The sequence below is a fragment of the Marmota flaviventris genome, chromosome 6, assembly GCF_047511675.1.
Source record: "Marmota flaviventris isolate mMarFla1 chromosome 6, mMarFla1.hap1, whole genome shotgun sequence".
NCBI lineage: Eukaryota > Metazoa > Chordata > Mammalia > Rodentia > Sciuridae > Marmota > Marmota flaviventris.
The window spans coordinates 84,150,509-84,294,687 of record NC_092503.1 but is presented as its reverse complement, the minus strand read 5'-3'; the positions used below and the strand labels follow the sequence as shown (position 1 = coordinate 84,294,687).

General features: G+C 36.2%; 1 protein-coding gene across 4 annotated transcripts; it reads right to left on the bottom strand.

Moving 5' to 3' along the window:
* Positions 1-32,550: 32,550 nt before the first annotated feature.
* Positions 32,551-143,975, bottom strand: Col12a1 (collagen type XII alpha 1 chain). 4 transcript variants are annotated; one of them, XM_071613253.1, is made up of 66 exons: positions 143,514-143,975; positions 140,405-140,513; positions 133,095-133,211; positions 130,732-130,875; positions 130,268-130,327; positions 128,022-128,285; positions 127,687-127,851; positions 126,847-127,020; positions 124,043-124,333; positions 123,240-123,842; positions 121,827-122,099; positions 119,252-119,524; positions 117,317-117,589; positions 108,592-108,864; positions 103,929-104,195; positions 103,340-103,532; positions 102,103-102,224; positions 100,169-100,318; positions 99,967-100,086; positions 99,702-99,866; positions 98,209-98,355; positions 95,212-95,351; positions 94,017-94,146; positions 92,017-92,159; positions 91,427-91,556; positions 90,284-90,420; positions 89,093-89,222; positions 85,413-85,552; positions 85,028-85,160; positions 84,900-84,926; positions 84,054-84,196; positions 81,846-81,975; positions 81,361-81,500; positions 80,839-80,968; positions 79,477-79,619; positions 78,152-78,281; positions 77,264-77,406; positions 75,380-75,509; positions 73,501-73,620; positions 71,911-72,057; positions 70,852-70,968; positions 70,554-70,700; positions 70,037-70,111; positions 68,109-68,248; positions 66,141-66,264; positions 65,825-65,968; positions 64,069-64,233; positions 62,734-62,772; positions 62,499-62,637; positions 60,341-60,483; positions 59,861-59,970; positions 55,990-56,139; positions 54,482-54,559; positions 52,845-52,931; positions 50,804-50,857; positions 48,559-48,654; positions 47,949-48,002; positions 47,548-47,601; positions 44,228-44,281; positions 42,318-42,389; positions 39,261-39,296; positions 39,086-39,152; positions 37,635-37,823; positions 36,647-36,715; positions 35,530-35,700; positions 32,551-33,329 (listed from the first exon to the last, which is right to left on the bottom strand). In XM_071613253.1, exons 2-66 carry the CDS (start codon positions 140,478-140,480, stop codon positions 33,154-33,156), a joined length of 9,366 nt encoding a protein of 3,121 aa, XP_071469354.1. In that variant the 5' UTR covers positions 140,481-140,513; positions 143,514-143,975; the 3' UTR covers positions 32,551-33,153. The 4 variants fall into 4 exon arrangements, with proteins under 4 accessions (XP_071469354.1, XP_071469355.1, XP_071469356.1 ...); XM_027928271.2 differs by having other exon boundaries at positions 33,237-34,539; XM_071613254.1 differs by lacking the exon at positions 84,900-84,926.
* Positions 143,976-144,179: the final 204 nt, after the last annotated feature.

The following is a 144,179-nucleotide window of genomic DNA, read 5'->3' as shown; positions in this document are numbered from 1 at the left end:
AATTCCCAACATAGATACAAAATTCCTCAGCAAAATAATAACATGTTAGGCCTAAAATCCATAAAAGCAAAAAATATATACTGACCAAGTTGACACAGGAAGGCATGGTGGAGTGGGTACCAGAACCCAAGCAGAGTGAGGAGGGATCTATGGGCAAACTCACAGAGGGTATTTAGGGTCCAAGTAGACAAACAAATATTTTTGTGGGCTGCAGTGGTCTGTAGTGGGCTGTAGGAATCCAAGTAAAATGAGGAAGTAACCATGATGTCGGAGTCAAAGGCAATAGGAGACAAGTTATGTACATGGGGGACTGAGAAATAAATAGACAAAAATAAAGAAAAATCTTGCAACAGAAAGTAACCACAAATTCTATAATTTTTAAATCCTCAAAAAAGTCTTAAAAGATTTATGAGAATAAGTAATAGACATGCCATGGTACTTGACCCTGAATGTTAACATAAGACCTAAGAGAGTCATATATATTAATAACTGTGAAATGAAATGTATATCAGATATATTTTTATTGTAACCCCAGCAACTTGGGAGGCTGAGAAAGGAGAATTGCAAGTTTGAGGTCAGCCTTGTCAACTTAAGACCCTGCCTCAAATTTTAAAATAAAGTGTTGGGGATGTAGCACAGTGGTAGAACACCCCTGGGTTCAATCTCCAGTACTAGGGGGAAAAGGAAAAGCTTGAAGGGCCTCCCACTTACCAAATTGTGGGTAATTTGAGCATCAAAAATAAATGCTAATATTAGTAAGTAGAATTCATTAAATAAAAAGGTATCAATAAGTCCATACTAAAATAAATAAACAACACACAGAAATAAATAAATAGAAAGCTTCTCACTATAGTACTATTTAATCCAGTCATTAAACATCTACAGATATTCAAACTAGAGTGTGCTGGAATCAGTTGTTAAATCTTTAGGAATTTCATGAGTTAGTTGTTGAAATTACTAAAATTTAAATTATATGAATTTGATTAAATAAATTATATTCAAAACAAGGCTCATCGTTCAGGCTCAAACATCCCACTCCAGGCCACTGCAGCCTGCACACTCATTTGCTGTGGCCCTGACACCATGCACCATACCACTCTTGCCCATATCACCCAACACAAATCCCCTCTTTACCCTGCACCCTCTTCTACCTCCCTTCCTCCTAGGTGGCTGTCTACCTCATTTCCTTTGTAGAGGTAAAATTGTCACTGCAGTTCCAAACTTACAATAGGTCAACATTGTCCACAGACAAAAATCTTTCTTTCCCAAGAATTATAGCAAATGGTCCAAATTTGACACTAATTGGCTAGATTTAGGTCACAATCTTTCCCCAGTGGATCTCTGTAGAGGCTGTGAGACAGGAAGAATAGAATGAAATATGTTAATTATGCAGGCCAAGGCCAGGGGAAAGCCCTGGAATCAGAAAGTAGGTCAGCCACTCCAGGAATGCATGGTTGAGGATGAGATGGGAGTTGGTTCTCGTTGGACAGCTATCAAGGCGCTAGAACCAGGAAAAGAATGAATGAAAGCAGGTCAAGTAAGAAAATCCAACAGATTCACACAGATTTGGGAAACAAAGGAGAGAGTAGAATCCTTTAAAAGGGCAAGAAAGAAGCTGGGCGCAGTGGCACATGTTCTTAATCCTGGTGGCTCGTGAGACTGAGGCAGGAGGATTGCAAGTTCAAAGCCAGCCTCAGCAATTTAGTGAGGCCCTAAGGAAATTAGTGAGACCCTTTTTCAAAAAAGGCTGATAATGTGGCTCACTTGTTAAGCACCCCTGGGTTCAATCCCTGGTATAAAAAAAAAAAAAAGGCAAGACAAAGTAGCCATTCAGGAAACAGAACTGCAACATGCTAAGGTCTTGGGGAAAGGCAAGAGAGTTTCAAAAATGAAAGGGAGACCATAAGTGTTTCATGCAGCAAAGATCAAGGAGGCTCTACAGGAGGAAAATAGCCTTTGTGTATAGTAATCAGTGACCTTTCAGGGGACCACTTGGGTAAAGCAGGGAGACGCAGGTCATATTCCTTGGATTCATGGCTTAAGTTGTTGTAGATAAGACTGAAGCAATAGGAAAAGTATGTACATTTTTCAAGAAGAATGGCAGTGGGAGGAAGAAATTAGATAAGGTATGTAAAGGCATGATCTTTTCTTAAGACAGAATTCTGACATGTTTATAGAAAGACAGGAAAGAACTAGAAAATTATTCCACATTTGATAATTCTAGAAATTTATTCAGATGAAGAATCTAGATAGCTTATTGGCAACTATTTTAGCTATGTTCCAAATGATATTTCCTTTTGTTGGAATAAAGGGTTTAAGATTGACAATTTGTACTTTGGAAATTCTGATTTTTAAATCTTCACTATCAAGCAGACTGGAGCCAGCAAAAACAAAAACAATCTAAGTGAAGCTGTGAGAATCCCAAGGAGAGACAAGTTCAAGCAGTTTAGTCTCTATACAGGAACACTGAATGTATACAAGGTGGATCCTTCATTTCACAAGAGGACATTTATTCTATCATTTATTTAGCAAACACTTGAAAGCCTACCATGTGTTTCAACAATAACACATGTCTATAATGTGGGTTTCCATTAGTATAGATAAAGAGGCTCTGTTGTTTGATTTTCAGATAACATTACTGATTTTTCAGTAACATTTAAAGATATCAGTAACTGGGACAATAACCCAGTTTAAAATTTTGGTACCTTCTCAAATGAGAACAACCTGTGCCTGGGGTGGTGTGTGAGTTTCTTTGTCTCCTCTTTTCTCTTGTCCTTTTTGAGGGTAACACTCATTGCCCTTTGGAACAGTGAACTTTACTGAATACTCAAGAAAGACACTGTAAGTCTCCATCTACACAATCCTAATGAAAATGAGAGCAAGAAATGAGGGAAGAAAAGTCCCTTAATCATGTCCCCATAACATGATGCTTTTATGGGGATTTACAGGGCTTGAGTTTCCATTTAGTCAGAATTGGCTAGAAAATTCATTTATGTTTTAAATACTGAAAAAAATCACAAAAACAGACTCACACTGAGGAAGAGCCATTGTTCCGCCAGAAATCTATAGAAACAAACATGTTGACAACAGACAACAAATTTTATAAGCAAGTTTAGCTTCCTCTTTGAACTCAGGAAAGCCATCGCCATTCCCAAATAAGAAAGACTCTCTAAGTAACCTAGTGCCCCAAGTCTCATTCTCTCTCCTTTCTGCCTCTCTGTTTCCCAGCCAATGACTGGAGGGAGAAATTCCAGAGTGGCCAGTTGTGCCAGAAGAAAGCCCAGATTACATAAATGGGCACCTCTGGCCATGTCACACTTCGTCACAATCCCTAACACTCTTCCCATCACTTCCAATCTCATCCTCAAAATAAACACTTCTCAGCAGGACAGCAAGACCCTTTCTCAGACATCTGGTTCCTGTTATCCTCTTCCAACCCATCCCTGTGCCTACCCAGCCTGCCCTTCCCCTACTTCATGCTCCTTTACACATTTTTACAAGTGGTCCCATCTGCCAACATTACCTTTCCTCCAGGAAATTTAAATCTCCTAGTTATAGTGCAATGTGCTAATTTGAAAAAACAGTAAAATCCCAAAGGTACTGCCCCATCGGTATGTCTTACAACCTACAAAATGAACCTAAATTTAAGTCTAAAGTTTTACTTTGGATATTTTCTAAGTAAGCTTTAAACTCTATTTTAGATAATCTACTTTAAATTAGTAAATCCTTAGAATCCTAGGGGAACAATACCACCAATGAAACATCAAGGCAAACATTCAACATGTATATATGATGAGTATAATTTGACTTTTAGCCTAACTGTATTTTGAACTATATGATGTATCATATTCAAAGCCACATTGCTGGTTTCTTTAGCTCAGTTACAGCTGAAATACTACAGAGCATATTGATACCAACAGGTGTGTTTTAGTTAGTTTTTACTCACTGTTATCAAAAAACCTGAAAAGAATATGCAGGGAAGGAAAAGTTGATTTGGGAGCTCATGGTTTCAGACATCTCAATCTATAGATGGCTGACTCCATTGCTCTGGGCCAAAGGTGAGGCAGAACATCATGGTGGAAGGGTGCAGAGAAAGAAAGCAGCATAGGACATGTTCATTGGGAAGCAAAGAAAGTGTTCTGCTGCCGCAGTCTGGCTGGGCACAAATCAGGAGCCACTGAAACAGGAACAAACTTTATTTTTAAACTGCAGGAAAACACTTCACACAGTTCCCGGGGAATCCTCCCGAGCGTCACGAGGCTTGTCCAGGAACCCCCAGCCGGAAATATCTCTCCCGGAAATCCCTCCTCCTGCACTTCCCCAGCCAATGGGAACTCTCGGCGAATCCCCAGAAATCCCCACGAGAACTCCAAAATAGTGCGAGAACTCAAAAGTTGCGGCAGAGGCGGATAGTAATGCCTCGCCTGTCAATCAATACTGTTGGCAAAATGCCAGGGGCCATACAGACTCGGCTGTGGTTCTCAGCATTCTGCTCCCTAGAGACAAAATATGATCTCCAAAGTGAGTGACCTGTCTGCTCCAGCCACATATACCCTACCTGTCTACAGTTACCACCCAGTTAATCCCTATTAGTGGATTAATACACTTAGTAAGTTTAGACTCCTATGACTCAATCATTTTACCTCTGAACTTACTTGGATTGTCTCACACATGAGCTTTTGGTGGACACCTCGTATCTAAACCATAACAGGTGTCATCAAAACTTTCTAAGCAAAAAGCCATTCAAAAATTATAATTAAATCCCATCATTTAAAAGGTCTTTAGAACCTATCAGTTAAATTTCTGAGACACTTGGAGGACATAAGAAATTCATTTCAGCTCCCATGACTATCACATATCATTTCTTAAAGACAACCGTAGCACCAGAATAACCAGAAAATATTTGCATTCTGAAAATTAGTAAAGCTAATCATTCTAGTATTTTCAGAAGATAGGAATTACTAGATGTTCCTAGTAATTATACTCATTACTTATATTCTTTAAAGAGTAATTATACTCATTAAAGAGTAATTATACTCATCAGAAGTTAGAAAATTGGTCCACCAATCTCTTCTTTTGTGTTTCTCTAACACACTGCTCACATTCCCAGGATTTGATGGCTTCTCTTAAAATTACCCTTCCTATTAATTTTCCTAAGATAATTTCTTGGTGTTTTGGGGAGTAATATGAGCTATGGATTGGGCAACAAGAAAAGTGAAGATGTCAATAGAATGAAGTATCTTGAATAATGATAGTGTAAGTCAGACTTCTGTATCCATAGCTCCACATCCGCAGATTCAACCACTCATAGGCTGTATTTGAGAGGGAGGATGATGTATGTACTGAACATGTACAGATCTTTCTTTCTTGTCATTATTTCCTGAACAATACAATATAATAACTATTTACATGGTGCTTACCTTGTATTAGGTACTATAAGTAAGTTAGAAATGATTTAAAGTATATGAGAAGATATGTGTAGGTTATATACAAATACTACACTATTTTATATAAAGGACTTGAGCAAATGCAGATTTGGGTATCTGTAGGAGGTCCTGGACCAAATCTTCCATGGATACCAAGGGACAACTATACATGCCAAAAGATGACATACTAATAAAACAAGACATTTGGGTTTTACTCTGATGTGCCAAATCTGGATTGATTCAAGCTGCTCTTGAAATAAGGATCTTTTTGGAACCTTAATGTGCAGATGATGCTAATTGGAAATTTAAAAAAACTTCCAAATGAATCAAACACAACTGATAAAAGCTGGAAGAACTTCAAAAGGCAATACATACAACCCTGATGTTGTACAGTGTCCCTCAGCTTTGGAAGTGAAAGGATTCTTCTACCTAGAGAGCTATTCCAAGCACAGACAACAATTAAATGATTGTACTCACTCTTGGTGAGAACACCTCTGCTCATCCCAATTGGCCTTCCTTCCTTCCTTCTTTGTGAGGAGTAGAAAATCATAAGAAAACTCAAATGGTGGTCTTATTCCCTTTGTTCATATTTTTAAAATTTACCATGCTGGACAACTATCCTTGAGCATTCATTCAATATTTATATGAACATTATAATTTTGTGACATCTTCAGTATTTTGGGGGGAGTTTCTTAACTTCAAATTAAATACTCAATGAAAAGTTCTCAAAACTGTCACAAACTAAGATAATTTTTCTTTCTTTCTATATTAAGTCAATAATATGACATACCAGAGTCAACATTTCTTTTTACATTGTTGAACAGAATTTCTGTCTCTTCTCAAATGTATTTTGTCCACCAATTTCTTCATTTGTACTCTGCTTAATTTCCCTCAACACTCTCTCATTTATCTCCACCATCTACATTTGGTAGCTTGCCTTTCAAAGATAATAATACATTAGAATCTTCCAGAGAGCAGAACTCTGCAAACCTAATAAATAATTGTGGTTTTATTAAAAATGTGTCTACTTTTTTTTAATAAAACACAAAGTAATTGTAGTTTTTCAACCATTTTTCTTTTTTTCTGAGAACTGGGGACAGAACAATAAAGACGATTAAGTTTAAAAAATAAAAAAATCAGTTCACTAGGAGTGGAACCTGACAAAACCTGAGGCCTGGATGTGGACTTAGAGTGTTGGGAAAGAAAGACGACAGGGAGCATGGAATCTTCAGGCTGCAATTCTCAACACATGTCAATAATACCTAGTTAGTATTGTTTTTCCTTAATTATACCATCTTGAAATGAAGGAAAAGCCTGCTTCCTCTATATGAACTGCCTGTGCCATCTCATCAGTTTTCCCTATCCAGAGAAAATCCAGCCTTATATTAGGTGTGGCTTGAAAGCAAGTGCTCCCTTGGGGTTCTTTTGCAAAGATAAAATTCCCCAGCAGTCCTTGAGATGGTTTCCAAATTAGCCTATTTGTGCTTATATCTGCTCCCATTGAAAAATGACATGGCTTGTCATCCAGTTCAAACTTCCAGCCATTTATTTATTCCATGCTTATTTTTGAATCAGAGTGTAATTTCCTGCCCTTTTAACATAAAATTACATACTCACAGAAGTAAAGCATTTTCTCAATAACCACCAAATTAGTTAGTGAACAATCCACTTCTAATTTCAGTTCAATGTTCTTAAATTATGTCTCTTTGTATGACACTCAGCATCCCAGAAGAAAAGAAATTTCTCCCACAAGGTATAAATGATAATAATTTAATAAAAAGATGATTTGCAGAGGTGTAAGCAAGTTAAAATAAACAAAGGATGGTGAGGCATCCAGAAACAGAAATAGGAACATGCATTACCACTACCAACACAGAGAGAGAGAGAGAGAGAGAGAGAGAGAGAGAGAGAGAGAGAAGAGAAGAGAAGAGAAGTGGACAGGAAACATCTTTGTGGGGTCTCAGTGAGAGCTGGAGCTGAAGAGAGAAGGGAGCCTGCAGGAGGTACAGTATGGTAGGACAGAGTTTCTGCCAGAGATGAGACATCAAAGAACAGCCATCTCCTCCCTGTGCTCTCCTGCTGGCGCTTCTCAGTTCCTGAACCCAGCCCACAGCAGGCCAGTGAAAGATTTATTCCTAAAGAGTCTGTTTCCAGAATCTGAGAGTGCAGAATAGATCTAAGAAGTAGGATTAGAGGTTGGAAAAAGGGATACTAACTACCACACTTTATTTAGGCACATTTGTGAATTACCGATTCCATTTTCTAAGATAATTCATGCCACTAGAGTTATGGATTGTTCCAATTCAAGGGTCTTCTTAACACTTAACTTGAAATTTCATCCTTGTTGGGTCCTACTTATAAAAAGAATTTATGACTCAAGTATTCCTAAAATTATAAGGCTCTTTTCCTGGCCAACCAATTCTTTAGCATCGGGAAATTCAAGTTACTAGCATGGGCTTCCCTGGGAGAATCTAGGTAAACCGTGTGAGAACTTTTCATGCCCCTTCTCTTGAGAGATTCCGAGCTGAAGAGAGGCACTGTTTTAGTCAGCCTTTTCATCATTGGACCAAAAGATCTGACAAGAGCAATTTTAAGGAGGAAAAGCTTATTTGGTTTCAGAGATCACAGTCCATAGCCAGCCAGCTCCATTACTTGGGACTCAAGGTTTGTCATAACATCATGGTGGAGGAGCCTGTCATAGGGAAGCAGCTCAAGACATCACAGTAGGAAGCAGAGAGAGAGCTCAGTCTCATCAGGACAAAATATATACCCCAAAGGCACACCCCCAGGGACCTATCTTTTCCAGCCACACCTACCTGCCTATAGTTACCACCTAGCTAATCCCTATCAGGGGATTAACTCCACTGATTGGATAAGGCTATCATAATCCAATCATTTCACCTCTAAACCTTCTTGCATTGTCTCACAATCAGATTTTGGGAGACACCTAATCTAGACCACAACAGGCCCAAGCCTGTAATCAACCCAAGACATTCAACTGCCAAACCTAGATTTCCTCAGCACTCACTGTCACCGTGTCCTGTGAAGCCCTAGCTCTACTACTCTGAAAACTCAAAGGACCCTTGTGCCTCATCCAAGAAGAACATCCTTCCTTCCCAGATCTCTTCATTCCCCTCTGGCTTATAGCACTACTTATCCATAGTCTCTATCCTGTGTCTCTGTGTTTCTTGTTCTGTCTCTGACATATTTTCATTAACCAAACTGACTATGGAACTCCAATGTCTAAAATTTGTTTTAACAACAGAATAAGTACATTGAACCTAAATTTTCAAATATCTATGCACTGCCATCTCTCAAGTTCTAATATGATCCTCATTTCTTCCCCAGGATAAGGTTTCCCTTGAGAATTGAGAATCACTAAACTAGAGTCCTCAGGCTGCACAGGGGTAAAGCATTCCGATTGAAAATATAGAGATCCTGTTTTGATAGCCTGATACTCTCTTGCAAGTAGACATCAAGATAGAAGGAATTTCCACTGAGTTTTCAACTGGCACAGTCATTGGCTCCAAGATTTCTCATTAAAATGGGGCAAAGACTTTCTTGGCCAGCCTCACCCATATAGTGTGGAACCTTTATCTGTGGAATTCATGTCTACAAAAATAGGGCAACCCAAGAAGAACTCGGTGATATTAAAAGGGAGGCTCTGCTAACTCTGGCATTCCTTTCCTCAGTACCTAACAATTTCATTCACCTCCTTTCCATAGGTGCCTAGTGCTTTTGCAGATTGTTCCCCACTTCCCTATCCAAACTTTTTTCCAATATTTTTTATCCCTGGAGTATAGATCACTAGTAACGGCATAGCCTATTATCCACCCCACTTCCACAGGAGAATTTTAATTTAAGCAAGAATTACAATTAGAGAGGTGAGGAGTAAGCCTAGGATCTGTAGAGGCTGAGCTTGATCTCCCAAAGCAAAAGACTTTGACACCAGATTCCAAGTTTCTGACCATTGCTCAGCCTTGACTACTTTGGACTTCTCATGGTAGAATTCTGCATACTCTCTGCATCTCTCCCTGGCCTGGATCCTGGCCTCCTTTGGGTTTTTGTTTTTAATAGAATGGTTTTATTGAGATACGATTCACTCATTTAATGTGTACCCCCAATTCAATGGTTTTTACATAGTTGGTATATTTAGTAATGCTTACTATGTTTATGTATGGTGTAGTAAATTATTTAGTATATTTCCAGAAGAGTTGAACCATTTTATGTTCTCATCTTCAGTAGGTGGTGATTATGATTTCACCACATCCTTGCCAGTAATTGTTACAATCTTTTTTTGTTATAGCCATCATCCTAGGGTAAAGAGATGGCCCATTGTGATTTTGTCCTGCATTTCCCCCATGGATAATGATTTTGAGCATCATTTTGTTCCTGTTAGCCATTTTTGTATCTTCTTTGGAGAAATGTCTATTGAGATTCAATGCATATTTTTATTTGGGTTACTATTCTCTTGTTTATTGAATTGTAAAGGTTCTTCATATTTTTAGATATAAGTCCCTTATCAGGTATATGATTAACAATTTTTTCTTCAACATTGTTTGCACTCTTTTTACTTTCTTGAGGGTATGCTTTGAAGCACAAAATTTTTAACTTTATGAACTCCAAGTTATCTACATTTTGTTGTCCCAGACATTTACTTTTAAGAGGTTCATAGTTTTATTTGTTAAATTTAGCTCTATTATCTGATTTCAGTTAATTTTTGTGTACAATGTGAGGAAGGATTTCAGTTTCATTCTTTTCTATAGGGTTGCCCAGGAGTCCTAACACCATTCATTGAAGAATATTCCTTCCTCATTAGATTGTCTAGCTATTATCTGGGCACCACTGTCAGAAATTAATTTAATATAAAAGAAAAGGTCTACTTATGAACTTTCAAGTCTACCTCATTATTCCTTATATCTATCCTTTTGCCTGTACCATGCTTTCCTGAGTGCTGTAGCTCTGTATTAGGTTTTGAAACCAGGAGATGTAGGCCCTGCAGCTTTGTTCCTTTTCAAGATCATTTTAGCTCTTCTAGGCTCCTTGAACTTTCATATAAGTTTGAGGAGCAGCTTGTCAAAGGGAGCTGGAATTTTATAAAGAGGGTATTTAATTTGTAGATCTATCTGAATACTGTTGCTACCCTAACAATACTAAGTCTTCAGATCCATTAATATATCTTTCTAGTTGATTAGGGTCTCTTTAATCTGCCTCAGTTTTTTTTTAATATTCAGAATATAATTCTTGAACTTCTTGTGTCAAATTATTTTAATGCAATTTTCAGAGAAGTTGTTTGCTCGATTTAATTGTTAGATTTCTCTTTGCTAGTGTACAGAAACTCAATTGATATATATATATATATATATATATATATATATATATATATATATATATATATATATGACTTTTTTTTAGTATTGGGAATTGCACATGCTGAAAAAGTACTCTATCCCAGAGCCACACATCCCAAGCCTTTTTCTAAAGTCTTAATTTGAGATAGTGTCTCAATAAGTTGGTTAGGCTGGCCTCAAACTTGGAATCTTCCTACTTCAGCCTTCCAAGTACCTGGGATTACAGGTGTGTGCATCACTATGCACAGGCTTGAACCTTCTTTATACAATGTCATCCAAAAATAGGTATAGTTTTACTCCTTCCTCTCCAATCTGAGAGACTTTTATTTCTTTTTCTTGCCTAATTGGCCTGCCTAAAGCCTCCAGTATAATATTAAGTGGAAATGACAAAAATGAACATTTTTATCTTAAGGAGACAGAATTTGGTTTTCCACCATGATGTTTGATTTTAACTGAGTTTTTGTAGATTCCCTTAATTAGGCTGAGGAAATCCCCTTCTACTCCAGGTGGTGTTGAATATTTTTATCCTGGAGTGATGTTGACAAATGCTTTCTCTGAGTATATGGAGAATATTGCTTGGGTTTTGCCCCTTATTCTGTTGACGCGCTGTGTTTAATTTGTTTCTAAATGCTAAACTCTCTTCAAATTCCTGGGATAAAATCTACTTGTAATGTTTTTATATGTTACTGAATTTGGTTTACTAGGATTTTGTTGGGGATTTTGGCATCCATATTCATAAAAAGATATTGGGCTGCAGTTTTGTTTGTGCTGTGATATAAATACATCCCCCTCCAAATTTCATGCTGAAACTTAATCCCCACTGTGATGATAGCAAGAGGAGGGATCTTTGGGGGGAGTGATTAATTCATGAGGTTGGAGTTGTCATGAAAAGATTAGTCTCTTCCTTACAAAAGGGAATTAACCTAAGTCACTCTTGCCCTTTCCACCTTCTGCCAGTGAGGACAAAGTGTTTGTCCTTCCTGGAGCATGCACTAACATGGCCACATCTTAGAAGCAAAGAACAGGGCCCTCAACAGACAACAAACTTGACAGTGGTTTTATCTTAGAGTTTCCAGCATCCAGAACTGTGAGAAATAAATTTATGTTCTTTATATGGTCTCAGATATTTTGGTATAGCAACACAAATGGGTTATTTGGATTATTGGTTTATTTTCTTATGATGTCTTTGTCTGGTTTGGGTATAATGGTGACACTAGATTCACAGAATGGACCAGAAATGTTTTCTAGTAATTTTGAGGAAGATTTTTAAAATTGATATTCATTCATCTGAAAATGTTTGGTGGAGTTCACAGAAATCATCTGTGCCTGATATTTCCTTTGTAAATAATTGCTAATTATTAATTTAATATCTCTGGTTCAGGCAGGTCTGTTCAAATTGTCTATTCTCAAGTTCATTTTAACAGTGTGTGTTCTTCTAGAAATTTGTCCATTTCAATTAAATTTCAAAAAATTTTGGCATGCAGTTGTTAATACATTTGCTTGTAATCCTACTAATTTCACACATTCAGTGGTAATGTGTCTCATTCTTGACAAAAGTAATTTGAGTCTTTTTGTTCTTGGTCATTTTAACTAAATGTTTGTCAATTTTGTTGATCTTTCCAAAGTACTACAAACATCACAGGAGTGTGCCATCATGCTTGATTGGATTTTTATAATTCACATTACATGTCACTTTTATATCATTAGGTTTATATCTGCCATTTGATTTTTGTGTGTGTGTGTTTTCTCTATCTCTTATGTCTTTTGTGTTCCTCTATACCTTTTTTATTCCCTTTATTTTCATTAAGTATACATTTTCTAATACAGTATTTTAATTTCTTTAATGATTTTTACACTATATTGTTTGGTGCATTTTCTTAGTGGTTGCTCTAGGACTTACCATATACATCTCAAGTTATCAGAATCTGCTTTATACTTATATAATTTAAGTCTAATGAGATATAGAAACATTACTCCTATATAACACTATACCCTATTTCATATATATGTATGTATATATGCTGTCCACTTACCCCACAGCCAGTGGGAATGGGGCTCCCCTCTGTAGAATGGGCTGACTGAGAAATAAAAGCTAAGAAAAAGAGAACAGTGAAAAAAACCACAGAACACAGAAGGTAGTTTGAAAGCAAGGACAGGATGGACAAGCTGACCAGACAGCTTCTAACACAAAGGAGCTTCTAACACAAAGGAGCACCTCACCTGCTTTATTTATATTGGAAGACATAAAAGAAATTCTATAGAATGTTCTTCACCACCAAGGTGGGGGCAGGTAGGCTGCTCACTTCCTAACGGGTTATGCCCATCTCCCACGATACTATGAGGGACCTTTCTAGCAGAGCAGAGGGGAAGGTCATGTGCATTGGGTAATCTGTCACCATAGGAGAGCCACAGAAAGTTTCCAATGCCAGACCTATTCCCTCCCTGGCTTCTATGCCAAGAAAAGGTCCTCAAGTATTTCACAAATGGCTAAATGGCTTTATAAATATATTCCATTGCTACAATTATTACTTTATATAATTTTATGTCTTTTGAAGAAATACAGGAGAGTATATATTTAGAGTTTGCTATATTACCCTTATTAATCATTTTTTGCATCTTTTTATTTGCTCTTTTAGATTCAAGTTCTCATTTGATGTAATTTCCTTACTCCAGTATAGCTGTGCTCCCAACTACTGCCTTTGTTCTTTTATTGTCAAATATGTCACATTTATATGCTATCCACCCAACAATCTAAGTATACACGTTTTCTATTATATAATTTTATTATAATTATACAATCTATTATACATGTTTTCAGTTATACAATTCTTTCTTTATTGCATTTGAAAGAATTGTCTTCTACAATTCTTTTGCCAGTGCTTTTTGCTTTTTTATGAAAATTTGAAGAATTGTCTGGAAATAGATGCTTTCAGCCTGAAAAATTTCTTCAGTATTTCTAATAAGGTGGGTCTTTTAGCCACAAATTCTCTGTTTTGTTCATTTTGAAATGTCTTTATGTCATCTTTATGTTTGAGAAATAATTTTGCTGCATGCAAAGTTTTTGGTTGTCAGTATTTTTTTTCTTTAAGCACTTTCAGTATACCATTCTCTTGCCTCTTTGTTTCTGATAAGTAATCATATGTTAATCTTATTGTATATCATGAGTCATTTTTTTAATAATTACTTACAAAATTTTATTTTTTCCTCTGGCTTGAACACTTTGACTATATAATATGTTGCTAAATGAATCTCTTTGCATTTATACTAGTTGGAATCCATTGAATTTCTTGGGACTATAGATTAACCAAAAAGTGTTAGAACGTTTCCAAACCATAATTAGCATAAATTTGGACCGATTGGGTTAGTACTTTTCCAACCCCTGATTAGCATAATTTGGGACCAATTGTGTTGACCCAAGTGCTATATAAGCCACTAGATTGGCACACTCTGATAGTTTACCCTTGTGGGGGTCCCCTCTCTAACTGTGATAGTTCTGTTTCTATGCACATTTGAATAAATCCTACTCTTATACTCATTCATCCAGGTCTATGGATTTCGTTTTTTGAATTTATGAGACAAGAACCCAGAAAGAAGAAGCTAGTGGTGAGCTGCTAGGGTCTGCTGCAACACAGGAATCGAGTTTCATCTCAAAACTCTGATCTCATTCTCTCTAATAAAACATTGCAAGGGTGGCATTATACCCAGTTATAGATTAGGAAAATAAAACTCAAGGAAATTGAGTTACTTCTTAATAGGTGAGTCCAGATTCACATCCAGTTCTTCCTGGCTCCAGAGACTTACTTTTTCCACTATTTCACTACCAATCCCAAGGTGGGCTGCTACCTTCACTTTTTATACTTAAAATATAACCTTTCACTTCACAACCAAAGAACATAATGTTATTTAAGAAAGACATAATTACAGTGACTTCAGAAATTGTGAAACAGTTCTCCTTAACAAACTCTGAAGAGGTTAAAAAGACTATTCCCAAAGTTTTCGTGTTTCATACATCCCTTTCAGTTTCCTCCTCCACAGTTTTTCATCTTTTGAAGTAAAAACAAAGAAAATTAAAGGCCTCTGTTTTAAAATCCTTACCAAAATCCTGTAAAAATGTCTTCATGACCTTTGAGAAACACCAAGAAATCTGATTGATACATTAAGATCAGAACTATTGGATGAGTACAATGGACAGAAAAGAAAGCAGTTATTTAGTGGTCAGTGTGCTAGGCATAGTCACATTATTATCTTCCCTCATTTTGGTGATAAGAAGAAGAATTGACCATAAGTTACTGAGTTATGAATGGAGAAGCAATGCTGAAACCTAAAATTATGGAATGAAAACTGAAAAGAAAGCAATAATGCTGCAGCTATACAGTGAACTGGAGTAAACTTCTTCTGAGCAGGAACAACTACTGGAGAAAAGCCTCTAATGGCATCACAATATCTAATCTCAAATTATACTACAGAGCTATAGCAACAAAAACAGCATGGTATTGGCATCAGAATGGACATGAAGACCAATGGAATAGATTAGAAGATACAGAGACAAACCCCCTAGATACAGTCATCTGATACTTGATAAAGGTGTCAAAAGTATATTTGGGAGAAAATACAGCCTTTTTAACAAATGGTGCTGGAAAAACTGACTATTTATATGAAAAAGAATAAAACCAGATCCCTGTCTCTTACCTTGCACTGAAGTCAACTCTAAGTGGGTCAAAGACAACATAGAAATTAGATCAGAAAACATGTAAAAGCTAGAAAAATAACAAAGGATCAACTCTCCATTATATAGATGCCAGCACTTCCTCAACAAGACCCCTAAAGTTCAAGAAATAAAAACAAGAATCAATAAGTGGGATGTCATCAAATTAAAAAGCTTCTGCATAGCAAAGGGAACAATTAAGTGCATGAAAAGAGAAGCTACAGAATGGGAGAAAATATTTGCCAGCTACTCCTCTGACAGGAAATTAATATCCAGATTATATAAAGTACTCAAAAAACTCAATGCCAAAAAACCAAATAGCCCAATCAATAAATGGGCAAAAACCTAAACAGACATTTCTCAAAGGAAGAAACAAAACGGGTCAACAAATATATGAAAAATGTTCTACATCTCTAGTAATCAGGAAAATGCAAATCAGAACTACATTAAGATTTTATCTCACTCCAATCATAATGGCAATTATGAAGAACACAAATAATAATGAATGAATATTGGCAAGGATGCGGGGGGGAAAGGTACACTCATACATTATTAGTGGGACTAAAAATTAGTACAGCCACTCTAGAAAGCAATGTGAAGATTCCTAAAAATACTAGGAATAGAAACACTGTATGACACTCCTTGGTATTTATCAAAAGAAAAAAGTGAAAATAAGCATACTACAGTGATACAGTCACTTCAATATTTATAACAGCACAATTCACAACAGCCAAATTATAGAATCATTCCAAATGATCATCAATAGATAAATGGAATTTTACTCTGCCATAAAGAAGGATTAAATTATGGTATTTGCCAGTAAAATTATGGTAGAAATAGAGAACATGTGCTAAGTAAAATAAGCCAGACTCAGAAAATCAAGGGTCAAATGGATGGAAGCTAGAGAAAAATAAGGGAAAGAAAGTGGGGACAAGGGGCAGAATTGGGTATTGTAAATACATACGGGAGATCAATGGAGTAGAAGAAGGAGAACAAATAGGGACAGAGGGAGAGAGGAAGGGAGGGAAGGAGGATCAGAAAAGGGAGGAAATATGGAATGAATTTAATAAAATCATTTTATATGCATATATAGATGTATCTCAGAGAATTTTACCTTTATGTAAATGTAGAAAGTACCAATAAAAAATAAATACACAAGTGAAAGAAAAATCAGTATGGGAAGGAGAATAGGGGGAGAGAGGAGGAAAAAAGATGAAAATCAAATTCCATGCATGTATGATTTTGTCAAAATAAATTCAACTACTATGTATAACTATAATGCTTTAATTTTAAAAAAAGACAAAGTAAAGCTTCTAATGCCAACTTACAATTTTTATACTGAGCTTAATTTTTTTACTATGTTAAATAGTGTAACAAATGCTGGCCTTAATCTTCCCATGACTCTACAGCTAAGCATGAGGCCAAGTTTTCAGGACTTGAGAATCAGACACCTTAAGAAAACTCCTAAGATCACAAAAAGAATTTATAACAACGTTCATATCCAGGTCTATCTTGGAGCAAACTTTGTACTCATATACATAGACAGGATTATGCTTGCATAACCATGGGGAAACAGTAAGGCTGCCTAGTGTCACAGCGTCATAGGAAGGGATAGATTGGAACCTCCTCCCTTTATTAACTACATGACTTAAAATAACAGATTAATTTTCTTGAAACTCTTATCTGCACAATAGGGATAATAATATAAGACTACCTAAGTGGGGGCATTAACACACCAGGAAGGAAATAACACAATAAAGCATAATTCTGATTTATTTCCTGTCTTTAAAATATACATGGAGGGGCTGAGGTTGTGGCTCAGTGCTAGAGTGCTTGCCTGGCATGTATGAGGCACTGGGTTTGATCATCAGCACCACATAAAAATTAATAAATAAAATAAATATATTGTGTCCATCTACAACTAAAAAATATATATTAAAAAATACATGGAAAATAAAGCTTATTAAGAGTTACTTAATTTGCAGTCATTATATCTTGATTCTGTTCTGGGTATAAATTGAGAAATTAAGAAATAAAAAGTTGAAAATAAGCAAAATACATTTTATAAGAAAACCTAAAGATAAAAAGAAAAATGAGTAAATCATCTTTGTTATTTGGGCTCCGCTCAAAACTACTTTAAACAACATGTTCCAGTGGCATTTGTTTTTAGTAATCTAAACCGGAGAGATTTGAAGTGATGAATATCTTACAGCTGCTTTAATTTGGCAACCATGGGAAAGGTTCTGATTAAAGATATTTATCATTTGATATGCTTGTTTCATCCTATTTAGCTACAATTGAAACCTCCAATGACTGACAACACTTTCCCCCAGTCGCTCTCTCAACAAAACCAACTCTGTAACTAACTCCATTGTCTAACCATCCTGCCAGGTGTTGACTGAGGAGTGGCTTGGGCAAGAGAACTCTTTTTAATGAAAAAAGATAAAACATCTTTTCTTCATCTTTTTATGGCATTTCTGGAACACCTGAGGCTTTTTTCATTAAGAACTCAGTGAAGTTTTGGAGCAGCCTCTCTATATATTTTCCAGTTAATTCCCTTGGAAAAAAAAAAAAAAAACAGAAAATGAAATTTTTTCTGTACTCTAGCCAATTACCCGACTCTTCCTCACTCTCATAGTCTTTAATTAACAAATATAGGATACTGGCATTAGGAGAAGCGCAAGTAGGTAATAGCTCAAAGAAAGGAAGAATTGAGATTCCTTGTCATTAATGGCACCCACACAGGGTAAGGGTAACACACCCCCAGTGGCATCTTCTGCTCCACAAGGAAGAAAACATGAAGAAGTGCCCTTAATTTATTCAACCTTTGTACATCATTTTGATGAATTTTAAATAGAGCCTAGTATATCAGAGAAATTAGTATGTTTCACCTAAAATCATTCATTCAACAAATATTTATTGCATACCACCTAAATGTCAGCACTGTGGTGGCTACTGGGTATACAAGAGTGGCAAAATAAATATGGTACCTGTCCTCATAGAAACTTGTCATCTGGCAGGGAAGACAGATTGAATAAGGAATCATTAATATGATAAAATAAAGCAGAGGAAAGTTAGTACTAATGATACACTGTAGAATCGTGAACTTTGCAAGCCGTGGGAAAGGCATCCCATGGGAACTGATACTGCCACATAAAATTAAGGGATGAATAAAACTTGACCAAATGGAGATTTCTTGGAAAATTGGGAATGGAACCACCATTTGACCCAGCTATCCCTCTCCTCAGTCTATACCCAAAGTTCTTAAAAACAGCATACACAGGGACACAGCAACATCAATGTTTATAGCAGAACAATTCACAATAAATAAACTGTGGAACCAACTTAGATGCCCTTCAATAGATGAATGGATAAAAAAAAATGTGGCATATATACACAATGGAATTTTACTAAGCGATAAAACAGAAAAAATCAGGGCATTTGCAGATAAATGGATGGAGTTAGAGAAGATAATGCTAAATGAAGTTAGCCAATCCCAAAAAACCAAATGCCAAATGTCTTCTTTGTTATAAGGAGGCTGATCCATAGTGGGATAGGGAGCGGGAGCATGGGAGGAATAGATGAACTCTAGATAGGGAAGAAAGGTTGGAGTGGAAGGGAGGGGGAATGGGATTAGAAATGATGATGGAATGTGATGATCATTGTTATCCAAAGTACATGTATGAAAACACAAATTGGTGTGAATATACTTTGTATACAACCAGAGATATGAAAAATTGTGCACTATATGTGTAATAAGAATTGTAATGCATTTTGCTGTCATATATAAATAAAAAAATAAATAAAACTTGACCAAATAAAGCAATGGAATGTTTTAGGTAAAAAAAAAAATAGCAACTGTGATGGCTCTGGGTTATGAAAAGTTAAGGCAAGGAGCACACTATGGTTGGAGAAAATCAGTGGAGGAGGTAAGTGAGAATTGTAATGTAAATATATATATATATATATATATATATATATATATATATATATATATATATATATATATGAAGAGCCCAAATCTTGAGACCATATGAGTCTTGATAAGGTTTCTAGACAGCACCACTAAAAGATTTTAAGGAATGCAATGATATGACCATATTTGCATTCTTAATTACCATTTTGACTGCTATATTGTGTGAAAAGAATAAACTGGAAGGAATTTATATGGAAGAGATCAGATATAAGCCTGCTGCACAGTCCAAACAAGACAATGAGGCCTAGAGGAAGAGAAGGGACATGGGGAGACAGAGGGGTAAACAGCTGAAGGATGCTTAGGAGGTAGGATCAAAAAGACCAATTGATGGGATGAGGGAGGTGTTATTTCCAAGGTTTCTGGATTAAGCAATTGAGATGATGATTGTGTCCCCTCACAAAGACAAAAATAATAACATTTGTATAAAAGCTAATATGGAGGGGAAGGCAAAGGATTACACTTTGTTCTGTCTAATTTGAAATGCCTGAATCCAACTAGAGATATACCAGGACATTTGGGTATACATGCTTAAAGACTCATAAGAGTGTCATGGGCTAGAAATATAATTGTGGGGATAAGGATGATACTCAAAACCAAAGAGAAAAGAAGTAAACTTTCTATGCCAGATAATCGTGTGACTCACTTGAAGAATATGTTTTAAATTTATTTGGACCTCCATCTCCAACATACTGAATAAGAATCTCTAGAGAGTAATTTGGCTCTTTACTATACTTTGTTGTTACCTAAGAAGCTTTTAAAAATCTTTATCATCAGTCTTCATCCCAGGACAATTAACCAGAATTTATGAGGGTGAGATTCAGACATGAATATTTTTTTAAACTTCTCCAAGCAATTACAGTGTATAGGCAAGGTTAAGATCTAGCACTCCAGGGATATGAATGGTGATTTTTATAATTGAAAAAGCATTCAGATTATGCAGTCACCAGATCCGACTCTCAGACTTTCAGTCACCTTTTACTCAGGCCTCTACTCAAAGAAGCAGTTCCTAGAAACTCCACCTAAACTGGCACTTGGACCTTGTACACTCAGAATTCTCTCTCCTTGCCCTGCTCTATTTTCTTTCACAGTTTTTATCACCCTCTGACTATATATTCTATGCCACTTAATTTATTATCTGTTTTGCATTCTAAAAATGTTATCTTCATAATATGCCTATGTTTTCCTATGTTCACTGTAGAACCCAGTATCATTTGAACAGCACATAACAATTAGTGCCTACCCTTTTCCTATGGGAAGGAGGAATTAAAAGCCATTCAGATTTCAAGGAGAGGAGATGAGATGCTCCTTTTATTGAAACAGGAGAAAAGGAAGGATACAGATGCAGGTGGGTTTGTTGCCAGATGTAGAAAGGTGAAGTTACAATTTACTTTCTCATTCCTATAGACATAACCACTTCTATGAGAAGCAGGATGAAAGTTTGAAATTTTTTGGAGATAGTCAAGAATAGGATGAATCAAATTACTGGGCAGTGTTGACAAGCAAATTGTGATTTGTAATCATAAATTTATAGGTATAAGCTGCCCCAATGGATGACCTTCTTCAACTCTGCTCAATGTCTCCTACAGCCATACAGATGACAAAGCAGGAGGAATACTCTGGAATCAGGAGTTTATTACACAAATATGACAGAAGGATAAAGGAGCAAGGTAATTTGGCTTATTTGGGTAATAAGGTATTAAATGGAACTTTTCCTCTCAACTCAAAGTTGGGAAAATAGTTATAAAGATGTAAGCAATAATTACCTACCACGTGCTTTCTAATGAAAGTCACAGAGCACATTCACATATGATCTCTAAGAATTGAAAGAATTGGCTCTGCCATCCAAACTATCACTTACTTACCTCCAAATAGACTATATTTGCAAAAGACAGAGAATCAAGAATTCCCTGAAGCAGGTTAATCACTCTGGGACCAGTTGTGGCTTTTACCTTCCATTGTGGACAGAGTGCTCACCCAAGTGAATTACTTTGGGGTAAAAAGAGTATCACTGGTAAAGATTGAGGGATGGGATGTTAATTTGTAGGTGGATATCTTTGACACAATAGATCTGCTGACCTAACCTATGTGCCTATGTATTGAATAAGACCCAACGAGGCAAAGGTAGGGAGTATTTGTGGAGAAATACTTTTTTTCATTTGACTTGACGAGTATACCTGAGTCTTCTGTGGTCAAATGGACACTTAGAAGTTAACCAGATTTGGGTCATTTTGCAGTAATCCCTCCTAAGAGGACTTCAGGTCAGGGGAGAGGACCTAAGCAATAGGTAGCTGTGAAGTATTCCATGGAAGTAAAAGCTGAGTGGGCATTGGGAGAGGTCATTTTGTAAACAAATGGGCAATGAACAGAGACCCTGTAGAACCCCTGAAAATCATACACAAACTCCTGAGAGAGTGGCAGCATTAGCCACTTTGTAAGCATTGACATCTAACAGAGGATACCAGTGGCACAGATTAAATGGACATGATCATTGGAGGATCATGCTGACTTCCCATTACTATCACTTATTTGCTTCATGGCCACTCTGTCCAATCAGTAGACACTTATGTGGTCCTTCATGCTTTTCTTACCCCAGCATCTGCCGTATTCTGGGAGGACTTCAATATCCATGTTGAACCTTCTCAACTTCAAAGATTTTTCCTTTACTCAACTTTGACTTCTCAGTCTCACCAAGGTTTTAATTAATTTAAACCTTGCTAAGTCCTGAACCCTGGAGAAGCTAGACTGAAAGAGTTGACATGCCATCTTTTTACAGTCCAAGTCCCTAAGTAGTCTCAGGTCTGGCTTTAAGATAGAAAGGAAAGAGAATATTGTTTTAGTCAACTTTTTCGCTAAAGGACCCAACCAGAACAACTATAGTGAAGGAAAAGTTTTTTTGAGGGCTCAGGTTTCAGAGGTTTTGGTCCATAGAAGGCCAGCTCCATTCCGTGGGCTCTAGATGAGATTGAACATCATGGCAGGAGAGGGTGGCAGAGGAAAGCAGCTCACATCACAGTGATCAGGAAGCAGAGAGAGAAACTCCACTCTCCAGATACAAATATAATATACCCAAAGCCATGCCCCAATTCCTACCTCCTCCAGCCATATCTTACCACTATACAGGCTATGGCTATAATCCAGTCATTTCTCTTCCAAACCTTCTTGCATTGTCTCCTGTGAGCTTTCAGAGGACACTTCACATCCAAGCCATAACAAATATTAAACTGGATTTGAGATTAATGTTTTCAGGTGGATTGTAACTGAATTGGAGGAAAGAATTCAAAAGCAATGGGATCTGTTCAAGGTATGATAAGGGATAGAAAAAGAATTTTCACAGAGCATACCTGAAGACAAAGGCTTTAGTTAAGAGGATAAAACTAGTGCTGTCACCCCTTAACATTAAGGCTGTTCAATAATTGGTATGTTACCGTATAATGGAATACAAGCTGAATTAATAAGAAGTGAAGGCAAAGAGGGGGCTGGTAGGTGGGAACACATAGAAGGTTGACTGCATCTGGCCACCATGAAGCTAAAGAATAGTTGCAAAAGGGCATTTGGAAAGATGAACTAGAAGGTCAAAAAGGGTGGAATGTCTGGAATAGTATTTTCAAGGTGGTGGCAATATGTAATGAATTCAAATTTAAACCTTGATGAGACTGAAAAGTCAAAGTTGAGTAAAGGAAAAAAATCTTTGAAGTTGAGAAGGTCCAACATAGATATTGAAGTCCCCCTAGAATATGGCAGATATGCACAGAGGACCACATACTAAAGTGTCTACCGAGTGGATGGAGTGGCCATGAAGCAAATAGGTGATAGTGATCGGAAGTCAGCATGTTCCTCCAGTGATAAAGGCTCTTTGTAAGACAAGGAACAATTATTGCTTGGTTGCCTCAGCAGTGTCTTCAGAGCCTATTTAGTACACACTGAGATGGTTAGTTGAAGAGGCTGAGGATTTAGAAGAGTTTGCTAAAAATGTAAGAGAAATTTTAGATCATCATGTGAAAGGGTTCATGAGAAAAACCAAACAGGGAATTAGTGGACAAAGTCAAGATTTTCAGAAAAAATGTGTTCACCATTTGAAGTGTGTTCTGCAGGGACACAGATATATTAGTCTTGCATTTAAATGAATCACTCTTAGATCTGTGGAGAAGACCATTTTGAGGGGAGTCCAGGCTCCAGGAAGGGAGACCATTAGGAGACTTAATTATTTAATCATGTTAAAAAAAATCCCAAGGTCTGTAATAAATTCAAAATTATTGTAGAAGTTCAGAGTTACATATAGATTTGGACATTGTGTCAAAAACTAAAGCTTGAGTTGACTGTAAGTTGTCTTTACCCTTCTTACATATAGAGTAGCTGGTTTTAATTTGGCACATGGCCACTAAAAATAAAGGTAACATTTCTCATTTCCCTTTATAGGTAACCTAATGACCAAGCACTGGCTAACAGCATGTAGCATAAATTGTATTTGCTACTTCCAGGAAGTATGCTTAAAAGGAGAACGTTTGCTCCATTTGTGTACAATGAGTCGGAAGGCATTCTGCTGTTATGTCTATCTAATTAGGACAAATATTTTTAAAAAGGAGAATGTTTTCCTCATCCTTTTCTCTTCCTTTAGGGTAATACGAACATTATAACTATAGCTCCATGGACTATCATGGACCATAAGCTCTACTTGACCAAAGCAGTAAGAGAAACCTTGGGTCCTTGACTTCTCAAACATGAGAAATAAAGAAATTTCTAGTTCTTGAAGCCACTGTCATTTTTTAGCTTTCTGTTACAGCTGAACTTAATCCTAACAAATACAAGATATACTAAGTTTGAAGTGTCTGTGAAACTTTGAGGAGGGATATACAGTTGGATATTGAGGTCAGGGTTGCAGATAGGGAATGTAGGTAATTCCCTGAAAATGAGGGCATGTGATTTTTCCCCCTAAATCTTCAACAGCCTGATCAAAGAGTGAAAAGATCAGTAAGTGTTTGCTTGGAAGAATATTCATATCTAAATTATAAGGTAATTCAGGACTCAGTATTATTTCGTATTTAAAAAGATTGCCTTTGACAGTCATCAAGCATACAAACAATAATAAATGTTCGCAAGGATGTGGAGAAAAAGGAACTCTTTTATACTGTTCATGGGATTGTAAACTAGTACAACCACTATGGAAATCAGTATGGAGTTTCCTCAAAAGACTAGGCCTGGAACTCCCACATGACCCAGCTATACCACTCCTCAGATTTTTATCATGAAGAATTATACATGCATACATTTGTTCATAGCAGAACAAGTCACAATAGCCAAACTATGGAACCAGCCTAGATGTTCATCAGTAGATGAATGGACAAAGAAAATGTGGTAAATATACACAATGGAGTAGGGGGGGCATAAATAAAAATGAAATTGTCTCAGGAGAGTAGGGAACTAAACCTCCAAGATGAAAAAAAAATTTAAAGTCAGACATCAGAAGCCATGCAAAAGAACTTTATTCTAAGTAAAGGTAAAGTAAGGCTCAAGTGAAGAGCACTCTTGAGAGAGAGAGATTGGACTGTGCACGGGCAGAGAACACCAAAGGAAACAATGCTGCTTGCAAGTGTGTTGTTGTTTGATGGCTGCCTTGAGAACCGGGGTCCATCTTCTGCACTCCTTGTCAATCGGGTGATCAACTCCTTCTTCATGTCATGCAGTGGAATGTTTGACCTTAGTTGGTCCCCTCCAAAAGTGGCTTAGAGGCCACCCTATTGGGGAGAGGGGCTACTGGAGTCAGCAATAGCTTACCTTATTGCACCTGTACCCCTAAAAAATACCCATTTCTGAGATAGATGATACTTGGTGCCATAACTCTTAGTTTTATCTTGACCTTCATGGGTCCTGTCAGGAGTTAGTCCCATTAATCATTCTTTCGTGAGGTATCCCCCCTGCCATGATCTCCTTTTACTTTTGTTTGTTTTTCTTTAAGGTTTGTGTATCAATAGTTTTTCTACAGGATATTTTCTACAAGCTACTTACTCTAGCTACTTACGACCTTGGCAGTAACTTTAAGAAAACTGTAAGAGTAATGTAAAGAAAACCTGTGACCTTGCTATGCATTCCACTGTTCATTACCAACTATTACCTAACAATATTATGTCATTTGCAGAAAAATGGATGTAACTAGAGACCATCATGTTAAGCAAAATATGCCAAACTCAGAAGGTCAAGGGTCGTATATCTTATATGAGGAAGCTAGAGAGGGAAAAGGAAAACAAATGGGGGTTGAGCATGGATCTCATGAAAATCAAAGGGAGATAGTAGAAGGAAAGAAGAAAGGGGTGCAAGATGGGGAGGGAGGTGGAAGTGCTGGGAAGTGATATTGGTCAAATACTTGGTTTTATTGTGTGCATGTACGAATATGTAACAACAAATCCCACCATTATGTACAACTATAATGCACCAATAAAAAATGTGGAAAGAAAAAACAAAAAAATGATTGACTTTGAAAATAAAAAGTTAGCAGAACATTTCTTTGTATAATTGGCTAATCTTGATAAGGCATTCTGATCACATGAGGACAATTTAATCAAAATCCCTTCAATTGTGGAGAAATAATGACTAAAACCAAAGGAGAAAGAATCTGATGTGTCATGAAATATTACTCAGTCATAAAGAAGAATGACTTTATGACATTTGCCAGCAAATGGATGGATCTGGAGACTATCAAGCTAAGTGAAATAAGCCAATCCCAAAAAGCCAAAAGCCAAATGGTCTCTCCAATATGTGGATGCCAACACACAACAAGGGGACGGGGAGAGAATAGAAGTTCGTTGGATTAGACAAAGGGGAATGAAGGGAAGGGAGGTGGTATAGGAATAGGAAAAACCGTAGAGTGAATCTGACATAATTTTCCTATGTACATATATGAATATACCATAGTGAATCTCCACATGGTATACATCCACAAGACAGGGATCCAAATTAGAACAAGATGTACTCTATGTTTATGTAAATATTTTTTGCCAAAATTGATTCTGTTGTCATAGATAACAAAAAATAATTTTAAAAAATAAAAAGCTTCGTAGGAACAATGGAGGGTTTTGCCTAGAATATTATTCCAGGGGACCAAGAGACTTAGAGAAAGCTTAATTTAGAAGAACAGCATTATTTCCTCAAAATAATGTGGTTTAAAGTCAGATTAAGAGTTGCACATTTAGTATTCTCATTTCTTTCCTAACTTTAGTTTTGCTAATAAAGAAACAATGCAGGGTGAACTGAGCACTAGAGAGAAGATATGATGGTATAAGATGCAGGTTGGGATATAGATAAGTGCAAACAAACAAGCAAAAAAAGAATCTGATGTGTCCAATACAGTGAAAAGGATATAATGGATAGAAAATATTTAGGGAAAATTATATTGACCTTATTTGTACAGAAAACAAAACATAAACTTGAGCAAATACATAAACAATAATATTCTTTATAGACCCAGAAATGAATATGCATGTATTTGAGAAAATACGCATGCAACCTCTACATTACACTTGCTAAATTGTTAATCCTAATGAATAAAATATTCTATAAAATACTCAGAAAATTAGGATCTGTGTAAATGCTATTTGTAAATCTTGAAATTTTCCCCACTATAGACCTCACTAGCAGTTGGGACCTACTTCCACAGTAATTTTAAGGTGTTTTCTTATAAATAACAGCCTTAATTTCAATTATAAACAATGAATTTCTTATAATTCTTCCATATTAAAAAAGCTAGAAAAATTATTTTAAGTAGTACTGTTTACCCCTCAAAGAACATTTAAATAAATAAGCCAATGCCTATTCATGTGATATCCTGGGATTTTACCATGAGTTTTAAAACCCAGACTATCTGGCCTCTTCTCAATAGTTCAGTCTAGTATGTGCTCAATCAAGGATTACAAAAGTAATTTTAAAATAGAATTCAGCAAACATGGCCAGGCACGGTTAATGTACACCTGTAATCCCAGCCACCCAGAGGCTAAGGCAGGTGGATTGAGAGTTCAAAGCCAGCCTCAACAAAAAAGCCAGGTGCTGAGCAACTCAGTGAGACCCTGTCTCTAAATAAAATAAAAAAAAAAAATAGGGCTGGGGATGTGGCTCAGTGGGCAAGTTCCCCTGAGTTCAATCCCTGGTACCAAAAAAAGAAGGAGGAGGAGGAGGATTATTTAGCAAACATAATTAAGGGAAAAAAATATACTATGAAAATAAAAACCATAAAATGTACCTTGGTAAAAATAGAAGCTACTCCAACACCTGGAGACTCAATAATATGCTATTGAATGAACAATAGGTTTCAGAAGACATCAAAGAAGGAATTAAAAAATTCTCAGAGGTAAATGAGAACACCAATACAACATATTGAAATCTCTGGGACACTATGAAGGCAGTACTAAGAGGAAAGTTCATTGCATGGAGTTCATTCCTTAAAAGAAGAAAAAGTCAACAAATAAATGACCTAATATTTCACCTCAAAGCCCTAGAAAAAGAAGAATAAATCAACACCAAAAGCAGTAGAAGACAGGAAATAATTAGTCAAGCTAAATTCAATGAAATTGATACAAAAGAAACAATTGAAAAAATTGACAAAACAAAAAGTTGGTTCTTTGAAAAAATACATAAAATTGATAAACCATTAGCCATGCTAATGGAGAGAAGGAGAGAGAAAACTCAATTTACTAACATATGTGATGAAAAAGGAAATATCACAACAGACACTACAGAAATAACAGAAGATAATTAGAAATTATTTTAAAAATTTGTACTACAATAAAATAGAAAATATCGAAGGAATCAACAAATTTCTAGAGTCATATGATTTGCCCAAACTGAATCACAATGATATACACAGTTAAACAGATCAATTTCAAGCAATGAAATAGAAGATGCCATCAGAAGCCTACCAACCAAGAAAAGCCCAGGACCAGATGGATACACAGCTGAGTTCTACAAGACCTTCAAAGAAGAACTAATACCAATACTCCTCAAATTATTCCATGAAATAGAAAAAGAGGGAACACTTCCAAACTCATTCTATAAGGTCAATATCACCCTGATTCCAAAACCAGACAAAGACACATCAAAGAAAGAAAACTTCAGACCAATATTCTCTAATGAACATAGATGCAAAACTTCTCAATAAAATTCTGGCAAATCAAATACAAAAACATATTTAAAAGATAGTGCATCACAATCAAGTGGGGTTCAGCCCAAGGATGCAAGGTTGGTTCAACATTCAAAAATCAATAAATGTAATTCATCATATCAATAGACTTAAAGAATCATATGATCATTTCAATAGATGCAGAAAAAGCATTCAACAAAATACAGCACTCCTTAATGTTCAAAACACTAGAAAAACTAGGGATAATAGGAACATATCTCAACATTTTAAAGGATGTTTCTGCTAAACCCAAGGCCAACATCAATCTAAGTGGAAAAAATTGAAAGCATTCCCTCTAAAAACTGGAACAAGACAGGGATGTCCTCTTTCACCACTTCTATTTAATGTAGGTCTTGAAATTCTAGCCAGAACAATTAGACAGATAAAAGAAATTAAAGGAATAGGGAGAGGAAAAGAAGAACTCAAACTATCACTCTTTGGCAGCTACATGATTCTATACCTAGAAGACCCAAAAAATTCCACCAGAAAACTTATAGAACTAATAAACGAATTCAGCAAAGTAGCGGGATATAAAATTAACACCCAGGGCTGGGGATGTGGCTCAAGTGGTAGCGCGCTCGTCTGGCATGCGTGCGGCCCAGGTTCGATCCTCAGCACCACATACCAACAAAGATGTTGTGTCTGCGGATAACTAAAAAAATAAATAAATATTTTAAAAAAATTAACACCCATATATCAAAGGCATTTCTATACATCAGCGACAAATCCTCTGAAAGAGAAATTATACCCCCATGTACAACAGCCTCAAAAAGATAAAATAAAATAGTTGGGAATTGACTTAATGAAAGAGGTGGAAGACTTCTACAATGATAATTACAAAATGCTAAAGAAAGAAATTAAAGAATACCTTAGAAAATGGAAAGATCTCCCTTGTTCTTGGATAGGCAGAACTAATATTGTCAAAATGACCATACTACCAAAAGCACTATACAGACTTAATGAAATTCCAACCAAAATCCCAGTGGCATTCCTCATAGAAATAGAAAAAGCAATCAATCATGAAATTCACCTGGAAAAATAAGAAACCCAGAATAGCTAAATCAATCCTTAGCAAGAAGAGTGAAGCAGGTAGCATCACTAAACCAGACCTTAAACTATTCTACAGAGCAATAGTAACAAAAAATAGCATTTTACTGGCACCAAAATAGACCTGTTAGACCTATGGTACAGATAGAGGACACAGAGACAAATCCACATAAACACAGTTATCTCGTACTAGACAAAGGCACCAAAAACATATAATGAAAAAAAAATAGCCTCTTCAATAAATGGTTCTGGGAAAACTGAAAATCCATATGCAGCAAGATGAAATTAAGCCCCCATCTCTCGCCATGAACAAAACTCAACTCAATGTGGATCAAGGACCTAGGAATTAGACCAGAAACCCTGCACCTAATAGAAGAAAAACTAGGCCCAAATCTTCATCATGTCAGATTAGGTCCGCCTTTCTTAACAATACTCCTATAGTGCAAGAAATAAAATCAAGAATAAATAAATGAAATGAAATGAAAAGCTTCTTCTTCACAAAAGAAACAATCAGTGAGGTGAAGAGAGAGCAAATTTTTACCACATGCACATCAGAGAGAGCACTATCTCTAGGATATATAAAGAACTCAAAAAACTTGACACCAAAAAAACAAGTAACCCAATCAATAAATGGGCTACAGAACTGAACACTTCTCAGAAGATAATATAGAATCAATCAACAAATATATGAAAAAATATTCAATATCTCTAGCAATTAGAGAAATGTAAAACTGAAAGATTTCATCTCACTTCAGTCAGAATGGCAGTTATCAAGGATACAAACAACAATAAGTATTGGCAAGGATTTGGGGAAAAGGCACATTCATACACTGCTGGTGGGACTGCAAATTGGTACAACCAATCTGAAAAGCAGTATGGAGATTCCTTGGAAAACTTGGAATGGAACCACCATTTGATCCAGCTATTCCACTCCTTGGTTAATACCCAAAGAACTTAAAAACAGCATACTATAGTGATGCAACCACACCAATGTTTATAGCAGCACAATTCACAATAGCTAAATTGTGGAACCAACCTAGATGTCCTTCAATAGATGAATGGATAAAGAAATTGTGGTGTATATATACACAATGGAATATTACTCAGCATTAAAAGAGAATAAAATCATGGCCTTTGCAGGTAAATGGATGAAATTGGAGAATATAATGCTAAATGAAGTAAGCCAATCCCAAAAACCCAAAGGCCAAATGCTGATTCATAATGGGGGTGGAGGGCAGAGCTTGGAGGAATGGAGGAACTTTAGATAGGGCAAAACTTTAGATAGGGAGGGAGGAGAAAAGAGGGGGTATGGGGGTAGGAAAGATGGGGGGATGAGATGGACATCATTATCCCAAGTACATGTAAGAAGACACGAATAGTGTGACTCTACTTTGTGTACAACCAGAGACATGAAAAAATGTGCTCTATATATGTACTATGAATTGAAATACATTCTGCTGTCATGTATAACAAATTAGAACCAATAAATAAATTTTAAAAATGCACCTTAGTTATTTCCTGCTTAGCCCCTGGTTAGGAATGCCCTATCCTCCATTTCCCTCTCCCAGCACCAGCTTGAATGTAGGGAAGCAGTGAGCTGCCAATCAAACCCCATCTAGCCAGTAGTTCTTTTGTGCCTCAAATCCACGAGGCTCTCTGGGAACTCATGAGTGAATGGCATGAGGAACCATTTTCAGGCTTCTCATACAGGGGCTCTTCAGCAAGGAACATCAGAAAACCAAGTGAATCAGGAGCTAATAAAATAAATTGAGAGACCTTTGAGGTTTGAAAACTCCTATCCAGAAAGTAAGGGTTCAGGAGTGGGAGCTAAAGAACATCAGGTGATAAACTAGATTAAGAACCACAAGGGGTAGAGTCTCAGTCTTATTCTGATACTAATTAGTATGTTTCTTATTATATGCAGGTCAAAGAGTTGGACTGGGATAATCTCAGTGGTCTCTTCTAGTTGTAAAAGTGAACATGTTGAGAATTGCAGGTGATTGCTATGTTTATTGACGTGCTTGAAACCTCCTAAATGTAATACACTCATGTATCATCTCTTCCTTTTGATATTGGACTCCAGGAAATACTTAATTCAGATGTTTTGTTTTGTGGAAAACTTTCTATTTCTTCTCACTCTCTTCAACTGATGTTTTTCAAACTAACATTTACATTGTTTTCTATGATATTGAAAATGGTTGTATAACATTTGTAAGTGGAAAAGAAATACATCACTAACTATAAAATTTTCCATTAAGGAATTTCCCTTTTTGCAACTAAATTTGTGATTGGGCAAAGCATAGTATAGGAAAGTAATTAAATGCATGCAAAATCATGTGGGATGTTAGAGATTATTTGGTTGTTTGGGGTCTCCTAGGATACTTACTTGTTTTCCACCAACCCACACATTCCTAATAAAGCCTTTGGAATCTGCTGGGCTTTTTAAGGTTCTCACCACTCTGTTTCTATGACTTCACCATATCATTAAAAATCTAAAGTTATTTAGCATAATTTAATAGTATTAGCAAGATTTGTAACAGTGTGTATCCAAGGATATGAGTTTGTTTGTTGTAACAACTGCCTGAGTGGTCCAAAAGCTCTTCAAAGAAAAAAAAAAAACATACCATGTGAAATTTTCAGTAGTTTTATTGAAAAATGCCTCTTTTGTTTCAGAAATAAATAATATAAGGCAGTGAAATTCACAATCTGCAGTTAAAATATAAAAGCAGCAATTCTATGTTCATAGTCTTGCAAACATTTTCCAACTGCTTTTGATAACTAAGAAACATTATGTTCTGAAAAAAAGTTCATACTAAATATACAACACAAACATGCAATTCCATCTCTGCAGAATAATCTGCAATTTGGCATAAATGTTAGTGTGTCTAAAACAGGGAAGTTTACGGCAATATGGAACTGTATCCAGTTGATACAATAGCTTCAGTTATGGAACTTAAGATCTGTGGTTGCTTTATAAAGGAGATGTGTAAGAGCATTCTGTGCCCTAATGTATAACAGAAGATAGAAGAGGAAGACCAAAAATTAAAATGGAGCTCAACTTTCACCCTTTTCTGATTTTAGGAGGGGAATTTCTTGAATTGTGGTGTAATTAAATTGCAGATAATTATTGGGAAAGCTAAACTGCCCTCTCTAAATACACAGTAGCTCAGGGTTCCAGATTTACTGCTTAATCAAAGAGTTTCACTGAGACTGCCCGCGCAGGGCACGTTCTCTCCTCGCAGCTTTGGTGAACAAGGCATTTTGCAAGCATTTTAAGGGCAAGGGCATAGATGCCTACAGAAATGAGTGTTGCAAGATAGACTTCCTGCAGAAACAAGGTTCTCTACAGTCAGAAAGGTTACTCGTGGATGAAGCAACGCCGGAGAAAACATCACAGAAGACATACATTGATGTATCTGACCTGTAAATGAGAATCCCAACACCTCCCCCACCCCCTGCCTAGCAGGCGGCGCACGGTCTCAGGTTCACTGCCCCGGGCCGCGCAGCGCAGCACGCCGCCAACGCGCGTGCTGAGGCTGCTCCCCCGCAGGATCGTCGGCGCCGTAGTCGTCTTCGTATTCCGCGGTTCTCTCGGGCTCCACGGGCACGATGAAGGGCTCGCGCTCAGGCAGGTAGGCCCCGCCCTCGGGCACGTAGGGCTCTGTCCGATTCAACATCACAGTTATGGCATGATCGGAAGGCACACACACACACACACACACACACACACACACACACACAGCAAAAGCTAAATCATCACCGGCAGTGATGGCACTCCAGTCTTAACCTCAATACCATAAATAGATAAATTACAATGCTCTGATTACTTCCATTGGCAAAGAGAATTTGGTGATCAAATAATGAAATGGCACTTTAAGGGAAAAAAAAAAAAAACCTTCAGAGATCCAGCAGTAAATACAATCATTGCACAAATACCTGGGAAGGACCAGAGACTGGGCCAAAGAATTGTAAACACAATACGTAGGTAGGATTTTCGCAAATCCCCAACTTCAAACTCCTCAAGTCAAAGAACAACTTGGAAAAATGAGGAGGTGAAGATAAGTTTTATTGACTCCTAGAAACTGAACTCTGGAGGTGAAAATCAACCATCACCAGGTAATATACAGTACATGACATTTCCTGTGTCTGTCCCTCACACAGACTCAGTTATGGCTAGTGGGTAAGAAACACCAGTGACTACAACAAAACAGGAAAAAAAAAATAGGTGACTTTAAACTTTGGTTTGAAAATTGCAGTTACAAAACCCAAATGAGAGTACACAGTACAAAAAAAAAACACTAAAAAGGTCACATGCCCTGAATCAGACACATTGCTAACAAGCAAGAGATGAGGAGATTCCATTCGGTGTTATTCCGGCATAGAGCAAGCAGCAGGCTTTGATGCAGAAGCTTTTGTAGAATTGTTAAGTAATTTTAGTGGACAGGATTACATACAAATCATTTACAAGCCACAATTAGTTTATTATTTACAAAAGACTTTTCTCTTTAACCAGGTTAATTGTTTTTCCTAAAATGGCATAGTCTTCGCTGGTTAGTAGTTTTATTAGGCATCTCTTTCAAAACTGATGCTCTTCATGGCTGTGTGTTTGAACTTTGTTAAAAAAAATATTTTTCTACATTATTACTGAAATGCATCAGGCTGACACCACTGCTTTTGTCTCATTCAAGTTAGTATAAAGAGTCTCCACCCTCCTTTATGATGTCTACCCAGTTCGTTAACCATATCTGTGGTGAGATTTCCATACAGACTCATTTTCTAATAAGCACGTGCGCAAACATCTCAGAAACAGGATTTTCATGTATTCAAACTGTAAGCAGCACTGGCGACTTAGAAAATTTGTTAGCCGGAACCTGAAACAGGTCAAAGATGATAGTTTTTAAAAGTTGAATTACTATGCAAAAATATATATATAAACATCCATCTAAGTATGTATGGTTAAAATATACATATATATATATCCATATATTCTGTCATCACACATGCCATAGGCACTGGTAATTTAAATTTATTTTATAAAAAATTAAATTGTAATTTTGTAAATACGTTGCATGAGAAATATACATTATTCACTCTTACTTCCAGTTACATGTAATTATGCACATAAATATATAGATATATAGATATTTAGATATTCAACTACTCATGCACTATTTGCTAGTAGCAAACCATATCAAACAGCAGTATCATTTTTAAAACTTGCAAGATGCTCAAGGGTGCACTAATGAAAAAGTCACTGTTGACCACTGCATAACTATTTTGTATCCAGATCAGCCTATCTCCCAGTCCTCATTTTCTCCAAAGTCAGTCATAAGAGACTTCTGCCCTCTTATACCTGTCAAACACTAGAATTTCAAACAATCCTTTTTCAAAAAATCAGTCCCAGATTTTTATTAAGTATTAATTCCATAGACAATGTGGGATGAAGAATTATTTTCCCTTGTCTGCACTATATTACCAAATAGTTTGCCTACAAATTTAGACTCCCACAACAAATTTTATATACATTCTTGGGATTCTACTATTATATTCAACAAATCCTTTATATTAAAAAAAAAAAAGTCAATTGGTCAATTAACATTCTTCAAACTCCCATAAGAGATAAGGAGAGGTTTATGATGTGATTTGGTAAACATAGAAATATAGAAGGAGAAAATCATTATTTGAAGTCTAACAGTAAGATGTTTTAGGCTTTAGAAGACAGCTCTATTCTTAATCAAAATACAGAATTGAAAGAGTTGATATCTTCAAGAAATCCTCACATCAACCTTCCTTCAATCCTTCATTTCCATATAGGGTCTTCACTTCAGGAAAACTGGGTTCCTACAATGGCAACAACATACCTGGATAGCCTTGCCCATTGTATGGGATGCTGGCACACTGGGATGAATCACAGTATCCAGGAGGACCTGGGGGTCCTCGGATACCTGAGTTTCCAGGACGACCTGGGGGACCAGGAGGACCTCTTGAACCTGTGGACCCTGGTGGACCAGTTCTGGATTCTCCTTGTGGACCTAGGGTGGAATTAAAACAAATATATTTCCCCTCCTGAGGCAGTCAGCAATACTTAAAGTATCACTAAGAAATTATACCTCCACTGACTTGAGACTATTTGTTAGTGCATGGTAAGAAAATATTTCCTTAAGAAACCCCTAATATGAACCAAAGCTTGGTGGAACTTTCTTGCCAGTGACTCATCAAGAGTTAATGCCAGAAATCTACAACTTCAACAATTTCATTAAAGGAAAACTGATTCAGCAAGAATTCAGCCAAACAAAGCCATCAGTGAGTTCTCAGGTTTGCTCCCACTCTCACAGAGATAAGCACACCTGAAGGAAACACCTCTACTAGGCAGCCACTCTGGACTGCCATGAAGACACTGGAATGTCTGCTCCACACTGCCAGACTATGCAAAGACAGCAATGTTATGTCTGGATCAAGTGATAGTTATGGTTAACATAAATGTAAAAATTCATCCATGGAGCTAACCTTGGTTGCAAGGGTCTCACAAATCTTATAATGAAGAAAAAATAATTATCAACATAGCAAACCAAATGCATAAACAACCAGACTACTGTTATTTCTTTGCAAAGTATTAGAAGCTGTACATGAAATTTTGCAATGTATCGAGGCTTTTAGTAAGAAATACATTTTTCCCAGTCTAGTAAATATCCTTAAAAAGGATGAGAAGGCAAACAAAACAAATAGGAATTCCCTAAAAATGAAAATAGTAGCCTTCTGTATCACTAAAACTCATACCCTCAAATATTACAGTTATAGTAATTGCCTAATAGAACTTGTTCATTTTTGTAACAGGAGCTATACAGGTTGAATTTTTTGCTAAAATATATATCATGTGGTACACATGCCTGAAGTTAATGAGGTGACATGGGTCTCTTGGGGACTGGGTACTTTCTTAGCGTCTATGATCCTTACCCACTTGAATACTAGCAAACCTACCTGGGGGGCCAGGCAGCCCTCTAGGTCCTGGAGATCCAATACCCCTTTCTCCTTTCTCCCCTGGCAATCCTAAGGAAAAATAAGAAGAGGAAAGCACAGGGAAATATTATATGGAACATGGAGTTTTCATCTTACATGATAATACTTGGTTCAAGTAATTCATTCCCTTAGTGAAAGCAGAACATAATTTTTCAAAGAAGTTCAGTCTTCAAGCCAAATTCTTTCTAGACATTTGGGTAATTCCAGATTCATGGCCAAGAAACAAATCTGGCTACAAAACAGGGGGAAAATTATTTGAAGGAAACAAACATGTCTAATATATTTCTAAATAGTAACTAAGAACAGAAATTTTGAATAAGTAGTTATAAATTGTTGAAAAACATCTTAAAGGTATCTAATCTTTAGTAGCTCTACAGGGCATCCAAATTATATGTAAGTTATCTCTTGAACACTAACTACACTTTTGACCAATGTAGGCATCCAAAAGTCCTAAAACATCTGGAATAAGAAAATCTTTTTTTTTCTTTTCCTTCAATTACACTTATCTACCATGAAATTAAAGTCAAACAAGCATATGATATCAGTGCCAATCCCTAAATAAAGGAACAAAAAGAATTTGGATCTAAAGCTATCAGACTGCTTAAGTGCATTCAGTTGCTGCTCAGCTCTTGCCACCGTCACAGCAATTATTAAGATTTTGGTGCTGGTTTAGCTTGCCAAGATACAGAATTTCCCACTTTACAAGAACAGCAAAAATCAGAAAATAACAATAGCTCTGCTGAGATCTTCTGACAAAGCATCCTCTCTTCCAAGATGTAGATCTCTATGACCTGCACGTTGCCTAAAGAGGGAGACAGTTCATGGACAGTGGCTTTGGAGGGACTGTCCTGATAAGACTAGGTAAAGTAGCTTGGCAACTTCAGATGCTTTTAACCTGGCCCAGTTCCTATACTTGAAAGTCCTGCCTATAGCAGCCATAAATGCCCACCTCGTTCACCGGGGGGTCCTTGCATCCCTGGTGTTCCTGGGAAGCCAGGTCGCCCTCCGGGCCCTGGTTCTCCTCTGGCTCCAGCACTGCCAGGAGGACCTGGGGGACCTGGTGGACCTGGCTGGTTGCGATTGGAGTGGTAATCATTTGGAATCTGATTCAGCATCTGGTTGAATCTGCTCATCTGGCCTGCAAAGAGAAATTCGGCTTATTAGTAAGAAATCCAATGCACTGGTCCCTATCTCCAAGGAGGGGTGAGAAAGTGAAGTTGTTTTCTTTTTGTGTCTAGTAAAATCCATCTCCATATCTCTTCCCTCCAGGAAACATTCTAATTAAAATACCAAAAATAAAACTAGACATGCTAGTCACCCAATACAAAATGATCCGTGATAAGTAATCATTTCCAAAGAAGCTGACCTATAAACTGCAAGCACTACTATCAGTATAAAAGAGTCCTTAAAGATTAACATGGCTCTGAAATAAAGACTTGAGATGCTCCATCTGATGTCACTCAAAATAGAATATTTTTCAAATTAAGAAATTATACCATATTTGTATGAATCTAAGGCAATGATAATCAGGTTTGGGTGCATATTAGAATCGCCTGTAAGATATATCACTGGAAATGGTGTCACGTGCCTGCAATCCCAGTGACTCAGGAGGCTGAGACAGGAGGATTGCAATTTCAAGGCCAGCCTCAGCAATTTAGCAAGACCCAAAGCAACTTAGCAAGACCCTGAAAAATAGACATCTCTGGGCCTCATCTCCAGATAATGATTGACTAGGTTTATGCCATGGCCCAGAAGCTATCATTTCTAGCAAACAACATAAGTGATTTTAAGGTCAGTGTCCTCAGGACCACACTTTCAAGAAACACCATAAAACCTCCCAAAGGTGGAACCCTGAGTTTAAAGCTTGCACTCAGTCTGCAGAAACTGAGCTTTATTATTGAATAGGCCTTATGACATAGAGTCTGTGAAAAATAGGGGCAAGGAAAAAGTTCCCACCAAAATTAACTTTCTATGATCCAGTTAATCTTAGTGGGCCTCCTTCTTTAAGGTCACAGAATAACTTAAAGGTTGTAGCTGAAATGTTTTCAGTGTCTTAATACTTAAAATCTTTGCTGCTTCTGGATATACCATGATGAAGCTCACTAAAAATTCTAACTCGGAAACTAAAAAGCCCTTTTAAAATATGATTTTGTTATCAGACTGAATATAGAAATAACAGACTATTATTATATTGTCTTGAGTTACTATTTTACCTTAATGACAATCTTTAAAATCTCATTAGGTTTATCTAATCAGATACAAAACTGACACTGTGTAAAAACCAGAGCCCGTCAAAAATTAAATAGAAACATATTCACTTAGAAAGTGTATGGCTCAAACTCTGCATTCCTGCAAATATTTTTTAAATCATTCACAGAATAAAAAGGAAATAAATTTTACCACTTATCAATTGTTCACAGACTTGTCTTGCAACTGCTCGCATCATGTTCTGGGAAGCGATGTCTCCCTTTTTAATGAAATCAAGAGAATCATTAGCATATTATTTCTAGAGTTTCAGGCTTCAATGTTTAACACAGAAAATAAACATGAGCACCAAATGTTAAGAAATACATACCCTATCGCCTTTCTCTCCTTTTAACCCAGATGGACCCTAAAATATAGAAATTTCATGTATTAGAAACTTATAACTATGGTCTAAACGATGTGTGATGTAAAAAGAGAGCTCAGTCTATTGTCTAATGAATGAGCAAACTATCATCATCACATGCATATCCATATCACTCAAGTTTTTCTTTTCTGTAAAAAGGAGTATCATTTTCTCTCTCTTGGAAACACATGCTTTCCAAAACAGTGCCCAGATGCATATTTTATTTGCAATGTTAAAGTTATGCCAAGTGTAAATGACATTTTATAATGTCATTCATAATGCAGCCTTGGAACTGAAATACACATGAAGCCTGTGTTATGCCATCATACTTAACATTATCATGGCTGATTGGCTCAGCTGGTTATTGTGGAATGTCCTTTCAGTTCCACAAAGAACCAGTAGGCATTTGTCAGCCTCCCAGCTAAATAATGTAACTCGAGCTTCTTCTTATGAATATTCATATATTGGGTAGAAAAGGAACCAGGTGTCTTCCTTATTAAATAACTCCATCCAGGTAGTCTCACATTCACACACAACCATAGAATCTTTGCCTCTACTCAGTCACCAGCCTCTGACTGGCTATGAGAAATCTTGAGGGAAAGTTTTCCTTAGAAGGCATAAAGTTTTCGTCTTTCAAGTTACAAATTTCCAGGCTGCCAACTGCTATCATAGGAGAAACATACAAATCACTGCAAATTGGATGTTCGGATAATATCCCAAACCAAACCACTTCTTGCCATCACCATGGAAACCACTGTAGTCTAAAATAAGATTCTTACCTTAGCTTTGCCAATAGCCTCCTAATTATTCTCCCTTCCTCCCATATTGTCCCTTGGCAGTCTTTTCTCCACACCAGAAGCCAGAATGATGTTGGAGGGGTAGGGGTGTTTGTTTGTTTGGGAAAATTGGATCATATGTTTCACTCCTTTGGCCCCAAGAGCTTCCTATCACATTTGGAATAAAAGAATTCCCTCTCATGGGCTACATGGACCACATGGTCATCCGAGACCAACTATCTGACCTTATCCTTCATCCTCTCTATTTCACTCCTTTACTTTAGGTAACCAGACCTCTTGCATGTGCCAGACTCAACCTTACTCATGGATTTCATTCATGCTGTTCCTTTTGTCTAAATGCTTCTCCCATAAATAAGAGAGCTTGATCCCTCACTTCATTCCAATGCCACCTCCTGAGAGGTTCCCTGACCACCATGTCTAAAACAACTACCTCCCACTACCACAAGTACTCTCTAACCCTTGCTTTGGTTCTTGTCTCTTCCTATCACTAGAAACCATATTATTCATTTACATGTTGTTCATCTGTCTCCTCCTCTACAATATCTATATAGTCAGGGACTCTGTCTTGTTTGCTGCTATATCTCCTGACCTAAGAACACTAGGTAGCACACTGCAGGAATTAAAGAAATACATGTCAATTTAATGAATGCAATATTCCACAAGCAGTTTCTAGAAACATACATCATACAACATCAAGAAGTAACAAGAAGACATTAACTAGTTTTAATAGCTAACAACATAAGCTAACAGTGATCTGGCCAAGCTCTCTGCCAAGACCTTTAACCATTCATCTACTATATTTGGTTTCAGACCTCAGAGGAAGACAAGATAGAATAAAGAAGAAAAGGAGATGAAATTTGCCATCTTAGAATGAGAAAGATGAAGGGAGGAGATATGAAGTCCAAATAAATAAAACACCAAATTGCAATTATCATAAGAAAAACTTCAGTTTTGCTATCTTTTTGTAAAAAGTTGTAGATTTTTGTGGAAACACAAATATTATTAAATTTGGATCTTTTGTAAATCATAGGGATTTTAAATTTTTCTGCTATTTTGAACTTTTTCTAATGTTGTGTTTTGTCTGGTTTGGTTTGGTACTGTGGATTGAACCCAGGGGGACTTAATCACTGAGCCACATCCCCAGCCCTTTCCCCCCCACCTTTTTTTTTTTTTTTTTTTTTTTTTGAGACAGGTCTCACTAAATTGTTTAGAGCCTCCATATGTTGCTGAGGCTGGCTTCTAAGGTAATTTTTTAAAATGTGAAGTTGTCCAATTGTATATGATTTGCAGAGGTCATCTTTATGGTCAGTATTTAGCAATCACATTTCAAGTAAATGTAGCAGACATTTCTTTCAGGCTTCTAGATATACCAATTACACTAATAATCCTTACGTAAGAAAAATACAAATAAGGTAGTACATATAGAAGATAAAAGCCCAATAGTCATCACCAACACTTATGGCTAATTTAGAATTTTCTAATTCACTTTTGGAGTTACTAATTTGAAAATACCTGATACATACAATACTATCTCAACCATTATTTTAAGCAAAACTTCTGAGTAAGAGAAAGTTAAATTGGATATAAATTGGGAAAGAACACAATTTAAAAAGTAAAATGATAAACTTGATAAATCCTTTCTTTTTCTTTCTTTCTTTTTTTTTTTTTTAATAGTGCTGGGAATTGAACCCAGGGCCTTGTACATGCTATCCTACCACTGAGCTACAACCCTAGCCAGTAAACCTTTTAAGTCTGGAATTAATATACTAGCATTGAAAGAGAAAAGAAAAAATGGCACAGCTGGATAATGCTGCTGAAGGGTTAACATTCCGCCAACTAAGGATGGAGGCGCCATGCACCATCATCATGTATTTTTCTGTCTTCAACAGCATACCATTTCTAAATAAAAAGAATCATTTTGCTGACCCAGCTCTGAAACTATGAGTGTTTATACAGTACAGAAATATGTGTCTTGGCTCATAATCTCGTTCTCCTTTTAAAGAAACCCAATGGCCACAATTTTCATCCCTGAATATTATAGAAACCCAGAGAGAAAAAAAATTCAGAACGAGTACCAAGTCAAATCCATGGATTTAGCATAGTTTCAACAAATGCTTCAAAAGCACATTTATAGCAAAGATAACCTAAACATGCCAAAGCCTTGCAGTTCTCATTATTTATGTCCACGGGGAAATGGAGGTAGGTAGACATGCGAGCTGCCACTTACTGGTCTGCCATGGTCTCCAGGTTTTCCTGGTTTCCCACTTGGTCCTGTAACTCCTGGAGAGCCTGGAGTTCCCTACAACACACAGGCCAAGGAAGGGAATGTTAAGACAAAGGGAAAATCCCAGCCACAGTAAACTAACGCACTGTAGCCAGGTTTAAAAGCTTTTAAAAGAAACAGCACATAATTACCCATTAAGGAGGGTAAAACCAAACTTTAAAGTAACATGAAGGGAAAAAATCTTGAAAATTCCAGCTCAATTTGTGGACTGTACAATTCTATAATGTATCTTGAGGCCAGTTGAAAAACACATGCACATATAATGTAATCAGTTTCACAATTTATAGACTATGATCCCAGTAAATCTGTTCCAAAGTGAACTTGCAGAAAGCAATTCCTACTTTTTAGTTTATTTCTATTACAAAACCAGAAAACCCTCCAAAAGACAGGGATTGAAAACTTTGGCTGGAGAAGAATCAATATGTGTCTAATTTTGTGCTAAACTGAGCAAAATGAGGGCAGCCTTCCCCTACTGGGAACTGCACTCAGACTAGAAATTCATTTTTTTAAGTACATTCCCTTCCCTGTATTACAGTTTGGATACAAGGTATCCCCCAAAACTCCTGTGTTAATACAGCAAAGTTCAGAGGTGAAATGATTGGATTGTGGGAAACTGTAACCTAATCAGTCCACCCTAGTTTGAATGGACTGACTGGGTGGTAACTGCAAGCAGGTGGGATGTGGCTGGAGGAGGTGAGTCACTGGGAGCATGCTCTGGGTTCATCTCTCCTGTGATCCTTTCTCCCTGTTTCCTAACTGCCATGAAAGGAGCAGCACTTCTTCACCAGGTCCTTTCCCTATGATGTGCTGCCTCATCTCAGGCCAGAACAATGGAGTCCATCATCTACAGACTGAGACCTGAAATTGTGAGCCCCAAATAAACTTTTTCTCCTCTAAGTTGTTCTTGTGGGGCATTTGGGTCACAGTGATGCAAAGCTAACACACCCTACTTAATTCTCTTCTATTACATCAGCATCCTTCACCCCTCTAAAACCGTGTTTCTCCCTGTTGCTTTTAAGACAACTTCCAGAAATCTTAAACATATATTTATAAAATATTTAAATATAAAATAGTCAATACACCATGTCCTAAAGCCTCAAATTTCCTTAAAATAGAATTAACCAGATTTTGTAAAACAATTCTTTATCAATTATGGAAATTTTAAGCTCTGTCATAAATACTTAAATGATTATTATGCACTTAAATCCTCCTTACCTGAAAACATATGTACTAAACATAAATAATAAAATTATTTTACATATGTTCTCAAGTCTTCATATCCTGCCATACAGACATAGATAATATCCATCCCCTCAAACAATTTGTGATCTCACCTGGATGCAGGGATACCAACACCAATTTCAAAGTCTCTAACACCAGTATTTTTCCTACAGATCTTAATTAGAAGACCCTTTTTTTAGTTGTGGATAAAGCTTATTTCTCAGAACCACTGATGGTGCTCAGTACTAAATGTCTTTAACATTAACATACCATAGGCATAAGACTCTTAAAATTCCAAAACAGGATGTAATCAATAAAATCATAAGCCCAACCACTCAATGTAAAGAGGAAGGAACTGAGGCAGTAACCAGTTAGTGGCCAAGTTAGGGATTTTCTTTTTTTTTTTTTCAAATATAACTGGAAACATAAAGACTATATTTTGACATATCTATTCTCTCTGGCATGGTTTGATTTAGGAAAATGAAAACAGCTCCCTTGACTAATATATTCCTCAGCACAGATGGAATGTTCCCACAAATCAAGTTGCCTGGCTCTTCTCTAGCAGTATAGGAATAGAGCATATGGGGGTTGTTGTATGGGGAAGACAGCCATATAACTCATTTGATTCTTACCGGTGGCCCAGGTGGGCCCCTGGGTCCCATTGCACCATCTTTTCCAGTGAAGCCCTATTGTAAAAATGAAATTAAGTACAGATTAGGGAGGTTATTGAGGAAGTGAGAAGAAAAAATGCTAAACAGATTACTAAGGATCACATGTAATGAGAATTTGCTATTGGGCAAGTAAAGTTTCAATGTAAAGACAAACATACCAAAAAATCATTTCAAATTGCCTATGTTTTCTACTGAATAATTAATTTCTATGTCCACTTATTTGTATAGTTATAAATAGAGCCATTTTAAAAGTCAAAGTAATCTCCAAAGAAGGCAGACTTCTTTCATAAAGATATTGGGTTTTACTTCTGTGAAAGTATGAGGAGGGATAAAGGAAGAAAGATCCTTTCTACCAAAAAGTCAAGTCCATGAACAGCCTGGGACAAACGAAATGTTATTGAGACAAGTGAGTGGTTTCGTGCAGGATGAAGGAGAGGCCAATCCATTTGACTCTTTGGTTTCCTGAGCAACTGCCAGATGGCTAGGCTGGACAGTTTGTGTCCACTGCTGGTGAAGTCTCTCCTCCCCACAAAAAGAAACAAGATTGTCTTAACTGGCCCTACACCCACAGGAGAGGAAAGTGTCAATCCTCATAATACACACTTAAATCTTTTAGTGGCATTTGTCTCCCAATCACACATAAAGGCAAGAACTACATCGGTATCATCTGGCAAAGAAAGAAGGACAGAGTGCATCTCCTTGCAGGTTCACTCTCTGGCTGGTCCACCAACATTCATGTGTTGTTTTTTTCTCTTGGTACACTGCCAAATGAATTCTGCCTGGAATGAGTCACCCCGCTACCTAGTTATCATTCATTCCCAACTGCTGATCTCTGAAATCCAGCCGAGGATTTCTGAGTCAAGTTGTTGTTTATGATTGTTGCATTCCTCTGTCATAGGAGATTTTTTGTCTCATTTTCTGTAGAAAATAAGAGTGATCATTTCATCCATATTCTTGAACTGTGTCAAACATCAGGATTATTTGGATCTCTGCCTGCATTAGATATCCACATTTCTTTTTAGTCCATTGATTTTACAACAGAAGTTCAAATTATTTCTTTAAATTTTGTTAGAAATATTTTCCCTCCCCCCATAGCAAAATGTTTTCAGAAACTTATAGGGATAAAATTTCAGGCTGTTTTCTAAAAGATCTAGGCCTGCTTAACGAAAAACAGCCACCAAGTCCATCTGATACTTCTGAGAGCCACTTAAGAAATAAAAATATTTCCGTGATATTGCTAGGACAATTTGAACAGCATTTCTTCCATCTGAATTTCTCCAACTGCTACATAGTACATTCTTTTTTATATTTTAGATAAGGATCATATTTCTTAATAATATTCAAGGCATCCTGGAAACTTTCTGATTGACCATATTCTTCTAGGAGAAACATGTATTTAAGTTAGGGTGAGGACAATTTTATTCTGATATCCTCAGAAGGGCTACCCATGGAACCGTCTACAGAACTTTGTGTTATAATTTCACTTTATTATTCACTTTTTGTTGCAGTAATTAGTGCTATGTCCACCCACATGGGGGTGGCTTAAGATACCAGTGATCATTTTCATATATACCATGTACAAGATATCTGTACATATGGTTCTTTTGTTACTTTCTAGTAGTCCCTGAAGATGTTCCTCATTTTGATAAGCGTCTATGCTGAAGACAATCCATGCATCCCATTCCCAGCCATACAGTCCTGGTAACAAGTCTTCCTTTCTCACCAGGGTCCCCGGCCTTGTGTTTGGGCACACATATGCACTCTCTTTCTTTCTCTCTCTCCCTCTCCCTCTCACTCCTCCTCCCACTTTCTCAAGTCTATCACAAAATCAAATTTCTTTTCTTCTCTTTCAGCTGAGATCCCCATACCCAAACTCTCTCACTCTCCAAATTTGTTGTCTCATCAGCTGTGCACTCTCCTATTCTCCTTTCATCTCCAGTAGCAGTTTACTAAGCAATAGGAAAATGTACAAGACTGTGGAGAAAAGAAGAGAGCAATTTCTTGAAAAGTTTTCACATGCTCATCCCAGGAGACTTGGGTGGCCTCACCACAAAACTGGACAAAGATTCAAGTTTGAGAGTAGAAAAACACAGTTCCTCCTGATCCCTCACTCTTCAGGGATGCTGTGACAATGATGATGGCTGTCTGTATGGATAGGATGTACATTCAGGACCCAGCATTGTCTGCCTAAAGCTCACACCAAGGTGTGTTGATGGGCACAGCAAGCCTTCAGTAATAGCAGCATGCAAGTCAGCCTAGCATCACTTATTGATTGCAATATTTTTAGTTTTATTTTCTAATTGAAAAGATCAACTTGTCACCATTATATTCTCCCTGTTGTCCTTCATTGTAAAATAAAAATTCACAAAAACCCTTTAGGTTCCAGTCTCAAAAAGAGTCACAGAAATGTATACATTGATACCACCTCCAGGTTCTACTCAGAAAATACAATTTTCTCTTTGACCTCCTTTTAGTGCTCCCTCCTCCAAACTCAAAAGTAGGCATGGGAGCATATAAATAAAGTTCACTGGCATATCATCCACTATTTTGTATCATTTGGGTTAATCTTTGCTCCTTCTGAATAATCACCTCCCGCCTAATGGTGTTTGGGGAGTAATAAAGTTAACAAAGCAACATGTTTAGTGACAGGTATTACATCTCTGGCCCCCTCAGATACCATTGCTAGTCATATGCTTTAACTTGATTGGTCAGAGTACATACTAGTTTAAACATAAGATGTTGAAAAAACATTATTTTTTGTTTGTTCTGAGCAACTCTAAAAGCTCTAGGTTGTTCTGCTCTGGAACCAAATGTTTCTGTAATATTAATGAACAGAGCAAAGTAGTCATGTTCACTGGGCTTTTCATTTACTTCTCCTAGAAAGATTGGGTTTCCAAGGAATGTGTACCTTTTTTACCCTGAGTTAAGAGTGAATCAAATCTTCTGCAAATAGGCAAAGACTCTATTAAATATTAGCAAACATCATTGAGGCCTCAGAAGTGGCACTTGAGTTCCAAAGATGTAGCAAAGATGTCCTGACTTGGTGGAGAATGCCATTAAAGTCAAGTGTCAAAACTCCCCTAAAGCCCAACCGATTTGTTTCAGAGAGTCTGAAATTGATCTAATGTCAAAAGGCCTATTAACACAGGCTTTGTAGCCTTCCACAGGTACGTGATCTCTTCATTTCTAGTCATGCAAACTGGGTTATGAGGGTTCCTAACTAATAGGCAAGAGTGTGCTATCACTTCTGATATCATGACAGCCTGCCCAGGAAAACTTACTCTGTCTCCTGGAGGTCCCATTGGTCCTGGTGGGCCAGGTAATCCTGGGGTTCCCTACAACAGAAGGAAACAAAAAAGTGAAACACTGTAACGTACTTCCTGTGTGGGAAAAAATTCTTATTATTCTCTAAAATATTTTTAAAGTAAATTCTAAGGACTCTAGAAAAAAAACATGAAACCAGGGCCAAACACACAGATAATCAGTCATCAAGCAGATCCCTGAATTGAACAGCACAAACTTGAAGACCAAGACCAGGGTATGAAATGGAAACAATGTGAAGAACATACCCAGGCTTGTGTTTCACTGCCTGACCTTGGTTCACCTTTTGAAGCATGACAAAGGCAACGTTTCAAATAATGCATGGCAGGTGAATGAAAAGGCAACTTGTGGGAAAACTCACAGTTCTGCCTGGAAGTCCTGGCTCTCCGGCATCACCTTTCATGCCCTGGCGACCCTGGAGTAAGCAATAGGAAGTCAGTTCTCAGGCATTTTACAGAGATTAGTACAAAGGAAAGATATAAATTACTTATGAAATTTTCAGCACTTTATAAATCCAGACTCAAAGATTGACACAAAGGAGTATTTTTAAAGAGAGATGGATAAGCCATTTTTTTTTGGACTGATGCTCACTTTTTAAACTACATATGCTATATATTACAATTTCCACTTAATATGTTATGAGGTGACTTTATGTAATTATGGGCTAACATACCCACTTTAAAAGAACATAGTTTAACAGAAAGGATATATGCATTACTTTTAAGAAGTTTTTTAAAAGGTCAAATATCTAGCAATGTTTTTACACAGTTATATATTATTAAATATATTATATACATATCAAAAATCATCATTACCATATGAAATCATCATTACCATATGACATCATCTAAGAGATTAGTCTTGCTGAATTTTCTGAGAAAACATTTGAGTTTGTCAAAATACAGAAAGTGTTCCAGTTATATTCAATTAATTCACTAATCTCATTTCCTTCAGAAAGCTTTTGTACTTACTTGTTCTCCTGGAATAGACAGTCCATTGGGTCCCTGGGGACCTGGAGGACCCTGAGGTCCTGGAGGTCCTATATCTCCACGGGGACCGGGAGGCCCCTAAAATACACAACAGAGAGATGACCACAAGTAATGTAATGTCCTCCAGTGCTAACAGAAACTTGTATTCATAACTCTGAGACATCAGTCATATAGTCTGTGCAAACATTTCAGAAATCTATACATCTATGAAAGTATTAATGCCATTCTTTTCTTCCCTTTACTATTCATTAAAAGAACAACTGGAAGCTGGGCACAGCAGTGCATGCCTGTAATCCCAGCTATTTGGGGGGTTAAGACAGGTAGATCACATGTTTGAGGTTAGCCTGGACAACTTAGTGAGACCCCGTTGCAAAAGAAAAAAAATAAAAAGGGATGGGGATGTAGCTCAGTGATAGAGTGCTTGCCTAGTATGCCCGAGGCCCTGTGTTTGATCCCCATGACCCACATTCCAAAAAAAAAAAAAAAAAGAAAAGAAAGAGAATAGTTGGAAAGTAAAATAAATTCACAACAGCACTTATATTTTCATATTCATATGAGCTCAAAGCCTAAATTTCATTGAGTTTGATTTACAGTCGTCTCCCTTATCCTCAGGGAATATTTCAAGACCCAAAGTAGATATCTAAAACTAAGGATAGTGCTGAACCCTATATTTACTACATTTTCTCCTACACACATATAAGATAAAGTTTTAATTTATAAATTAGTCACAGTAAGAGATTAATAACAATAACTCATAATAAAATAGAACAATTATAAATATCAAATTATAATAAAAGAGTGTGCTTTGAGGTCATTCAATAAAATAAGGGAAACTTGAAAATAAGCACTGCAATACTGTGGTAGTCAATCTTATAACCAAGATAAATATGTGACTATCGGGTGGGTAGGGTATGCAGCATGGATACACTGGACAAAGAGATGATTTACAGCCCAGGTGTAAGATTTTATCATGCTATTCAGAATGATGTACAATTTAAAACTTAGCATTGTTTATTTCTGACATGTTTCATTTAATATTTTGAACCCTAAATGAGTGTGGGTAACTGAAACTAAAGATAGGGGTGAATAATAATTGTATTTTAAGCTAGTCATTATTTCTTTTAGACTTGTGCTTATTTCTAGAACTAAAGTATACATAAATGAAGTAAGGAAAAAAAAAACAGATATCCATGGATTGGATACTGTAAGTTGGAGTTCTTTTTGCAATTTGTCTTGTTGGAAAGGGCATAAACTTAGAGTCAGGCAAACCTGAGTAAGTACCCCAATCTCACCCTTTCCTGACTAAGTTAGCTTTGTCTCTAGAGAACTTCAGTTTTTTTTAGAGAGACCAGTGCATAACTAGCAGAAGGGGCTCATGAACCCTAGTGAACACATATGTGGCCACTCAGCAATTTTTCTGAAACAAATGAATAAAGAGCAGCTAAATGGCTCCCAAATTGCTCCAGCTTTCTAGAGGGACTCTGCTGCCTGTGAAATCTTTAACTGATGGCCAATTCACCCATTCTCCTTCCCCATGTTCCAGCAGAGCTCTTTAGGGACCTTTTGCAGATTTCCCATGTGTCGTTGCTACAGCATGCATTTCTTTCTCCAACTATTCTCAACCCTCACTTGTCTCTGGAGAAAAGACAATCATAATTATATTGCCTGAGATATACTGTTATAGTTTGAATATGAGGTGTCCCCTAAAAGTTCGTGCATGAGACATTGGAAGAATGTTCAAAAGTAAAATGATAAGATTATGAGAGCTGTACCCCAATCAGTGGATTAACCTACCAACATGGATTAACTGAGCGGTAACCAGAAGCAGGTAGGGTGTGGCTAGAGGAAGTAAATCACTGGGGATATATGCCTTTAGGGTTTATATTTTGTCCAGGAGAGCAGAGTCCTCTCCCTGCCCTGCCCTACCACATTGTGAGCCACTTTCTTCTGCCATATCCTTCTGCCATAATGTCCAGCCTTCCCTTGGGCCCAGAGTTATGAAGTCAGCCAACCATAGACTGACTCTGAAACTATGAGCCAAAATTAACTCTTCCTCCTCTAAGTTGTTCTTATCAGGTCTTTTAGTCACAGCAAAGAAAAGCTGACTAAAATGCATGCTAAACCTGAACTAACTTGCTCAAGATTATATAACCTCTTTAGTGGAAATTTGAACAACCAGACTTCAACATAATAGTGAACATTTAAATGCACTCTAAAATATACTTACAATTGCTCCATTAATACCTCTTTCACCTCTGGGACCTTTAGCACCTGGTCCTCCCTAAAATACATAGTAAGCGTACATTTTAGTTTCTGGGTAGGAAAGTGAAAGAAGTTGATGGATAAAAATTGCTTCAAGAAGAAATTAAGTCTCAAAAAAATCAATACTTCCATAGCTACTTGGAAAGAACTGAAATAAAAATTTCACATCAGAGATGAGGGCTCAATGGTAGAACAGGTGCAAGGCCCTGGGTTCAATTCCCAATACCACATACACACACACACACACAAAAAAAAAAAAAAAGAAAAAAGAAAAAAAAAGTCATATCATCGAAATATGAGGAGAACCTCTATCCCTTCAAAATCATAGAATTTGCAGGGAAATGGATGGCATTACAGCAGATTATGCTAAGTGAAGCTAGCCAATCCCTAAAAAACAAATGCCAAATGTCTTCTTTGATATAAGGAGAGTAACTAAGAACAGAGTAGGGACGAAGAGCATGAGAAGAAGATTAACACATTAAACTGGGATGAGAGGTGGGAGGGAAAGGGAGAGAGATGGGAAATTGCATGGAAATGGAAGGAGACCCTCAGGGTTATACAAAATTTCATACAAGAGGAAGTGAGGGGAAAGGGGAAAATAATACAAGGGGGAGAAATGAATGACAGTAGAGGGGGTAGAGAGAGAAGAGGGGAGGGGAGGGGAGGGGAGGGGGGATAGTAGAGGATAGGAAAGGCAGCAGAATACAACAGACACTAGTATGGCAATATGTAAATCAATGGATGTGTAACTGATGTGATTCTGCAATTTGTATACGGGGTAAAAATGGGAGTTCATAACCCACTTGAATCAAAGTGTGAAATATGATATATCAAGAACTATGTAATGTTTTGAACAACCAACAATTAAAAATTTTTTTAAAAAAAGAAAAGAAATATGAGGAGAAAGAGAATTTCAAAACTTTGAACATTCTAAATGTCTTACTTTTTACATTCTGTATTTTACTGATATCAAAATGTAAAGTTCATTTGAAATTTTGGGGTTAGGGAATTTGAAAATTAGGAAAAGCAAACATTACTTGACTACAGTAAAGAGAAAAATATGTTTAGGAATCATGTGAATTGCATTTTTCAGGGAAAATAATATCAACAAAATATGATCTCAGAAGTTCAGAAAATGTACTTAACAGGAAACCAGAAACCACTAAGCAAAGACTAAATAATATTATAGTGACATCCACGAATGTGATCTCACAACTAGAGAAAAAAACTACTCAAAAACATCTGTCACACGTAAGATGTAATTTTATGTTTATAAATATAAATCAGGTAAGTCACTGTCACTTAAAAAAATGGTAACTCAATTTGTATTTGAAAAGCTATTTTGCAATCAACCTAAAATCACTTTGTTATTTGCTATGACCCAAGTACAGTAAAATGTGGTGTCCTGAGAATTCTTGAGCTGCTTCTATTTTAATTATCCATTTTGTTAAAAGAAGCCAACAGGACTTAGAGCTATCACTTCCATTTCTCAAAGTGGCTTAGGTCCCTTGTTGAATTGACTAAATGAGGTCTATCACTTCAATAGTCAATGTTTTGCCTTGCAGTCTCCCTGCTACCCATGAATAGACCTGGCCACAGTTTTCTCATTCAAGTTATTCCAAATTCCAGTACTTTCACCCAGAGTTTGTGACATCACACATGTGAACTTCTCTCTTTAAATGTTGTGCTCATGATTTCTGCTCCATAAGGTACACTTGCTCTAACTTCTAACTGCAGGCCAGCCTCTCAAACACAGCCCTACTCCATTCATACAAAAAGTTTCAGAAGATGAAAGGAATTTTCAAAATCATATACCTATAGAAGTAAACCCATTTATAAGATTCCTATCTTTAAGAGAAAAGCTCTCAAAGACTAGACAATTAGCCAATTAAACTTACTCTATCCCAGAAAACACAGATGCATAGAAGCATTTTATGAATGCCATACTGACAAACTGATGATCACTCCAAAGATTTAAAAAGCAAAAAGAATTTCAGTTTCCTTACTGCAGGTCCTGGAGGCCCTGGAGGTCCAACACTGTCCTGTGTGCATGTGCATGCATTTGGAAGAGCAGGGCATTTTGCTTCATCTCTCTGAAAATTTGAAAAGAATATTTATTTTTAGATTTAAAAGTTGGGGAGGACTTCCCATCTCCCACCTCCAAGAAATTCTTTTTTACCAACTTGAAGAAATAACTGCTTGTTAACATTTCAAAACTAGTCTTAAATTGAAACTTGTTTGACTCCTTTATATTTTCATTTTACTTGAGGAAACCACACATGACATTACAAGACCACCAGGACCACTAGTAATTTAATCCAATTTTCTCTAATCCAGTGTTAGAGAAACACTGTATATCTTAAATATCATGTCCCATTTCATTCAGGAAAAAAAAAAATCCAAAACCTTTCCATGACCTACAACTCCCTCATGCTCTGCAAACCCACTCCCCACCATCAAGCCCATTTCAATGCCTACCACTCTACCCTTCACTTTCACTTTGTTCCAGCCCCATTGATCTTGAGTTTCTCAGCTGTTTGGAGTATAGAATGCTCTTCCTCCATTATCCACAAAGTTTGCTCCCTCACTTTATTCAGCCTCTGCCTAATTCTCAGCCTTATCACTGAGGGTTGATGATACCTACAATCATTCCCTGTCCCTTTACCCTGATTTGTATATCATCCTAGGATTCTCACTCATTCAGTATCTGTGGGGGATTGGTTCCAAGGCTCCCTGCCAATTCCAAAATCTAAGGATGTTCAAGTTCCTTATTTCAAATGATGCAATATTTGCATATAACTTAAGCACATCTCCTGTAGACTTTAAATCATCTCTAGATTATTAACAATACCTAATGCAATGTAAATGCTATGAACAGGTGCTACATTATACTGTTAAAGGGAAAATGACAAGGAAAAATGTCTACACATACTCAGTACAGAAACAATTTTTTAAATATTTTCAATCTGCAGTTCATTGAATTCATAGATACTGAATCCACAGAGAAGGAGAGCCAACTTTATATATCTCTTGTGAATTATTTCTCTCCCCCTGTATTTCTTAAGGACACTCACTTTTTATTGCTGTAACCCTAGCAACAGAACAGTGTGTGGCTTATGATGAATATTCAATAAATGCTTCTTGACTAAATAATGTACACTCATGGATGTATGCAGTTCTCTGTTTGCAAAGCTTTAAATCCATCACGAACATTCAATTTTGTTACTACTACCTCCTACAGAGATACTAAGGGAGAAAGCCAGCATCTCAAAAAGAAATATGATTATTTCTATCATCTAAAAATCCCTAGACATTCAGAAAGATGATGACTGATTCTGTAAAATGCTCATATTTTATAAGGAATAGGAGGGCTTTGCAGTAATAAGTAGGTTTGTCAAACACATTGACTCAGCAGAGCTTTTCTGACTTTTAGAGAATTTCCAGATATGGTCTTGTACATTCGTAGCTTGCAAGGAAGTCACACAGGCACTGGCCTGGACTATGTAGCCGATGAGTACATGTTGTGTGTCCCTTGGCTCCAATTTGGAAATGCAGCTGCTGAGTGGCACTTCCTCTCCCAAACCATCTGCATCACAAGGACTTAGTCCTGGGGGACCACTCAGATCCATTCCCTTTCACTTACCCTAGAAGGAATATCACAGCATCTGTCTCTACTGGTCCACACCGGACTGCAGACAATGTCAAAACTCTGAATTTGGAACTGCAAAATACAACAGCAACATTAGCTACAGACAATTGAAGAACGTTTTATATTAACGTCTCCAGTTTTAATCTTTGCCAACTTCTCACACAGATTTTCCCAAGGATACAAGGCCCAGAGAATGTGCCCCTTACTTCATAAGGGAAGAACATTAAAATATATGCTTGAGAAAGATAATAAAGTGAAATGCAAATGGGAAATTCTCACTCCTGATTTGTTTCTTTGGCTAAAATGCAATCGAGTGATTTTGTTTTTTAAATGAACTTTTAAAGTAATGTTTGAGTGAGTTTTTGTTGTTTATTCATTTATATGCTTAAATAAATTTTAAGACTACATATATTCAAATCAATTTTTATTAATCCAGCCTTGTAGAAAAGTTACATTTAAAAAATCACTTCTCACTCTAAAACTGATGATTTTTTTGCTCATGATTTCTGTTCCATAAGGTGCACCTGTTCTAACTTCTAACTGTAGGCTACAGATTGACAAGTAACTTTTCTATTGGCTCTCAACTTAATTATTTTAATATAGCATATACCTCCTATAGTTCAAAAATATAAAATATAGTTCTTTTGGCAAAAAGAAAAAGGTTGTCTAGATGTATTCGTTCTTTTAAAAACCTAATGTAATCATTCTATTTAAATATTAAATCCAAATTCAACAAAAAGTTTGGATTTCAATCATAACTTCATTAAATTTTGAGCTAATTCTTTCTATACTGAAAACTAAAAATTTCCCTTTTGAATCTGATAGAAAATCCTGCTCATGGAACAAAGCCAAATTAAATAAATAATGACATTAAAAATAATAATAAGAGAAGCCAAAGAACTTTAATAGCTTTTAGGACAATGTTTATTGATTGACACTTAATATTGCTTAATTATCCTTGTACAGTACAGTGAAAGCTTTAGATTGAGGTCTTTATTACCAGATCACATTGTGAGCAAAGTTGGCAATGAAACCTGAGAATAAGGCGTCAGCTGGCTGCTCAGCTACACTGATCCTTCTGAGATAGACTAACGGCTCCTCTATGAGCAGACCCAGGACAGTCATTGCTAGTTTAATGTTCAATGTCCCAATTGCACAAAAATGCACTAAAAAATTATTATCTTTGAAGAATAAAAAAGGAGCTATTTTAGATTTCACTGGGTATGCTGGCAACTCTGCATTGTTTTCCTGCAACTTGATCCTGTTTAAAGACAACTACACAGTGTTTCCTGGTGCCCGGACAACTTTTTTTGTTTCTAGTAGTAAGGCACAATGTTACGGGCTGCTGGTAGCATATTTTCTGAATGTCACTTTTCCAGTGTTTCAGACTTGGCAATTTAGAACTCACTGAGAAAAAATAAATAAAACTTACTGCGCTACTTAAAAAATGACACATCAATCTTTGAGCACAAAGTACCAAGAAACATAAAGACATTACTTACTGTGGCTGATTTCCTTTCACCTTTAAGGAGTTTTCCAAGAATTTCATAACCATCTGTTGTGATATTTCCAGCTTCCTTTATGTCTTTTTCTATGATTTCATAGCAGTCTATGTAAATCTTAACACTTTTTGAAGTCACTACAATATGAATCTAAAAAAGATGGAAACAAATTTGTTTCCATTATAAAAATTCCACCAAAAAAATTAGCTATTCTCATCCCAAACCAAGAGTCTTGAACTGAAAACCAAGAACCAGGTTGTAATGTCAACAATGTCATCTATTAACCATATGAAACTAAACAAGCCACTTAACTAACCTCTCTGGTCTCAGTTTCTGTCATCCACATGTACACGCATACTTTCTTATTTGCCCACTGTGTACCCTTGCTGACATGACTAGAAAGGAGGTAGTAGGTAAAAGGACTTTGCAAACTCTAAAGAACTAACAAAGTAGAATTGATAAATCATTTATATGTATGCTTATACAAAGGAGCTTCAAATGTCTCCCAATAATTTGCTCAATTCAATTTTTAGCTTATTTCCCAGTCTCAGCCAAAAATACTTTTTAAGCCATAAAATATCTTCTGTAGAGATTCAACCCTGGAAATTAATAGAACTTTAGATTCATTTTCTCTTAAGGAAAAAAGCACTTATGTTGATTAATTTTGTGTCTGCTTCTGAAGACACAGAATGTTAAGAAATCTATTAGTACAGATAACTAATAAAGCATTTGTATTTCAACAATGTAAAGAATAGTTGTCGGTAATCTTTGACTTGATGGTTATGCTCATAGTTTCCACTTATATCAGCACAAATACTCCAGTGAGCACTTGATGATTACTTTGAAAAGTCTGGCAGAAAGTTAAAAAAGAACAGAAATTCTCTTACATGTTCTGAGTCAATAAGCTTAAGAACAATTTCTAAAGTTTTATTTTTAAAGTAGATATTTTCCCACATGGATTTACCACCAAAAGATTATTTTATCATATCTATGATAAATATGAATTACATATTGTTTTTATATACAAGTGATACACAACTGGCTAAAATAAAGTTTAAAGACCCTCAAGGAAATCAGCTAATACTGAAATCAAAATGAACATTGTATAAGCATTTCAAGGATATTTATCATATAATAGGATTTAGACTCTTGTATGAATTTTATTGAATCTATGTGAACAACTACAGAAGCAAACATTCATAGTGTGGAAACTCATGGTATCCACAAAAATTATTTCAAAATCAAAATTTAAAAAAAAATTTGTATCAGAATCACTCCAAATGTACTTGTCATTTATGCTAACCATAAGAAGCATAACCTAAAGACACATTTTGTGATTATTTATTCCGTGATTATTTATTTTACTGCATACTGCATGTTTTAAACACATACATAGTTACATTTCAGATGGACTCATCAGATCACTGTCTCAAGTATTTAAGGTACTGACTTATTTCTCAACTGCCACTCATCTCCCTTCCCAGGCTCTGACAATTCCTAAAGCTCTATTTTTCACCTACTTTATTTCTCACATGGATCTACCTCATCTATTATCAATAGATGGTACACACACACACACACACACACACACAGTTTTTCAAGAGACTGTACAAAAAGTGATAGCTGTCAACTCTAAACTCATTTAGCTATTCTCTTTTCTCCAAAGGGCCCTCTTCCTGCCATCATCACTGTCTTCTGCTCATTCCCAGACAAGGTTGAAGAACCTCAGTTCAGAAATTAGATGGAAAATGAAAAAAGAGAGATTGAATCCTTAGCTCAGTAAGAACGCAAGTAGCTGGTAGTAATCCCAGGCAATACTGCACTGATGGGATACATGAGAGTGGGTTAAAGGAATGGGCAGGGTGTTGTATATTTACAATTTATTAAGAGGCTAGACTTAAGTCTTTTTAACACACACAGAAAATGGTAACTATGCAGAAGTAATGTTAATTAATATTAATTATCTTGATTGTGAAGATCATTTCACAATGTATATCAGTTTTTCATATACCTTAAATATATATAATTTTATATGTCAAAAATATTTCAATAAAAGGGCTGGGGCTGGGGCTAAGTGGTAGAGTGCTCACCTAGCACATGTGAGGTGCTGGGTTCGATCCTCAGCACCACATAAAGATAAAAATTAAAGATAAAAGTTTTTTTAAATATTTTAATAAAACTGTTTTGAAAAAAAAGAATGAGGTTAAGCAGTGAAGGAGGGAAAGGACTTAGTGAAAAGGGAAAGAAAAAAATGACAGATTATGAAATAAAAAGAAAGAAAATTTAGGAAGAGAAGACAAAGAAGGAGAAAGAAGGGATGTTATATAAAACCCAAGAGTGCATTAGCTCCATGGGAAGACAAATAGTAAGAAGAAGGGAATGAAAAAAAACTTATCTTGATTTGTAGTAATTAATGACTATTATTATAGATCTCTGAAAAATACTGCCTTTTTGGCTCAAATAAAGCATTCCATGAACATTAGAAATTTTTAAATAGTTACTAAGTGGTTATTGGTTGTTTAGTAGAAGATGATTCTCAACATCTTAAGTGGATACAAAAGAAAAAATAAAAATAGTCCTTCTTAGCATGTTACCCAATGGGCCAAAAAAAAATGCCAGATTCAACATCTATTATCAGAGAAGGATCACTTGAAACCAATAACATCCTCCAAACTAGAATTTGCTTTCCCATTGAGGAATTTATTTTACTGTACCACATGAAAGTCAATAAAATTTTAAGTAAATATATTATAGTAAAAGGGTTTTTTTCTTTTCTTTTTTTTTTTTTTTTTTTTTTTTTGGTTAAAATGATGTGCACTTTTAAGCCTCTTTGAACTCAATATAGAAAGTCTTTTACCATCCTTATCATGAATCTAATTTATGAATTAGAAAAACATTCAGGAGAGAAACCAGGTTTCATTGAGAGTAGAAACAGCAAGAAATCATGTTAAACCAATTCAAGTTAGAGGAAGGTCAGATTGAACTGGAAATATTTGTCTTTTATATGTGGGGCTAATCTTTCTGCATGTCATACTTGTAGAAAATTTAGACCTTTTGTGCAATAACTGGTTCCTGTTAACATACTCCAATGCATGAAAGGATATCATAAAAGGTTTATTCCTAACCTAGACTGACCCTTTTTTTCCTAATGCTCCCAACTTCAATACTTATTTGTCAACTAGCTGAACTAGTTTATAGTTCACTAGCATGTTTGTAACTTTTCAATAAGCAAGCAAGCAAAAAGCTCCTGTTCTATATAGAATAGTATCAATTAAAATATATCTGCTAAATTATTAAGCTTCTCAAACTTGAAGACATAAACATTCACAACAAAATGACAAGTAGAAAAATAGGTGAACAATATTGTAACCTTCTGATTCAATTGTTGAAAAGATATAAACTTTGAAAATAAATTAAAAGATTAATAGGTTAATAGTAGTTACCCATCTTCCCTCTTTCTCTCTCTCTCTCCCACCCTGCCCCCTCTCTCTCATACTAGGAATTGAATCCAGGAACTTTGCTCCTGAGTTACATCCCCAGCCCTTTTAATTTTTTTATTTTGAGGCAGAGTCTTGCTAAATTGCCCAGGCTGACCTAGAACTTGAGGTCCTCTGGCCTCAGCCACCTAAGTAGCTGGGATCACAGGCTGTACCACCACACCCACCAGCAATAATCTCTTGACTAATAGAATCATTACCTCAAATTTATGAATTAATCAAATTATCTAAAATAATATTATCCTTTTGAAAGACATAGCTAGAACTCTACCAATTTAACATGACATCTTAATAAATAATAAAAGAAATTAGTTTTTATTTTTAAGTCATATCCTTTTTTTAGAAATAAGACTCAGATAATCTTACATTTTTACCTTATGAAAACTTCCATAAAATAATGTCTTTACTTCATCTGTGTCAAATGTAACTGTTTGCACCTCGCCTCTTGTATCCTTATTGAAGAATGATAATGTCTTACTAGAAGCTGTAAGCAACATGAGATTGTTATTAAATCACATACATGGCATACTTTTTATTGTAAGTATTGGCAAACCACCCTTATTGTAAAACTTCTAAAAATTTCAATAATTTCACTTGCACTAATATAAAAGTAGAATATTTACTGATGTTATATTTTTAAAAGTTTAATAAGTATATATATATATATATATATATATATATATATATATATATATATGAGATTTAAAACATATACTATTCAAATTCTGAATAACCAAGTACTCGGTATGAACTTAGTTATATTCAGAAGGTCTCTAGAGAGAAAAGAGAAGGAAAGGGAAAAACATAATCAAAACTATGTCTGCATGTGCCTTAAAACAGGATAAAATCCTTACGATCTGCAATCACTCCAACTTGTGGTTTGTAGTCTCTGTCTGTAATTTGCCAAATTGCAAAAGGATCATTGGGAGATTCTGGGAGAAGTCTGAACAATAGTATAATTGTGTATGAAGGAGGAAGTCCGTTTGGATGCAGGTCTCTGTGAGATAAAACAAAATAGGTTAATAAATAAATAAAATAAATAAATAAGGATTTTTTTTTCATCAGAAACAGAGAAAACCATTAGACCATAATCCCATTATGAGGGACTATTTACAATCATCCAATTCGATAATAAAAGGATAAATTTTATAAAATACATCAAAAGAATAAACACTAAAGACCCATTATGAAAATAGCAGATTATTTATTTGATAAAGTCACAAAAGTCTAGGAAATTACTGAATAGTCTTTTGTTCTACTCTTAATAATGAATTTCTTCTAGACACATAGAGGACTATAATATCATGTAATAATTTTAGGGTGATAAACACTATTACTATAGATATCATGTGAAGAGAATGAATCTGACTAAACATTAATTTCCAATGTCAAGGGGATAAGATCACAAGCAAGTGGGTTATGGTTTTAATTTCTCTCTCCCTATCACTGATAATGTTTTGCACTTCCAAATTCCTCTGTTGAAATCAAATAAATCACCTCAAGAAGCCTACATATTCCCAAAAATAAAACCAGTTGTAAATGTTAAGGCCATGTACATGTGCAAATGTTTAGTGCTGATAAAGAAATGTGAGTCAATTAAAAGGAAACGTTTCTTGGCTCTAAGGCTGGGAGACAAAAAACTCGGTCCCCTGTGTCCTTCTAGAGTTGAGTCAACATTGTCCTGGAAGAATTTTTTAAGCAGATTTGATCTTTTTGTGTCTGAGACCATGTAACACTTTCTCCCTGAAGGAAGGAAAAAAAGGCCTAGATAATCGAATCTTGGACAGAAAAGAAGCTATGCCTCTACCAATTTTGGCCTAAGGCATAAAATGTGTCTTGTGACCACATGTCCTCCTACAGTGTAACCAATACCTCTGGACTATAGTGCTGCTTTGCATCGTCAAATGCTCTGAGAAAGCTGGCAAGATGCCATTTATATATTCAAGAAATATCTATCCACATCCATGTTAAAAATAATATTTTCTCCCTATTACCTCATCTCTCATGTAGCCCTTTTTTCTCTTTCCCTATTTAACTAGCCCTTGTGAAAAAATAGTAATATTTCAATTACATTTATGTTTCTTTCCTTTCATTCAAAAGTTCTGACTCTTGCAAACACAATAGTATGTTGTAAGTTAAAATGTACCTTGAGGTGACTGAAAGACTTGAACATTGGTTATTGAGGTTTGCTGAAAACTCAAGCACTTCAAACCAACATGGCTAACCATAAAAGAGTCAGGAGTTACAATGTGGTCAAACTACAATACAATCTGCACCTCCTTAAAATTAATCAGCTTTGGTTTTAGTCTGAATTTTCCACTAGCTTTCCCAGACCATTTCAAATTTCAGACATTATTTTCTGTTCCTGTCCTAAGTTTCTGAAAGCTTTATTTCTTCTTATTCTTTTCTCTCTGTAAGTTGCCAAACACATATTTTCAACATTAAAAAGTTTTAGTTTTAATGAATAAGAAATACATATTTCTGTTATCGTATCCAAGTGCAAACCTCCAGAGCTACCCAACAGATTGCTAGAGTATTAGCCAATAAAAACTAACTGCTGCCTGTCTGATCACAGACAAGCAAAATTACTGCAGGCCTTCATTTTCTAGAGGTCTGAAACACTAAAAAGAATTCTTGCTCTTGTTCTTCATTTATTTCAGCCAGTCATTCTGACCACAGGGGGATACCTTCACAATAATAAGCTGCCTTCCTGTTTTAGCAGCCTCTCTTAGAAGGAGTATAACTACAACCCTGGCCTTCAATTCCAAAGAATCAGGTTCAGATTCTTGGATCTGGGAATAGTGGGTCATGAGTCCCAGTTCCTTGCTTTCAACCTGCCACACAACTTGATGGAAGACAATTAACCCAATTCTATTTAAGGAAAACAGAGTAGGTCATCCATAACAAGTCTTCTGACAATTCTGAAGTTCCAAGATTGTAGGAAGTCAGCAAAGATTTCAAGAACCTCTTGCCCGTTATAAGGAAAAGGGAACCTCCTGTTTTCACACTTACGCGGTGGGTTGATTCACAAAGGCATTCTTCTGAAGCCTGTAAGAGGAGTAGCTGGGGAAAGACCCTGACTCCAAAGAGACTCCTTGGACAGAAGCAAAATTCTTTTCTGTCAAGTTGTATGCTTCGAGCATCTTAAATCCTTTATATCAAAGAAGAAATTACTAAAATGAGTATATTTTAATTATTTTATTCCTTAAATCTAGAAAGAAGTTAGTCCAAGGACATAAATGCTTACCTGGTGAGGTGTAGCCATCCAAATAAATGAGAGGACAACCTGAAATGTACAGAAGTCTTTAAGTATGACTCACCAACATGATGTACAAACTCTACACACACACACACACAGAGCAGAAATGTATGCACATCAAGTCATGAATCTGTTCATTTATTTATAAAAGTTAACTTGTTGATTTAGCCTTTTATTTCTTATAGACTTCTTGTGTATAGGAAAAATGTAATCTTAATAATAATTATGCTATTATTATTATTAGGGAAAATAAAGTTTTCTGAATATTCTCTAGTCAAATTGGACTTTTAAATTTTTCTTAAAAATAATAAAATGGAATTGAAGAGAAAAATTTTCACTTGTTTTTCAAAAAGAAATTCTCTCCCAGAAAATGTGAGATTTAAGCAAAGGGAAAAAACTTCATTCATCCATAACCCTCTTCTCTGCCAAGCCTCTAGCCTCTCACTGTCTACCACACATAACAAAACAGTGACAAGTATAGCATAATTTTCACCTTGGATCTCCCAAAGCCAGAGGTACCAGAATGCTGCATCCAGGAGTGGAAGGGAGACAGTTCCAGCCCTCTACCCACATTCACCATGGCAGCTCCATTCTGGAGTTCAGTGTAAATTTTCACAGTAAACCCCTGAGTTTTGTTCACTGTTGCCACCTCAAACCAGAATTTTATATTTATAATCTAATGTTTAATAGGGAAAATATGGCACTTGTAAACTAGAGCCCTGCCTAGGATTAGGAGTGTAAACTGGTCACATAATTGTCTCCCTAATCTTATACCCCAAAATGGATGAGGAAGAAGAAAAATTGACTTAATTGATCTTTAGTCCTTCACTGTAGTTCAAAAGCTGAACTTGGTATAAGAAAAATCTACACCCAAACAAACAAATGAGAATCAACTGAATTTCCATGGAGCACGCAAGCACAAGCCAGTTGGCCCATTGATTTCTTGAAGCCTGAATGTTGACAGAATACCAGCTGGTAATGAATAGGGAAAATCTTCATCTTACAGAAGAGTTTCTATATATGCAATTCTAAGCTGATGATTAATTTTCCTAAATGTCACAGGCACTGAGGTGTTGGGAAATAGTATATTAAAATGCTTTATTTCCATATAAGGGTTATTACATCCTCTAGGCTAAAAACGGATTTCTGACAAGCACACATTTAGCACGATCTCAATGGAACAATGACTCATCAGGTTTTCAAGTGATTTCCCAGGATCTATTTTTGCACAGACTTGATCCCATATAGTATGATTCCATTTAGTGTATAAGTAACCATTTCCCAAGACAATAAATTTATGGATCTATGTTGACCATGACTTACTCGAAGTGGCAGTTTCACAAACAAATGTAATAAGGTTGTCCTCAATCTTCTCAAAAGATTCAAAGTCGTCCACAATGAACACATGCCGTTCACTTGGCTTGCTGGCAATGTTGGCCAGCTCATTGTAGTCAACATCAGCCACACCAACTACAAAGACACTGAACCCTGCAAAGTAGCATTTATAGAGTAAATTGTATATCCTTTTTCTGCCCCTTATTGTTTTAACAATTCAAAATAAAATCTTATCAGAAATGATACTGTATTTTCTTAGCATGTGCAGCAAGTTCTCGTATTTGACAAAACCTCTCTTTAATGGATAAATATGTTCTTTTAATGAGTATGTGCACTGGGCATGGTGGTGCACTCCTGTGATCCCAGCAGCTTGGGAGGCTGAAGCAGAAAGATTGTAGGTTGCCAGCCTCAGCAACTTAGCAAAGCTCTAAGCAATTTAATGAAACCCTGTCTCAAAACAAAAAATTAAAAAGGGCTGGAGATGGGTCTCAGCTATTAAACACTCTTGGGTTCATCTATTATCTGGTTTATAAAGTTTGATTCATTAGATCACCCAATAATTAAAAGATAAAGCTTTTAAAAGCAGAGAGACTTGGTGTAAGGCACACAGGCTTCCACAAATCCACTGTCCTAATGTACACGTGAATACTGTAATTCTCTTAGGTACCATTAACAATTTAAATATATGTGACTCAGAAACCAAGAATGGGCTATTTTAAATTTGAATTCTTGAGACTGATTTTTCTCAACGAATTCAGGCTCAAAAAAAATGGCAGCAGTTTGACTACCTTCAAAATTTGCAATTCCCAGTGGCAATAAATATTCCTTTATTTAGACTAATGCAAATAAACAAAGTTTTCATTCCAAAAGCTTAATTTGACATCAGAAAAAAAAAAAAAGGATATGAAAGGAATATAAAGAGAGAGAGAGTGTGTAGCAACTAAAGAAGCAAGCATTCATAATCCCAAATCCCAAACTTAAATCAACTAGAAACCCAAAATATGTGGAAATCTGCTGAAAGTGTATAATCTAATGGCAATAAACTAATAAAGGATTAGTGCAAAGAACAATCTCTACTGAAAGAAGATAGTGTAACAGCACTAATCATGATTCATAATTTTAGTCAAAGAATTATGTATGTGCAGATGACAAATTCTATGTAACAAAGTGCCTTATAATTTATTGCCACAGATCATGCGTGACATAGATTCCTTCTAAAATACATCTACCTTGGACCCTGCTTAGGACTGCAGGGGCAGGGAGGGTGTTAATGAAGTACTGAAAGACCTAGTTTCATCTCTAATAATCCTAAATAACTAATCCAAAAGGCAAGGGGCTCTCAGAGTGTTTTGTTAGCAAGATCTACCCCCCACCACACACATCCCCAAGAGATGGCCTGCTGAGATCTTGGCATTTCTTATTTGCAGTACATCTTTCAGCAGTCTGCTTTAAGTCTGCCTCTGAAAAGATGAGCTACAGCTGAAGGAATCCTATGTCTCTCCTTGCTCAGGAACCAGCATTAGGATTCATTTCTGCTATGGCAGGGAGCTGCTCAAGGATTATCTCATTATCATTGCTGTCATTTTTGAGCAATTATCTAACTTTTCCATAATTAAATATAAATTAACATTACAGGTGTACAGAGTAAAATGGAATTATAACATAAAATCAGGTCTTTTGAAATCATTGCTGAACATTAAAAGCTTAAAATAATGAGTGCAATCAAATACATGCTTGTGATTACCTGATTGCTGGATGACAAAAGCCGCCTTCTTGACCTCATCTTGTGACCGCCCATCTGTGACCACAACCAGCACTTTGGGGACATTCTTCCTCATGCCGCTTTCCCAGGTCAAGACCTTCTCCTTGATAAATGTGAGGGCCTTGCCTACAGGGTGTGGCATGGAACATTTTAGTATCATCTCACTGAAAAATACCTAAATGTCATGAGTCATGCCCAACTGATAAGAGTCCAGACATTAGGGTGAGATGATACATTCTGTTCTACTACCCCGACTGCTTTGGGGAGTGAAATCCACATAAACCCTGATTAACTGTACCTGTTCTTGTGTTTCCTCCTCGGTATCTAATATTCTGGAGGGCCCCAAGGGCTAGGGCTTTGTCATTGTATGTGTTCAGCTTGAACTCAGACTTGACCTCATCACTGTACTGTACAAATGAAACCTGAAAGAAAATGTTGTTTTCCAGTGAGTATCAGTCATCTAATTTTACATTTCAATCTTTGAGAGCTTCCTCTAGCTGCAGAATGGCAAAATATTATATGGCTAATATCTTAACACTGACTTCTGTTGTCTCATTAAACTCTCTAATTTCCAGTCCTTCAAGGAAATTGTCATGATTGACATTAACAATGAAAATATTTTGTAATTCATATGTGCCTTTCTCTAGGATGTAGGCAGAGAAGTGTAAATCTGGGTAACACTGAGGTCTCAGCATTAGCAACAAGGACACACCATCCTGAACTCGAATGTTAAGAGTTCTGCGCCAACCATTCCTTCTCATTGACTACATTCATTCTTAACGGTAATATAAAAATGTTCCAAGTGTGATGACAATCAGAACTCATGACTAATAGTAAGAGTGTGATTTTGGTGGAAAGAGTACAGGCTTTATAGTAGCTCAAATCCTAGCTCTATACATTAACAGCTGTGTGACATTGGGCAAGTTCTCTGTGCTTTAGTTTCATCAGTAAAGTGGAGATCCTCATATTTACCTTCTAGGGTTGTTTTAAGGACTAATTATCACACATACAGACTAATTGGTACACAGAAGTTAATCAAATATAATAGCTATCTCTATTAGAAATCTTGATTTCTAAAAAGGGTGAAAAACAGCCTAATTGTTAACACATTTCAAGAAGAATATGGCCAGACTTTTTACTCTTCTTGGGTTGAACAATGTCCACAGGATTATTTGAGGGTTTGAAATGTAGTATATTTCATAAAGTACTATTTCATTATGAGGATGTGGTTTCTCTATAAAATTACTTGTCATTTATTTCAATGTATTTTTATTTTTATAATGTCTCAAAATGCTACAATGACGTAAAAACTGCCAAAATAAAGAAGAAAATTCGCCAAAATGAATAGAGAAGAAAAGGAAAAGAGGATTTTAAGATATTTAGATAGAAGAGAATCAAACAAATAATGACAATGTAACAAGACATCTGCCATAATGGCAATATAGAAAAAATACTTTCGGAGCAAGGAACACCTAGAGCCCTCGGGGAACCTCACCAGAAGAGTTGAATTGGAAGGGGTCTTTAAGGAATAGCTAATAATAGACTGAATCAGATTCTCAAAGAAGTCTGAGGAGACTGTCCAAAATAGTTTAGAGGCCCTAGGCTTGAGTGTTCATCTGTTCATGGGTATGTTGGGAATGGTGGATGAGATTCTCAGCTTTATAGGCAGGTTTTGACTAACTGATGAATTACTCTTGGAGGTCTCTCACAGAAATACAGCTGTTATCAGTTCCTAATCTAGTACAACAAATAAATCTGAAGCAATTTCCCAGTAATATAATTGGTAGTTAACATTTTAGGAAAACAAATTAAATACCCTTCAGGTCAATAATAGACATTCTTCTGGACAGGATAATATCTGTAATGTAATAATAGAGGGGGCAGCAGAGGCCACACAGCCACTCCAGTCACTGCATTTTTCTCACTTTACAGGGCATGACAATCATAATCCATTTGATGTCTAGAACTTTGAAAGACCTTTTATGGAAATTCATCATCGTTGGAAGTTTTAAACACATTAAAATCAGAATGTTCTAAATTCTCCAGCAGAAATATCATGTAGCCAAAGATAAAAATGAGAGGAATATTTATTTTCTATTTATTTATCATTAACACCCAAACCCTTCCTAAAAATACATGTGTAATAGCAATAGCAAAGAGTAAAGGTCAAAACATAGTTTATGATGAAATGACTTTCTAGCTAAAAAGAAACATTCAAAAGAGCAAGACACTACAAAGAAGTAACCACTAGCGGAAAGATACTCACCTGAATCCCAGCAGGACTGATTTCATCAAAGGCTCCCACAGTATTAAAGATGAATTTTACAACTTTGTTAAAATTATCATCCCCAATACTCCAAGAGGCATCAGTCAAGAATACAATATCTGCCTTGGCCCCTTTGCATACTGGAAAAAAAATACAGGGTAAGCCCCCAGTCTCATTAACTCTTTCTATTCAAATGAATTCAAGTAATAATGTAGGATGAAACTTAACTCCTTAAAAGTATGGCTCAATGAAAACAGCACAGCCTGAAAGCATGTCCAAATGCAAACTCCTGGCCTCACCCTAGACTTCCTGACTCAAAATCAACAATAATAAGATGTCCAAGCGACTCAAGTACAAAAACAGAAGCACAGGTCTAATAGACCCTGATTCTCGCCCTGGGATCACTCTTGTTTAGATCCATTATGCAAAAATATGCTATTGCCTCACAAAAATCTTCGAGTGGCTTCAAACAATAAATGAGAGGGGACATCAAATGAAAAGCAGTGATGTCTGGAACTGAAATGGGTCCTCAGTGGTTTGGAGAATTTGAATATAATTATCAAAGATTTGGTGCAAATGAAATGTTTTGTTTTGTTTTTTAATTTTAAGTTAAGCCACTAGAGCCATGTGTGGGAAAGGAGAGAAGTAAAATAAAGAAATAACTTTGAGTCTTTTTAGATTTGGAAGCCAAATAAAAATTCTAAAGAAAAATTTAATAAAATTTTAGTTTATGAAAATTAAATGTACAGAATGTACTATATAACAAGAGTGAGCCCTAATGTAAACCATGGACTTTGGGTGGTAATGATGTGTCGATGTGATTTATCAGTTGTGACAAATGTACTAATCTGATGAGGGATGTTGATAGATGGGGTTGAGAAGGTAGGACACAGGTGGTTAATGGGCACTCTTTATACTTTCTGCTCAATTTGGTTGTGAAACCAAAATACTCTAGAAAATAAAATCTATTAAAAACAACATGTTTTGTTTGGTGGTTCTGTTTTTCAGTACTGGCGATTGAACCCAGGGCCTCATGCCTCTTAGATAAGTCCTCTACCACTGAGCTACACCCATAAACTCCAACATCATTGTTTTAACTGAGATTATTTATTGAATTTCTTTCAACAGTACAATTTTTTAAAAACCTGGTATTATTTTATCCTTTAAAAATACACTTTATTTTTTAATTTTACTTATATAATAGGTAAGTAATAATAGAGGGGCATATAATAGGTTTAATAAAGTTGCAACAATCTAGGTCCTCTAATATAGTAAGAAAAATACTTCTGAAATCTGAAATGCTTTCTGAAAATCAGAATGTAAAAAAAAGAAGAAGAAGAAGAAGAAGAACCCCAGTGATTATTTAGCTTAAACATAATTTGATGGAGCTCTGAAGAACTGCCCCCAATTTACTGAGAGCCAAGCCTACCAGCTCAGAGTGTCTTTTTACCAGTTCTCTGCAACTGACAATTATGTCTCAAACTTTAGTGAATGGAAATTTTTTTAGTTTTTTGTAATCCAGGGCTCTTCTCAAGTCAGAAGCCAGAAATTCCAAAATCAAAAGCCTCAGGGATTAGGTTGCAGATATAGCCAAAAAAGGTTCTCAGTGCCTCTTGATACCAGCAGCCAGCAGAAAGAAAAGTCCTACATATGGACTATGGAAGGTATTTCTAGATCTCAACCTGCAAAACTGAGAAAATGGAGTTCCAGCCAAAGAGCTAGAGAAGTTTATGACTGATTTTATTCACACTAAAATGTACCCAGAAAGAGAGAGAAACAAACTACTGATGATCTTTTTTTTTCTACCTGAAAACTCTTCATCAAGAAAAGTAAATCAAAAACACTCCGGATCAATTGTAAATAAGTACATAAGGCATAATTAAGAATTTGCAAATCCCTCAATTCATTGCATAATTATCTGAACTTACCATCCCGGGCTGGAGGAATAGTGGGAGGAGGAGGAGGTGTGGGTGGTTCTGTAGGAGCTTCAGTTGGTTTTAAGGCTAGAATTTAAAAACAATAATTAGAAAAATACGACATGTGTTCATTTCGTATTCCAAAAAGTAAATCTTAAGGACGATTTGAATCCTCAGCAATAAATCAAGTCTTGTAAAATAAGGCTCCAGGCTCATTGGCATTGACGTACGGGGAATTCTATTCTATTATTCTATCCAAACTTGGTATCCTTGAGTTTTTCACATGAATTACAGTTGTAGAAAGCACAGATTCAATGGGAAAATGCAAAGCCTTCAGAGAGTGCCAAATGACTAAATCACTAATAAGGATGCACAGACTCCTTCTCACCCGACTCTGAGGAACCATCATCCCACCATTACTGCCACTCACAGGGAGAAGTGCCTGAGCAGGTATCTCTTAAGTTCCCCTCACCTACAATGTTCTATTCTTAAGTCGTATGGAGGATTCCCAAATTGCTCAAAAACTTACTAGTATGTTCTCTGACAGGGACACCTGGCCCCTCCAGATTTGGTGTCTGCACAAACACAGTGACACCGTATTCAGCATCTGGTGAAAGGCCCGTGAAGCAGTGGCTGGTTTCTGATCCACGCACGGTAATTTCTTGTCCTCTGGTTCCTGATTGTGACAACAACAGAAATGCCAGCATTATCATCTATTACAACTAAAGAATTTATACATCATTTTATAAATAAAATGAAATATTCGTCACTAAAGTTCAAAATGTTTTCACTATGGGCTATAGTTCATTTTTTAAAAACACACATACCATCTGCAGGGCTTAGTTTCAGTCTGTAGGAGGTGGCTGCCCGGTGAGGTGACCATCTGACACAGAATGTGTCCCACCCAACCTGGTAAGTTTTCAGATCTGTCACATTTAAATAAACTACAAAATAAAGAAAGGGAAAAAAAGATTCACTGTGAATAAAGTCAAAAAAGCATAGTTTTAATCACAACACAATTTTCAAATTTTCACTGTAGCTGAAATATGTCTAAAATCGTAATGTTTTCCTTATAAGAAAAATACATGAAAAATACACAAAGCATGGGGCTGGGATTGTGGCTTAGCGGTAGAGCACTTGCCTAGCACATACGAGGAACTGGGTTTGATCCTCAGCACCAGGTAAAAACAAATAAAATAAAATAAAGGTATTCCGGCCAACTACAACTAAAAAATATATATTAAGAAAAAAAGAGATGAAGCGTACATGAAAACATACATGAAGGAAGAGCCAAAACGGACCTTCCTTTCCGTCACTGATTTTCAGGAAAAAGAAAATTCACATAGCCCCACTCATAAATATGAATGTCAAAGACATCTTATAAAAAAACAGTAAATTTTCCTAGAAGGATAGCTACTAAGTCCTTAAAAAGCTATCAAAGCACTAAGCATCAAAAAAACAAATCTATTTGTGGGACAAGTTAGAGATTCAATGACTCAATCAAATAATATATTAATGAAATCAGGTAATATATATTTTAACATAAAATGTCAAGAAGAACTAGCATTACAACTTTATACAGATTATACATAGATGAAATGCCAAATTATACAATTTTTATCTTTTAGGATTCAAAATATAACAATCTGCATAAAGCAAACACCTTATATTCTTATATATTCAACTCCTTTAGAATTTAGATAAGTACCTTGTTTAACTGGATATAAAATCACTACCTATGTATAACTTAGGAAATATGCATAAATTTTAAAAAGTGAAGTTAAAACAGGCTGGACTGGAAGAAATATGCATAAATTAAGAAAAGTGAAGTTAAAACAGGCTGGACCACACATTTTCTTACAACCGCGAAGACATGCATGACTCACGTGTAGTGCCTTGATCTGTGAGGGGAAGACTGAGTCCAGAGTCATACTGAGCATAAACATTCACGTCATAGGTGGTACTGGGATTGAGATTATGTAATGTGTAGGATGTTACTTCTCCAACAAAGGCTTCCATGGGCTCATTGGAACCTTTACAACAACCACAAAACAATTTAGAAAGATGCAATCATAGCCTCAGATTTCACTCAGCACTAAAGACCCTAAAGTCAAATGGTAGGGAACACCATTCATTCCTGTAGCACTTCATCCACTGACTGACTGTGGCACAAGCCACATTGGATGGTGAATCTGAAACTGTAGCAAGGACTGACTCTTCACTCTCCTATTCTCAAAGCACAGCACAATACCTTGAATGCATTAGGTGTATAATCAATGCTCTCTTAGCAAATATGTTCTCATGACTCTTTTTAAGCCCACCTTGCCAGAGAAGAGATGCTCAATTAACTTTTTTTTTTCCAATTTATCATAGAGAGAATCCAAAAACTTCTATCTTGGACCTCATTTAACTTTTTTTTTTCTCAGTTAACGACTCCCCTTTCCTCCTAAAGTTCTTTTTCTGTTCCTATACAGGTTCACTTTCTCTTTCTCTTGCTTTATCTCCTTCATGTTTCTAATTCATAGTCTTCCTGGGTACATTGAAAATGCCCTAGGAAGGTTGATGCAAAAATCATGTTTCTTCTGATTTTAGTAAGCATATAGGCAGAACATTGAAACAGATAGCAAATAATTTACCAAGGTGATATTGATTTTGGTGAAACTGTCAGTGGGGAGTTGAAAGCAAGCTTGTCATGAAAAAAACAAAATTCACAAAGTCTATGCCCAAAATGAAATAATACCTAGACACAAGGGTAAAGTACTAAAGTTTATATTGACAAAATCATGACATTTGCAGATAAATGGATGGAGTTGGGGAATATAATGCCAAGTGAAGTTAGCCAATCCCAAAAAAACAAACACCTAATGTTTTCTCTGATATAAGGATGCTGATTCATAATGGGATTGTGGTGGGGAACATAGGAGGATTAGACAAACTCTAGATAGAACAAGGGGGAGGGAGGGGAAAAAGGAGAATGTGGGTAGGAAAGATGGTGAAATGAGATGGACATCATTACCCTAAGTACATGTATGAAGACATGAATGGTGTGACTCTACTTTGTGTACAACCAGAGAAATGAAAAATTGTGCTCTACATGTGTCCTATGGATTGAAATGCATTCTTCTGCCATGTATAACAAATTAGAATAAAAAATAATAAAGACAATAAGAAAAAAGCTTTCATGATCATTAGAATATGTAGAATGACTGAACACATCTAGCTTTGATTTATACAACTTTACAGATCAGATCAAACTTTTCAATCATAAAAGTTGATGGTCTCATCTACACCCAAAGTATCAATGATACTTTAGACCACTGACTTAAAATATCCATTAGAGAAAATTAACTCTGATGATAATGAACTTGATATAACTGAACTGCAAGGAGAATCTAATAGTTGAATGCAATAGAGAATATCCTAACATGCAAATAATTTTCCAATGCATCTCTATTATGATAAAGATGCTTCCTTACCCACTGGCTTGTATACAATTTTATATCCAAGAACTGGAGAGGGTGAAGGATCCCAGGATACTCTGAATCTTGTATACCATTCATCAGAGATGTGTATGTTCTGAGGAGGAAGCAGTCCCACTGAAAACAAATATCAACTTGTGTTATTAACCCGGCACAGAGTGAGCACAGAACCTTATGGGTATTATTAGGACAGCCTTATTGGTTTAATTAGCTTAATTTTCTTTTCCAGAAATTAACTAAAAACCACTGAAGTGTTCATAATAGCTTGGTAATTTACAAAATTCAAACAGCTATTCAAATGAATTCAGGAACCTGGTAATTTTCAGAAAAACCTCCTGAGCAGGAGGCAAGATCCAGAGGTGATCTGTAATAAGACTCAAAATAATAGAAAATAGATCTCAGATCTGTTTAAGAATGTTATAGGTTGGATTGTCAGAACCAGAACACAATTTAGAGGCTATCTGGTTAGATCACCACATCACATAAATAAGATATAATTTGTCCAAGACCACACAGCTAGCTAGTGACCGAAACATTATTCTTCCCTTCCCCCTCCTTATCTTCCACCAACATAACCTAGACTGCATTCTCAATGCTCCAGAGGCACTGCCTCCAAACCTACACCTTGCAAAATCAATGCTGTTTAGATGGCATGACAAATAGTTGCTATTATTTATAGCATTACAAAAATAATCCACATTAAAACCTTTTTTTATAAGAGAAACTAGACATGACTTTGGCCGTTTCTAGAAAATTCAAGATGCATTAAACATTTTGTTTTGTGTTAGTTTTACATTTTAATAAGCACAAAATTCTGAAATATACTATTTTCCCAGAAAAGCACTAAAATGTAGTTTAAAAGGTGGAAAAGGAGAAGTTGTTGAATTAAAATCACCTTGAGTCACTAGACTGTCTCCACTGACTTAGTCCTACAGATGATAGTAAATCAATATATAGATTCCTGACCTTGAGAGGCTGGGCTGAATCAATTCTAGCCCTGCTTTTCTCTTAGGAACTTTCCTCTCCCAAATTCTGTAATGTTATCAAGAAAATTTAAGCACAAAAAGAGTTTGAGCAAGTGAGTGAAGAAAGAAACCTAAGTAGATTTTTGCTGAATGAAGTAGAAAAGTGGAATGCCAATATTTACCAGTAATAGACCAGGAATCCAGCCTGCCTTTCTGCTAGACTAGTGGCTCTCAACCTTGGTTGCACATTATAACATCTGTAGGCCCAGCCCACACCTCAGACCAATTACATTAGTATCTCTGGGAGTAATTCCCAGGGACTAGTATTTTTTAAAACTCCTCTAGTGACCTCAATGAGCAATCAAATTAGATAATTTTTACTCTAAACCATAAGAAGTTGTCATCAATATAGGTTAGAAAGGGGCTTGAATGTTGATAATTTTTTTGTAAATTATTTGTTATAATAATTTTTAAATAGCTAAATTTTTAGGAAGATCATGAATGCTAATCATTTTTTATCACTTAAGATTCACTCACAGCAGAGAATTATTTTAGCTGATATTTAATACTATAGTCTTGACACCAAACCATAACATTATGCAGAGAATATACAATGGTTTTTCAAAGAATAAATAAGATTATCTCAAGCAAAGAAAAATATGCATGCTTTTGTCTTCTTTTTTCCTCTTTCCATGGATCTTTAAATTTTTTAAATAAATTGTGTTCTTATGTAATCATTTTGATAAATGACAGTGTCAAGTACAAATGTTAATGCAATGTTAATGTAGTAGTCTCTGAGATACATTGGTAGAGACAAATTAAAAGATTTTTAAAGGTATAAGAAATAATATTAAAATCCTTACAACTTCAAAGCAAATAAACAAACAAACAAAAAAGTGTCAGACACTGACCAGTTCTTCCATTTCCTGTTAGATGGGCACCATCTCCATCTTCATAAATAGGAATAACAGTAATTTTATATGGAGTATCAGATTGCAGGGGCTGCAGTATTACGTTGTTTCTTCTGCCTGGGACTGTAGTCTGTAGGGAAATTAAATTATTCATTTATTGCAAGCCAGATTGCTTCAAGATCAAAAGCCAATATTATTTTATGCATTCACATAAACAATAATGGTTTCTTTAAATTTTCTTTTTGTTTCAGAACACTCATGGAAAGACTACTTGTCTACACTGTCTCTATGCAATATGGGATAATGGTTTTAGCGTCCAACAGATGTGAGTTCAGATTCCAGATCAGCTAGTTAATAACCATGTGGCTAAATATCTTTGAAGAAAAACCTGTGGATTAAAGGTAGTAACACACACAACTCAGAAGGCACTGCTGAGTAGAGTAGCGCTCTGCAATAAGTTTGTCTCCACCTCTCATTGTCGTGCATGGTGTTCAGGTAGTCCTTCAACAGCATGTACCCTACACAGGGGAGCCAGGCATGGTACTAGCTACTGGGTAAGCAAAAATGGACTGTTTTTGCCTTCAAAAATATAAGTTTTGCTGACACTAATAAGGTAAAGAAGATGGGAAAGAGGAAATAGAAAACACATTCAACCACAAAGAGGAAATAAACTAGTCATCTCAATTTCTCTTCCAATCCCGTGCTTTGCTTCCACAAACAATAGGGGTCAGTTATGCCAGTGATTCTCAGCATAGAATATCATAACTAAAAACAGATTGGTAGAATAAATTATATTTTTAATGTTTTAATAAAATAAATGCCAATTGCACATTTGACTATGGCAAGGCTGAACAAAAACTAAACATAAGCTTTTCTTCTTTAGTAAAGGGTTAAAATCATCTATCTCATTTTGATCAGAAACTCTAAATGGCAATTATGCATGTTTCTTATTAATAAAAAAGGGACTTTAACTAAAGCCTACCATACTAAGTTCAAGTAGATGAAATGTTTCATCATATGAAGTTCATCAAGGAAGAATGATCTAAGAGGATTTATGTGGCAAAAAGAATGCAAACCTCAGTCCTAACTCTTTTCTAATCATAATTGTGGGTGATCTTCTATGGGCCTATCACAGCAATTAATCACTAATCTTCAAGATAAGTGCTTTCCCATCTATACCAAATGGATATGCGGAGTGAGGGCTATGTGGAAGCTACAAGAAATTTGAGCCAGGATCTAGAGAGAAAATACACACTCAAAACGTTAGGAGAGGTTGAGAGTGTGGCTCAGTGGTAGAGCACTTGCCTAAGCATGCTGGAAGCCCTGCATTTCATCCCTAGTGGGGGGGGGGGAGGATTGGAGATAATAAAAGAATATATATATATATATATATATATATATATATATATATATATATATATATCCCAAAACAAAAGTGTACTGAAAATGTTAAGTTTAGAAAGAAGATAGACCAATTAGCATCACAGTATGGAATGGAGACCTTGAAGAAGAATTAGATTTGAAGAAAAGGTACAGTTTGTATATTCACATCATCTGAACATTCACTTAGATGTTCCATTATAAGAGTATCATATTCACTAATGTGTTCCTATAAGTAGGTGGTTGGAAATATGCAGGTGATCATGAGTAAGACAGTTTTTCAACATGTCCTTAGAAAAGAAGTGATCCCCAAATCATTGCTTCTCTGTGATGAGGGAAACAGACCAGGCACATTTGGGTGGTCCCCATGTATATCATATATAAAATCTGATTACCACACAATACTCAAGGATCAACTCTAATAACGACATACTTCTTAAGTAGAAATTTGACTTTACCCTCTAACCAGCTAAGAGTGTATTAATAACTGAATCTTACACTTACGTATTCATCAATGGGATCACCAACAGTGGGAGAATAAATGATCCTATATTGTTGAACTGGTCCATCAGCATGATCCCAGGCTACAGAGAGGCTGTTGGTTGTCTCTCCAAAAACTCTCAGATTCCTTGGTCCACTTCGTGGAACTAAATAAATAAAATATGGTAAAATTTGTTTCCCGCCTGATAGCATTATGGAGGGACATTAAGGAAGGTGCTTGTAGGTATTTCTCCATTCATGATGATGTTCATTCCCGATAAGATGTCCATACTTTGTGTGAGTTTTTTGTTTGTTTGTTTTTGTTTTTTATTTATATATGACAGCAGAATGCACTGCAATTCTTATTACATATATAGAGCATAATTTTTCATATCTCTGATTGTAAGTGAAATCATAAACAGTACAAGGTGCTAGATTTCAGAACTACAGTTACATGCTAAACTTTCAGTGACACAGAACTGGATTTGAACCTAGTGTAGAGACTGGGAAAGAAAGGGGTTGTTTTAACTACTGCAAGCACCTTCTTTAATGACACATAGAGACTGAGGTTTCACATTTCCAAAGCGCCCATTTGGTGAGAAGAACCACTGCAGAGCAGAATAAGGAAGAAACCCTTCCTTAATTTAGGTCCCAGATTTGGGGAAAAAAAAAAAAAAAAAAGACTGAATGAAGTTCATTCAAAACAAAACAGAATCCTAGACCCAGAGCTTCAGCCTGGCATGGGAAGTAGAGAAGCCCAGGCATAGTCTCATGCAGAGGGCTGCCCTGACCTGCACCAAGACAGAAAGCTCTCTGTACCCCTCACTCACCACCACCCACCCCTTATTCCCTGGGAGAAGTCTGGCCAATCTAAATACAAGGAACAGGGTGGAGAAAGGATTTCCTCCTCACGTGTTCGGCCCTGGCTGGGGCTGGGATTCCCCTCTCCGTCTGAGTAGAGAGCCACAATGTTCACAGAGTAGGGTGTGTCAGGAATGAGCCTCTCCAGGTGCACCGTGCGGGTATTTCCTGGCACCACAATCTGTAGGGGGAGAAAATGCCAAATTCTGCCTGACAACAACCCAAATGCTTACCAAGTCTTTGGTTAGTCAGCATAATAATATTTATAATAAAAGGCTGAGCCCAGACATATCAGAAGCCAAGAGTGCTTCCCCGTGTGAGCTGCCCAGACCACACCATTTAGACAAAATTTGTGCTCAGAAATTCCCTTTCCAAAAAAGCTAATTCATCCTTCACCCTTAGTTGCTTCAATTATCTCCCATTTATATTTATTTATAACATCTAGGACTCATGAAATTTAGTCAAAGAACATCCTGGGTTAGATACATTTAAGACAAGGAACTCAATGGGAGTTCATAACCCGCTTGAATCAAAGTGTGAAATATGATATATCAAGAACTATGTAATGTTTTGAACAACCAACAATAAAAAATTAAAAAAAAAAAAGACAAGGAACTCACCACATTGGTGGGAGAGATATTCTGTATTAAGATAGAGAGCAATTCCATGGAATAGATAGATGTCTGAATATATCCGACCATATACAGTCATGAAAATCAGTATTCACACAGAATGCACACATTGCTTATCATTTGTTTATCTTTGTTCACCGCTATCGTTTAGTTTTGCAGACTTATAAATTGAATTAGTCCATAAATTTACTCTCACATAAGTATCCTGACACTATTATTATTCACATTAATAATTTCTGAGTTCTAATTTACTAATCTATTTACAAAAGCTGAGTTGTATTATAAATTGAAGATAGGTTACAATTTGTAAGAGCCAGTAAAGGCAGACTTTAACATATTTTCGTAACAAAGACATTTATACTTTACAACAAAAGCTCATCTTGACAAGGTCTAGCAATGATTTACATTTATTACTGAGGTTTGTAACTCACATAGACAGCTAACTTACATTTTCCCAAAATTCTTTTTTTTTTCCCCTAAGTAAACCTATCATTAAGATGCCTGCCTTAATTGACCCAAACCAATCACTTAAGTATTACACACTGGCATGACTGTGGCTTTTATTCTCACAGGCACCAAATGTGACACAAACATGCAACTGCATTCATCAGGAAAAGCAGCTTCCTTGAGAGGCTGTGTCACACCAATAATTGGCTTATTGTTTTTAGCCAGCTGCCATGGCAGGAGCCACAACAGAATCTACAAAATTCTTTTGCTGAGCTCTAAGATGACAAAATTACTTACAGACTCCGAGGGTCTTGTGCCATCGACAGGAGAATACACAATGCGATACTGCTGCACAGGCCCAGGAGCAGGGTCCCAGCGAACATCCAGGCTGTTGGGTGTAGGATTATACACTTGGACATTTCTTGCCAGCCCTCTCACCACTGAAGAAATGAAAGCCAATGCCTATTTCTTAAGTCTGTTTATGCATGTCAAGTTTTCATCACTTTTCCACAATTTATACTCTGTAACATGGTAAAACACTACCTTCTTTAAACTTCTAAATATCTACATGTAAAAGCAGATTAAAACTCTCCAAATCCAAGCTCAGTCAAAGTTAGCCAGCTGTGGCCTTTGTTTATATGGAAGCAATGTTGTTTTCAATAAACAACAATGTGACCAGTAGAACTGGACTGGTCATAAATGGGCACAGGAAAAGGGAAAGGAAACAGGAAAACGAGCTTTTATTTCTAGTATAGACAACGAAGAGAGAGGAGGAATTTTATACAGTCTGTCTTCTAAGGAAAACCTGACGAAAGCTATAGAGCCCATCTAAATCAACTAGTTTGAATTTTTCATTCTTTCATTCATTCCTACTTCATTCAACAAATAGCTACTGAAAGCCCTTCTGTGATTTAGAGAAAGGGGGAAAAAAAGAGGAAGAAATAAGATATATTTGGTTCTCAATTAACTGCCCCAATAGGGACTTAGAAAATTTGCAAACTAAATCCATGTACTAACCCCAAATTCTAGCTTAGTCAATAACATCATGTCTCTAGACCTTTAGTGTTTTACTAAAGGAAGCCATCCATGCCTGCTTCCTTTTAGCCATCAGCAAGTATATTTTTGAAGCCAAAGAAATACTTATAAGTATGCACCTAAGACTTTAAGCAATACTACAAAGAAGAGTAAAACATTATAAACCGATTTCTTGTGACATTGATGACAAATGAAAGCATGTAGATTTTTAACCCCCAAAAGCACTTCATTAGTAAACCAGAGATATGTGCAACTGACTAATGTGATGAACAAATTTCAACAATTTACACAATGAAAGCCAAGCACAAAACAGGGCCTTCCACAAATAAGGAAGGCACAAAGAACTGCTCAGTGAACTGTAGTCGGTGAGAGAGAATAAAGTAGAATACTGGTGAGTATGTACACATTCACAAATCCTGAAATTATTGTAATTGTCATTATAAATGTGTTATTTCCTACACTACAAAGTTAACAGTTGATGGTGTTTGGGATGTGAACTATGGGTAATTTCTGTTTTTAATTTTACCATTCTGAATTTTCCTTTCTCTACTGGACCTAGATGACTTTTAGAATGAAAAGCAAAATTTATGATGAAAAGTATTTTTTTCCTGCTTTTTGACTTACATGTTCTTCCAGTATCTGATGTGCGCCCCCCATCACCTTCTGTATAGACAGGAACTACTGTAACTGTGTATGGAGTATCTGGCTGCAGATTCCTAAGAATGGCATAATTGGTATTCCCAGGGATTGGTACCTAAAGATTTTAATAAAAAACTTTAAGTCTGAAAAACTTTTAAAGGAAATAATACTTCAAATACTATCATATCAGTTTAAGACCAAGTCAAGAAGTTTTGAAGTATTTTGATATAATAATGTTCCCACAAGTGAACTGTTACAAGAGGTTACAAAGATTTCTCTCTATGCCTTCACTTCATTTTGTTCAAACTTCCTAGAATGACTATTTCTTCTCCTACCCCCATTCCCACAATTCCCCTACTCCCCAGACTCTAAGGCACCAACTGTTTACCCTCTGTCAAATCTTATTACATGAATATGAATTTCTTCAGCTCTGAAGCAAATAGTTAACTCCTTCAGTTCTACTTATAAATAGCCAGAGGTGGTTTTAAAAAACTAGAAAATAGTTACCAATTGCTCTGGGCCGCCTGCTGTTGGAGCATAGAAGAGTTTGTATTGGCGAGGATTTCCCTCTGCATGGTCCCAGCGAACATTCAAGGTACTGGTAGAAGGGTCATACACTCTTAGGTTCCTCACAGTATTCAGAGGTTCTGAAATAAACAGAAATCACACCACCGTATGGCCCCAAAAGCCAAGCACACCTGAAATACGAGTTAAGGGACCCTTAATATAGCAGACACCCCAAAAATTCTTGCATGTCTCATTTATCCACAAGACATTTGGGCCCCAGTGACTTTTTTTTTTAATCCTAAAAAGTAAAAGTGTCTTTCTTCACAAATAGAAGGAGATAATTCCAAGAAAGAATGTTAAAAGCAATCGATACTATTTTAAAAGATTAGGAAAACTCTGTGTCACCCCAATGTTTACAGATAAAAGTGAGAGTCCAATCCAATAGGAGTTATTATAGAAGCTACAGGAACTCGGGTTTTACTTACTGGTCTTGCCTCTTCCGGTCATCCGGCCACCTTCACCATCAGGATACAGGGAGGACACAGTGATTGTATAAGGAGTGTCAGGCTTCAGTTTCTGCAGGACCACACTATTTTGTCGTCCTCCTATGGTGGTCTTAAATAAAACAGGCCTTAATAAGCATTAGCTTTGTTCTCTCCATCTCACTAGTATGTCAGAAAATTCCTTCTACCAGGGAACACTCTGAGACCCCTGCCAACTTTTGGAATCATGTACCACAGTGAAGGTTTAAATATAACTTATAGTATACTTTTAAATGTAAAGTATGCACCTCAAATCATAAAAAGGATTCCAAGCTTCAGACCGGTGACCTCAAAAAGATATTTCAACTTGCTAGCCGCCAGCACTGCAAAATTTCATCCAAAACACATTTCACAGAACTCTTTCAAAAAAAGGGGCATTAATCTTAAGTGAGCTACAAAGGAACTTTAAGATACCAAAGAACTGCATAACTTTAGAAGCTCCACACCATTCTGTATTATTCTTACTTTTTCACAGATGTTTTTTATTTGCTTTAGAAACACATTAAAATGATTCAGCAAAAGATCTAAAGCTCTTGGTGTTCCCCCCAAACACCGCCACTCTAACAGCATTAGCTGTGTAAACGACGTGACTGGACCCTTTGCCAAGCCACACTCAGGCAGGGGTTCCCAGTGGTCTCCATGATACCACCCTTGTGGTATGAAGCGCCTCAATTTACTCCAATTAGGGAGTCTGCAGTTTTATATTCATTGCTCAAGGCCATCTAGCTATCTTGTTGAAAGAAAATTTGTTCGATTTGTTAACAGTCTACCGAATTCAGATGTTTATGCCACATTAATTAAAATTGCATGAAAATGGCATGCTGCCCACAATGAGCACACATGTACATGGCTGGATGTGCTAGTACAGACCAGATGTTTCCAACTTAGCACCCATCCACTCAAGTAGTCTGAATTCCAGAGAAAACCTCAGTGAATCAGTGCAGTCATCCTAAATATGAGCGAATTGAATTAAAGTGGCAAATTTCAAAAAATTTAACATTTGAGGTTATGGGAGAGCAGTATCAATATTAGTACAGCCATTTTCATAAAATTTTGATATATAACACATTGGAAAGCATCTATTTAGGGAACTACTCTCATGAGTAAGTAAAGAGGTGTCTCCTACTTCTCTCATTGAACTCTCCAACATAATTCCAGCATTCATGCTTCATTACTTTGATTATTTCATGGATCAGCACTGAAACAAGATGGGGAGGTTTTTGATCCAGTTAAACCCATTCAGGGAGGAGCAGAGGGCTCTAAACACATACTCTTATCACTGACAGTCTCAACCTCTGCTAGCACCTTGAACTCATAAGAAGTATGCACCATTTGCTTATGCTCAGCAAGTGTGATAATTAAATTAAAAACATGTCTTTCTAAGGCTATATAAGAAAATATTATACCTATCTTTTAAAAAAGTCAGCAAAGTTCTAGATCTCACCAAGGAAGGTATTTGAAATAACATCAGTATAATCCTATTTGTATAAAAATTGTGGTGCTTCCTGACCTAGGGAGAATGTATGCATGCACTTAAAAGGCAAAGCTGGTAAAAGCTAAAGTTAGGAAGGGAAAAGGTCAATTAATTAATGGAGGACTCAGAAGATAAAGATGACAGCAGCTGAGTTTGCAGTTCTATCATCTTTCTTAGGTACCTCCCTTTGGATAATATAAAAATGGTGAGTATTTTGAATTAGATGAGTGGATTTTTATAAGATCAGATCTAGAAGACATCCCATGACATGCAAAAACCAGAAAAATAGGGATACAGAAAAGAAACTTTATTGGTGAGTTTAGCAAACTTTCAGTGCTTGATTAAGTTAGAGAGAGATAGATTGAAGATCTACACAGACTCTGAACATATCTTGATATCTTCATGGATAATCCTGCATTAATAGGATTATTAATGAAGTGTGCACCCAATGTTCCAAAGCTACTATGAAGAGCAACTATCATCCCCTGTGAGAACATCCACTGGGTCTCCATGATGCCCTCCAGATGTGAGTGCTGGCTAAGGGGTCAAATAACCCCATTCAATACAGGAAAATCTTTTAACCCTTAAATAAGCATGAATTCACATTGAGGGTGAAAGGAATTTGAAAAGGAATAGGTAGAATTTATCCAAGTTGTAGTTTGTGAAAAACAAATTACCGTCTGTTCATTGCCTTCCCCTGTTGAAGGCTGATAAGTGATTCTGTATTTCTGCACACGACCACTAGCAGGGTCCCACTTAACAGTCAAGCTGTTAGATGTTGCATTGTACACCTGAAGGTTTCGTGGACCACTTTTTGGAGCTGAAAGAGGATTGTTAAAGACAGAGTAAGCACACAGAACGAGGCCTCCCTAAAAAAAATATGTGTGGTTCCCAAGGAAATTGATATAGCTGTGTACCTCTAGGTGTAGAATTAAATTTAAGCTCATAATAAAGAAGGTTGTTATCTCTTAAATGATTACATGGTATGGATTCAATGCTTGAGTTCCCCCAAACCTTGTTCCTCCATACATTGAAACCCTAACCTCCAATACAACGATATTTGCAGATGTGGCCTTTGAGGTTAAATGAGGCCATGAAAGTAGAGACCTAAAAATGAAATTAGTCTTTATAAGAGGAGACATGAGAGACTGTCCTCTCTATATATGTCATATGACAACAGAGGGAGAAGGGAGCTGTTCACAATCCAGAAAGAGAGACCTCATCAGCAACAGAATGGGCTGGCACCTTGATTTTGGATTTTCCATTCTCCAGAACTAAGAGAATATAAATTTTTGTTGTTTAAGTCATCTAACCTGATATGAGTTAGATGCTAACCAATACACTCCTTATCCTCAACAAGTAGTAGTAAAACCAAGTTTTTCAAGAAAAGCCTACTGAAAAGAGACCCTGCTCTTCACACTTACGATTAAAAAATAGAAGGTGTATTCAAAATGTATGTTACCGTATCATTCATTCATTTATTATTTGTTCACTCAAACAATTCAACAAATTAAAATTCTTACCTTGTGTTGTTAAGGGTATCAAACGCACTAAAAGAAAACAGAATTTGGGGAAGCATTACGAATTTAGCCCTACTTTTTAACAATGAACTTTAAAATATCAAGGTCCTATTTAAAAACTGAACACCTACATGTGCGTTCACTGCCACTCAGGTCATCACTCTCTGACTCGTCAGGATAGATGGCAGTAATGGAAACTTCATAGAGAGTGTTGGGGTTCAGGTTTTCAAACACCAAGGTGTTTTCATCTCCATTTAAGATGGTCTTGGGGAAAGAAGACAAAAACATGTGTTCACAACAATAAGTCTCCATTTATATGATACATTTATATGATACACACTGGCATTTCATTGACATCATTTAGACAGATGTTCCTCCTGCTTTAATGCATGCCATGAGCTCAGATGTCACTAGCAGAAAGGGATGCTTACTTGGCAATGGAAATAATGCACATTTCAAATAAGCTTCTCTATAATTAAATGGGACATGAAAGAGAGAAAAAGAGAGTGTGTTAACCTCCATCTTATCCGAGCTTCCAAAAGGTGCCCAGGTTATTCTGTAGAGAGACACATCTGAAGCTCCATGATCCCAAGTTCCTCTGAAACTCTCTGGTGTTACTTCAGTAAGCCTTAGGTTTGTTGGGGCTGGAACAGGTCCTATCATGAAATAAAAGGCAGGACTAAGTGTAGTATCAACTTCTTTTAATAGAATAAAACTGCTTTGTTTATTTTAATAGATGTGCAGAAATTGATGAACTATGTTGCTTTAAAACCAAATATTTTACCAATTCAGTTCATTTGAAAAATAAATACAATATAGGGCAAGCACTGTATGGATATTATAAGTTATTATTGATGTTCTATTACAATGATGATGGGGCAGGAGGGTGCGTGAAGCAGCGAGGCGGCTGCCGAGTGTGCAAGCCGGTCACGGCGCAGCAAGGATTTTCCAAGAGGCTGCGGCGACTGGCCCTTCCCGGCCTCGTGGCCGGGGAGCTGGCTCTTCCACTGCCGCGAGCCCAAATCTAGACCTGACCTGGAGGCACAGTCTCGCGGGCTCTTGCTCCCTGTGCCCAGTGGCAGTTTGAGTCCGGAACACTCCCGGACTCTCCCCAGGGCCATCTGGGGCTGCCCGGTCGCTGCAGGCTGAAGACAGCCCGCATCCTTGAAGTTTGATCATTTCCAAGGCCAGTAACTACAATGGTTCTCCCACACCTGGAAGCTAATGAGTAATGAGCACCATTAAGGCTTATTTCAAATGTAAAAAACCTTGAGATAATGTACTAAATTGTTCAGAAGGTTGTTTTCTTAGTAGAATGCTACAGGATTTTCTTTAGCCATCCAGAGTTCCTGCCTTCATCCCAGTGCTGGTGAAGAGGAAGGTGGAAGAATTTCCAGTGTTGCTGAGAACCGGATGAGACTTCGGATCAAGCTAGTTGCCTGCAGAACTTACCTGGACTGTGATTTACCTGGACTGTGAGTTAATCTATTGAGACACTGCTTTACCTGGACTGAGATAACAAACTATAATCTACAACAAGTTGTAACTCGGTATCTTTGCTAACGGTGTCATTGCTGGTATAATTTTTCCAAGGGCTTCTTGCATGGAGCCATCAATTGGCTTGGTATTGTGGCATTTTGTATCCTCCCTTTCTGTTTGTAGCAGGTTATTTATGGTGTTTCTGTAAAAACCACTATGGTCGTTATTTAAATTAAACAAAAGGGGGAAATGTTAGAGTCTGTAAACAAGTCAAAATAACACCTGGCATTTTGCCAGGGGAATGTTAGAGTTCGTAAACAAGTCTGGATGGTGCCTGGCAAAATGCCAGAGGGAGTGGTTTGAGAAGTAACAAAAGCGAGCCATTAAGTGTGGAGATTCCTTATTGGTTGACTGATGTATCTAGTTTATGCTAATTAGATAAGCTGTGTGAAATGTATAAATACTGCTCCTGTCCTGCAATAAAGGCTTCCACTCCTGCTGTATCAATCTACACAAGTTGTTCGTCACCCCCCGGTTATTTTGCTGCAGCCGGACTGCGGCAATCCCCAAAGGCCCTGATAACTGCTAAAATTCTACCACACGGTCCCTCAGATGGCCAGGCACTCTGGTCAGTTTGCAGCATAAGCAGTCTAGAATGTCTGCCATGGTCCTAGGCTTTCATTATGTATTATTTTCCTATCTCCTGGTAACGGAAACCCAGAGCCATCAAAAATTTGTTCCTAAGTACAATGAAAGAACAATTGCAATAAATCAGAGGGCTATACTGCTTCCACAAGCACAACTGCAAAACAAACCAGTTACTAAGGATGCACTTTGCATATATCAGAATTTATTAGATCCAGGTGCAGTGTCACACACCTGTAGACCCAACTACTCAGAAGCTGAGGGGAGAGGATCACTTGATCCCAGGAGTTTGAAGCAGGCCAGGCAACATAGGAATCCCCTATCTCAAATAAAATAAAATTTATTTGGAAATCTTAAGGACTGAATACATATATTGGAAATATTAACCTATTATACCAAATTACTATTTCATGAGCCTTTTTCTTGACTTTTTTCTCTTTAAGATGCCTATTATGTTTATACGAAACTGCCATTCTACTCATATACATCAATCCTCATCCTAGCCTTGATTCTTACCATGTAAAAACATGCCAAGATGACAACTAAAATTGCTAAGAGATCCCATAGTAAAAAAATAGCAGAGTCAAAAAGAGAGGAGTGGATATACCTGAAGCAAGGAGGCAGACTGTGTCATTTGACAAGATGCCCTCATCAGACGTAGACAGCTGGACACTAAAGAAGAAGTTACTGAGAACCATGAGGGGATATTGGATAGGAGGTGAAAAGTCCCAGACTATAGCACTGGAACATTAGTTCCAGACTAATCCCACCTCTAGATTACAAAATGAGGCCATGCAAGTCATTTAAATTCTCTAGCCCCATGCTGTCTACTATGGAAACCATTAGACACATGTGGCTATTTAGCACTTAAAATGTGGCTAGTCTGAATTGAGATGTGCTGCAAGTATAAAAATACACACTGGATTTCAAAGAATTCTTACAGAAAAAAGTGAAATGTCATTAATAATTAAACTGAAACATCAAAATGATAATAGTTTTGGTTAAATTGGGTTGAATAAAACACATTAAAACTAATTTTATCTTTTTAATACAGATATGAGAAATTTTTAAATTACTTATGTGGCTCCCATTATATTTGTTTGGAATACTTCTGGTGGTAGACTTGGATAATTTTAGCCCTCAATGGATTAGGTTATTACAGGTTAATCTTTAAATTAGAAAACTGTATGCTGAGCCCTAGAATAAACAATTATGTGCCAGGCCCTGGAAATATGCAGCTGAGAAAAATAAACATCTCTGCCTTCATGAGGAGAGACCAAAGGGAACACAGAATAGGTATTTAAAAGACAAGCAAGCAGGCATGGAGGTGCACAACTGTAACCCCAGCTTCACTGGACTCTAAGATAGGAATATCACATGTTCTCGTAGCGAGAGCCTTTTTCAAAATAAAAATTAAAAAGGGCTAGAGACGTAGCTCAAAGTTAGAGTACTTGCTTGCAATGTGCTAGACCCTAGATTCAAGCCTTAGTACCAAAAGAAAATTTGAAAGATGCTTCTCTTCTGTTACCCTGATAGCACTTTGCAAATAATGAGATCTCAAAATTATACTTCATACTTTCCAGAGAAAATGTCCAACATGCATCTAGAGTATGCTTTTTCCCCCACCCTACTATACATACACACCAATTAAGTAGCAAGAGAAATTAAGGGAAGTGACTGATAGCATAATAAAGGAATGGATACAAAGAAGATGAATAAAAAGACAATCTAAATTGAATGCAGTGGCACATGCCTGTAATCCCAGTGAGCTGGGAGGTTGAGACAGGAGGGATGGCAAGTCTGAGGTCAGCCTCAGCAAATTAGCAAGGCCCTAAGCAACTTAGCAAGACCATGTCTCAAAATAAAAAATAAAAAGGGCTGGGGAAGTGTCCCTGGTTCAATTGCTGGTACCAAAAAAAAATTTTTTTTAATTATTAAAAAGACAATCTACCCAACCAGTATTAAATACTAGCAAAAAGAACATGAAGAAATGAAATGCCCCAGTAAGTTGAAGTACACATGAATGCAGAGTATTGTTTTCCAAGTATCAATAAAGCAAAGGCACAACTCACGGGTTGTCTCTTGAGCAGTCACTGGAGGAGACTCCCCTTCATCATACACTGCAGAAACACTGACTGTGTATAGGGTTTGTGAGGAAAGATCTTTGATGGAGGTGCTGGCCCGTGATCTGTCCACCTCGACCTATAATAACAACAGAGCAGCAGAACTATTTTTACAAAGGGTTTGGTTTGAGAATCTCTCAATTATTTACTAAAACTCTCAACACGGGAACATAAGAATTATTGTAAGAAAAAAGCAGCAGTATGCTTCAATTTGTATAAGAATTCAGAGAACCAGATACAGTCTAAATGTTTCCAAAGTGGGGAAAAAAATGTATGTACTAGAGAATCAGATCTGACCCAACTGGCAAATGATGACTGCATATGGATTTACATAACCTAACCTAACCATTTTTTACCTGTCTCTCTTCATATTACACCTTATTTCTTTCAGGAATGTTCTCCTATGCATTGTCTCTTTTGCTATGCACAAGAATCTTGTGAAACCCATTTAGATGTTCAAATGGAAACTAGAATGACATGGTTGTGTGCATATGTATAAATTAACTTTTGCATAATCTACAAATTAGCAGCATTTATAAATGCCTGGGTGCTAAGAGGAACTATTTCTATGTTCCAAAAAACACTCTTATTTGCTCCCACTTTGAATCAAGTTGTCCTGAAAAGAGCTCTCCATCCCCAAGTTATCTCAAAAAAGATCATTCCTAAAGGGGTGCTCTTCTGGGACAACATATTACTCCTTCCTCTCTGTCCTGTTCAACTGTCCCATCTTCCCATCATCTGACAAACTTCCATTCTTCTCTCTTGCATCTTTTTAATATCTTTTATTTTTAGAAACATGATGGCATTTTTTAGTCATTCATAAAATGAGAGCACCATATAAGGCCTCGGGATGAGAAGGAAATACCATTTAAATTCTTATAGCTCTTTATCTACAAAGGAATAAAGACCACACTGTTTTTGAGATTAATATCACACAGCAAAACATTTCTGAACTACATCCAAGACAGACCAATACGTTATGATTTTCAAGAAGTGTTTTATTAATATCACAAGTTTTCAACCCCATATGAGTAAAAGGACAAGTGTTTAAGTCCCACTGTCATCTATAATTTATGAAGTTATTTTGTTAAGCCTTCTGAGAAAGCAAATATTTCATGTCCTTTCTAATTCTCAACCTACCTCTTTGACATCCTCTTCTGGTGTTTTGTATCGAACAATATATTTACGGACTTTTCCAAGCACAGGTTCCCACAAGACATTCATCGTGCTGTGAGTCACGTCTCTGAGTTTCACATCTTGAGGTCTGGGTAAAGGCACTGGAGAAGCATGAGATATGAGACCCAGATGTGCCTCTCAACCACAAACTCCAAATCATTCACTAAAATTTCAAGAAGTTGTCTGGGGAAAACTTAAAAGTATGGGCAGCAAAATAACTGAAAAAATTATTATAATGATAAAAGGGCCACCATTCTACCAGAAAGAACTTCCTATGAAGATTTTAAAAATAAGATATATTTTATCACAATACTAACTTCTTATTTATGTTAATTTTCTTCCACTCTAAATAACTTGCTGCTCAGCCATAATGAATCACAGTTCCTCATAAATGTATAGCTCATGTTTCTTTATCAGATATTTAAATCAGTTATGATAGATAACAAAATTGAGTTATGCTCCCTTAAGAGTATGATAGAAAAATAAGTAGTTACAAGAGTAAAGAATAGTAAGCACACAGTGAGCTTCTAAGAAAAGCTACAGAAGCCTAAATGGTTAGAGGGAAATCAAAATAAATAAATAAATAGATAGATAGATCTTTTACCAAATCCAACAAACTTTATCTTAAAAAGAAGGAGGTATATAATGAGGAGAAGTAGAGTTTCTACTTTGCCAGGAACTTGAAACACCTTGATCTTAACCCTGAATATCTTCCTCCAAAACCTCACTCACCTGCATCTTTTTAATATTGCCATTCTCCTACATAGTGTATTTCAAGAGTCTAAAACAACATCAATTTTAAGATGCACCATTATTTCATGTTCTGTGGCTTGACAGAAACATCTTGGTAATACACTATGGATCGTAAGACATTTCTCAATACCAGGCATGATAAATGTGAAAAAAAATGTGCATCCTAGAATCGATTTAAAATTCTATTGTATGTCTAGAATTAAAGTATTTATTCTCAAACTCATGTGTCTAAAGTAACAACTCTGTAACTTACACATGAATAACCAATCATTGATAGCATCATGTAAAAGAAATATTCTAATGAACATCAAGTTTATAGCAATAAGAAGGGAAGGAAAACTGGCAGCATCTTACAGGTGACTTCCCGAGCGGTGACAGGTTCACTAGTGAGGTCGTGGAGGACAGCCTGAACTGTGACCTCGTACTCAGTATTAGGAAGAAGGTCAGTCAGCTGCACATCAGTCACTGTTGGCCCAACACGCATCTACATATGAAAATGCCAAGCAGCTTATTAAATGTTCAAATCAAATATTTCCATTTCCTGGGGATATCTAGTTGAAGCCTATTTGTATTCACTAGATTGCAACACAGCTTTTATTTTTCATTTATAAGAAATGCATTTGGGTTTTTGTTTTGTTTTGTTTTGTTTTGTTTTTTTTTTTTGGTTTTTTCTTTCTTTCTTTTTTTTTGTGCGTGGTGCTGGGGATTAAACCCATGACCTTGTTCATACAAGACAAGCACTCTACCAACTGAGCTATATCCCCAGCCCCTGCATTCTTTTTTCATGCCAATGTTTTCTAAAAGGTGTTTGGGGCCACAAACTTAGTTTTCTATATTTCTGTTTCTATATTTCATAAGTAACGGAAGTATAATGGGGACTGTAAAACTGTAAAGTCTCAGAAGGGCCCAGCAATTAAAAAAAAAAAAAAAAAAACATGTCTCACCTCTTTGGGTTTGGTTGGTTCTGGGGCTTTAACAGGTTGGTGTGATAAGGTGTAGCCAGTAGCTCCTCCCACGGGCTGCCATTGCACATGCATGGTGGTGGGACCAATATCATAAATATTCAGGCTGACTACAGGAACAGGCACTATTAAAAGCAAAATCATAAGTAAGTAAATCAGATATCAGCTACTTCCTTTCATTCCACTTACATTTTTAACCTTTGTTTTTTACTTTATTCATATTTGTATGCATTAAACAGAGAATGGGTTCATGAGAGATAAATCACAGTTAACATAATCCTCTTCCCCCATGAAAAAATTCCAATCTCATTGCTCATTGCACTTAATACTCAGGACTGCATGGACAACTAGTAAATGGAAAAATAATTCAAAAGTTTAGATTGTAAATGACATTCCAATGGGTTCCTATAGAAGCCAAAATAGATAATAATTTTCTGAGACTTTAATCTCCCTTTCTGAAACATAATCAAGTTGGCTCTTTTTATTCTTCAATCATAGAACTTCAGACATAAGTAATCAGCACAGTTTATTTCATCTTTCTTAAAAAATTACATTTAAAATGAGCATGTTATACATTAATAACTGGAACATGGAGATTCATAGGCTTTTAAAGATAAGCTCATGAGGCAGAGTAACAAATTTACAATCTCTTCTTCACTTAATACCCATATAGTTTTCAACTATTTTTTATTCAAAGATTGATTTAAAAGTTTTAAGAAATTTGGGGCTGGAGATGTGGCTCAAGCAGTAGCGAGCTCGCCTGGCATGTGTGGGGCGCTGGGTTCGATCCTCAGCACCACATAAAAATGAAAAAATAAAGATGTTGTGTCCACTGAAAACTGAAAAATAAATATTAAAAAATTCTCTCTCTCTTCTCTCTCTCTCTCTTTAAAAATAAAAAAGAAAGAAATTATCGCATAATCCTGCCAATTATAAAATGCATTACTTCCCATCTCCTATAATTGAATATAAAGAGAAGAGATGAGGACCTCAAGAAATGAGCAGTAAGTGCTATCAGTTCTTGCCCTACAAAACAATGATGCTCACTCCTTAAACAGGTTTCTCAGTCAGGCATGGTGGTGCATGCCTGTAATCCCAGTGACTCAGGAAGCTGAGGCAGGAGGATCACAAATCTAAGACCAGCCGCAGCAACAGTGAGGCTCTAAGCAGCTTGGTGAAACCCTGTATCAAAATAAATAATAAAAGGGGCAGAGGATGTGGCTCAATAATTAAGTGCTCCTGGGTTTAATTCCCAATACAAAAAAAAAAAAAGAACACAATCTTTTCTTGTCCGTAATATCTAACCCAGGAAAGAGTAACTTCATATGGCCTTGGGAACTCTACCAGGAATAGGAGCAAGAAATACCTCCCCCAAAAGCTTCACTCAAAGTCAAAGCCTTTACAGTTTTTCCAGCAAAGTACAGAGGCCAGACAAAACAGGGAGACCTTGTTGCCAGCAGGGAGGTCTGCCAATCAGCAGAGGTAAAATAGGCCATCTCTGCACAGTCACTCTTCCTCACCTACGCTGTACTCTCTCCATGGCACTTTTTAGTATCTTGCCCCTGAAGAGCTTAGTTCCTGGATAAATAGTTACTGTGTAACAACTAGAGTAAAGTTGGAAGTATTATCCCCCTGAAAGGTATATTTTCATTTTAAGAGATTTTCTTGTAATCAGGAAGTCCCAGTACCCTGAGAAATGTATGACAATATTAAAAGGATTTTCCTTGTATATTATTATGGCCATAGCCACTTCCCACCAGTGGGATCCTGTGATGGCATGAACAGCCAGTAAAAGTAGAAAAACCACTGTTTTTTGAGCACCTGCATGATGAGGCATCCTGTAAATATTTATTCAATGAATACTGAATAAAGAAATGATTTCAAAGGCTAGCAAAAAGCTCACATAGACCATGAATACTTTATCTTGGAAAACAAGACAATGAGAAAAATGTGTGTTTTGGATTTTTTAATATCTGACTTACGGGTTTTTTCTGTGCCCTTCAGAGGTTCACTATATTCATCTTCTACCACAGAATACACATTGACCACATACTCAGTGTCAGGCTTCAGATCTTTCAGTACCGTACTAGTTTCCAGTCGACTCACATAAAACTGGGCAGGTGAATAAAAAATAATAGCAACATATGTTTAAACCAGTTACCTCTTTTCTACTGTAGTTAACTGCCATGAGCTTGGAAATTATATTTCAATGGGGCCATTGTCTTCCATTTATGGAAACAATTGGGTTACAATGAAATCTTGGACAATTAACATCAATTATTCTCCCAGGTATTATTTCCTTATTTATAAAATATGTGAGTAAAACTAAATTCTTAAATTATAATTTTATGGTTTATCCTTTTTTATTGGTGGATATTAATTGTACAGAACAACAGGTTTCCTTGTAGCATATTCATACATGCACATAACATAATTTAATCAGTTTCATTGTCAGTACCTCCCTTTCCCCCACCCCCATCCTCTTCCTCTACTCTATTGTTCTGACTTCTAGCTTTATGGAACCCCTTATATTTCCTTTTTTTCTCTCTAGCTTCCACATATGAGAGAAAACATATGATACTTGTCTTTCTGGGTTTAGCTTATTCAGCTAGTTCCACCCATTTTCCTGAAAATGGATTAATTTAGTTCTTTCTTATGTCAATGAAACTGTACTCTGTATATGTGTATATATCACATTTTCTTTAGCCATTCATTTGTTGACAGACACTTGGCTATTATGAACTGTGCTGCTATAAACATGGGCATATCTGTATCTCCATTGTGTTCTAATTCTTTCGGATAAATACCAAGGAGTGATATAGCTGGATCATATGGTGGCTCCATTTGTAAAATTAGATCATCTTTAATGTTCCTTATCAACTCCATGATTCTAATACAAACTCACAAACAAATTGGCATCCTAAAATTATTTTAAATTTAAAAATCACATTGATATTCTACAATTCTTGGAAACCATAAGAATTTAATCAAAGGCCTTTCCCTTTCATTAAGCTCAAATGGAAGTGCATGCCTCGCCAAGAACAGAAAGCACCATTCACAACTCAGTTCTGCCCCCCTCACAGCCCTATTGCCCCACACCCAGTAGTTTTCCCAGAGCACTAATGAGGACCCAATCTCAGTATGAGAAAAGAGTGGATTCAGGTGTTGTTTACTCACTTCTTGACGTTTCCCTCCAGAAACAGGATAGTATTCCACTTTATATCTATCCACACTGTCAGAAGGGGGCGTCCAGCTCACCCTAAAGGAACGATGAGTTCGCTCAGAAATAACTAGGTTGGAAGGAGCTTCCAAGTCACCTACAAGTGGAAATAAAGCGCATGTGCTTTTTCATTATTGCAGCAAGGTGATGAAGTTTAATTGAAACAGTATTGATCTCTTTTTTTTTTTGAAGCTTTTATATACTTCCTTTCACATATTAAGTAAATAATAAGTAAATACAGAGGTCCATTGCCCATAAGACCACTCTAAATGAGTAGTTCCTTAAATTTCATCCTCTTCTTCTTTAAGACATCACCGGTTAAAATCACCTAGACCCAAACTTCTGCATCATCCTCGGATATTTCCTTCCATCTTTACCCTTATACATATAATCAATAATAAGAAAGAATTTGGGTCCTGACAATTTAGCTTCTCCATTTTCTCTATCACCATTAACACTGCCAGAGTTCCCTGCCCTCATTATCACTTTGTAGTGTTTATATGTGTGTATGTAATTTTTTTTCATGTCTTATCTCCTTAGCTAAAAGTTATGTTCTGTAAGGATAAATGTGGTTTTAAAATTTGGGAATAGGGCTTTGATGTAGCTCAGCAATAGAGTGCTTGCCCAGTATGAAGCACTTAAAAACAACAACAACAAAAAAATAATAATAACTATTGAGGAACATTCTACTGCCTGTGATTTTTTTTTTTTTTTTTTCGTTTTATTTAAAGACAGAGTCTTACTGAGTTGCTTAGAGCCTTGCTTTTGCTGAGGCTGGCTTTGAACTCGCAATCCTCCTGCATCAGCCTCCCAAGCTACTGGGATTACAGGCATGTGCCACTGAGCCCACCTGCCTGTGATTTTGCTCCCACATGTAGATACAGGTGAAATAAAATTATATAATAATATCTAAAATAAATATCAATGAAAACAAAAGTATGGGACTGGGGGATACCTCAGACCAATATTTGATCCCTAATACTTCAAAAAGAAAAAAAAAGAAGAAGAAAGAAAATAGAAGTACTCAGATCAATGCAAATAATAATTTAAAGGGAGAAGAATTAGTCCAATGACTCTCTGAGCATGGCAAATCATTTTCATATAAACTCTCCATTTTTGTAAGCCAAAACTAGGGAGAGCATTTCCATTCTTAGTATCCTAACCTTTATTGTACTTGGGTCATAGTCAAGCTTGCAAAATTATCAAGCAGTTTTATTGTCTGGGAAACTAGAATGAATGCAACTAGTTGATAAAAAAAATAAAGGAAAACAGATAAAAGATGTTTTCATCCCCACTCAAAGTTCTCTCCAATTGAATAAAACTACAACTCTCTCAGTTAATCCAGAGCCAGGAGCCTACAAATTCTGGCTGCCCAGCTGGTCTATTTCTCCAGGGAAAAGGTCAGTCTGTTGATCAAAATCCAAAAGAGAAAATCTGCAAAAGTTTGGAGAGAGAAACTCGAGAAGGAACATTAAAAAAAAAAAAGTAGCCCCAGTATCCAAAGCACATGAACCATTTTTACCACATTATTTGTTAAACTCATTCCAACTTTTCCAAAACCAGAATAAGTTAAAGGACAGTTTTTACAATAATATACATATACATAAAAGGAAATTTCTCATAAAATAAGAACCATAACTTTTATTGTTGGTTTTCAAAAAAAAACAACCATTGTGGTGTTTACCATGTTTTGACCTATGTTTTTATACAGATAATAGTCATTCTGCACCATCCTCTGTTATTACAAATCCAGGTCTAGAGTTTCATTTCTAAATTCTAATTTTTTATCCATATCTCTCAAAGACCCCTAAAAACATATTTAACCATTTTATCCTGGTAAAAAGAAATTATATAATTTCTAAAAGTCCAAATCCTAAGATTAGTAATTTCCTTTTATATTCTGGTGTTACAAGCATAACCATCTACAGTTGAGACAAAAAAAAAATCAGATATAAGACCCCTCTTCCCATTCTACTTGAATTAGGAAATCAAAAAAGGTACCAATTTTAGACAACAAAGTTTATAAACAGCCATCTAATGGCAACATAACAATACTTAACTAGAGTTACTAGAGAAGAGATAGTCACAGAAAAGGAAGCAGGTCTCTCCACCTCTCCCCACCCCTCACCCTGACTCCTCTTTTTCTCTCCCTGAGTATTTTGCTGGAGGTGCAAGCATATATGCAAAAAGTACATCCTCAGAAAAGCTAAAAGCCCTTTTCTAGTTTGGTGCCTTTCCAAGAAACAATCAAAAAAAATCAGGGGCTAAAGAAGTGAATTTCAACTGGGAACAACTCCCCACACCCACCCCCAGCAGACATTTGACAATAGAGAAAATCTGCAAAAGTTTGGAGAAAATCAAGAAGAAACATTAAAAAAAATGCACCCTCAGTACCCAAAGCCTCTGAATCACTTCTACCATACATTATTTATTATATTCATTGCAATTTTCTCAAAACCAGAGTAAATTGGGGATAAGAAGATAAATAAATCAGACATTAATATCCTCTGTGCCTATGTGACTACATGACCAGTGTGATCCTACATTATATACAACCTGAAGAATGAGAAGTTATATTCCATTTATGTATGATGTGTCAGAATGCATTCTACTGTCATGTACAATTAATTAGAACAAATTTTTAAAATCAGAGTAAATTAAGGAAGAAAAGTTTTTATCATAATCTAAATTTATTTAAAAGAAGTTTTTCTCATATATTAAGGACCACCATAATTTTTATCATTAATTTTCTGAAAGCCTTCAATTTGGGTGTTTATCATACATAAACATAAAGATATTCCTAATTATCTTAACTCAAGGAATGCCTCTGGCTTCCAATAGGCAAAGGCCAGCAATTCTGGTAAACATCTTACAATGCATAAAATCACCCCTCTCTCTATCCTAGAAAGAAATATCAACAGGACTGAAGATGAAAGCCCCTGGACTAAACTTACCTGGCCCTTTTACACTATTACAAAGGTTGATGGTGAGGTCATCCACAATCTTGGAGAGGGACTCAAAATCTGCCACATTGTATGCATGGATATCATCCGGGTCAGTTGCAATCATCTTCAGCTCAACTTCATCAGCATTTTTAATACCTTAAAATAGATAGATAGATACATAAATTAAAAGCACTTCTTTTTTTTATTTTTTATTGTTGGTTGTTCAAAACATTACATAGTTCTTGATATATCATATTTCACACTTTGATTCAAGTGGGTTATGAGCTCCCATTTTTACCCCATATACAGATTGCAGAATCACATCAGTTACACATCCATTGAATTACATATTGCCATACTAGTGTCTGTTGTGTTCTGCTGCCTTTCCTATCCTCTACTATCCCCCCTCCCCTCCCCTCCCCTCCCCTCTTCTCTCTCTGCCCCCTCTACTGACATTCATTTGTCCCCCTTGTATTATTTTTCCCTTTCCCCTCACTTCCTCTTGTATGTATTTTTGTATAACTCTGAGGGTCTCCTTCCATTTCCATGCAATTTCCCTTCTCTCTCCCTTTCCCTCCCACCTCTCATCCCTGTTTAATGTTAATCTTCTTCTCATGCTCTTCGACCCTACTCTGTTCTTAGTTACTCTCCTTATATCAAAGAAGACATTTGGCATTTGTTTTTTAGGGATTGGCTAGCTTCACTTAGCATAATCTGCTCTAATGCCATCCATTTCCCTGTAAATTCTATGATTTTGTCATTTTTTAATGCAGAGTAATACTCCATTGTGTATAAATGCCACATTTTTTTTATCCATTCATCTATTGAAGGGCATCTAGGTTGGTTCCACAGTCTTGCTATTGTGCACTTCTTAGAAAAAAATCAAATAAATTAAGCAAATATTTTAGAACTTTTTAAATCAATGACAATTAGGCCAACTATGAAGTTTAATAATTTATTAACTAGAATATATTATTATTTTCTTCAAGACTGAAATGACACCTAGAAAACCAAAAAATAAAAAGAGATTTTTAAAAATCGAAATATGTGTGTATGTCTGGGTATAAAAAGATAGAATGATTTCTTATTGGTAGTTATAAAATAGAAATAGATAAAAAATAATATCATCTGAAAAGTATTCTAAACTGCCTTTTTCTAAATGCTTCTAGCACTAATTTCCCACCAAAAAGTGTCTTTTTGATGTTTTTTCTGGAAAGCAAAATAATGGATTTCAAAGATAAATATAGTTCTGTGGAAAATCAAACAGGAATTTTCCTGAATCCTATTAATATAGTACATTTTTTTCTCTTAATCCATTACTTTCCTTCTGAAAAGCCATGTAGTTGTGTCTCATTACAAAGAGAAAAGAAGAATGTGAACTCACTTTCTGGCACATCATTTTGATGAATTATGTGATAGAGAATATATGTTTGTTTGTTTTTCTCAAATGTCCTCAGCACTTTTGCAACCCCATGGACATCGCTGCTCACTCTAGCACTTACCAATGGCAAACAGCTCCACGCCTTCATCCTTGAGCTTCTTGGACGGTGCCTCCACATCATCTTGTGATTTTCCATCAGTAATGAGAACACCAATTTTGCGAGCACGAGGCCTCATGCCAGCTTGGGTCCTGAAGCTCTGCTGGCGAATGAAATTCAAAGCCATCCCTAGTGGGATTTTTAAAAGAGAATCAGTCACATCACTTCTCATCCACATGTTGAACCAAAGCATGAACTTTTGAAAGAGTATCAGGGCATCTTCACTCACCTGTGAGAGTATTGCCTCCTTTGTATGGTAAGTTTGCCACAGCTTGCAACAAACTCTTCTTATCTCTGTGAGCATTTAATTGCCACTCTGTTCTGGGGTCTCCGCTGTACTGAGCAAGGGCTAAAATAATACCAATGATGTTAGGGTATATAAAAGAACTCCATGAAAATGTCTTAATGTCATCAGTATTGTCAGAACCTACCAATTTGTACTCTTTTGGGGCCAATCTCAAAGACTTCCACAATACGAGAAATGAAGCTCCTCACAGTTCTAAAATTTGCCCTGCCGATGCTCCATGATCCATCCACAAGCAACACAATGTCTGCTTCAGCTCTGGTGAGACACTCCATCCCTGACACAGCAATCATTAGATAAGATAGTGAGAAGCAAATTGTGGGCAGGATTTCTCCCTAGCCATGCCTCTGCCACCAACTGGGTGTTCCATACTGCCTGTTGTGATACTGCAGCTCAACTGAATGATTTAGAGTGTAAGACTCTATAAATATGCAAGTATGACTTATTAGCCTTAAATAACATTCTCCAAAATCAATTCCTTCAAAGATTATTTCAGTTGCAAATCTTTCCTTCATCTTTGACTATATTTCCTGTCCTTAGACATAGAACCTGAAGACCTGAATTAGATTACCATTATAAATTTGAAAGGCTCACACACTCAAGAGCTGAAATAAATGAGAATGCATAGATGTCTAACAATACAGCATTTACAATTTCAATAAAATTGTAATGTGATCTAAAGATAAGATATTGCATTCTTTTGTAATATTTAATAGCAGTTCACAGGTAAGTTTGAGATGGACTGATTAAATGTGTTAACCAGAAATGGTTTTAGTGAGCCAAAGGTATCTTTTAAAATAATTAAACTCCCAGGTAACTATTACATATATTATGAAGGCCAGATACATGACTCTTAAAATTACACCTTTATAAAGTAAATATATATTTTTAAAACCTGATACACTATTATTTAGTTATTAATTATTTAACTTTATCATCTACCATATATAAAAATCAGATCAATACAAATGGTAAAGTTTGCACATTTAAAGAATCAAGAAAGAAGGAAGGCAATTTAGAAAAGTACACAAATATACAAATTGAGAGCTGTAGAGACAAGCACAAACACTGATACAAAGCTAGGGTGCTTTGGAAAGAGAAAATAATCCCAATATCCTCAGTGTAAAAGCTACAAAATAAAAATATAAGTCAGTTAATATCATCATAAGAGAAACAATAAAACATTAATGCAAAACAATAAGATTTGATACTTTTATTTATTTTATGCACATCCAAGATTTCAAGTGTTCTCTTTTCTAAGAGCATGTGTTAACAGCTATGAATTTTCCAGTTTCTTCTATTGTTAACATCTGATCTTGACATTATGAAAAAAGGCATTGAAAAAAATTAAGTAATGCTCATCACACTACAAAGTACAATGTGCCATTCATGTATTATATACAGGACTAAAGACTTCCAAATACTATTCTAAGCACTTAAGACTTTGCAAACCTGTTCCTGCTCTGCTTATAACTACTGTTTTTTAATAAATGATAAAAAAAATTTGAATAACTACCTACCACTTCACCTCCTCTAAGAATGTTAAAAACTATCTTTATTTACATCAAGGCATAATTGAGCAGGGGCAGAACATCTAAAGGGGTTTATGTTACCAGTTTGCTTCCCAAGTCACGGTTGTCCACCCTTGTTTCTAACCTAACTCTGCTTGCCCAGCCCAAATATATTATTTAAGTAAAGATATATAATTACTTTAACAAAATAAAATTGCATCTTAATCACTAAAAAGAAGAAAAATGTTAGAAAAGTATAGATGTTATCTACAGTTGTTATTATTATCTGTTAATCTTTAAATAATGCAGTATAATGTCACTAACACAATGTTAAAAAAGAAACTTAAAAAAATAATTTAAAGTATGCTTGACTGGATGTCTTGAAGCATTTTTTCCAACATCAAAAAGGAAGCATGCAAATTATTTAAATAAATTTTAGTGAAAAAAAATAATGTTAGTCACTTCTCATTGTATAATAATCTACTAGTTCACATTTGAAATAGTTTCATAATGCTAAATTTTCCTAGGGGAATATAGCTCAATGTCTTACCAGAGGATAAAATTGGCATTACAGTTGTGTCAGAAAGAGTTGTCATTTCTTGTCCAACAAGAGGTGAACTTTCTCCTCCATCAAACATTCCAAAAACATTTACCTTATAGGTGGTACCTGCCCTGAAATGACAAAGTGAATAGTCTGTATGGACCATTGGTTCAAGGCATTATTTTGCTTTCTTAAAGACATTTATCTTGACTAATAAACTTCTACTCAGAGTAACTTACAAAGTACAGCATTTTCACAAAAGAAAAAGAGTTTCATTCTCGTTTGTTCACCCTGTGAGGTATCAAGAAAAACTAGCCACCTAGCACTCCAGAGAATTTTGGGGATTCAGAGCACCATTTCAGCCTTGCCCTTCTATCAGAGGGAGAGTCCCTACGACGCTGCTCAGCATGTCAGAAAAGGATCAGGATCTCTACTCTGCTGTTTCTAAGCAACGGGCTTTAAGAATATGATTGAAATGTTGTGTCTTGCAGGGTAGCATAAAGCACCTAGCACAAAGCCTGGCAAATAGTGTGCTTCATAAATTTTATCCCTCCTATACTAGTAAAAGTCAATAACAAGCATTTAAATAGTTTTCAATATTGCTGAATGAACAGTTAAACAAACTTTCCAAGAGGCAATGCACAGTAGCCCATTCTTTTTACTGTAATAAATGAAGGGTGCTGTTCAAACTCAAACTTCCTTGTTTTCTACTGCACAGCCTAAAATTTGACCTTCAGTGAGCCCAGGATTCTCCTGCCAGCTGGCACCAAGCACAGAGAGAGTCCTGCCTTCTGGCTCTAGTGTGTCACACTGGAGGAGGACCCACACTTGGGATCTCACCATGAGTCACCCAGGCCCTTCCAGAAGGCACAGGAACCCCCACATTTCTTCATGGCTACAATTTTAGTAAAATGACTACAATTTTGGTGAAATGATATAATATGTATGTTTTGTTAAAACAGGGTGCTATTGAAAAAAAAATGTTATATCTGATCACTTAAAAACAAAATCATTAAAGTATTATGTACATTTTGCTCAGGCCAAAATTCTGTTGCTAGCGTCTGACTAACCTCAACTCCAGTATCATGAAGCACAAGAAAGCAGATTTAGCTGATTCTTAAATACTCTGCTAACAAAGAGACATATGAGTGATTATTCACATAGGGTCTATTGATTTACATAGGTTGATTCAATCTTTTAACACAAGTTGATTCAATCTCTTAACACAAATATAATTAGTTCCTACCTAAGTTCCTCCAAAACAACTGTGTTGTCATATGGTCCAACGACTAACTCCCCTAGTTTTCTGTCATCCCCCGTAGGGTGGAATGTGACTTTATAACCCTTCACCTCCCCAGGGGCAGGCTCCCAAGTCACTCGGAAACTTGACATAGTTGGGTCAGATGTTTTGAGATTTCTGGGTGACTTAAATCGGGAAGCTGTAACGATAAAAAAGGATTTTTAAAATAATATCCATAAGACTGGGCTTTTGGCATTTTCTGTTAGTGCCTACAAAAATGCATATTTATAAGAATCGTTAACTGTTGTGACCCCATATAACATGTGCAACAAAAGTCCTGATAACAGAGCACTACTCAAGAGTATAAATAATCCTTACAATTCAGATTGGTTTAGCATTAGAACATTAATAGGTAGAATTACTTTACCAGGGGGTTGGTAACAATATGCTAATTGGGTATTCCAAGTAATAATTAGAGTTGAATTTATTACAGATTCCATTTTAAACTTTTACAAATGAAGTAGACATATTAAAGTCTTTTTTTTTAAATGTTACATACACTTTCCCCTCCAATAAGAGCATTATTATTTCGTACCTGTTGTTCCTGATCCTTGCCTAAGCTTTCCTTCTCCTGTCTTGTAGACTGGGAGAACTGTGATATCATATGTGGTTTGGGGTTGAAGCCGTTTCAGCACTGTAGAAGTGACAGTGGCGGGCACTTTAGCAACCATTTGTCGCCCTCCCCCTTGGGGTCGGTATACAACACGATAGTTGACAACCTTTCCTGGTGCAGGTTTCCACGTAACTCTCATAGTATTTTCTGTTTCCTCGTCCACTTTCAAAGTTTTGGAATCTTGGGATACTGTGAAATAAAAGGAAAATTAATATATATACTATAAGAGTGTGTGTGTGTGTGAACAGTTCCTTGATTATGCAAAAAGAAACTATCTGTGGTTTCTTAAATATGTACACTGTTCTCTTACTCAGCCTTGTAATCTCATAAATTTATGATGGCGTGTGAACCTTAATCTCAGCAAGATATCAGTAAGATGTTTTCTCTTTATCCAGCTAATACTAAAAAAATGGAAGTTCATATTGCAGGGATTTCCTATTTGCATCCTGGAGACTTCGGTAAAGAAAACATCCATTTCCGGAAATGAAGTTTTAGACTTTTTATTATATTTTCATCTGTAAGGAATTCCTCTAATCACAATGCCATGGGGAATACTAAAAGCTCTGAATGCAGGGTTAGAAATTTTACTCAGGCCATTTCAGAAGAAGTTGCTGTCTACAAATGACTAGACAGAATTAGCATGGTTAATACTATTCTTGTGATTGCCATGTGCACAAAACTATGAACACAAGAGAACAGGAAACTCTAACACATAAAAATACTTCAAGGGCTCTAAAGATAAAATAGTATATATTTTATATTTAGGAAGCACTATATGTTATTATTAGTACAAACCATAGACAATATTACTTATTAAGTTATCTTTTATTAATATTTTATAATTGTTAATTACTTTATCAGAAACAGATCCCAAAATACACACCAATAGCCAACAACATCCTTTTGTATTTTGGGGGTTTTCGGGGATGTGGTTATGAGGGATTGAGCCTAGGACTACTTTACCACTGAGCTACATCCTCTGTTATTTTTATTTTTATTTTGAGACAATGTCATGTTAAGTTGCTGAGGCTGTTCTTGAACTCGGAATACTTTTGCCTCAGTCTCCTAAGTTCCTGGAATTTAGGTGTGTGTACACCCAGCTATGAAATCCCTTTTCTTATACATAAGTAGAGTTCATAAGCATGATCATTTAATTCAGATTTAATAACCTTCATATTCAAGAAGTCATAGGCATTTTATTGAAAGAAATTAAGCTGAAGAAAACAAAATAAGCAAAGAATCTTTCTGATTTTAAGAGAAATTTTATATTCAAATGGGGGGGGACCTATTAAACAACTAAAAACTCTTTTTAAAAATAGTTTTTAGACAATGGGTATCAGAAAGCACTGAACAGTGATTCCCTAAGCAAGAAGGAAGAAATGAGAGTAGACTCTACGAATGACCCAGATTCTAGCCCTAATATAAGAAGGTGGGATCCAGATGGACACTGGTGGTCTCCCTTGACTGACAGTATGATGTTGAGTGTCTGAGGAGTCCAAAGCAGAATTTGCAAAACAAAATACTATAAAGAGATCACACCATCAAAAATGCCCCCAAAACATCCAAAAGGCTCCCAAGTCTTCAATTCAGTGTTAATCAGGGATCAAGTGCGAGGAAACCATCCAAAACCAGGGAAAGAAACACCCAAAAGAAATAGAGGGAACTATTTCTGGAGCTCACACAGGGCCAGAAATGATTCCCACTAGCCAAAGAGAAAACCATATAACTCTGGAGACATCATGTAGAATACTCAGGAGATTATTACTTCCATAATGGAGCAAAATTAGCCCTAAACTAAAACAGAGCTCAAAAGTAAACTTCAGAAAGATCAAACTATTTTTCAAGGAACTTAACTATATTCCAGGAAAAAAAGCTTAAGAATATTTATAAGAATATAAAAATATATAACACCCAAAAAGGTAAAATTCACAACGTCTGGCTTCAAATAAAAATTATTGAGCATGCCAAGAAGAAAAAACTATGGCCCATGTTATGGATGGAAAGATTACATCTCCCCCAAAAGTCCTATGTGTTCAATGTGCTAGTGTTTTGCAGACAGGGCCTTTGAGGAGATAAGTAGGATTAAATGAGGTTGTATAAGTGAGGTCCTAATTTAATGGGATTAGTGTCTCTATAAAGGAAGGAAGAGACTGTTGATCCCACTGCCATGAAGAGGAACAACAGAGAGTTTGCCCTCTGTCAGCTTACTAGTGTCAATACATGGTTTCCATGGTATCAACAGATTGTACACCATACTCTTCTAAGTTTCAGGTGATCCTGATCCTACAGACATTTCTAAAACATCCCTTGGGAGCGCCTATGAAACTCTTAAAGCATAACTGGGTGACTCGTTGAGCTACCCCCATATGCTAGGATTCATCAGTCACCTAAATGCCACCCCTCACATGTCTGAAAGGACTTTGTGGCTTTGTGGCTTTGCTTTCCCCAAAGACAAAGCAACACACAACAACCAAACAGCAGTAGAGCCAAAAAGGTTCATGTCTTCTATTTACTTAGACATTTAAGCAGTTTTGTATACTCTGAGAAATCAATGTTTCCTTCCTTCCAAGTCTGCTTCTAGTTCAAAAGAGACTTCTCTGTTCACCAGCCTTAAAATCAAAGAGCCAAAAAATACTAAAAAGTTCTCAGTTGCTCATCTTCTAAGAAACAAAAGTTTATTTACAGCTTCTGCTAACATACTTGCTTTTGGCTAAATCACATTCCTTATGAAGATTTTCAAACCTAATTATCTGAAGGCTCGGATACTTTTAGAAAAAGATATAATGGAGAATTTTTTGGAAAGAAAATTCTCTAAATGCACATACTTTAATAATTTCTCAACTACATGAATTTTATCTTTACTCCTATAAATAAAGTTAGCTCTATGTGTCATTATCTGACCTGAGTTTGCAATATGGCTTCTCTTACAACAAAGAAATAGAGAACCGATTTCTGCCAGTTTCTTAAACTACATCAGCCAATCTATTCCAGACACAAGATTTCATTTAGTACCATAGAAACTAATCATGTGACTATCTGAGCAATATGCCTTTACACAAATATAAATTTCATACAGGAATTTTTTGGTTTTTTGTTTTTTGGTTTTTTTGAAAGCTGGTTAATTTAGACAAATTTAAATTTAAACATATCCAACTGAGCTTGTCAGTGGTAAAAAGAAAATGAATTTCTCAGGCAACTCAGACCAAAAGATTTTTGTTAAAGGGCAATTTCAAATCAGGATATGGGACTTAACTGAAAATCCTCATGGCACTTCCTTCTTTCTCTTTGCCATAAAGATCACCAAAATTCTTCTACTTCTTTCTAACAGAAGAAAATGCAAAGATGATCCATTTCTTTCCCCTTTTTCTAAAATCCTCCCAAAACAAAAGGAATAAAGTTTTTTTCCCTACAAAAGCTTAGAAGTACCCATGCTTAACAAATGAATTTTTTGTTTTTTTGTGGGGTTTTTTTGGGGGGGTGTTTTTAATATACTTTCTTTTACAACAGTTTTAGTTTTATAGCAAAACTGGAAAGAAAGTACAGAGATTCCCCATGTATCCTTCCCTGACCCACACATACAGGACCTCCCTCATTCCTAACATCCCCCACCAAAGAGATACACTCATAAAAACTACTAACCGACTCTGGCACATCATTCATTATCAAAAAAATAACTTTAGGAAAGAGAATTAAAAAAATTTGACACATCCTGCACCAGCCATGTGATGATAAATGATGATAGATTATTCATAATTGTTCACCAAAAAGAATACTAATGAGACAGAGTCACTATAATATTGAGTGAGAGAGATTTTGATTTAACTTTATCAAATATAACAGGAATAAAGCAAAGAATCTAGGATTGGTCTTATTATATGAAAATCATTATGTCGATAGTCAGTAATCATTTATAAATTATTACTAAATAACTAGTCACTGTACTTGATGCTTTGTACATTGTTATTTCATTTTATCCTCATGACAACTCTGAGAGACAAGATTTATTATCTACATTCTACACATTAAGAAACCAAGATTCAAAGGTTAAGTAAAGTTAGCCAGATCATGCAACTATAAATGTGCCTGAATTCTGTCTCCAGGGGTCCTGATCTTTTTCCTGGTCGGGGGTCCTATCTAGCTGATCAGAGATGGGGCAGGGAGTTAAATGAAGGTAGTTGAAAGGAATTTGGTATTTCAAAATATGACTTTTTTCCTTCTTTTTGCAGTACGGGAAATTGAATCCAGGGGTGCTCTACCACGGAACTTCACCCCTAGCCCTTTTTGTTTTTTATTTTAAGACAGGGTCTCTCTTAAGTTGCTGAGGCTGACCTTGAACTTGCAATCCTTTTGCCTCAACCTCCTGAATCACTGGAATTACATACAAGCACCACCATGTTAGGCTGACATATTTTTTCATGTATTAATTAATCTGAATTTAAATTGCATTCTTTAAATATTGTAATTGTCAAGTCCTTGTTTAGCATATGAACAAAAAAAAATCAAGTGGATAAACTACATGTCCTTTGGGCTGATAGCTATTAGGTAGCACTAATACACTCCCAAACACACCTGTGATGTTACCTACATTCAGTTGTGGCGTCTCCAGTCAAAGGTTCTCCTTCTCCACTACTGTAAGTTGCAAAGACCGAAATTTTGTATTTGGTCTCTGGCTGCAGATTTTCTATTACAGTATGAATTGCATCTCCAGGAAGATTTTTCTCTCCAGCCTCAACATCATCATAAAGAGATTTCCATGAGACCCTGTATCCTCGAACCATTCCTGGAGCAGACGTCCAATAAGCACCAACTGATGTATCAGTGATGTCCTTAATAACTAAGTCTTGAGGTGAACCACGTTCTACGATAGAAATTAAAGGGAAATCATTTTTTTAAATAACTACTAAATATTTGAACATTCATTCATCCTGGGAGACATCCTAACTTGCTGAACACAAACTCAATTGCTATTTCTCCTTTCTGAGTTTTTTTTCCCTTCTATCAGTAGAGCAGGATTGATGGAATAAAACTTCAGAATTATACTTGATTCCTATATATCAGCCTTACCCCCCATGACCAGTCTGATTGCAAGACCTTCTAGGAAAAGGTTATCACCCAAATTTGAAGGAATAGTTGTCTTAAAATTTTTTAAAGGAAAAATAAAGCATCTAAATCCCAAAATTCTGTCACATTTCAGTCTGCTTGTTGACATAGCCCATTGTTCACAAAGATCTTCATTTACTTTCAAGATCTTTTCCTCCCAGATCTAATTTAAATAAGCTCAGTTTCAATGTATGATTAACAATAACTGCATCAATCTCATATCATTTGCAAACCTAAATTCCAACAATCATGTTCTGGAGAAATTTTTGTTTGCTCATACAGTTAAAAAAGTAGAACTAACTTTCATCATAGCTTAACCCTAATAAAGCTAAAAAATGAATAATTCTTCTAGAAAACTTAAAAGTGAATAGTCATCAAAATAAAATACACCACTTGTTCTAGCTGATCAAAAACGTATGCTACTAAATTCTGGCTCTTTCATGAAAAAAAATGGAAAAATATGGAAACCTCAATTTAATGAGAGGCACAGATGTCTTCCAATAAAACTCTTGCTCTCCATAGTTTAAATGTAAGATAAATATACAGGTCACTTTATATTGGCTACCTTTACTAAGGCTTGTGCCACAGTGTGACATAATTATGAAACTATCTGCTTCTTCAGCATACACTTTGCCAGTAATTGTTGTATACTCATGCCAATAATATACAATGCTATTATAAGAATTATGGAAGCTATTAATTTATTTGGCTCAAAGAGTAAAAATGAATATCTTAAAGCTATTTATAATTAAATAAATTTCAACACACAAAAAAGTAAAGATAACAATGAACAATAAAGAAACATCAGTAGACAAAAACCTACAATATATCATTAAATTGGGAGGGGAAAAAAGAAATAAAATGAGTTGAACAGCCTACCAGTCAAGCCTAAATGGAAAATTCTATTATAAATAACTTTAACTGCTGACAGGACATCTCATCTCTGGAAGGAAATTAGTTGCATATTTTGCTGCAAGAATACTTATTTTCAAGAACATACTGACTTTCTCCCCCAAGTACATAAGGCTAATTCTCATTTGAAAGTCTTCTTCATTGTGTTTGCTACTTAAATGGCTACACATCTTTATATATTCTCTACCTACAGGAAGATAAAAGTGCAATTTTAAGTAGTTTGTTTAATTTGTTTTGTTTGGTTCAGTTATTGAGGTTTTTATTTGTCTGTTATTTATATTGATCATTGATATCCCAAAAACTAGTCTCTAAGCTTCAAATGTGCAAAACTTTTTTCCTTTTGTTTCATATATGCCAGTTTTCCAAATGTGCCTCTTTCAATATTTCCCAAGTTGCAGTCAGAAATAGCTGCTATAGAATGACCATTCTTGAAAGTGATTCTGAGTTTAAATAAGCTAAATACTGTATTAATGACATTCCAAAAAATATAAGACAAAGTTAGAATGTGGGAATTCTATTCCAACTTAATACTGGGATAATTCACAAACAATAATTTAGCTTCTACTTTTCTTAAAGGTTATGCTTCTCAGACTGTTTTTCTCCCTGCTTTCTACATCACTGAATTTGTGACATTGTTTGTTTCCATGACAACAGACATCTCACAAACACAAATACAAGTTAATGATTTCACTGTGAGAAAAAATAATAATAATGGGAAGAGAATTATGGCTGAAGCAAAAATATATTCACAAAGACATTTCTGAGCTTAAAACAAAAGGATCTCATATCACTAGACATGTCTCCCCATGCATTTTAACCAACTATTTTAACACTCTCAAGACATATAAAGCTAGAGCAAAATATTAATAAAATTGCTATAAAGACCTTTTCCAGGTTTATCAATGTCCTGAAGATGAAATCTTCAACAGCACTTTTTAAGATGCAAATGAAAAAGCAACTAAAAAATCATTTCTGAGTTCTCATGAATGTCATGACAACATTAATTTTAATGAACATGAGTAGGTTCTCAATCACAGAAAAAAAATATAAAGTCATAGTTTCTGCCTGTCCTGTACAAAGGCATTATTTGTAGGGAAGAGCATTACCAATTCATATTAGTTACAAAGAAACACAGACTTCAAAGAAAGGAAAAAGGTATTTCTATTCATTAGCCAGGATTGAAAAGACAACTCCTTCACGTGGGTTTCTTATATCAATCAGTCAGCTTGATAAGAATATTCCTAAACATAAGCTTATACTATTCTCAGGCATTAAATTTTTTTCTCCAAAAAAGCAAGATATCTTGAGTATTGTGTTGCCTTACACCCACAAACATGGAAGAAGTCATAAATTCATGACACTTAAGTTTTATCAGATCTACAAACCTTCAAGTTTTAAAAAATGGGATTTTGGCTTGGCCAAACATTAGATTACCAAAAAAAAAAAAAAAAAAAAGAAGAAGAAGAAGAAATTTTAAGCACTCTGTGGCACAATTGGCAGGAAGCAGGTTGGCAAGTGACCAAGTTGGTCTTGGAGCTAGGTGTACAACCAGCTGTGTGGGCCACCAGCAGACCATGTCAGTACCTGAGGCCCTGGATACTCAATAGCAAAATAACTGGACTGTACATGGATCAAATATACAGAACTTCCTGGAGAGCCAAAGGCTCCATCCTGCCTTTATCCATTAAATCAGAACATCCAGGCCTAAATGCTGATGCTTTCTAGAAATCTTTAAAATCTGCCCCATAGCTCTAATTCATCTATAATTCTTTATTCTTTCCCCATCTCTAATTTTCCCCCTCCTTTTCTTTCTGCTGCTTCTCTCTGAGGCCTAGAGAAGCATTTACTTGGAATGTATGGTTGGTCAGTGTGGGAAAGAACCTTCACACTTTCAAAGGTAGCCCTGTAGAAAAAAAAGTGTAGAAACAGGGCTACCTTTTCACAAAGGGTGAAAAACAAAACTGTTCCAAATGTTGGTCCTGGCGATGCTCTGTAGGATAGCTTGATGGTTCACTTATGACCAGATAATGGATAAGTCATTGGATAATGGAGAAGTTATTTAGCTCCTCATCACATCCTTTCTATCCCATAAAATACAGAGGAAGTTCACCCCTCCCTTTTCCCCTCTGCCAATATGTTGTAGCTTTTGTTCTCAATCTAAGGAACTCCACACATCAATTACCACAGAAAGAGATTATTTGGCTTCTTTTGGTTTAGTTTGATCAGACTGAGTTTGAGAAAGAGTTCCTTTTTACCTTAGAGAAAGGAGATGGGAAAAGAAGTCAAATTAAAATTCCAGTCCCTACCCTGTCTCCAAGAAAGATTACTGGTTCTCAAGAGGGCAAGGCACAGTCGCAAGGGCAGTGAGCAGAAGCCAAGTCCAGCAGACTTTCTACCCCTTTCCCCACTACATTTCCCTGAGCCTAGACCCACTTCTGCTCTAGCAGAGGCTCCCTCACTCCCTCAAATGTACGTGGTGTTTTGTTTGTTTGTTTGTTTGCTAGATGAACACAATATCTTTATTTTATTTTTTTATGTTGTGCTGAGAATCGAACCCAGTGCTTCACACATGCTAGGAGGCAAGTGCTCTACCACTGAGCCACAATTCCAGCCCTCAAATGTATGTATTATGATGTGGGGGTTGATTTAGGATATTTTCTTTTTTTTACCCAAATGACATTTTTTTCAATAACATTTAGCTTCCTGATGTTTACTGACTTCTGTTCTGGATTACATGCTGTGTTTTCTTCATTATGTTGATCTCATAATAAAATTTCTGGCAATTATTTTAAATAAGTCATCTTCTATAATGATGGTATGCATCTTTTCTATTCCTTTGATTCCATGTCAACAGTTTTCCCATACACTAGTATATGTATCAGCATAAGTACCATGAATAACAATTCATTCGTATGATGGTATTGGCTAAAGGTATTAAATTCTATCAGGTTTTGAAATTTTGACACGCAGCATTTCTGTCCTGATTATAAAGCACATTCACACATATATTCAAAAGCATTGTTCTCATGAATGCTGCTGCTGCTATGGGAAGTAATTCAGACAGGTGCATTTCTCATGATCTGCATATCCACAAGGGGTTGATTTGCACACTTTTATTTCCATATACTATGCCAAAGATTAATACTTCATTTAAGTAACTTTCATATATTTCCTTAGCCCTTTCCATTTGCTTTCTGAAAAGTAAGTTATCATCCAACTCAAATGTAATTATAATATAAATTAGCCAACAATGATAACTGAAAAATTAATCATTACAAAATGAAACTATATTTCATCTTATAGATTGTTCCAGCCAGCTTTCACTGAGTTTCACATACCACTTTCAAAAATAGAAGTTAAATTGAAAATGTAATGTAAACTCTCTTCTAAATCAATTTGTCTTTTCCGTTAGAGCTCTGCTCAAAAGCCATCCAACTTTCCACAGCAGAATGCAGAAGACCTGCTTCTGGATAACATTCATGTGGAAATACACTTGATTTACAACCAATGAACTAGAACCACCATTCCAAAGGACAAAGTTCACTGTCAATAAGTTAACTCAGTCACTTCAAGTAATAAGTTCTTAAAAACATCTTAACATTAAATGGTAATTCAACTTCAGAGCCTGCATAAGCAAAAAATATATATATCTTCCTGATTGATTTAGATTTTTCTCGGATCAACAATTAATTCACAGAAAAGGAACTGTGAATGACTGTCCTGTGATTGTGCTAAAGTTCCTTGGCAACATTACAGTTGTTAGGCCCTAAATGTATGATTTTTCAAATTATGAGACAGCAGTAAATCTCGGGAAACATAGAGGCTTTGTTAGTTGGTTTTGATGAAGCCTCATATTACTCAACATCATGCAGAATTCTTGTGATATGCTAAAAACCTCATTGCAACAAAATGTCAACTGAGTTTGGTTTGATCTGTAGGAAGCCATTCATGTCTAAGGCATTGGCAAGTTGCTACAGCAACTGAAACAAAGAAAATTCTGAAAAGTCATATTTTCCATAGCCCAAAAAACAACACTCAGAAATTTTTTAAAAGAGCCATATTATTTCCTAACTGATATTTTCATTCATTTGTGGTAAATCTCTGAATAAAAATGAACACTATTCATTTAGAGGTTTATAAAAGCAAGTTTTCCTCTTAATTATTAACAATAACTACAAAGGTTTCTAGTAATATTTAATGGGCATCTACATGTATAATCATGTTTTAGAAATTACATTAAGCCTATCTATTTTAACAACAACCACCCGGTTAAAAAAAATGTAAATCAAAACTAATGGTTTGTGCTCAAATTCCTCTGAAGTTGGATCTGAAATAGTAATAAACTCTGCCTTTGTGATTCCATTGCATACAATACTAGAGCCAACCATGAACTTCCCCAATGCCAATGCTAATAAATCTCTCTTCCAGAGACAGGGGAATTTTCTGATCTTCAGCTGCATTTTTAAAAAAGAAAGGAAGGAAAGAAGGAAGGAAGGAAGGAAAGAGGAAGGAAGGAAGGAGAAAGTACCAGGAAACAGATTCAAGTTAGGGAGGGTTGTAGGTTATAGTAAATATTTTTTAAAAAATGCATTCTTGCTTTTTGAATTGAAAGCCACAATGCACTTGAGGTAATTTGTACAATTTTCAACCTAGGGAAAGCTCTTATGGTTGCCTCCATGCCTCTGGATAGAAGAAACATTCCTTCAAGGTCTGCTCTTACCACCTCCTCTTCCAAGAGAAAAACAGATTAGAAAAACAGCAGCCCTCAAAAGCAGTTGCCTGGCTCTGTTTCTGGGCTTTCCACTCCCTGCATTTACCATCATATCCTATTCCTGTATATGGTATGTGGATTTGGCTGAGTTAATATAATAAAATGAAATGGAATAACCAGGGGCAAAAGTCTTCTATTATTTTAATTTAGTCACAACTATGCTTTCACATATTTGTCAAGTTTACCACACATAATGCAATGGGACAAATATGTTCATAAAATAAGGCTGGCATTTTTTTTTTTTTTTTTTTTTTGGTGATCTTTCATTGCAGTAAGGAGCTCTAGTGTAAATGAAAAATAATTTTTATTATTACAATTGAGTAACAAATTAACTATATTTTTAAGCAAACTTGAAAATCATCTAGCTTTCCTCCATCTCAGGAAATGAGAAACTGTAGTGTTTAATCTTTATTTTGTTTCCTATGTATATCCCACAGAGACAATTTCTGATCAGATATCTAGTATGTGTGTATGTATGCACTCAAACATGAATACAAGTTACTAGACTAGACTATCTATACCACTGGTTCAAAGTTAAAAACTCATAAACAATTAACTACACATCTAGCCCCAAAAAAACTACAGTCTAATAGAATGTAAAATTTTTAAAGAGAATTTTATTATATAAGATTTTTAGGGTTTTTTTTTTTCTTTGTTTGGTGGTGCTGGGGTTCAAACCAAGGGACTTGTGCATACAAGGCAAGCACTCAAATGAGCTATATCCCCATCTTCATTCTTGAAGAAAATACCTTAATTTTTAGAATTAAGAAATTTTTGAGTGTGACTATACTTTTAAAAGAAAGTGGTACAGATGAATATAAGAAGATTAAAAGGTACAACCAAAAGAAAAACTATTAAGTTATTTCCAAGACCATGAAATAATTTAAAGGAGAATTTTTTACAAATGTAAATAATCCGCACTTATTCTTTAAAAAAAAGAAAAAGTCCAAAAGTTTATCCTTTGAAAAAAATCCTATGAACATCAGGCTAAAAACTTATAAAAAGCATATGAAAAAGAAATCTGCAAAAGGTCAAAAGAGAAGGGCTAGTTTCTCCAAAATTCTGGATGTTGCTCCAGATGCAGAGTTCACATGCTTTTATTGTTATGTTTATGCCTCTGTAGTTAAGGCAATCTTCATTTCTGCCTCTCATTTTGAAAGTTTTCGTGACAATCAATACTAGCACTGTATTTTTAAATATCAGTTCTAAAGTTAGTAAGGTATTTCCTCTTGATGAATTTTATATCCATATAGTAATTTACAATTCTGAGAAGAAGGAGGGAGGATGATCATCCCCCTTTTATAGCTGGAAAAACTGAGGTTCAGAGGGGTAAAAAGCTTATTAAGTTTGCTCAGCTAAGTAGTTCAGCCAATCTTCTGGTTATCAGGACTTCACACACTGGTATGTAATCTTATATTTAAATCCTTTTCTAAGAACAGATTTTTGGGGACTAATGGGATTAAACTTTCAATCATGGTTATTTTGATTTGAAAATTTTTGTTTATTTGTTTTTAATTCTTGACTAGGTCTTTAAGCATCCAATTAGAATTACTTATTATAGGTTTGTCCCTGCCAATTCCAATTTACAATCCTCCAAGCTCCTGAATTGTCAAATTTGATGGGTATTTTGCCTAATTTCCTACGAATTTTTACATCACAAAAGGTATTTCAGATTCATTTTCTCCCAATAATGATTTAAATAAGTAATATAAAATGTGATGATAAAAAGAAAGCTTGTTAGCCTACACTACTAATCAGCATCACTGTAACCATCTAGTGATAACACTTTTTCTTTGCATTGCAATCATTCTCTTTGTGGTTAACTTGAATTTATGTTTTCTCTACCATGCACTACTTACTTATTTGTGGTGAGTTAAACCTAAGCTGCCATTATATCTCAAAAGAACCTAAAAAATATGAAGCACTCTGACAATTCGTGTAAAAAAACAAGGAGACAGTCTTGCTGGTTGTGCTTACTAAGTATTGCATTAACTCCGAAATTCTAACATGGAATTGAATTTTAGAAGTTACTTAGAAAACAAACAAAAACGTGGGTTCTCAAATTTCTGAAGCTACTATGAGTGCTTTTGTGCATAGTAAAAGAGAAGACCACGTGACCGAAAGAGAAAATGGCTCCTATCAGGCCCTGGTTGACATTGACCTTCAGCAATTCAAATACTCTTCACCTATAGATATTTCCCAAGGCTCCTTCCCTCCCTGAATGTCGCACCTTTAATCTCCATTAAACCAACCCAAGGCACTATAAACACATTTTCATGGCCTTACTATACAGACTGCTTCCCAAAGATACTTTTTCCTAATCAAGTTAAGTTTTTTTTCAGTTTCTTACTTTCTATATCTCTGAATAACAGGCAATTTTATGGTTATTCATTTTCAATTATAAATTCCTTTTAAGAAAAAAAGATTACACATTTCCAGATTTCATTCTTTGAAAAAGTGTTAAGCTTCCTAAATGCAGAATCACAAACAAGTTCAAGGATTTTCATTAAAATATGACAGTGATTACCTTCCAGTGTTGTTCCTTCTCCAAAAAGGGCATCTCCAGCCCCAGATGCATACAAAGCTGTCACAGATAAGGCATATTGTGTCCCCTGCTTTAATCTTCTCAGCATGGTATTGGTTGTATCTCCTCTCACAGTGACCTCTTGAGTCTCCCCTCCTGCCACTGGGGTGTATGTGACGAGATAATGTTTGACTTTTCCAGGTGCTCCACTCCAAGATAACTTCATGGTTGATGTTGTAGCGTCAGAAACTCTTAAGTCTCTTGGATTCCCTCTAACTTCATTAAAAATGACAATAACAACATTAAAATCCATTATTTAATAAACTGACTTGAAAAACACTTGGTTACTTTATATCCTGAATGAGGCTAGTCATTTAAATTGTTAACCAGTCAACAAAGTTTAAGCATTTCTAAATCTGGACCTCTGCGTTAGTAGAAACAAAGCCAAAGACATACCATTACTTTTCTGAATTTAGACAGATTAAAATCTTTCATGTTAATCTGTGTAATTCTCATGTTAGAATCTTTTGTGTAAAATATTTTTTCTTAAATTTTCCCTGAAAGTGGGAAAAAACTTTATAAAATGCACCCATGTTGATTAGTATTACAATGGAGGAGACTTTAACTCCTCCAAGATGTCTCCGTACAAACACTTTGTTGGTATAAGGCTATAAATATCTAAAGGTAATATCCAGGAAATAATGCTGATAGAATAAAAGTGATTAAAATGATCTTGTCCTAAGGGGAAAAGAGAAGAAATAAGTTGAGACACTGAGCCTTGGGTACAGCTTGGGTACAGTTAAGAGGGCCACCTATCCCTTCTCAACTATGATGTCTAGCATCTCGTGGCTGCAGGTAGATTGGCCACATCATCTCTGAAGAGTCTCAGGGTACTCAGTTACCAACTGGGCACATAGCACCCAGCCAGTTTTACTCCAGAAAACAGAAAGATGAAGAGTTACTGGGTTGTTTCATGGTGACCAGCACAAAGAATCCCAGATTCCCAGCAAGTAAAAGAAAAAATGAAACAGTGACTTTCCAAAGGAAGAGAAAGGAGGAAGAAAGGACACAGAAAGAGAAGGGGTTACCTCAGAAAAGGCTAATGAGCTAAATTGCACAGGGAGGGAGGGGAGCAATGAAGTAGGGGAAGGAAGAGTGACACAGAGGCCACACTGTACTGTAGTAGATATTCCTTGGAAGCATCTGATGAATAGCAGTGAAGAACACAAACTCATATTCATGACTTATGAACCACATGACTTAGAGTTATTATTTAATTCCCTTGGCCTCATTTCCTTCTAAAACTGGGACAATAACACTAACTTCACAGTCTGTACAGGAATTTAATGAGATAATATGCAAAAAAAATCTTTGCAGATTCTACTTCAAATAGGTGCACAATAACTGCTTGTTTTTTGCTAATGTGTTCTTAGCATTTTATTATTATTAAAAACTACACAGATAAGACATAAAATAAAGATTATATATGCCTTTTTTCCCTCAATGAAATATATATTAAACACTAATTATTTACTACAAATGTCAGAATTGATCCCAGAAGTCTAATTGCCACAGTAAATAAAAACAAATTAAGGTTTAAAAATCTTCCCAAAGAAGTAAAATATGATCTGTTTTAATGGTGCCAAGAAGTTTGATTTATAATCCTTAGTCATGCTTCAATTTTTAATTAAAATATTTAATAATATCATTTTCAATGAATGTTAAGACCATATCATAGAATTCAAGTTCTCCTGAATCAAATGATGTCACGAGTAAATAAAAAAATTGAATAACTTCAATTTCAAAGAAGTATGGCCTAATACACTCAGATAATTGAGACAAAATGTCTCATGACTTGTGTTATCTGGAGAGTTATCCAAACTTTCCCCTCAGTTTAAGATTTTGGTTGTTACCATATCATCAATATATTTCCTCTACCTTCTTCAGTAGCTGCATTTCCAGTCAGTGGAGTGCCAGGTCCTGAGAAATATTCAGGAATTACAGATACTTCATACTTTGTGTCTGGAGTCAGGTTCTCCAGCGTTCTCCTCCTTTGGTTGGCTGGAGTGGTAACTTCTTTGCTTTCTCCACCAGTAACTGGTCTATATATAATTCGATACCTTAAAACTCTTCCTGGAGCTTGAGACCAGGTAATTTTAAAGCTATCAGTAGTCTCATCTGTCACTTTTAGGTTTCGAGGTGCTCCTTTTACTAAAACAAACAAACAAACAACGTATGTATGTATGTGTATATATATTTATATATCATATATATGTTCAAAAAAGTTAGCAGAATTTATGTGAAAAATACAAAAACTAGCTTTTATACACTAAACTAAAGCATTTCTCTAACTAAATCTACAGTTTTTGGACAAACATCCTAGTTTCTGCACTCATTTAGCCAGAACAAGTAGATTCTGAAACAATACATTAACTAACTTTATCTGTACAGTCATTTGATTTGAAGAATAACTGGACTATATATGTGAGGGAGCAAGCATGTGATGGGTACTTAATGAACACTAGTTAGATCTATATCTTGAAGTTAAATTGCAATATGGATAACACACACAGACTCACAGTCTGAATTTTCATTAAGCCCAAATGAGAGCATGATTTGGCTTCATGTCTAGTAAACATTTATTTGTTCAAGGAGGCAAACTGTCCATATGGACAACATATTGAGAAAAGGTAAACTCAAGGTCAAATTGTGTTCTCAGTCCACTACAGAGAAACATGCCTGTATCTTCCTCCCAATTAGAACTTTACTTAAAAATTCAACTTTACTTAAAAATCAATAGATCAATCCAAAGAGGAAGAAAGGAAAGAAAGAAATGGTGGTTGGCAGACTTACAGCCATGATTCATTTTGTATGGCAAGGAAAAAGACTAAATTAGTCAGAACAAATGAGGCAGATAGACTGAGGAGTTTGTCTCCTGGCTCTGAAACTTAACATATATGTAAACGTGAGCTTCAGATTACCCAGCAGTAAGACAGGACCATTTATTGGATTATTGAAGTGGTTGAATGAGATAATCCATGGAAAAATATTTAGCATAGCATCTGACACATAGCAGGAGCTCAAAAAGTGTTATCTTAATGAAAGTATTGAATCAGAAACTTCCCTATTGACTAAAAAAAATTTACACCTTAGATTTTGCTACAAACCGTGTAATTAGAAAGGCATTGCCAAATTCTGTTGTAATAGCCCAATGGCCAAAAACTAGGGAGTCTGTGAATATAGTGGCCTCTACTCCAAAACTATTTCTCAGAGGAGGGGTCAAGTTTTAATGTGTTTATTTCTACAGTTGTTTTTATGAAAAGAAAGTTTCTGAAAAAAAAAGATTCCCTAGCTTTTATCAATAGAGTATGGCCATGTGTGCCAGATCTATCAGTAAACATTCTGTAACTATTGTAAATTCCTCATGCTGGTCTTTGGGCTCTTTCTCTTCTATCTGCAGTCAAAATAGAGAACAATCAACAATCAATATTCCCTGTCTTTATATTAAAAGTAATTGCTTTGTTTTAATCTTGTCCTAACCAGGTTACATTGGTACCCTTTAAATGTCAATATTATGTCAAAAAGTATTCAGCTCTACCCAGTTGACCCATCTAAACAAATACTTCTTAAAGCATTGGTAAAATTAGCACACCCACGTTCACAGAAGCCTTATTCATGACAGCTAAAAGGTATAAGCCACCTGAATATCCATCAATGGATGAATAAACCAAATGTGGCATATACATACACAAAACAGTATTCATCCTTAAAAAGAAAGGAAACTCTGAGTCGCGTTGCAATGTAGACAAATCTTGAGGACATTGCACTAAGTGAAATAAGTATTATATGCAAAAGGACAAATGCTGTATGGTTCCATTCTTATGAGTCACTTAGAGTGAAAAAGTTCATACATACAGAAAACAACGTGGTGGTTTCCAGGGCAGAGGGAATCAAGGAATGGGGAATTTTAGTTGAAAGGCTACAGAGTTTCAGTTCTGTACATTCTAGACATGGATGGTGGTGATGGTAGAATAACAAAATAAACATGCTTAATGCCACTGGAATGAATGTACACTTAAAATGGCTAAAATGATAAATTTTATGTTATGTATGTTTCACCATATTTTTTTAAAAAAAGAAAACATGTGGCAATATGTATCTGCAGTTAGCTCCATTAGCAATATAAGGCAATTGCAGAAGGATTTTAAAACATGACGTTGCCAAATGTACAACAGAACATGATGGAAAAGCAGTATTTCAAAAGTTAGTTCCACAAGTATTAATAATTTTCTGTCTCTTAACCTTGAATTCATCACAACAAATCTAGATTTTTTTTACTTAAAAGTGTTTTTCTCTTTCTAAGAAACGATGTATAAATAGCTGTATCTTAAAGATACCAAATTTTACAAAGATGTTCACAATTCTGGACTATAAAGCTAGTCGTTATAACTGTAACTTTGTTCTGCAATAAATGACTAGTCCATGATAAACCATGATAGAAACCCCATCACACCTTCTTCAGTGGTCTCCTCTCCAACTGTGGGAATGCTGAAGCCGTCCTCATACTCCGCAGTCACATTAACCAAATACAAGGTCTCTGGCTTCAGGTTGTTGAGAACCACACTGGTGCTTGAGGCTGGCTCCACCACCGTGATCTCGTTGTCCCCAGTAGCTTCCTTGTATGTGATGTGATATGAAAAAACATTTTCTCCAGCAGGAGACCAGTTGGTTTTGAAACTGTAAGATGTCACCTCAGAAAAACTAATATTCTTTGGAGGCACATAAGCTATTCAAAAAAAAAAAAAAGACTTGATTTAAAATTTTAAAATTTATAAAACAAAAATGGATCTAATGACTTCATGTTTCTGAAATGGCTTATATTAATTTGGGAAAGTGGCCATTAAGGCCAATGTACTGGGTCAACCTTCCACACACAACCACTGAGAGAGGGCCCTTCACTCACAAGGAGGTCCTGATGATTTGCCTTGACCATCCATAATACTGAAAAATGTAAATGCTTAATTAAAATTGAATTTGAGCTTCTTAAGACAAAGTGGTAATAGAATGGCACTCTTCATGTGTGGGCTACTTCAGTACTAGCAAAGCCAAAAAGAGCCACTGTGATTTTCCCATTCATTCCCAGGACTTGGATATGAACCTTTGGTGGTAGGTAGGTAGATACTTCAAAATAAAACTAAGGAAAATTTTTCCTAAAAAGGAACACTTATTAAACTAAGCATTTAAACTAAATCATAGAATGAGACAATGCTTAATGTCATTGAGTGTCCTCCAGGGAAATACTACTCGAACTGGAGAGATGAGCAAGTGCATAGTTATAAACAAAAATGGCAACACATGTGGATGCCAAATGAACGAAAGCAATAGTGAGCATTCCAGGGCTAGACCAGTTAAGGCAGGTAGAACGCAAGGGATGGAACTCTTAACTGAACACTGAAAGAGAATTTAGTTAAATGAAGAAAAAGAGGATAGGGAACTCCAGATGTGAGGAGTGATGCCCAAAAATTATCCAGAAAAGTGAATTTCTAAAAAGAATTCAAAGGTTCAGGACTTTGTTCTAGTCACCTTTGTTCAAAGAACCTGGCTCAGTATCCAGCACATAATAAACACTCAATAAATTGGTGTTGATTTGCTATGGCCAATAGGTGAGATAAAGTTGGTTCCTACCCCTGATTGAGAATCTAGGAGCAAAAACATCTCACAACTCTTATGGGTGAGCATAACCAACAAAGAAATGATCCATACCCAGCAGCCATCGCTCAGAGCTAAATAGACTAAGGCCAGTAGTTTTCAATGACATAGGAATGTTACTTTCTCCTATTCATAAAAAGAATTGAAGAAGCCTATCATCCACAGGATTAGAATCAAAAGGCTTTGGTCATGAAAAGATAACTTGTACTCCACAAACCTTTTTTCTTGATAGCTGCCAATTCTTGCTCAATTCTAAGGCAGATAGATTGTGTGAGTTCAAAAGATATCCTCTGAAAAGCATCAAAATCTTCCACTGTGAACACATGGGTCTCAGCAGGAGGAGAAGCGATAGCTTCCAATTCCGAGCGAACAGCATCCTTCACGCCAACTGCAAAGATTTCAACATCTGAATTCCTTAGTTTTATGGCAGGATCTCTGAAAGCATCTGATGATTTCCCATCAGTGATAAGAATCATAACCTTTGGTACATTGCTTCTTGAACCCTTGTTAGGCACAAATATTTTCTCTCTGACATAAGTCATTGCTTTGCCAGTGTTCGTAGATCCTCCTCTGTAGGGGAAGGTGTTTATTGCTTTAATTATATCTTCAACTCGGGTAAATTCTTTCAAAGTGAACTCGGTGTGAGGATCTCTACTGTACTGGACAAGACTTATCTGGACCCTGTTTGGTGAAATCTCAAAACTTTTTGCAAGAACTTCCAAAAATGCTCTAACTTTAACAAAGTTTGCAATCCCGATGCTATAGGAGCCATCAACCAAAAACACAATGTCAGCTTTTATATCCACACCACGTGAGCATTCTGTAAAGAGAAGAAAAGCCCATTAAATTTCAACAAGTATGAATTCATCTTTAAAATATAAGTACTGCCTTCCCTAGCATGCTTCTTTCAAAGAAAACTATTGCAAATTATTTTGCCTGAAACCAAGTCTGAACCAGTGGGGCATACTGTCAAATGGACCTACACAAATTACAAACCCAATGGTGCATGCACTCACTCACCCACTTGAACCTTCATTGGCTGAGTCTTCTCCATTATTGAGATGGCTTCACTGGATGTCAGTCCCTTCATGGCAGAAACACTGATCTGGTATTCCATGTCTGCTGAGAGGTCACGAACGTTGAGCAAGGTTGTCTGAGGCCCCACACTCAGAGCGTGCTGTCGGCTTCCTGCAGCCATTGGTGTGAGGAGGACTTTATAGCCAGTCACTGCACTGGGAGATGGATCCCAACTTAGCTTAATGTATTTCGATGAGACTTCCGTGGCAACCAAATTTGAAGGAGGTTCAACAACTAAAAAGTTATAAGTAAGTAGACAGTGATTAATAACAAGAAAATGCAATGTATTAATTAATTGGTTAGGTTTGAACCTTCAGTTCTCTTTATTCACAGTAATGATGAGGATATGCCTGACACCCTCTTTCCCTTTATTTCACCTGTACCTAACAAACCAGTAGTGCATGGATTTTAGTCAGATTGATGAAATTTTAGGGAAAAAGAAAGTATTTGAAAGAAACTAACAATAGGGCCCCTGGTGCCTGATTCTTCTCTGGAACCAAGATTTCTATTTTGATTTTGGCATTTCACCTCTTTCCTTTACTCTCAGATTCCCAAAGCAGCTGATAAATATTTGTTAAATCAATGATTCACACAATCCATTAGAAAATTTTTCTCTTTTAATAATATCATTAAAGAGAAAAACTGATCTTTGGAAGACACTATATATGATTCCAAAAAATAAGAAGCACTTAGCAGTTCTCAAATGACAGGTTCTTTTAAACAATTTTAACCCCACTTAATACTGAATAAAAGAAAAAGTTCAATTACATTCGAAATGCCACAAACGAGAGGTGAAATAACAGTTTCTAACAGACATATTTTGATATGTAAATATTGATCATGTAAAAAAAGTTGATCCTTAGTCACTGTAGAACATAGTCATGTAATTTAAATTTAAGTATTTATGATATTAAAGATATTCCAGACAAGTCTCCAAAATTCTAGGCTTGCCAATGGAATTGACTTCCCAGAAGATAAAATAATAAATTTTTATAAATCAGACTGGATGAAGTAAGTGCAAAAACAGGCACAAGTTTATTCATTACCTCCTAAAAACAGTCAATCAGATGCAGTGTCTAAAAATGATGTTTAAGTGAAAAGTAGCAGGAGGAAAGCCATAAATGTCCCAACTGGAAGTTTAGCAAAAACTGTTGGGTGGTGCAGAGACAGTACAGGGAACAGAAGTCTCAAACCAAAGCCAAAGGAGAAACACCAAAGAATGGTGTGAACAACTGTGGAGTGGCCCCTGGTCCCCATACAGAAGAATTCAAGCCATGGTAGGACAAAATTTGCCCTTTTATTATGGATTAGCTATGAGATGTTCCCCAAAAGCTCATATGTGAGACAATGCAAGAATTTTCAGAGGTAAATGTTTAGATTATGAGAGGTGTGACCTAATCAGTGCATTAACCCATTAAGACAAATTAACTGGGTGGTAACTGTAGAAAGATAGGATATGACTGGAAGAAGTAGGTCACTGGGAGTGTGCCTTTGGGGTTATATTTTGTACTTGGTGAATGGAGTGCTCTCTCTCTCTCTCTCTCTCTCTCTCTCTCTCTCTCTCTCTGCTTCCTAGTGTCATGTCCTGAGCTGCTTTCCTCCATTACATCTTTCCACCATGATGTTCTACCTCATCTTGGGCCCAGAGCTATGGGGTCAGTCAACCATGGACTAAACCTCTACAACTATGAGCCAAAATAAACTTTTCCTCCTCAATGTTGTCCTTGTCAGGTTCTTTGGTCACAGCAACACAAAACTGCCTAAAATACCTACCCTTACATACACACAACCTCACCTTAGTGAAGAATTAGCATATTTTTAAAAAGAGAGTAAAGACAGGTCATTCAAGGAAAGTGGTTGTGGGGAAGATGGATTTTGTAATAATACAGAGCAAAAAGTCAGGCATTAGGCAGTAAAATAAAGAAAAAGATTCAGAGTTCATGAAATAATGAGAGGTTGTGAGATAAAGTTAGCAACAATGAACATTGCCAAAATACTTGAGATTTGGAGACTAATGGATTTATAGGATCGAGGATGTAGCTATTTAGAGATATATCATTTGTCAATTCTTGGACTAAAAAGCAAACAATCATGGAAAAATATAAACGCCTTGAATTGTGACTTTCGATGTTCAAAATGATGTTTGTGAAACATCTTTTTGAAATGTCTCTTCTTTCTTCCATGTATTTAGAAGTAATAACTGATAAAAGTGGAAAAGCTTTCCAGATGTGGGAGTATTAAATTGACTGGTTTTTGAAATATTCTTAAAAGCTTTGAAACCAATAAGTAGAGTATCTTGATGGAAAACCTTTGTCTTTAGTCAATTAGTAGAAACATTGTTATTATTTTAAATTATAGAATGCTAAAATAAATGTCTTTTCAGCAAGCCAATCTTCACATCAGAATGTAAAGATAATTAAAGCAAGTGTCATAAGAGCCTGATTATGGACAGACAATAGGCACGAGTATTTAAGAACAGAGCAAATCAAAACTTGTCCCCCAAAGTTTTAAGAACTTAACAATGACATAAATATTTTATTAAATCTCTCACTGATGGGACAGGTTAGTACAAATGGCATTAATAATTTAAGTTCTGAAAAACAAATAGAGTATAAAATTAGAAAATCACTGGAGGATATGTTTAAATATGACTATTTGTAGGATATCTGTAAAGCTATAAGTGTTAGCAAAAAAAAAAAAAGGAAAATTCTAACACATGGGAAATAGTTAACAAACAATGTACTTACCTTCTTCTCCACTAACTAGTTCACCAAGCTGTTCATCAACACCTGAGCACACCTGGGAGATGATCTCATTTTGAATATCCACAATTGCATCAAAGTTGGCCACATTGAAAACATGGTTCAATGAAGGTGTGGATGCAATTTGTTTGAGCTCTTTTGCATCTGCAGCTTTAATGCCTTAAAAACAAAAAGTCAAGGATATATTAAAATGGAAAAGGTGTCTACTTAAATTTCTTCACTTTCTCAGTCTTTCACAGCTGAACACATTTTCAAATCCTTAAGTCATAAGCCAGAATTGCTTTGCTTCATGACGAATGTGCAACTGTTCAGATGACAAAAGCATTTTATAATTTCACATAAAAAGAACAGCCAAAGAGGAAAATGACTGGTTAGTAAAACAGAGCAAGCTCTCATCCCAACCACACCATCATTTGTCTCTGACATCTGTAAAGATAATACTTTTCTCTTCCAGAGTCCTGAATGAGCTGGAGCCCTCTGAATTCTTCAAGTATTACATAATATAGGAAACACATAGAAAACACTTAATGATAATACAAGGAAGATCTTTATTAGAATCATTGGCCCAGTTTTCTTTGAAAAGTAGAGAGCTAACAAAGAATGTATATATACCCTTACTTTAATACACATGCCAAGGAAGTTACATGAGGGAAAGAGATAAACAGAAGTTTTTACTCAAAGACACTTTGGTTTAATGGCCACACTATAAAATACAGTAAACACTTCTTATAGCATCCTTCCTTGAGTAATTAATTCACATCTTCCTAATTATTAAGTGTACTGGAGCAGTTCTACGATGAAAATAATTAGCCAAACCTAACTCACCCAAAGAGAAAACTTCAACTCCAATATTACGAAGCTCTCGGGCTGGAATTTCCACTTCATCCTGAGATTTGCCATCAGTAATGATAATTGCCACTTTAGGGAAGCCAACTCTTGCTCCAGCGGATTCCATGAAAGTATTTTTAACCAAGAAATCAATGGCATCCCCTAAAAGGACAAAAAAACATGTTCATTCACTCTATGCTATTTTGCCAACGTCAAAAACTATGTGATTAATTTCAAAGGCATTTAATATATGATTACTAAGCAATGCTTAATTTCTTTCCAAAACAAACATTCATTTACTAGAAACAATAATAAAATCTGTAAAAACATACCTGTCATTGTGTTGCCACCTTTGTATGGGATTTTTTTAATTGCAGCAAGAAGCTCATCCCTTTGGTAGTACTGATTTAAGTTAAATTCAGTCCTTGTATCAGAGCTGTACTGAACAACTCCCACCCTTGTCTTCTCTTCCCCAATGTCAAAAGCAGACACAAGAGCAGCAATAAAGTCTAAAATGTACTTGAAATTATTTCTTCCCACACTCCATGAGCCATCCACAAGGAAGACTAAATCAGTCCAGGCACTGACAGAGCATTCTGAAATACATTTGATACATTTTTAAATGATGGATTAGTCAATCAATCCATTATTAACAAATACAAGCCAAACTGCAAAAATGAATCATCCTATTCATGAGAACTTATTTATCCCTTATTCTTCATCCAAGCACACAAAAGAATTAAAAATATTTATTAACACACATAGTAGTATTTCAGTGCCTTCAAGATGTATTTATGGAACTACATGTTTTAAAATTGCTAAATAAGACTTTATGCAATAAGCTGGGTACAGAGATGCATGCCTGTAATCCCAGCAACTCAGGAGGCTGAGTCAGGAGGATTGCAAGTTCAAAGCTAGCCTCAGCAAGAACAAGGCACTAAGCAACTCAGTGAGACCCTGTCTCTAAATAAAATACAAAATAGGCTTGGAGATGTAGCTCAGTGGTCAAGTACCCTGAGTTCAATTCCTGGTACCCCCTGCCCCCCCAAAAAAAGACTTTCTGCATTAAGAGATAACTAAACATGTAATTGATGTGCTATCTAGGAAACTGTGGTCCAAGCATTTTTGCTATCAACTTATCTACTTTTATGAACTATATTCTGAATCTTCTCTCCAAGTAAAAATTATATAAAGTATCTTGGAAATATACAAAAGAAATATAAGTTTAACTTTTTTTATTCCTTGGTATTTATCAACAAATAAATCCAAAGTAATTGTGCAATTCAAGCAAATGCAATTTAATTTTTAAAAAACTAATGTATATTTGTTAATGTAATTGTCTAATTTGAAATAGGGTTAGTCTAAATAGTTAATGGAACCTAACAGAAGTAAAAATAAGCATAAAATGGTGCAAAGTAACCAAAACATCTTGTCCTAATTATCAATGTATTCAAATTTGACAAACCTACTTACTGAACAGAGGAGAAATAATCATTTTATTCCAAAATAGATAATTCATATGAAATCCTTAAAGTACTGAAATACAAAGATTGACTTTTATAACTGGATGTCATCTTTCCTTCTCTCTACAGTGGAGGGGGCAGGTCAGTTTTCATGAAAATCTCTATTTGCAAGGCAACACAGAGTAGATTTTCTGAAGATATTTTTGTTCTTGCAAGACATGCTATAGATAATAAAAGAAGTATTTGGCTAGGATGAGGAAGAAAAGGGTCCTGGAAAATTTTGCAAGCCAAATACAGTTGATATGCTTAGAAAACTTTTGCACACTATTTAATAAGTCAATTTAAGCAAATTAAAAAGTCTATTGGGGGCATAATGCTTTGATGCAGAATAAATATTGATGGTTTGGGGAAAATATTAGCATTGTAACTTAATACTATAAACTTCATTCCAGATTCTTAGACTGCTGAAAGAATAATAAATAGTGATCTGGAGGGAAAACTTCCAGGTAGAGAGGCTTTGTGTTTATAATATTTTCTTGTCATTCTAGGTCATAAATTCAACTTTTACAAAGTGGCAAAATTAGTAGTTCAAGAAATCCCTTAAATGTTCATCCTAGTAAGTCAGACAAAGCAGGATAACATAAAAGGAAGCTGATAATCACAAAACCTGAAATTGCTTTTATCTGATTACAAATGCAACAATATAGCAGAGATGTCTCACAGAATCTCTGAAAAGGTTGGAAAAACTGCCAACTAAGACAACACAAATACCCTGGAGATGAACATAACATATGCCTGGACTTGGACGTGCATTTTCGTGGCAGCAAATGAATTGTGTCAGACAATAACTAAGGACATTTCTCCAGCCTTACATTTCTTATATATTTCTAAGTCCCACTTATTTTTATCAGTGTGTTTAGAATGAAAAATTAACTAAAAAGTCAGAACTTTTTTATAAGTACTTAGTTATACATTTCTCTCATATCATTTGTGCTCCTTCTAGATAAACCTTATAAAATACAGAAATAAGATCAATCTTTGTATATAATTGGCACATCCACTTGTTACTACACTTACAACTTCAAATCCCAGCAAAAGCATATGGAAACACTTACTTTGTTTCTCTGTTTTTCCAGGTTTCTTCTCCCCTGGCTTTGGAGGACCACCTGTTTGAACTAAATCAAAACCTCATTATTAGAAAAGAAAATTAATTCAAACAAATGTTTCATTAAAAGAGAATAAATATATTTATTTTGCTATGGTCTTTCAAAAGTATGGTTATGCCCTCCTGGTCAGACTTCCAAACAAGCAGTTCCTTGCAATGGATTATTTTTAGTGAAATATTAGAGATATTTCAAAAAGACATTAGCACTCTTGCCTATAAATTTTGTGTTCTAAATAATGTTCATTTAGAACATTCCTGCTGCTTCCAGAGACCAGGGTTATAAACCAGGAATGAATTTATTTGCATCCATGAATAATAGCAAATGTACTCTATATAATAAGAGATTAAATCTGAAGATAGAAAAACATATTTCAGAATAAAAATATAAAAGTTTGAATGTATATGTGAACTTACTTGTTAGTTGGCCTATTACTGGTACACTTTCTTCTACTTCATCATATGAAGTTATTGTTACCACATACTCTATTTCAGGTATAAGGTCTGACAATAAAGTTTCTGTGGTACTAGCTGCAAGGGTAAATTCTTTAGTGGGCCCATCTGGAAATATGGAAGAGACAATATGAATGCAATGAAACCTTTTTAAAATATAACACAACACAATATATTGCAATTTCCAAATGTACTAAAAAATTTGAAAAATTCAATATATGCATTTTTCAGGATATTCAAACATTATTTTTAATCATCTATCAAGATTAAAACCTTGAATTTTAGAAATGCAATAAATTTAGTGACATTGCCTTTATTCATTACAATCATTTTCAATACTTTTTGAAGGCTCAGGATTCTTCTAGATTTAAGTTATATCAAAATAACAAACCAAAAATCTCACTGGTTTTAAAGACAGATGGTAGATTTTTAAAGTTGTTATAAATGAGATATAAAGCAGAAATAATTTAATTTTAAGTTACGCATTAGAGGAAAGCAAAGAGAAAGAAAAAGAGATAGAAATAAATTCAAGGAAAACACAATCTTTTTTTTAAAATACCTTTATTTTATTTAATTATTTTTATGTGGTGCTGAGGTTCGAACCCAGGGCCTCGCACATGCTAGGCGAGCGTTCTACCACTGAGCCACAACTCCAGCCTCAGAAAACACAATATTATAGATTAAAATTAACCACTAGGCCTGGTGCAGTAACATATACGTATAATCCCAGTGACTCAGGAGGATGAAACAGGAGGAGCACAAGTTCAAGACCAGCCTCAGCAAATTAGCAAGGCCCTAAGCAACTTAGTGAGACCCTGTCTTAAAACAAAAATGGCTGGGGATGTAGCTCCATGGTAAAGCACCACTGGGTTCATCCCCAGTATCTAAAAATTTAAAAATTAAATTAAATTAACCCCAGTAGAAAACAACTAGTGTGGAAATAATATACCATGCTCAAATAGGGTCTTAAAGGGTAACTTAATGTCTGCTAAATTGATTTAACTTCCAAATATTTCAAGGTATAGCATCCTGAATGTTTACTAATATATTGACAATGTACTTTCTTTTAAATTCGGATTCTCAATTAAATCAGAAAACATGGTAATTCCTAGGGACTAAATGTATTAATATTTTTAATTATATCATATTCTCATCAAAACATAATGGGGGGTTGTAGCTCAGTGGTAGAGCTCTTGCCTTGCACATGTAAGGCACTGGTTCGATCCTCAGTACCACATAAAATAAATAAATAAGTAAAATAAAGGTATAGTGTCCATATTCAACTAAAACAAACAAACAAAAAAACATAGTTAAGAAATGTGGCATATGGAACAAACCCCTGAGAAATGCTCTTGACTCACATGTGGAACATGCAAAAGCAGCTAGGCCCCTAGGAGACATCAAAGCATTGGGAATATGCTGGATTGGGTACTCATTGTGCCAGGTTTTTGAGTGTTGGGAGCCAGCAATTTCTAATATCTGGGTACTGAATAGACCCATTTGAGTGCTTTTCTACTTTGGAATAGATCAATTAATTAACTGCAAATACATTTGGGGAGAAAAGATTCAAAGAGGAAAAAGTAAATTCCTGGCCCATTTTTAAGTTCTTAAACCAAATTTTAAAAAAGACTCATTGATAAACAGCATTTTTAATTATTGGTATTTTTAAAGACCAAAAGATAAAGAACAGGCAATAGTGATAAGTTATATTGGTATCACCCATATCTGTCAGATATAGTGGCCAGTGCTCAAAATTGTTATTGTTTCACTCCATTTTTATAAGTAAAAGTTAATCACCAAGAGTTTGGTTTTCCATACTTGGGAAACATTATTAACACTAAATACCACTGTAGCTACAAAATCTACCTAGCAAAGGTAAATTCTTGTCTTTCATCATGGTCATTCACCATGATCATGAATAATGTTTCCTGAGCACCAGATATAGGGCACTGGATAAAGCATAACAACTCACTTCATTGCTTGGCATTTTAAATGTGAAAAAATATTAATTCAAGAAGAATTCTATTTTTAAAAAAATTAAAGATTATCAGTAATAATCTGATAAAGTTTAAACAATGCAAAAGTCCATTGTTAATAACAACTTAGCACAGCAAAGCATGTTAAGGAAGCTGAACACCACAAAATACAGAAATAAGTACTGGGATGGAAATCTGTGGACCTCAGTCTACCAAATATCTAGTGACATCAACCAAAGATCTCAAGCTTGCTAAATCTTGACTTCCTTGTGATAAGATGGGAGAAAGGGAGAAGACTGGATTTATCATTTTTGATGCCTCTGTCCTAAAAACACAAATCTCAAAACTTACCTGTTGTAGGGTCCACTGTTATTCTGTAACCCACAATTGGATCAACTGGTCTTGCCCATGACATATGAACAGTATTTTCATCTATAATTTTAAAATTCAAGTCTGAAGGCGGGTCAACTGCAAAAGAGAGAGTTGATATTAGTTACATTTTCCAATGTCACAAAATGGTCAATATAATTAATAAAGAATTGTGTTGAGCAAAGCTTACTAAAGTTGTCTTTGCATAAATTTGTTTCCAACAAATATAAAAGATATCTTGTTGGATAAGAATAAAATTAAAAGCTGACAAGATATGACAAAACATCAGAGAGTATACATATTACAGAGGACAGGCACAAAACACTTTGGATTCTTGAGTTGCTAGGTCATTCAAGAATGGCCAGCAAAATCAAGCATAATAGAAACATATTTGGTTACAGGTACATACAAGTACAATGAAATCACAGATAATAACCACATATGCAAACAATTCACATAACAATTAAAAGAATATCAATACATGCTGAGTGCATTTTGAACAAGCATGCCAAATCACAACCTGCTTACAACAATAGAAGTTAATTTAGAACATTGACATAGTACTTTTTCTTTTCCATAATGTGGAAAGGAATCAATGATATTTTTGGTTCATTCTCTGCACTGTTGCCTTATTATTCATTGTTGTTTCATAAATCTCAATCTGTGGCAGAGATAAAAACTGTATCTTAGTGAAAAGGAGAAATCATAGGAAACTTAGGTATTTCTCACAAGGAAATATACATTTAAATGTATATTCACATTCATATAGACAAATATTCAAGCATAATAATAAGAGATGTTAATAATTTATAAGTATATAAACAGTGATCTACAGGTATTTTGAAAACTAATATTCTGCCTGTTTACACCAACTTGCTATGTGTTTCCATGGTGTAAACCAATACAATTATTTCCTTTGCAGCAGGTATACTCCATACTAGAAATGGCATTTTAAGTTAAAATGCCAGTATGGTCCTTTACAAAACAATGGTTAATTATGAAAAGACAACATCAATGTATATTTATGGACATTTATTTACAGAACTTAAAGAAAACAGTGGAGAAGAATCAGCAATCTGAAGACATGACTGTGCATAAAAAACTTGAAGAAATCAATGACAGGAATAATTGAAAAGTACAGAAAGGAATAGTTTACATACAAAATTATACAGCATCATGCATGTGTCAATGAAATGTTGACTTGTTTTTAGTTTCCCACAATAAACAAAAGCCTCCATGTACAATAGTCATTACACAAAGACATTTCCAAAATATTTTATAATGATATTCTCTCTACAATGTTCATGCCTCATCATGCAGCATTGTACTGACTCACTGTCAGTGCATGGTCAATGCATTAAAAATTATTACACTTGAAGCAGGGCAATAAGTAAGACGATTTTCAGCCATATTCTTCTTAAAATGTTTTAGTCTGAAAGTATTCCTTGTGAGTTAGAATTTTTGCCTATGTTTTGAGAGAGTACAATCTCCTTTTAGAGCCTTATAGAGGTCAATTGAAACACAGTAGTAGCTCTGAGAGTCATCCAATTTAACTGGGGTTAGAGATTTACATAATATTAATACCACATTTTAATTAAAATAAAACAAATTAAGCAAACATTGCTTTAATGGACTGCTGCTTGCAACTGTGGGAGATGGTTTTATTTTTTTATTGAATACACTAGCATAGGAATGAATGTTATTTTCTTACTATCCATACACAGGCAGTGAGATTAGAAAAAATTATCTACATGCAATATTTAATTATTGAACATTCTTCTGTCTGTAATCATATCACAAGTTTAGCTAAAGTCCTCACTTAGTATAACAAGCATGCAACAGATGTTAATAGGACAATAGGTATTAAGAATATCATTATAAAATATTGTTCCAGTAGCAATGGCTCAGGACAAATTTAATGCAAAGGCAGACACAACTGGCCTGAGCATGCTTTAAAAAAAAATCAGTACATGGAAAAATAGTACCACCAACCTTGGAAGGAAATTGACCTGAAGCAGCGGACATTAGGTTAAAACTGCTGAAGGTCAGCAGCGGCCCACCTTGTTGATATCCAAATGACCAGGATTCCAGATAAACTGAAAAATTGACTGTGGGGAAAAGTCTTTAACATTTAAGAGGATTTTAAAGTGCTCATAGAAACTCAGATGTGGTACTTGGTAATCAAAGTAGGAAATGGCCAACTAGCCTGTGTAAATCATAGAGCCCTTTCCACTTTCTGCTGATTGTGTCATATATACAACCTTTCAGGATTGCCATTCTGTGTATACATTTTTGTTTGTTTCATGAAAAAAATAATAGTAAAGTAGGAGTGAATATGTGACCCATTTCAACTTAAATCAATGCAAAAAATATATTTTCAGCCAGGTGCAGTGGTGTACACCTATAATCCCAGCAACTCGGGAGGCTGAGGCAGGAAGATTGTGAGTTCAAAGCCAACCTCAGCAACAGTGAGGACCTAAGCAACTCAGTGAGACCCTGTCTCTAAATAAAATACAAAATAGGGCTGAGGATGTGGCTCAGTAGTTGAGTGCCCTGGAGTTTAATCCCTGGTAGCCCCCCAAAAAATATTTTTATTAATTTTGAAAATCTTACATAAAAAAATTCACAACTACCATTGCATTGCCATAGATCATAGATATACCCTAACAACAATGCTGATGCTGGAATATTTCAAATATGAAGTAGTTATATATGGTTTATAATTACAAGAAGCCATAGTTACAAAGAATGAGAATCTGAATCAAAAGAAAACTAAAATTATAAATAACTGATATCTATTCATAAAACCTAAATGCTGATAGTTAAGACTAAAATTTTAAGTATTTGTAAGTAGTTTAATTTTATATTTATGATTGATGCTTTTTGTTATCAAAACACTGTTACAATTGTCTCATTCAGATAATATTTTTGTTACATAAGCTGAAAGGATTTAGGACATTTTAGGAATGATAATACTAGATAACATTTGCTGATTGTCTTCTATGTAATAAGCAAAGAGCTAATCAATTTTTATACTGCCTGCTTTTTCCCTTATAACAACCTAATTGTGGGCATTTTCACAGGGGAAATTCAAAAGAGGTTAACATAGCTAATAGGCAGCAACACTTTTTATTCCATGATCTTGACTTTAAAGTACAGTTTTCTACTATACTAGATCAAATGAAAAAGAAGAAATATTTCAGCCAAAAATTAACTTTAGAGCCCAATATTAATACATCATTGTTTGTTAATATATGAATACATATTTTCCTACTACATGATAAACCATTATTAGAACAAATGATGCCTGGTCAACTACAAATACATGGTATGCAGTCATCTCCAGTTCTGATAGAGATAGAATTTGGTGTATTAACCTTACACTTGTTCAATCAATTCTAAAACTAAGGTGTGTGCCTTGATATACAATAAATAAAAAATAATTTTTATTAGGTCACCCAATGGGAGTCTGTGACCAAGAATTTACCAACCACGGCAGAGATGAATAGATGGATGGATGGATGGATGGATGGATGGATGGATGGATGGATGGATGGTTAAGTGGATGAATGGACAAGTGAGAGGGAAATATTCTAATATGCTTGATAAATGTATCTAAAGTGTTACAGATAAAGCAAAATTGAGAACATACACTAAAGTATCATGTTGATTAACTAATTAAGAGTCGTCATCCAGTATTTGGAAAGAATTTGACCTTCATGTTAAAGCCTTTTAGAAGTGTACAAAGTGTGATGAGTTTATTCCCTAGGCATTAATTCACATTTTCCATACAATGTTAGTATATATTTAAAATTTGCCATGCTACCAAAATTCATTTAATTTTTGTTTACAAAATGCCAGAAGTAACCAGTGGAAAAATTCACATTTTAGACAAACAATGAGATTATACACATTACAAAATGCTTTCTCCCATTAAACTGACTACGTTGACCACTTGCTCAGTAAAAATGAAGCATAGTGTGGCCAAAACAGCACTAAACCAGCACTAGAAGTCCTGGGTCTTCTCTGTGCTTTGTCCCTAGCTATATTAATTGATCAAGTTATTCAACCTCTATAGGCCTCATTTTCTCATTTGGAAAATAAGATAATTACCATAAATGATCTCTATATTCTCCTCTAGTTTGAAATTTCTGTTATAAGATATGCTAGACAAAGGATTCTGGAAATACATATTAATTTGCTTCTTAAACAATACACAAGATAATTAAAACTTATGACCTCAACTCACTGATGAATTGCTAATATCCAATTTTTCATTATATATTATAAGCTATAAATAATACTGACAAAAGTTAAAACTCTGTGTTTCACAAAATTTTCCTCCATTTCAAATTCTAGATTAATTAGAAAGGTGTACAATTCTGGACTGGGAATATAGTATGGTGGTCACTTCCTTGCCTAGCATGTATGAGGCCCTGGGTTCAACCCCCAGTACCACAAAAAATAAAAGAAAGGTATCCAAGTCTCAGGAAATATTGAGTATTAAACTTTAAATAAAAAATGTTAAGGTATTAAATTTTCTGAAAAATTTTTTTTTAAACTATGCAATATATAAACCAAAAATAATTCACACATTCAGGCCACAGAGAGAACTGACCTAGTTATAAGGTTGCTGATGTCTATTGTATATCTACTACAAATATTAAAGGTTAAAAAACACACACATTTTCAGTTATTTCTATAGAAATAGATACAATAGTATGAAAAATATAATATATCATATGACTACAGAGAAGAAAAACAACAGGGCAAAGGCAGTAACTCTGTTTTTTTAAATGGAGAAATATAAAAGTGAATACCAAAAACTTTTAATTAATATCAAAAAAGTACTGGGTTTCAACACATAAAAATTAATTAAATAAAAATGATGAGAAAACTATCAATATAAGTGTTCAAGTGTGAGTCACAAAAAAGAAAGAAAAGTAACTCTGGATACTTTAGGACTAAGATCAAAATGGCATAATACCAAACAGGGGTGCAAGTTGAAATTTTGAATGCTCCCAACAGAAAGATTTCAGAAAAATTCTGTTTCCAGCCCATTGTCCCCAACAAGGCTTTGGCCACAAATTTTGTTGGACCTTCACAAGCTCCTGGGGACACTTAGTTGGTAGTTAACACTAGAGCTATGCTGTCCAGCACAGGAGAAACCAGCCACATGTGGCTATCAAGTATTTAAACTGTAGCCAGTCCAAAATAAAATGTGCTACAAGTATAAAATACACACCCAATTTCAGAAACTTAGTCAAAGATGCAAAATGTCTAATAACTTTATATTAATTTCATGTTGAAACAATATTAGGTTAAAAATATATATATGATAAAAATTAATTTATCCTGTTCCTTTTTCTTTTCCATGTGACTACTAGAAATTTTTTAAGTTGCATTTGTGGCTCATATTGTATTTCTATTTGACAGTGCCAAACTAGAAAATAAGGCCAAACTAGAATCTTACTAAAATATACTGACTTAAGGGGGTAGGAAATTTAAAAAAAAAAAAGACACAGTTTGTAAGAAATCACTACCACACCATATGGAAACTAATGAAAATTAAAAAGACTAAATGTGAGAAATATGGAAATAATCAGAAGTAACAATTTAGACAGTAAAATGTTGTTTTTAACTGCACTTTGCTAGCTAGCCATAAGCCAATTCAGAATTGATTTTTTCCACTTACATCATTTCCAACCTAATTCTTTTTTTAAGAATTCTCAAATCTTTTATTTTCAAATAACTATTTTCTTAATAAGCAATAAATGGGCCTCTTCAGTGAATTATATAAAAATATCTTCAGTAGTGTTTCCAAAAGTTCCCCCTCAAATAAAATTCCTTCCTAACAACCACAAAGGAACCGGGCACCAAAGGCAACCTCATCTGAATATTACTTTACAGAGGCCACTTGAAAAAAGCTCTACATTCACAAGACTGATCAAGTAAGAAGAGCCAACCAGTTTCTGTTACTTTTCTAAATATGCATACATTTTGGAGACTCTGTTTTTCCTAATCTTAGTTTTTGTACCTGCAGCTTTATTGTAGAAAGTTTTCCAAAACCTCAGTGTTTTAAAATAGCCCCACTTTCCCCTAACCTGTAAAAAAGTCACAACCCACCCTGAAACTTTAGTAACTGTCACATGCAGAATTTCTCATTTGACTTCATCAAGAACATTTTTTAATTGGGGGGGGGGAGATGTCTTTTATGACATTACCCCAAATTGCACAAAAAGATGACTAGTTCTTCCACTGGTGTTTGAGGAAAGTCCTCACGGACTTAATGCATAGAAATGGCTTTTTCAGTGAATTTCTTGAAAGTAAGGCATCAAGTGCACACCAAAAAAAAAAAAAAAAAAAATCAGGTTTAAAGTCTAACAAAAGTCCTTCGTTTTCCAAAGGGTCACATGTCTGGAGACCCTTCTAGAGTCTCTGACTGCCTCTTACTAAAGTCAGCCGCACCCAAGTCTCCCGGGAAGAAGGCAGGAGCAAAGGAGGAGGGAAGGACAATGGAAGTGGTGCCCAGCTCCTTTGGCTCACACTGGTTTCCCGTGCTGGGAACCTTGGCCCAGATCCAAACTGCTTGAGCTGGGTTGTTCTGGGCCACGTGCCTTGGAGCCCTTCGAAGCAAACAGGGACAGCAGAGCCCCTAGGTCACTGGAACACCCACAGCCACCCCGGGGCCCAGGGCCCCACCTCTTTTTGCCGCCCATTCCGGGAGCGGTTTGCCTGCTGACCCCATTGCCCTGCATGGTCCGCCTAGCCAGTGGGCTCCCTACAAAACACAAAGACGCGCAGACCTGGCGCTGTTGGAGTCTTTTATTTCGTTTTGTCATCAAAGACGCATCCCTGACTCAGATGGTTTACCGGCCCAACAAGTGAGTACGACTGCGCTCCGAGGCTCCTGGGTGCCACCCGGAGATGTCCTGTTGGTAGAGCTAGATGCAGCGTCGCCCCCGCCAGGGGGGGCTGGTCCTCTCGGAAGGCGTCAGGGAGGTGGCAGTGTGGACAGCACACCACCGCAGAGACAAGAGCAAGGAGACCACACAGCACTGTACGGAATGGCTTAAGCAGAATACAAAAGAGCTGGACCTGAGAGCTGGAAAATGGACAAACCTCAGAAGGGGGCGTTTCTCTGGAGGAGAGAAACCACCAGAGAAAGCACGAAATGCGGGGGAAACAGAGCAAGCAATAGAGAGTGGAAAGATGTGTTTTGTTTTTTGTTTTTTTTAACTTTCTCGAATTCTGCAGTGTCACTCGGGAAGGCGGAAAGAAAAGCCTTTTACCTTCTGCCTCAACGTTAGACAGGAGCAGGAAAGCCACGCCCAGGGCGGCCAGCGCTGTGGGAAGCCTGGTCCGCATGCTCGACCTCAGTGTTCACAGCCTCATGAAGACCTGCAGGAGGAAACAGTAACTGCATCAGAACCGGGTTTGGACAAGTCTGGAACCAGGCTAGAACTGGAGTCTGGACACAATCCAGAACCCTGCCAAATCTGCCTTAATAATCCCAGAGCCCAAACCGGCACATAATGGATCTATTGTGGAGCCATGGAAGTCAAGTTCATCTACATAAATCTAATCATGGCACCAAGAGGGAATTCAAGTTTAAAGAGGGTCCTATTTTCCTGGAGCCCAACCCTGCATAGCATCTCAGGAAGGCCTTACCAGTCCCCATATGACTTCATCCTGGGTGATGGCTAATTCAGAGGTCATTTTATCCCTGACTCAACTAAATGTCTCTTCCAGCTGGGGATTTTATTTGGCTGCTTTTTCCTAGCTGCTGAACCCTTTAGGTAACTATACTTTAGTGGTCTCAGGGTAATTTGGAAAAGTATAATAAACCTCTTTTACTCTCTTTTTTCCTCATTTTGTCCTGCCTACAAATACGCAGGTCTTGAAGGTCTGAAATGGATTATACAGAAATATGTGAGACCCAGCTGAAACCTAACCCTTCTGCTAACTATTGTTTTCACATCTGATAAATGCTTTACCCAAGATGAGGGAAAAACAACTCTAAAATACATAATAAAGAGAGACAGGGCAATGGAAGAGGCAAAAGATCTTTGTCTGTTTTCCCAAAACATTTTAATGAAAAATCTGCTAATAATGAATCTGTGCATTTAATTATTCATTTATCCTAGAAAGTTGCAGTTATATGTGCTCCAGAAGTGAATATGTTTTATTCTGAGTTTTTCTTATTCTGTAACCAGATTATCAGTTCCTTAAAGATAAAGAGTCTTATTCATCTTTTGTAGTTTCCCAACACCAACACACAGTAGGGAAACAAGTTAACAGAATGGAATCTCCCAAAATATTCTAAGATCCAATCTAGAGACAAAAGCTACCAGGAATGAACTGAACTAGGACCTAGCTTCCAGTGGCAAAACACAAAATGAGAGTTGACTATAGGTACACAAATTATAATAAGGCAACAACAAGCTAGGCCTCATGCAAAATGGAGGGGGAAAAAGACTGGTGCTTGAGAATCCAAAAATGAGCCAAAGCTCAAACTCCTCTTGAGAAAAAAATAAATAAATAAAAATCTCCAACCATGTCTTTCCAAATTATTGGCACAAAGCATTAGGACAGCTTTCCTCTGCCTTAGTGTAAATTGCATTTTAATGTCTGATATCAGGGGTGCCAAATTGCCCAGAGCACCTTTTTATGAAGCCAAGATTAAAATTTTGGCGTTGCTCAAGAGATCCAAGAGCTCTACAACTTCATTCTTCCTAATTAATAACTGATATCTCTAATGTTCTTCTACACCAGTGAAAAGCAAGAGGTGAGACTGGCCCGTTGTTCTTGCCTTAACTTTGCCATAATAATTTCCAACCCAGCTGGCAATCGAACGTGTGAAAAGTTAAAAGCTGACAATCGACCCACGAAACATCGTGTGCAGATTCAAGGGGGGGGGGGGGGAACTCAACAAAAACCTGAGGCGCGGAAGCATTTTTCTCTGGGTCTACAGCGCCACCTATCGGCTGCCTGATATCCATTAAGAATGAATCATCTCGCTTTGGGGTATCTGAACGCAGAATCAGTTCCGCCAGCCAGTCATTCTGTCCATATATGTTGAAAAAAGAGAGAGAGAAAGTTTTCTCTCTTTTTTAGCCAAAACATTTATCTGAATACTTAGCAACACTTCATTGAGCATTCTCAGACATAAGTGTCTGAAAGTGGCCGCCCCTACGTGGCAGTGAGGATTCCCTCACTTCACCCTCATGAATGAAAATGAGTCAGTTTCAGGGTGGGGGGGGGCGCTATGGGAACTGGTCCCCTTCGCCAACTCGCCCTTCCCCCACTCCCTCCCACCCCTCTGGAAGAGGCCAATTTCTTAACTCCAGAGTCAAGTTTTTTAAAGAAGATTTTATACACACACAACACACACACACACACACACACACACACACACAGCCTCTCCAGATCCCATGCCCGCCTTCTACCGTCCCTGCTACTTACTGAGACCCTAACCTTAGCTAACGACTGGCTTAACGCTCTTGTCCTTTCTAGCCCCATGTCTCCCCAGCATTCTTTAAAAGACTGCCTAGTCTGGGTTTGGGGGGTACGGATTCCAGAAGCCCAGAACTGGTCACTGGAGGGTCACTGAGGATGCTGGATTTGGGTCTTGTGGTCTTCCAAGTTCCAGGTCCCCTATCTGTAAATGATCTGGGCGTCCCGGGCTTTCTAATCCACCTCAGAATTTGAGGTGGTGAGTGCCTCAAAAGTCCCACCAACCCTGAGTAGGGCCTCAATAATGCACTCGGGAAGGGGATCAAAGAGGGGGTTTTCTCCAGGGACTGGGAAAAGTGGACCAAGAATGGGTCCCCGAGAGCTGGCCTAACCCACTATCTCAGATGCTTCGAAAAACCCCGGAGAAGAAATCAGAACACTGCACCAGGAATCTGTCTCGAGATGCCACCCACACCCGTGCAGCCTGGACGAGCTGCAGAGCAGTCAGCCGGCTCTCCAAAGAATTCCGCACCGTGCGTCACTAAAATACCTTCGCAGAGCCCCGGCCTCACACCTGCACTCCCCTGCAAAGATACCGCTAAGATACTGAGGGACGAACTGCCACAGTACCCTATGCACCCTTCACTGACAGCCTATATTGATGAAATTCCCCCCACAAACGGAAATATTTGACTTGATGCTTTGCGCGCAAACAGTCGCCCTGCATCAGCTTTTAAGAAAAGACTTTTTTCCCCTTCTCCCTCAAAACCCCAAGTAAACCACAAAACCCCTGTACATCACTGCAAAACTCAAGTGCTTCTCCATTCTTACAAGCCTACAAGGTCCTTGCCCGGTATTCTTCATGGCTCCCATCTAAGTGCAGGCTAAAAGCAAGTTTCCCTAGTTGTCTTAGGGGCACATAAAGTAGTTAGAAATCAAACTGACCTGAGGCGGCGGTGACAGAGGTAGCGGCAGCGGCGGCAGCTTCCGGACGTCGCAGAAGCCGGAGCCTCGCGGTGACCCCCGCAAGCCTTAAAGGCTGTGCGATCCAGGAGCACCTGGCGGGAATAGGAACAGCGGCGGGGAGGTCCTGGAGGAGGAGGATCCAGAGAGGGTCGCCCGGCGCGGCAAGACAAACGGAGACCGCCGCCAGGGGCTGCAGCTGCCGGCGGACAGACGCGTCTGGGGCGGCTCGCCTTCGCGGAGTGGGAAGAGACTCCGCGCCGCGGGCTACTTAATAGAGGGCTGTTCCCACTCTCAGTTTACTCGGTTACGAAACGCCTGAGAAGGTGGAAGCCTGCCACAGGGTGATGTATGCTTCTCCGGCGGTGAAGGAGGTCTACTTTTGGGAACGTGTGCATACTTCGAGCATTCCTTCGGCGTGAGGTGGCGATCGCCGTAGTAGCAGTGCCCCGCCGGGGGCGGGGAGGAGGGAGGGAGAGGAGAGGGGGACAGCCGCAGCCGGGTTCACTGCCAAGGGAAGCCGCGTACTCCTCCGCTTGGGGCGGGCTAGGGAGTTCGGGTTTCCCTCTCGGTGCGATTTTCTTTAATAAATTTCTTTTTCTAAATTAAGAACAATGGAGAGGGGGAACGCGGTTCTTACTTTCAGAA

Coding starts and splice junctions, on each gene's coding strand:
- Col12a1 (XM_071613253.1), bottom strand. CDS start 140,480: ATGCGGACCAGGCTTCCCACAGCGCTGGCCGCCCTGGGCGTGGCTTTC. Junction 133,212..140,404: donor GTCTAACGTTGAGGCAGAAG/GTAAAAGGCTTT, acceptor TCTCTTTTGCAG/TTGACCCGCCTTCAGACTTG. Junction 128,286..130,267: donor TGGAAAAACAGAGAAACAAA/GTAAGTGTTTCC, acceptor AATGTATTTCAG/AATGCTCTGTCAGTGCCTGG.